Below are 144,179 nucleotides of genomic sequence, written 5' to 3' on the forward strand. Positions count from 1 at the left end.
ATGAACTTGTAGTGTGTCTGACAATTTGTTGGTGACATTTCAGACAACTTTTGAAATGAAATGTCTTACCCCACCATTGTTAACCTTGAGCTTACATTACCTGTGATTACACAATTTCATTCAAACTATGGTTGATCAATCATTTGTTACCCCTCCCTAGATTATATTATATTTCACAACAAAACCTCTTCTTCTTATTTTTTTATCGATCATGGAACTCGACCTATACTTTCTTTTGCCGCCCAGTTTATTCGTATTTAACCCAGTGGTGATGTTGAAAATATGCTGTGTGTTTAGGTCGGCCAATTTTGCCGAAAAACGTGAGTTCCAGTTCTTGTGATTGGCTGAAAGCCTTTCCGCCCATAAAAAAAAACAAGTTTATTTAATCGACCAGGCATATTTCTAAAACGACACCACTGTCTAGCTATACATATCCATTGTCTGACAATCGGAGGTATCAACCCTGTATCCCCATTAAGAGGCAAATTAGGTGCATATCTACCCACCCCCAGAAAAAAAACCCTGATGGCACGGTGGTGTACAGCATTAACAGCAGCTACATCACGGTTACCCCATACAGATGAGGGGACACGGGTGGCCCAGTCGTCTAAGGCGCCGCGATTCTTTGTGCAGAGTTGTGTCCCTTGGGCACGCCAGAAACCTATGATTGTGGGTTCGAATCCCGGTTCGCCCCCATTATGTTTCTAGGTTTGTCAGCACCATACCCGTGCTCGTGGGTTTCACCGAAGTGGTAAACGTCTGAGACCTGCATCATTTCGGGCTTTCCTCCCACATTAAGCTGACACGCCGCGATATAACTGGAATACTGTTAAAAGCGGCGTTAAACCCAACTCACTCACTCACACCATACAGATGCACCGTAGCTAAGGACAGACCGCACCATAGTGTCATATGACTTAGAAAAACCCTGTTTGCTCGAGTATCTTCTTTATCGAATTAGCAACTGCATTGTGACCTAACATACTCGTATAATTGTAGAATGTCCCCAGCAACCTATCCTTCGTAAGAGACAACTAACCGGGTCGGGTGGTCAGGCTCGGTGACTTGGTTTGTTACATGTCAAATAGCTGGAATACTGCTGAGTGTGGCGTTAAACAACAAACAAACACTACTCAGTGTGTGATGCCTTTAGTGAATACCCTGTGTGTGCATTGTCCATATGCCTATTGCAATGAAAAGTGTATACATATATAGTCAGTGTGTGATGACTTTGTTTGAGTTTGTTTGTTTCTTGTTTAAAGCCGCACTCAGGAATATTCCAGCTACATGACGGCGGTCTGTAAGTGATGGAGTCTGGACCTGACAATCCAGTGATCCAGTGTGTGATGGAATTATTGAATACCCTGTGTATATATTGTTCATATGCCTATATATATTCTGTGTGTTGGTTCTCGCGATACAGCAAATGGCCGCCGTGACATGATTTGACGTTTTTCATGTGACCACGTTCTCACAAAAGTTCAAATTTAAGTTGTTGTTTTTATGATTGTTGAAGCTATGCGGAAACTGTCAGATCTCTTAGACTAACCTAATGTTTCTAGAGTGCACGTTATGAAGTCAGTTGTTTGTTTCTTCTGAGTTTGATACTTAACGCATTTCTTCCTCTATGTGGGAGGGGTGGGGAGGGTGTGGTGACTATATATTGCTTTCACCTGTAACTTGTAACAATCAGAAGCGTTTGGTTGGTTGTTGTTGTTGTTGTTTTTAAAAAAAAAGCATAGATGTTACTTTCTTCCGGGAGCCGTAGTGAAGGGGTGATGGACGTTTAAGCTTCGTTTAGCACTATTCACACTATAGCATACCACAATATGGCTTCAAACATTTTACCAACACTTAGCACTCTATAAGAATCGACTGTAGGTCTTTGCCATGACAAGCATACACATCAACCACTGTGCTACCAAACCGACCCTGTGCGAGTTTTTCAGCAATATTATTAATCCTTAATCCTTAATTAATCCTCAAAAGACTACAATTATAAACTATAATTGATACAAGGTATCACAAGAAATCTGAGCCACAGCAACTGTGGGAACCAAGACATTCAAATAGCACTTGGTTCGTCCGCTTTTTCATTCAAATCAGTCTGATAATAAACAGTTACCCCAACTTCACTTCCTGTCTAAAAATCACACGCGAAATTAAGGTTTAAACTAAGGTTTAGCCCGACCTGAGCTCAACAAGTACCCGACCTACACTAAACAGGTACCCGACCTACACTGAACAAATACACGACCTACACTAAACAAGTACCCGACCTACACTAAACAAGTACCAGACCTACACTAAACAAGTACTTACACTAAACAAGTACCCGACCTACACTAAACAAGTACTTACACTAAACAAGTACCAAACCTACACTCGACAAGTACCTACACTCAACAAGTACCAGACCTACACTCAACAAGTACCAGACCTACACTCAACAAGTTCCCGACCTACACTCAACAAGTACCAGACCTACACTCAACAAGTACCAGACCTACACTCAACAAGTACCCGACCTACACTCAACAAGTACCAGACCTACACTCAACAAGTACCAGACATACACTCAACAAGTACAAGACATACACTCAACAAGTACCAGACCTACACTCAACAAGTACCAGACCTACACTCAACAAGTACCAGATCTACGCTTAAAAAGTACCCGACATACACTAAACAAAAGCCCTATTGTCCACCTTTAAGTTTTAAGTTTCTAATTCAGCCATATGAGCCAGTGTTTTGTTTTATATAATTCTTTATTCACCATAATCATAATCATTATAAAACTCCATACTCGTGTATGCTCCAAGCCCGAAACCATTTTCACTCAGGTCAGTGGATCAGTGGGCAATCGATTTTCATTCTCAGCTCCCTGGGGAGTATACAATTCAAGCTGTCTGTGAGGCGCTAGAAGGGAAACTGTCACATTATTGTCTTATCCTATCAGGTACCAATTCACTGCTAGGACGAACAGGGCAACACCACATGTACCATGTGCTTCAGAAGCCCTAGAAACGAACAGGAGTCAAGCTGTCGAACACAAGCATCCATCCAACTACTCTCTCTGCGGCTTCTGATTTCGCCTGATTTGTGATCTGTGCGCTGTACACAAGCGAGTGAGTGAGGTAGGTTTAGCGCCGCTTTGAAGAGTATTCCAGTTACACCACGGCGCATCCGCTTACTATGGGAGGAAAGCCCGGAATAATGCCGGATGTGTGTCACTGTGGTGAAACCTACACATAGGTATGGTGCTGACAAACCTAGAAACATAATCGGAGCGAAACGGGATTCGAACTATACACAGGATAATGTACCACCACATATATGTTCATCAGACCCCTAATCTTAGTAGGGGCGGTCGGGTAGCCTAGTGGTTAAAGCGTTCACTCGTCACGCCGAAGATCCGGTTTCGATTCCCGACATGGGTACAATGTGTGAAGCCCATTTCTGGTGTCCCCCGCATGGATATTGCTTGAATATTGCTTAAAGCGGCATAAAACCATACTCCCTCATCAGACCCCTGATCTTAGTGTGCCAGGATCCTCTTCTTTGGCACGTCGAAATAATGTTCAAAGGAGCATAAACCGCTCTCATTAAAGCATGGGTCGCGAGTGGTCAGATGCTAGAAGTAGAGCCTTTACAGAACGATGTTTTATATTCTAGTCTGTCTTACAGACCCTGATACAAATATATATCAAATACAGCCCATGCAAGTCTATAATGTTTGGCAAGTCTAGATTACTGCAGTATCAGAAATGAAGAGAGTCACTGGGCTCCCTTTTATTATATTTTTATTAAGATAACTGAACAACTTTTTTTGGTTCTGTATGATATGTTCATTTCAGAGACTAGATGTTAGTCTAATTATATTCCAATCTACCGGGGATGGGAGATGGGGGATATTGATGGTTGTCTGTTGACTGCTGTCTGTTTGTTTGTTGTTTTACGCCGCGCTCAGCAATATTCCAGCTATATGACGGCTGTCTGTAAACAATCGAGTCTGGACCAGACAATCCAGTGATGGATATCATGAGCATCGATCCTCGCAATTGGGATACGATGACGTGCATCAACCAAGTCAGCGAGCCTGACCACCCGATCCCGTTAGTCGCCTCTCACAGCAAGCGTGGGTTGCTGAAGACCTTTCTACCCCGGATCTTCTGTACCTACACATGTTCCTATACAGTTCTTACGTTCTTGCATTTTGGCCTTTGGCATATATGAGAGAGATATCGATTTCGAGTATCCATACCCTAGTTCCGTCGTTAAACAGCAGTTGTTTTAAATCCCACTGTGATGAAAAGGTAAAGTCATGCGTTCATCGTGATGTGTGAGTGAGTGAATGTGGTTTTACGCCGCTTTTTACTCTTAGCACGTGGCTATCCTACCATCCCAAATAATGTGTATACAAATGTGTTAATTGCATCAAAACTGGTGAATCAGATGGGATGGCATTCGCGATTACCCCGGGTATCTTGTTTATTACAACAAATACTCAAGAGCCAGCAAAACCTCATTTCTGAAGTGACGTTCACCATCTCAACCTCACTTATCAATAACTATATAGCACATAGTTTCTCTCGCTTCTGTGTCTCATTTGACTGGACGGCAGTTTCGAGCGTCGTGTAATTTTAATCGGGTTGAAAACGAAGTTTAGGGTCTGGGTTTTTTAACAAAATGGCTATATTATACCCTGGATTATCGAGTATGGTGTGATGGTGGGCGCGAGGCTGTACGTGTAGGATTATAAGTATATTTTAACAACAGTTTAGTACTACAGCACAACGTGGGAGCCAAGAACTCAAGATGTTGTTTTTTATGTGGAATCGAACCCGTGTCAATTCGCGATAAGATAACCGCCATTCCATCTGTAGATGGAATATTGCTGAGTGCGGCGTTAAACAATAAACAAACAAAACATTCCATCAGGCTATCTCATCTACTCTGGACAGTCCTATCAAGACCCAATTAATTTGTCGAATAGCGCGGATCAGTAAGTATCATTCCAACAATAGCTATTAGATTTTGTGTGTTGTTTGTTTGTTTGTTGTTTAACGTCCCAGTCGGTAATATTAAAGCTATTTGACGGCTGGCTGAAAAAATAATCAAGTCTCGACCAGACAATCCAGTGATTGACATCATGAGCATCGATCCACGCAACTAGTCAGTGAGTCTGACCACCCGATCCCGTTAGTCGCCTCTAACGACAAGCATAGTCGCCTTTATGGCAAGGATGGGTTGCTGAAGACCTGTTCTTACCTGGATATTCATGGGTAGCTATAGTGTCTCAGTGTATTAGGGTACGTACGCCTCATCAATTCCTTTATGGCGACAGATTACAATTTTGCTAAAAAAAATTTGCAAGAATGTAAGGTGGCTTAAAAAACCATGTGGATTACATTGTAGAAAGATCCATATATTTATTGTAACCGAGATTTTCGATATAATTATTCAAATCCTAAAACTTATTGAAAGCAATATGGTAAAAGGGATACATTCACATGCGTTATAAATATGTCCGTTGTCGTTTGGAGAGAAACTAGGTCACTCATTGTCCCCGGATTAGACAGGAAAACTAACTCTTTTGTTAATCATAATCCGCTTAGCATTACCTGTATCATCTTTTGACAAATCCGCTGTCTGTATTATCCCGTTTTGATGGCGGTGATTATGACTGGTCCCAGGGACCGTCTTTATTCTGTCAAAATGCATGGATTAAAACAAAACCATTATTAAACAATGGAATAAAATTCAACTATTATTATTACAACTTTTTGAGTAAAATATCAATGACGCGGTGCGCCGCATCAGCAGTTTAAAAGGCAATGAAAAGCTGTTCAGTTGATTGCTCGACGGGAAACTAATTACACACTTTACGGCAGAATGAATCAAATTAAGAACTATTCAATTTCTTCAAATTTTACATTCGTCAAAAAATTAAACACTGACAAAGCCTGACACATTATCTGTCATGAGAAAGTAGTTCGACCAGCTGCTGCAAACCTAGATATAGCCAACTCGTACTGACTACGTAATAAGGTAAAATGAGACAGGCAAGGGAGACAACTGCTTACAGTGATGACTGATCCGGTACACAGTTCAGCATGCTAATCTTTGCCCCAATTTCTTGGATCAACGTGAATTGTAACCGTCCGCACTTCCACATACAAAACGCCCACCAAAGGCGGCTATTGAAACAATCTTCCACACACATGGCCGTAATGGTTCGAAATGCATGAACATATATGCTGTTGAAAAATCAGAGCATGGACGAACGCTTTAGAAATGTTTGCAGTTGTTGATTCTGGAACTATGTTTCCTGACGCAGGCACATCACTATTTACATGCGCGAGGAGGCCGCTTAATCCTCTTAGGATATGTAGCTTTATCTGAGAGGGAGGGTAGCACTGCCTTGTAATGTCTTCATGTGCCTCTCGCAGGACCCAAATACGTAACTTAGACACTTACAACCATGACTATTGGGAGGCTACAAATTACGAGGACATGTCAACTTGTGAGTGTGCGTTTCCCGTGATTTGAGCGACCGAAAACGATAATCCATCCCTGCATATTGTGTCTTAGAGGAACTCTTTGTCAAGCGGCCATTATTTCGGCTGCTGGTGTATTTCAGAAAAAACGTCAGCTTCACCGAGATGGACTTCCATGCGGCGATGGAGACTTTTGCCGAGGCCTGGGTCGCTGCTAACACTCAAACGGCGGTAAATTCAGATCCCCAGGTAAGGCATCCAACTTGTTGAAGTTTTCGGTTTGTGTTTACCTCTTGTGAGAGGCAAGTGACAATGTCATCCTTCAAGCATACGACAATGTTTATTTTTGGTGAAGTTCGTAAACATCATTTTGTTTGTCCCTCAAACAAGCACAGCACCTGTTTGTATTCTTAGACTTGTTTTATTTTAAAGTTAAACACATTAACATTTCCATATAAACTTATTTTCATATGCATTTAAATCCCTTTAATTAAGGTATCAAACGCACGTATTAAAGATACATGGATTTGAGATGTCCAATGTAATACTTGAATATTTTTTTATGAAACGGTATTGAATGAAGTCATTTTTAAATATGCTATGAAAAATGTTAGATAAACAATTTTCCAGTTCAAAGGTCCATTATGCTTAATTCTGGCTGATCATTTTTGCTACAGCTATCCTTCTAATCTATTATTCAATCAATAAACAACCAAATGTGACCGATGACTTATATCTAGTAAAAATGATTCTGACAAATGAAGCAGATTTCTGCTACCCATTACATATCCTGTATTACATATATATTATGATGTATATTGGTATATATTAAATGTGAATATGCACATGTTGCATGTAATATAGCTGTATGTAAACATTGATCATATTGACATACAGTAAATTACATGGAAATTATGACCTGGGTGGTATTAAACAATATAACATCCATTTTGACAGATCAGTGCAATATTCTCACAAGTCTGCTATAGTTATTAGTGCATGATCATGCAGTCGCCCTGCAATCCCCATGTTGATGATGAGATGATCTGCTGTATGTTATCTGCTTGTAATGTGGTGTATATTGTCACATCTGCTAATTAAAGTTGATAACGATTTTGTCCCATCTTCTGAATTATGTATACACACCAGTTAATTATGAGGTACCAAATGGAATATTGATTTGAAATGCACTGAAATTAATCATCAATCGAAAGTTAAAACTGTATCAGTTTTTCTTCTTCCCTCTAAGCTTTCGAATCAAACTTGAAAACCTATCTGTTCAGAAAAGTGCACTGCACAACCCCTATGAAGCACTGTGAGCAACTACGATGTAGATGGATGTTAACATGAGACATGGAGATTATTATAATTATTATTGTTATTATTATTAACAGATTAAACTAAATAATATTATCAATGATGACAATGCTTGTCATTTGAAAGGAGTGTCTTATGTTTTGACTTTCAACTACTGTATAACTTGTGTCTGAGGAAGACCGTTGTCATAACTATTTAAGTAGATGTTTTTCGGAAGATATATACTTTCTGACAAGTTATTAGTTGTAATATTTGACTCATTTGTGAAGAGAACCACGAAAACGGATTTGTCCGTTTCATTTACTTGTTTTTCAACAACAAGAGCATCTCTGTTACAATGGTAGACAGTACTAGACCCCATGTGTTACGTGTTACATCCACATAAACATGAAGTATATAAACTATTGTCTTACGTAAAATCACTTGTCTCTACCGAGCAGCCGATTAGTCGTGTTTAACCCCGTGTTATGCATGTGGCCATTCAGTTGAGTGGTGATGGTCAGTTGTGTACTGGACCATGTCAGGAGCCCTGGTCAGGTGTGAGGTCGGGTTAACAACGTGTATTAGGACAATTTGGAGACCTTCCTGTGCTTAATTGCTTTTGTGTGCCTGGACGTTCTCTGATACTGACCTCTACTACAAGACTCAACACCCATACTGTTACTGAGTTGTTGGCTGGACTCATTATGAGAGGTTAGACTTACTTTGTATACATGCCCTGGTGCAGAAACAGGGTAGTTAATACCAGCATAGCATTTCCCATAAACCTCTATTGTAGCTGGGCAGTGGGGTAGCCTTATGGTTAAAGCATTTAGTCATAATGCCAAAGGTGGGTTTCACCGAAGTGGCAAACGTCTGAGACCTGCATCACTTCGGGCTTTCCTCCCACATTAAGCTGACACGCCGTGATATAACTGGAATAATGTTAAAAGCGGCGTTAAACCAGACTCACTCACTCACCATAATGCCAAAGGCCTGGGTTTGATTCCCCACATGGGTAAAATGTGTGAAGCCCATTTCTGGTTCCCCTGCTATGATGTTGCTGGCATATTGTCAACAGGACCTTAAGACCATACTCACTCGAAAGTTAAAAAACAATTAGCCATGTCAGTGGATGACATGATTTTGTGCTACGTCATGTCTCAGGAGGTGGTATACAATACACAAAGTTTCATATAAATAAGAAATCACACAAACATTCTGATGTTGTTATTAATGACCATGCCTCTACAGTGCTTGCAATGTTTGGGAATTACTTGTTCTTTTGTTTGATGTATGTTTTTTGCCTCATGATCTTGTTTGAAAATGATTAATTTTGGTAGAGATGGTTCAACCGAAAGTATGTTAGATGCCATGCAGGAGTTGTCATTGTCAGTGTGAGCATCTGGGCATGCAGCAATTGATCAAGCTATCAATGCATTGCAATTGTCCTTGGCTGTTGGCAATACATCGATGACAGGGCAAAATATCAAAAGTGGCATCGATACTGCACTGGTCCATCGGTAGTTTTAGTAGATTAAATTACTGATTGTGAACATGTTGCAATCTACTGATGTTTGGAAATTGTATTAGGAGCAAGGCCTTGACATCAGTGTTCAAGTTGAATAGAGCCAGCATGTACTATTGTTAGAGTAAGTGAGTGAGTTGGGTTGAACGCCACTTTTAACAGTATTCCACTTATATCGCGACGTGTCAGCTTATTGTAGGAGGAAAGCCCGAAGTAATGCAGGTCTTAGATGTTTACCACTTCGGTGAAACCCACGAGCACGGGTATGGTACTGACAAACCTAGAAACATAATCGGAGCGAACCGGGATTCAAACCCACAATAATAGGTTTCTGGCGTGATCAAGGGACGCCACTATGCAGAGCGAATCGCGGCGCCTTAGACGACTGGGCCACCTGTAATCTCCCTGAATTGTTAGAAGGTAGAGGTGCTCCTCAGTTAATTGCAATTCCCTGGCATTAGTGCACCAAGTCTTAGTCTCCAACATTAGCCACTTGTCTAAGGGCTGGATCTAGATGTCTTTAAGCCTTATAAGCTTAGCTAATTAAAGTCCATATCTAACACCATTTAAAGGATACAGAAATATAGTATGCAGTAAAAATATTATCCCCTTGTCTGATTTGACAGAGGATATAGAAACATATTACCCCCTGTCTGAATTGACAGAGGATATAGAAACAAATTATTCCCTGTCTGAATTGACAGAGCATATAGAAACATATTACCCCCCTGTCTGAATTGACAGAGGATATAGAAACATATTATCCCCTTATCTGATTTGACAGAGGATATAGAAACATATTACCCCCCTGTCTCAATTGACAGGGGATATAGAAACATATTACCCCCTGTCTGAATTGAGAGAGGATATAGAAACATAGTACCCCCCTGTCTGAATTGACAGAGGAGATAGAAACATAGTACCCCTTGTCTGAATTGACAGAGGATATAGAAACATATTATCCCCTTGTCTGAATTGACAGAGGATATAGAAACATATTATCCCCCTGTCTGAATTGACAGAGGATATAGAAACATATTATCCCCCTGTCTGAATTGACAGAGGGTATAGAAACATATTACCCCCATGTCTAATTTGACAGAGGATACAGAAATATATTATCCCCCTGTCTAATTTGACAGAGGATATAGAAACATATTATCCCCTATCTGATTTGACAGAGGACATAGAAACATATTATCCCCCTATCTGATTTGGCAGAGGATGCAGAAACATATTATCCCCTGTCTGAATCGACAGAAGCCCCAGTCCCATTCCTGTCATGGGTACAATGTGTGAAGCCTATTTCTGGTGTTCCCTGTCATGATATGGCTGGAATATTGCTGGAAAGTGGCATAAAACTCCATTCCCTTGCTTGCTGAATTAGGGTTCTTTATTCATTTATATATGATATGTTTTCTGTCTACAGGGTTTTAGTGCATGTATATCCAGGTTCAATAGTTTGATCGAAGCACATGGCATGATCCCAGAGATAAATTTATCACTACTTACACAAAACCTAATTATTGATGAAACATTTTTGCTGAAACCCTCCAGTGACTTACTTTACCTGCTTGATAAGACATAAACAGTATCAACTGTGAACAATATCAATTAAGTGTAGATACTGTGATGCACTATACTTTCCCAGAACCTGGACCACTTCATTGACATTTTGACAAGACATTTTTTTAAGGAGAACTCTTTATGTTGTATTTTCCCTGTAGGACTGAAATGGGTATTGATTGGTCACAATGACGTTGTGTGATAAGTGGGTGACCAGATTAGATGCCAATATGTGACTGACTGGTGATAGTGCATCCTACCTTGATGTGCTACAGATAATGTACGCTATAGACTTGATAATGTGCCTGTTTTTTTATAATGTTTCTTTTTGATAATGGTGTTTCTTTGGCAAAATGTTGGAGACCCACTGTCACAAAGAGCTAAAACAATTTAAATTATCTGTGACACTCTGGTTCTTCTATAAATTAGTTTTACAGACCTGCCGACTTGGCATAAACTAATGAAAATTCTCTTTCTCAGATGTTGTTACAATGTTAGAGTCACAGTGGAAGATAGTTACAATGTAAGAGTCACTTAGGATGATAGTTACAATGTAAGAATCACAGTGGAAGATAGTTACAATGTATGAGTCACAGTGGAAGATAGTTACAATGTAAGAATCTCAGAGGAAGATAGTTACAATCTAAGAGTCACAGTGGAAGATAGTTACAATGTACGAGTCACAGTGGATAATAGATACAATGTAAGAATCACAGTGGAAGATAGTTACAATGTAAGAGTCACAGTGGAAGATAGTTACAATGTAAGAGTCACAGTGGAAGATAGTTACAATGTGAGAGTCACAGTGGAAGATAGTTACAATGTAAGAGTCACAGTGGAAGATAGTTACAATGTAAGAGTCACAGTGGAAGATAGTTACAATGTATGAGTCACAGCAGAAGATATTTACAATGTAAGAGTCACAGTGGAACATAGTTGCAATGTAAGAGTCACAGTAGAAGATAGTTACAATGTATGAGTCACAGCAGAAGATATTTACAATGTAAGAGTCACAGTGGAACATAGTTGCAATGTAAGAGTCACAGTAGAAGATAGTTACAATGTATGAGTCACAGTAGAAGATAGTTACAATGTAAGAGTCACAGTAGAAGATAGTTACAATGTATGAGTCACAGTGGAAGATAGTTACAATGTATGAGTCACAGTAGAAGATATTTACAATGTAAGAGTCACAGTGGAACATAGTTGCAATGTAAGAGTCACAGTAGAAGATAGTTACAATGTATGAGTCACAGTAGAAGATAGTTACAATGTAAGAGTCACAGTGGAAGATAGTTACAATGTATGAGTCACAGTCGAACATAGTTACAATGTAAGAGTCACAGTGGAAGATTGTACAGATGAATGTACTCTAGGTTAACCTGAGAAGGAATCCTTGTTGAGGACAAGTACAAGAGATTATATAAAAAGTAAAGATTTGGGTTAAGTTAAGAATAAAAATAATGTTGTCCTCGGTTGTGTGCAATCAGTTTGAGTAATCCCTGTGTAAGCTGTAAGTGCATTTGTGTCTAACAGTCCAGCATGTCTGTCATGTTGTCCTGGGTCAAAGATCAACAGAAGGATACATTGTCAGACTGGGGATTTTAGCTACAGTGGTTAACTGTTTTGATGAAGAAACATTTGTTGCATCAATCATGGGATTTCTATATGCTGTTTGGCATTTTGAAGAGTAATTTTTAAGTCTGATTGGTGTCATACAAATACACTACCCAACGTTTGCTAAGGACCACACCTTTGACTAAAGATGACTGTTGTGTTGGTGTTTGTGCAAGTGTTGGTGTACTATACAATGACTTGATTTTATTTGCTTTCTTTTTTGTTTTCATACAAAATAATGCTATCTGAAAAAGGCCTTCCCAAAAGAGGAACGATAGAATGTAAAATCCCTCATCCGTGATAAGTAGTATGATGATAATTGTAATATCATCATAATATTTAACGTTTAACAGCAAGGGCATACATACAGGTCAACATTAATATCTTCAACCTTATTAAAATAAAAGAATCATAGAAAAACAAACAAAACAATTCAAGAGTCTGTACTTTGATTGGAGTTTCTTCACCACAAGAGTACACAGAGGGGAGATAACTCTGGATCATGTTTGCACTTTGTAAACATTTACATTATCACATCCATACCCACACAGGTGTTAAAAGATGTTATTTGATGTTACCCTGCCTGTCACTGGGCATTGAGATAAAACAGGGACTAGGTGGCACAGTATGTATACTGTGTTTGTGTAAGGTACTTCAACCAGGGTGGTGCGGTAGCCAAGGGGTTAAAGCGTTTGCTCGTCACACTGAAAGGCCTAGGTTTGATTCCCCACATGGGTACAATGTGTGAAGCCTATTTCTTGTGTCTTTTGTGACATAAAACCGTACTCACTCACTCACTCACTCACTCACTCACTCAATCGCTTGCTAGTACAAGCAGCTACATACACATGCATGCATTTCACTATATAAGTACAACTGGTGGTAGCGACATCCCTGTATTATCCATACATTTCTAGATAGTCTGAGAAATGGCAACTCTGAGAAATGGCAACACATTGTTTAAAAGCATTCCCTAAATATTCCCTTAATTCCTAAATAATTTGTGTTCTCTTTTAGATTGTGCTACCAGTTGTGTAATTTATCGAAGTTTTGATCTGCTTCAATATTATCACTCCGTCCTTGGATGGCAGCTGTTGCCATATGGATCAGCCTTGGATTAGTATGTATATGATTATTGTGGCACTCTCCACAGCACAGGCTGAAAGGAGCTGCATGCATGAGTTTAAAAAAATAGGAAATTTATTGATGTTATGCACAGATGCCCAAACGTTATGAGTGTGTCCATTGGGGATGTTAGTTTTGAGAAGAGATATGCCATTGATTGGTAGGTATTTGTAAATGCTTGACATTATGAAAGGAATCTCGTATCACTGTGTCACTTGGTATATAGACCTGTTCTGGTACCATATGGTTCAGTGGGATGAAAAGGTAGCTTGCTATAAGCAGTACTGATGGATATCCAGTGGGAGTATTGATAGTTGGGTAAGCCCACATACCTTCATGTAGAGGGAGTATCGATAGTTGGGTAAGCTGTACACACCTTCATGTAGAGGTACCGCCTCTGTGGTCTAGTGGTAGAGCGTCCGCCAGGAGAGCGGAAGGTCCGGGATTCGATCCCCGACCGCGTCATACCAAAAGACGTTAAAAGATTGTACTTGTTGTTACCCTGTCTGGCGCTCAACATTTAAGGGGCTAAAACAAAGACTTGTCGGCTCGGAGTCAGTATACTGTGTCTGAGTGGGGTATTCATGTTAAACTGCGACATGGTATCGCAGTGAGCTAGCACTATAAATCGGCATCAGTCCGGACGAATACAAGCAGCCACACACATACATGCACATCGTTATGTAAGTGCAATAATCTTGGACGCGACGTTAAACCCCATTTCACCTCACCTCATGTAGAGGTACTTTCGATAGTTGGGTCAGCTGTACACACCTTTATGAAGAGGAAGTATCAATAGTTGGGCAAGCTGTACACACCTCCATGTAGAGGTACTACCGATAGTTGGGTAAGCTGTACACAACCTCCATGTGGAGGGAGTATCGATAGTTTTGTAAGCTGTACACACCTCCATGTGGAGGGAGTATCGATAGTTGGGTAAGCTGTACACACCTCCATGTAGAGGGAGTATCGATAGTTGGGTAAGCTGTACACACCTTCATGTAGAGGGAGTATCGATAGTTGGGTAAGCTGTACACACCTTCATGTAGAGGGAGTATCGATAGTTGGGTAAGCTGTACACACCTTCATGTAGAGGGAGTATCGATAGTTGGGTAAGCTGTACACACCTTCATGTAGAGGGAGTATCGATAGTTGGGTAAGCTGTACACACCTTCATGTAGAGGGAGTATCGATAGTTGGGTAAGCTGTACACACCTTCATGTAGAGGGAGTATCGATAGCATGGGGAATGAATGGATGACGGGGTATGAAGGATTACAGACGATGCCTTAAGTATTAGTCAAGGATGATTGGCTGACAGCTGTTCCTTTTGAACATTTAATGAAACTTGGGATAAATGACTTTTCTGTAATTAAATCCAATAAAGTAAATACCAGTAAGAATCCTAAAATAACATGGCTGATGTTGTGAGCTACAGGTGAGATGCCTGCTGAGGTGGCAACTCTTCAGTAAGTTTAATAACCCCGACGTATGTCAGTGAAGTGGCCACCCCTCTGTGGGATGGGATACATACGTGGACCTGTAGTAGGTAATATAACTGTTATCATATATAGGATAATATTTGGTGTGCTAGATGGTTAACCTGAGTAGTATGTTTGTCCATACTAATGTTATTTCTAATATTCCCACGGTTGGGGTTTACGTTTTGGGTTCAGTGCCCAGTTATTTCTAGATTGGTGATTTATGATCATGTGACCACAATGGCTCTTCACTAAAGCCACTGCTTAGATGATAACCAAGGGAACATCTGCTGTAGTTTGTTGTTTAACTCAGCAATATTCCAGCTATATGACGGCAATCCAGACAATCCAGTGATTGACATCATGAGCATCAATCAACACAATTGAGATACGATGACATTCATCAACCAAGTCAGCGAGCCTGACCACCCAATCCCGTTAGTTGCCTCTTACGACAAGCATAGTCACATCTTACGGCAACCTATTCTCTAATCGGATCCTCATGGGTCACATCTGCCAAAGGCTTCTACCTCAGTGCTGCAGCAATGTCATGTACAGATTTACTTCCCTTAGATGTGTAAGGATTTGCTGATCATGGGCTTGAATCCTTGACTCTCCCTATTTATATCTGTCATTTATGTTTCTGTATCAAACCATACCCACCTGTTCATGGTTTTCAACAAACGTCTTCAATCTGCACCACTTTCGGCTTTTCTCCCACCTCTGACATTTTGTGATATTACTGAAATACTGTACAAAGCGGCGTTAAATCCATCTGATTGACAACTGCCTCATTGAGAGTGTCCACAGTTGGTGTGGACCAGTGATCACTGTAGCTGGTGCAGTGTGATCTCTCCCTGATACCAGTGTTTTTTATAACCTTATCAGATACCTGTGCTGACATACCCCACTAAACCTGAGCTCATTAATGCCAGGACATTTATCTCACAAATCATGATCGATAAGTTTCTTATTTCTAAGTGGTTTAATTTCGAAAGGTGGTACGGTTGATTCAGATTGTATACACTTTACAGGCTACTGGTGGCCCAGTCATCTAAGGCGCTGAGATTTGTGCAGAGTTGCTTCCCTTCAGCATGCCAGGAGCCCATGATCATTTCTTTCATATCACACAGATTCGTCATTTTGGTTTGTCAGCATCATACCCATGCTTGTGGATTTCACCAAAATGGTCAATGTCTAAGACTGCTTCACCTCGTGACTTCCTCTTGCATCAAGTTTCCATGCCATGATCTAACTGAAATACTATTACAGCGGTGTTAAACCTCACTCACTCATCATGCAATCTATCATACACCTTAAGCACATTGGGATGATCTAGTAGATAAGGTACTTTCCAAAGCCTCAAGTTTGATTCCCCACATGACTACAATGTGCAAATCCCAATTCTCTGCTGAAATATTGCTGAAATATTTCTGAATGTGGCATACAATCTATCCCACTCATACGTCTGGGATATTGCTGACGACCACTTCTTTAATCAAACACTACTACAAGTGATTTGTTTGAAGATTAAGAAAATGTGTAGTTATTCCATGATTCAGAATTATCGATTTTCATTAAAACAATTTTTTCTCCTTTCTAAAAGTTGGCAGTTAATTAGTTTTGATTTTATTCAATCTGTGGTGTAATAACAAGATAGTTTACTTAATGTGCTTGAAGGCTGTAATTTACCTGGGAGATGGATAGAGTGTACATGATAGTTAGTATATATGAGTGGTACTCATGGTGTTTGCCTATCAAGAGTTAGAGTCTTGTGATAGAGCACCTGTTCATGACATCAACAGCCACATGGATTATAACACAATCAACATCCATCTTTCACTTCAAGTTTTAACAAAAGAAAGTTAATCATGTATATCTGTACTTAATGTAGCCCAACTGATGAATTGCTCTTTTTGATAACATTTCAGACTCAAAGAAAATCATAAAAAGACACAAAGCTATAACAAAATGGCTAAAAATTACATAAATTGCTGGAATTTGTCATGTTTGTAAGAAAAGTAAGATCTATGTCACTTTATGATCTGACCTAATCTGTTAGTCGATATGTTGCCTTTGATTTGCCGTCGGAAGCACATGGCTCTACTTAAAGACAAAATCTCTTTAGAGCTGGTATTGAATTCCATTATTGTTTTGAGTGGCAACTGACAGCAGTAATACCTCAGTGACAGAAGACTCCAGCTGTTTCACTCTCACAGCTACCTTGTATTGTAGTTGTGAAGTTGTTGGACCCGGGTCGTGAGGTGATGTGGAATTGGTGACATGGCAGTTCCTGGCAGGTGGTTCAGTCTGAGTGACCTCCCCTCTCTTGACTTAATCACGAAATGGTTTTCTTAATCACATATGAATAAGGATATTCATGATCAAATATTTATGACTGTGAAAATGAAACATCAGTTTAAAGTCTTAAAACATTACACCTATCCGACCCCCACCTCTCCCCCTCACCAATTATTCAATACCGATGTATCCTTCTGTAGCTTAAAAGCTGACAATGTAATTAGCTCCTTGAACTCTAATAAACACTATAATGACCAAAGATATTATGATGTACAGAAACACAATGAAAATGTTTGTTCAATTTTTTGCAAAATTTGCCAAATGGCCACAAAAATCAAATCATGTTGTTCTGCCGGTATTAAAGCATGAGATAATTAAACACAGTGTCGTTGTACGGCTTCATATCTCATTTGATGTGTTTGGAGATGGACTTGTGCACAAAATTGCACCTTTTGTGATTTCAAGTTCAAGTTGATTTTGTGCTTTCATTTTGTTTTGAGTATAAGGGGCAGTCGGGAAGACTAGTGGTTAAAGCATTCGCATGTCAGTGTCACGCTAAAGACCCAGGTTCGATTCCCGACATGGGTACAAAGTGTGAAGCCCATTTCTGGTGTCCCCTGCCGTGATATTGCTAAAAGCAGCGTAAAACCAGCGTAAACCATACTCACTCACTCACTGTTTGAGTATAAAATGTTTGAAAAATACTATTTTAGATTTGTATTTCTGGTGCATTTTTGGCAACAATTCCATCTCAAAAGACATGCTGCTACCTGATCTTTTGACCTTTGTGACATCTTTGTGCTCATGTTTTATTAGCCATGTGTGTCTTCCATAAGCCATTTTTGTTTGTCTCCCATAAGTCATGTTTATTTGTCTTCCTTAAGCCATGTATGTTGGTCTCCTAAGTAATATTTTTGTTGTTGTTTTATTTACAATGATTTGTTTGTTTCTTGTCAGGCCCTGAAGCAGACGTCTGTGGAGGACCTTCCTACCCTCCTTCCGAAGGACCAGCTCGTGGAACGTGGCCAGGGCGGGAACAGTAACACTGGGCCTGGGGGCGGTAATACAGTACCTGGGGGCGGCACAGCGGTACCCGGGAGCGGCAATATGGTCCCAGGCGGTGGCAATACAGGACCAGGGGCAGTCAACACTGGATCCTCTGGGGCAAGTAATGGACCTATTGGAGGCAATGCCAACAGAGCTGAAAAATCTGCGAGTCCCAAGAAACCAGACACAACAACACAGGCCAGTGGGGGTGAGTAACCTTGGAAACACTACTTATATAAACTTAGGGATGAACAAATAATCATGGGTGTCCCGTACCAATTCATCACGTCGATCATAAGGACCTTTTATTTCTACCGAATTGGAAAACATACTTTGATCATGACGTAAACGATGATTCTGACACAAACGACTAACATTGCATAAACGATGATCCTGACACAAGCGATGATCCTGACACAAGCGGTGATCATGACACAAGCGATGATCATGACACAAGCGATGATCCAACATGTGATTGGAATTCCACTTTTTGACTTTATGGTGAGGTGAACTTGTGACACAAGATGTATACATACTACACAATACAACCGATTCTTTCATGTTACTATAGTTAATCTGTGATGCCATGAATGACAACCGACCGCCATTTCGTAATGTTGTTGTCTGAAGGTGTTGTGTGTTGTCAAGACTGGAAGTAATTAATAGACATATTAGTACTGCTTGATAAAGTATCAGAAACACGATCCATCTTACATACAGATAATTTAATATGAAACTTACCATGGATCTCTCCCTCCTCCCCCCGGTGACATTGTTGACATAACATATTTCCTGTAATAGATGCCTTTCATAGTTTGTGATTAAAAATGACCATTTCCTGCGAATGTACCCTTTTTGAATTTGGGGTTTGGTTTGGTGGTGAGTTGCCGCTGTGCCAGCTGTGACTCGCCTATATGGAAGCCATGTTGTTACATTTGTTTGTAGGGCTGAAAGTTATCATGGACGATCCCAGTAGAAATAGTGTTAGCATATCTCACAAATCCAAATTTGCTCTTTGTGACCACAGTTAGAATAATGAAACTGTCAGCTTGGTCCCTGGACGTGATTGCTCCTGATGTGAACATGAATAATTGAAATGCAGTAACCGTGTAGCATTATTAAGAATGTGTGTTACCATGGTTACATGTGTATGACTATTTATCTGCTTCACTTTAATTCTTTTGATATTCTATATCTAAACGATAGCAATGGTACGTTTTTTAATGTCTTCTCTGAGACTGTTAAATCCTGGATACATGAAACTGGGGTGAGTGAGTGAGTAAGGTTTTACATCGCCTTTTACAGTATTCCAGCGAATACACCAGAAATGAGCTTCACAGTGTGTACCCTTCTATGGAATCCAACCCAGGCGTTCAGTGTGAAGAGTGAATGCTTTAACCATTAGACTATCCACCTTACTTAGCTGAGGTTTGTGGAGATGGTCTATGTATATGGACATATGCTTATTGGGATAGCTGTGTTGAAACTCTCATGTGGTTACTTCTTTTTTATAAATGCTTGAGGTGTTGTTTCTCTGTGCAGTAGGTAGGTGTTAACTATATATGTATCACATTTGTCTCCTTTAAAACAATTGGCCCTAATGATAAAGACAGTTCTTTTGTAGTTTAATGTGAATGTCGTTCAATATTGCTCTTTGAATTTTAAAAGAATTGCCGTTTCAACCTGTAATCGGCTGGGTTTCACCCCATGTCGATATTTATGTGATTGTTTTGACGTGTTTAAGCATTCACTACATTGAATGATTGATTTGTGAATGTTTTGGATAATTTTTTTAACTGTTTTTTTTTTCAAATGTGATCAATCAATATGTTTAAGTTGATATTGTCCACAAAAATTCAAGTTGGCTACAGAGCTCAACGTTTGGAGTTTTTGAAACGTTCCAGTATTTACGTATTTTCTTGTGTTAAATGTGTTAAGTTCAAATCTACAGCTAACATAGATTTTCTTTGAAATCACTGAATGATGATCTTCCCATTCTTTGCCAGTTCTTAGTATTAGCAATACTTTCTTTTATTCATCTGAGCGACTTGTGGAGTTCCGGGTAAGAATATAGGTCCCCAGCTACATAATGATAATGCTTGTCATTAGAGGTGGCCAAATGGATCGAGTGGTCAGTCTCGATGACTTGTCATTGTATGCCAATATGGTGGCTTGATGTTCATGATGTCAATCACTGGATTGTCTGGTCCAGACTCAAATATTTACAGACCGCCATCTTATGGATGGAATATTGCTGAGTGTGTCAATCGGCAACAAACAAACTTATTTGTCAGCCATAATCCATGAACACATAGCAACACAAGAAGATTTTTAGATGATCTGATTTCATATTACCAAACTCTGTCGACTGTCGAATGTTCAATGTTGTTGTGGAACTGGTCCCCCCATTCCCCCTCTTCCCCCCCGTAGTTGGGTCCATGTTTTTCCTGCATCTGTCATACTCTGATGGATTACTGAGGATTTGTGAGACCTAATCCTTTCATCCCAAACGTATACAGGCTATGTAAGATGGTTATAGCCATGGGATTAGACTTTGGTGACCTGTTTGTGTTTAGCTAATGGATTAGGAGCAGAATATATTAATTCCCTGTGAGATTAGGATGGGACTCCATTAATTCAGGTCAGGGATTAGACAGGCATTTATCAGGAAGGTCTGACACGTTGCAAATAACCACACAGATCTCTGGTGTTGTTGAGTTTCACTGGGAAGGATTTGGGACTGAAAAAAATTATGTATAGGAAATGTTTGGACAATCTGTCATAAGTAGTATGAATTTCAAAGTGTGAAGTAGTTGTAATCTTGTGACAGAATTGCAAAAATTAAAATTCCCTTGGGGATTACAAACATTGTCATGTTGGAACAATTTGATTTCTTTCCTCTTCATCATTGCAGATCAAATTACAGAGTCAGTATGCTCCCAATTACCTTTTAGCTTGGAAAAAAATCCTCATTTGGGGATATGGCAACCTATAATATTCATGTATCGGGAGTTTCATATTAAACAGGGACAAGTCATTATTTGCCTCATCACACACAGAAACAATGGTTACATATAAATTTTTCATGTTAAGAAATCGTAATGCTGGCATTAAAGCATGGACTTGACTTACAGAATATATTAAGTATCTGTCCTGTATCCAAACAGAAAAGAAGATTATTTGAATTAATTGTGCAAAATCTGAACAATGGTTGTGATATATCTACATCTTCATGCAATGATGAAACAAATAAATATGTAAATAAATGTAAAGAAACTATTTTTTCTAATTTTTCTTAAACCTGTTTCCATAGAAACACTTCACAAAGATCTATGTCTGTCTAGAAAAGTTTGCAAGTTTGGTAAAGTTTGCAAGTTGCTTGTCTGCAAGGAGACGGCCCAAGATCACAAGATATTACGACACATGCGGGGTGATTTTCTTCTCTTGGTGAAAGAATTTGTTTTTGGAAAGAAATAATCCTACAAAGTCTGAGGCAAATCTTCCCTGTCGAGTAATTATCTGGGTTTTGTCATTCACATCAATATCTGCGAGTAAGCCTGACGGGAAGATAGCAGAGGAATTTATCTGCAGTACTGGACGTCTTGCTACCATTATTTGGGGAATAAAAGACTGGGTATTAAGCTGACATTGAGGAAACGTTGGGATGCTAAATTGGGATTTAAGTGTGTGGAGCAATCATGCCAGGGGATTAATTCTAGGAGGATTAGCCGGCATACCCTAAATGTGTTTGCTTATCGCTCGTCCCTCTGTGTACCTTTAATCTCCCGATTTTAAAGCCCCATTTGCCTAATGCTATTCTGCTGTCAGTCGGAATGACGCGGCAAGCCACTCCAAACGTCCGTCTACAGAATTGCCGGGGATTTGTTTTTTATTAAGCTTGCTCAACAAAAATTGCTGATAAGCCTCTTCCTTCAATGGTCCTATTTTGGAGAGATAGAAATCCCATTTTATCAGGGATTGATTCTCCGAGCTGTTTGTCTCTGGGCCTCTCCTTCGCTGGCAGCTCGCCGCTAAATCCCCCATTTAACATTCAAATTACTCTTCAGCAGAGAAAGTCATGCATGGGACAAGTCTTCATGGCTCAAGTAATCGGTAATCTCCTATGATTGGATTTAACCAAATCGACTTGGTCTCTCAGCCCCGCATTCTATCAGGCTTTGTCACAGGAAAGCCGAGTATTTTCTATATTTGAAACGATGGAATATGTTGGGGCTGTAATCCTCGGAATATCCCATAGTGATGTGACAGCCTGATTGCAACTGAGAGCTTACGGGACCTCCAACTTGGAAACTTACTTTTTTTTATACTCTTTGCAACATGCCATAGATGTTTTTAACAGTATTGTAATACATGTAACAGTGATTAGAGGAGTTGTCTGACCACAGTCTGGTCACTACTAGCCTAACTATGTCAGTGAGAGACTCACTCACTCACTCACTCACTCACTCACTCACTACTCACTCACTACTCACTCACTCTCACTCACTCACTCACTCACTACTCACTCACTCACTCAATCACTCACTCACCATAATCCATGGTATTGTCTCAGTCAGGGCCTCTGTAGGATCTGCATATACGTAGGTAATGAGTGCCACCCATCCTAGTGAATTCCATGGCATTTGTAATTGCAAACCAGGTGCCATGTTTCACCTTGGGAATGTGGAGAATGTTTGTTACTTTTTGTTGTTGGTGTTGTGGCTGATTTTGTCCTGGCTTTAATCATGTAAAAAATGTCTTTCTATTAAATCAAAAATTAAATATATTATGTAACAAATGTTTCATCTCACACCTTTTCTTGACCTGCTGTCCAATAGAGGAATTTGAGAGACAGGGGTGTATTGTCTGTGTCACAAAGTTGCCAGTCTGTTTTGAGATTAGCTATTATTATTAATGGGGTAAAAGTCAAAAGTCCTGCTGTGGAGTTAAAGTGTGCAATTGAAAGCAGGGTGATTCTGAACTGTGATTCTCTCTGTTATGGCCAGTGGGAACCAATACAAAAACTAGTCCTGTTCGTGGAAGCAGGACACTCAAAGCAATCAGGGGACATCCCACACAGGTACGATCATCAGGTGTGGCAACAGTTGGAAACAATCCACCCGTATTGAAGCCTCTGTATCACAGTGTTAAGAGGCAGAATGATGGCACTTAACATTTGCTTCAAGCGGTTTGCAATCCCAGGACAGGACTATTAGGACTGAGAGGGATCAGGATCCCACCTAGACCCGACCCCATACTGAGTTGTGAAATGAGCTAACTCCATCAGCTTAGCTCCCCAGTCTGTCAGAAAGGCATTAGCCTTATTATCGCAGCAGGACGGTACCCTCTCAGTATAACACAGCATTCAGGACACATCCATCTGCTTAAGGGAAGCTTTGCAAAATAATCAAAAAGAGCTGATATTTGTACAATTAAATATTTCAGATGGGTTGGCTGTGTTTTTTGTCTTCAGAAAGTTGTCCATGCAGGTTTAGTGTTATAATGAGGCAGCTTGGAAACAGGTTGATTCAGGTGTATAGCCCCACTGTTAAATGGCATGAAATGAGGATATGACTTCATGAGGGCTTTTCTTTTTCTTTATCTATCCCATTGAGGAATTTCTTTAACTCAACTGCTGGGTTTGAATAAAAGTAACGAAAAATCAAAATGGCAGAGTAGGAACATAATGAGATTCAGTCGGGGCCTGCTGTTTGGGAGATAAAGACTCCCCTGATCCCTAGTGTTTGATAAAGATGACCAAATATTGCAGGGGCCCTGGGATAATAGTCTTACTCCAGGGTACCTCGGCAAATCTGTATTATTTTTCAAAATTTTAACTTTTAATATCACCAAGATGAACGGTTTTCGTATTTTCATGCAGAGAGGAAAATTGAAAACGATTAAGACAGGATATTAAAGGCGGGAATGGCGGGCGTAGCATCGACAATGGTGACAGGTCGCAGTCGGGGATTCAGCTTAAAGTTATTTACTTATATACTTGATTTAAATTGTAGATAACATGATTTCTAATTACAGGACACATTTCTGAAGAAAAAAAGATTGATCATATTAGCTGTATGAGAATGTACTTGCTGGCATGGGAACGAAGGTGTTCTTGGTCCTGATGTAATCATGTGTTTAGTAATCTCCAAGCTGGATTTTGGCCACAAAGATTATCAGCCTGTGGTACAGCTTTTGTCGATATTGTTTCATAAGAGTGAGTTAATATTTAACGTCAAATCGGCAATATTTCAGCCATATCATGACGATTTCATAAAAATACTGATATACATTAATGGAACTTGATTAAAAATTGTGTTTTCGTTGTTTTGCAATGTGTTTGCTACTTACTTTACAGTTGGACAGAAATTGTCTATGGATTGACATCCATTTTCTTTGGCTAAACAATCACAAGGTCAAAGTTAATGATCAAAGACAGACTTCCGTTGAAAAGAACTCTCTATTCAAAGTATCTTGAATTGAGTAGTCAGACTTTTGGCTTGTGTTTGGATTGTCTCTAAACCCCCCAAAATTTAAAGAAGTATGGTGTTTACCCGTATTGAGAATAACAGTGGCCAGTGAAATACAAGCTCTGAGCCCAGGCATTGCACTTGCAGGAAGGGCAGAAAATGATGACATTTTGGTGGACTCACACAATAAAATTAATTAGTGAGTGAGTGAGTTAGTTTGGTTTTACATCACTTTAAGCAATATTCCAGCAATATCCAGAATTGGCTTCACACATTATACCCATGTGGGGAATTGAACGCTTGAACCACTAGGCTAATCTATCGCCCCGGAGGTTTTTCAAATTGTTGTGGTATGTTAACATTGTTCCTATGTTATGCTTGTATGAAAACTATTCCTGAATTCCAGAATGTTTAATTTTTGGACTGATATGTAAGGAAGTTAATATGTTTTTTGTTTCTATTTCATATAATAGAAGCTCAAAGTTGGTGCTAATGTTTTGATTTCCATGGAAACATTCCTTGTTTATGTAGGTTCACGTCTGCGCAGTGTATGGATACACGTATGCTCCAGTGGCATGACGTGATTCGTTACAGTGTGAGATACACGGGGACGTCTCGGTCTGTAATGAACATGCCAAGTTGTCATAGGAAAGTTTAAAGAACTTTTTTTTTGACATTATGCAATATTGTTGATGTATATAGGTTGAGTTTAATCAGGATATCAGCATGGGTTAGAGATACTGAGAAATGATTAGTTTGATAAGCCTCGAGTCTGAGGAAGCGGTTTATGGCTGGGATTTACCATGGCTTTGCATCTGGGGCCTGCCAGGGCTGATTATCTCTAATACAGGAGGAATCTTCCTCGGGGAACGCACTCACGTACCCTCCACAGCCTAATCCGTTACACATGAGTCTCGGCAGCAGCACGGTTATCTGTCCGTCAGTCTTGCAAGATGAGAGGGGATTGTAGATTAATCGGCCTGGGCCCGCTTCCATCTTAATGCCACTGCATCTGCCTTATCTCCTCGCAGTACAGCTTTTCCTGTCTCCATCTAATCCGCTCCAGATTTAATTTTCACCAGTTATCCTACGTAAAGTAGCTCTCTGCCCTAATCCCCCCATCTGTCTTATTTTCAACCCATTTTCTTGACAAAGAAGATTATTGCGGATCTGTTGTCACTTTTGTGACTGGAGGCTAATCGAGGGGCTACACTTTCCCCAGGAACTGGCAGATACGCCATGGCTATAAACTGTCCGACCGAGAGAGTGGAGTTAATACCCTACCACTCTAGCTGGAATATCACCCCTATCTACCGTGCCTCCATTGCTTGGCTAACAATTCACCATAAGTTGGGGATCTGTGGAGCTCATCAGATTAAGTCTACTCAGATACATATGTTGTGTCTTTCTTTCTGTGAGTCAAGTTTAACAAATAGCTATGGGTTTTTCATGTTGGTGATATTGGGAAGTAAGGTTGACTGTATTTGGTTGGTATGAAATGTCAGTTAATAAATAGTTTCAGTGATTATTGATCAAATGGTAGTGGTAGTTATGTAAGGAGTGGAGTGGGATAACAGTAGGTATACCACAAGTAATAGTGGTAGTGGTAGTTATGTAAGGATTGGGTTAACAGTAGGTGTACAAGTAATATATAGTAGTATTATGGTGGTAGTTATGGAAGGAGTGGGTTAACAGTAGATATACAACAAGTAATAGTGGTAGTGATAGTTATGTAAGGATTGGTTTGACAGTAGGTATACCACAAGTATTAGTGGTAGTTGTAGTTATGTAAGGAGTGGGTTAACAGTAGATATACCACAAGTAATAGTGGTAGTGATAGTTATGTAAGGATTGGTTTAACAGTAGGTACACCACAAGTAATAGTGGTAGTGGTAGTGATAGTTATGTAAGGATTGGTTTAACAGTAGGTATACCACAAGTAATAGTGGTAGTGATAGTTATGTAAGGATTGGTTTAACAGTAGGTATACCACTTGTAATAGTGGTAGTGATAGTTATGTAAGGATTGGTTTAACAGTAGGTATACCACAAGTAATAGTGGTAGTGGTAGTCATGTACTTAACTATGGTAGAGCCACATATGTCTTTGTTGATAGTGAATTTAGCACATGCTGTAATAGCTGATTCACATTGAACAGTACTGAATGTGTAACATTGGGCTAGATTCATCTACCACTTTGTTGCTAGTGGATTTACCACAAAGGATGATTAGAGAATTCACCATATTGGAAAATAGTGCATGTTTCACACATTGGTTAATATTGGTTAATAGTTACTAATAATCACATTGGTTAATAGAGATTTTACCACATTTGGTACTACTAGCACACATTGTTGTAACTAAGTTACTCTGTAAACACTTCTACATGGGTGCTTTTCTTCAAGATGCTTCATTAGGTTCATAGTCTGCTTTCCTGACTGATAATACTTTCTTACAACTACTTAATATAAGAATATCTTATGCCTCTTGGCTGTTGAGTGATGAGTATTATATATCATGCTCTATAAGCCTATTAATATATAGGTAGGTTATCTGGTCGATCCATTGCTGTCTAACTCTAAGATTCAGGTGAGATGGAGTGCCATTGGTGGTGCGGTAATGAGGACTCCAATATGTACCACTTCCTTACTGTCAGTTATATTCTTTTATGATGCCAGTTCAGTCATATTTTCTTTATTTTTGTGGATTTTATATGTCAGTATGTGACAAAATATAATAAAAAAATAGTTTCCTATTAATGTGCTTGAAATAAATGTGTTAGGAAAATATGAACATAAATATGTTTCATGATATTTTTTCAATAATCAGAATATATGTGCATTTTACTTTGCATTACATCATGCCATTGAGTCCTTTCGCAGCAACTCATTTGGAAGAGGCATTGGGTTCTGTGCTAGTCATAAGGGACCCACCTTACAGAAGTAAATTTAGTTTGTTTGTTTGTTTATATGTTGTTTAACGCCGCACTCAGCAATATTCAAGCTATATGAAGGCATTTGGGCAAGCAATTGGGACATACATCAACCATGTCAGCGAGCCTGAGCATCGATTCTGTTAGTCGCCTTTTATGGCAAGCATGGGTTGCTGAAGACCTATACTACCCTTGAACTTCATGGGGAAGTAAGTTTAGTACTTGGTTGGATGAGTGAGTGAGTGACCAAAATGTTGCAGGTCTTAGATGTCATCCATTTTTATGAAACCCAGCAATGGGTATAGTGCTGAAAACCAAGAATCACAATCAGGACAATCTGGGTTCATACCTGCAATCACAGGATTCTGGTATACCTAAGGGGGGCAACTCTGCATAGTGAATTGTGGTGCTTTAGACAGTGCCCTTGACATGGCTATCTGTGGGTTCCTGTCCCAATGTTGGTTAGTACTCACACAACCAACCACCAACTTCCCTACTACAGGACCAACTGTTTTGAAGACAGCCATGAGGCTATTGACCTATGTGTGGAAGAACCCTACATCTTTCATTGTTGCAAGCAAGGCTAATGTAAAACACATCTCCACATTGTCTAAATAAACCACCCACCAACCATCCCTACTACAGGACCAACTGTTTTGAAGACAGCCATGAGGCTATTGACTTATGTGTGGAAGAACCCTACATCTTTCATTGTTGCAATCAGGGCTAACATAAAACACATCTCCACATTGTCTAAATAAACCACCCACCAACCAACCCTACTACAGGACCAACTGTTTTGAAGACAGCCATGAGGCTATTGACTTATGTGTGGAAGAACCCTACATCTTTCATTGTTGCAATCAGGGCTAATGTAAAACACATCTCCACATTGTCTAAATAACCACCCACCAACCAACCCTACTACAGGACCAACTGTTTTGAAGACAGCCATGAGGTTATTGACCTGTGTGTGGAAGAACCCTACATCTTTCATTGTTGCAAGCAAGGCTAATGTAAAAGACATCACACATTATCTAAATAAATGGAGCAAACGTCACTCGACCGATGTTCATTTAGATTGTTTCCGAGACCGGCATCATGACCAGGTTGTAACTGACACCTGCACCGATTGCTGTGTTAGACCCTCGCAGACTGATATAAATGCAGAAGTTGTGGATAAGTACAGGGATTTGAAAGAATCACCCATAACCTTTGGAATATTTGCCAACATGGGAGCTTAACGACCATTGTCGTTGGTAATCCCATCACTGGGAGGATTGCCTCTGTGATAGGCTTGGTGTGTCTTATCTCCTCGGACCGACTTACTCTGGGAATAGTATAATAACACCAGCCCATGCGTACATCCTCCACCTTCAACCGCCAATCACACCCAAAAATATTTGGTTCAGTGATAAATTATCATTCTCAAATCAACCATTAAGAAATATATTTTGAACATTTAAAAATAAAGAATGTTAGAGATTTAGTCTCACTAAAACAGGTCAACATATGAGTATATCTACTGTTAGTTTACAACAAAAAATATTGGATCAAGGTTTCCCCATCAGAGATGTTTGGTGTTGTAGATTGAAACAGCTGATTTAACAGCTGCATCACCACAGAAGCTGATCCTTATAGTGCCAAAGTCTACAGGTAACACAGGTTTAAAATTAATTTTAGTGCCAAAGGCTACAGGTAACATAGGTTCTAAATTAATTTTAGTCCCAGAGTCTGCAGGTAACATAGGTTCTAAATTAATTTTAGTCCCAGAGTCTGCAGGTAACATAGGTTCTAAATTAATTTTAGTGCTAAAGTCTACAGGTAACATAGGTTCTAAATTAATTTTAGTGCCAAAGTCTACAGGTAACATAGGTTCTAAATTAATTTTAGTGCCAATGTCTACAGGTAACATAGGTTCTAAATTAATTTTAGTGCCAAAGTCTACAGGTAACATAGGTTCTAAGTTAATTTTAGTCCCAGAGTCTGCAGGTAACATAGGTTCTAAATTAATTTTAGTCCCAGAGTCTGCAGGTAACATAGGTTCTAAATTAATTTTAGTGCTAAAGTCTACAGGTAACATAGGTTCTAAATTAATTTTAGTGCCAAAGTCTACAGGTAACATAGGTTCTAAATTAATTTTAGTGCCAATGTCTACAGGTAACATAGGTTCTAAATTAATTTTAGTGCCAAAGTCTACAGGTAACATAGGTTCTAAATTAATTTTAGTGCCAAAGTCTACAGGTAACATAGGTTCTAAATTAATTTTAGTGCCAATGTCTACAGGTAACATAGGTTCTAAATTAATTTTAGTGCCAAAGTCTACAGGTAACATAGGTTCTAAATTAATTTTAGTGCCAAAGTCTACAGGTAACATAGGTTCTAAATTAATTTTGGTGCCAAAGTCTACAGGTAACATAGCACAATATTGACAAAAAATGGATATGTTTATGTCCAAATTGATTGTCCTTTTGTTGATACCGATGTGTGACACATGTCCTGCTTCAAAGTCGCATGTCGGTTGCATGTCGGTGTCATTAACAAGACATGAGGGTAAGCCTTGTGATGTCCCCTGCAGCAGGCTTCAGCTGATACATGCTGCAGCAGCAAGTTTTAGCCACAAACTGCAAACCAAATTGTAATTCCTCTTCTTACTGATATTTAGTAAACCATTTATCTATGAGTTGTTTTCCTCTTGAAAAAAATGAAATGGATGCTATTAAGTGTAGTAGAGTTTGTGAAGTTGACTGAATGGAACAAACATGGAATACGGTATTGGTAATAGATCATGCATACAGCTTTATTCTCCAGGTGGAAAGTGTCTCTTGTAATTCATTGATCCACTTAAATGCGACTCCTCCCACCTACTTATCAACCAATACTGGCCCATTTTGGAAATATTGTTTGTATAGACAGCGGCGACAAAACGTCAAGATATGCCAATACGGATAACTGGTTCATTTTAGGTCTTACAATAAGATTTGAATTAACCTTTATGTGCTTACATCATTATTGAGCATATTCAATTTCTCAATGAAAAACACCAGTTTTGGACTGTCGGTAGTTAGCCATTTCAGGACAATGGGTAAGAATGGTCTTTTAAAAAATACCTTCTGTATTTCATACGTAAAACAATTATATCATGTGTATATGGTCCAGAAGTCTGTAAAATAACATGAAACTGTGTACATATCCCTGTGTAAGGGTTTTCAGGCGCTTAAGAAATATTCATAGTTTTTCTCTAATCACAAGAACAACTGTAAAACATATCACTCCGTTGTAAAAGATTACTTTATCTTAAAAACAGGCTATCATCTGAATATTTACAATGTCTGTGTGACGCCACACCCCCTGCTATAGCGCAAGTAATCGTGATAAACACGACCATCTGAAAACGTATGATGTCAGCAAACCTATGATCCCACAATGCTAATTATCTAGCAACCTAGTGTATATCAATTTTCTAATGGGAAACATGTATCTAGTATATTCTTGTGTATATTCACTGTATTTCTTGTGCAACCTTAACCGAGAGAGCACAAGAAACTTCCTTCAGCAAGGACTGACTGCAGGTGCTAAGACAAATGCAAGTATTTGGGTCTCTAGACATTTACTTCTTTACAGGAATGGTTCAAGCTGAGCGTTTGATGTACAAAGCAAGTATCCTTTACATTATTCATTGATGACATTGTGTTGGTCGATGTTTTCCTTCCTTGATGTGTCAGATGCAACTGTGTAAACAATAACGTAAGTTTGTGTGATACTGAAATGTTGAAACCACACCTCACTAAATAATGACACATTATATCCCTGACGTTTAACTGTCTTTTAATATTTAATTGATTATTTTGAAGGATGAAATGAACTTATAAGTATCCTGAGTATTACCATTTTTATTAAATCATTTGTTTTAATCAATTACTTATGGGTTTAATCTGCCTGTGTAGAATATCTAGTACCCAGCGAGACCATAAAATATTTATGTCAATGCCTGCTCTTCTGCTTTATAGATAGATATTACATCAGGTTATTCACTCATATGTGATCCATTTATACATCTTTAATATCATTAAATATACTACTCATACTATTTTTTTCTTATGACTGTAGTTATGTCATGGCAGACAAGTTTACTATAGTAATATGAAAGAATCGCGTGTTCTTTAACTTATTTTGAGAGGTATATTTAACATATCAAAACAACAAATTCCAGATGAATGTATTTATTATGTATAATTACAATATGTATGCTCTTTCTTAATAAGGTAAGACTTATGCTTTTGGAGTTTTTTATTTGACATATCAATATTTCTTCAAAGAATATATAGTTTCTCCCCAAAGTTTCAGATGGGTTAATGTTCTTTGACGTTGAGTGATATTTGTTCTGATCTGGTTATGATATGGAAGAATGTCCTGTCAATAGTTTATAAAACAATGAAAATATCCTAATGCCATCCATCTGCCTCTTGAAGGGGCGGTCGGGTAGCCTAGTGGTTAAAGCATTCGCTCGTCACGCCGAAGACCCGGGTTCGATTCCCGACATGGGTATAATGTGTGAAGCCCATTTCTGGTGTCCCCCGCATGGATATTGCTGGAATATTGCTAAAAGCGGCATAATACCATAATCACTCACTCACTGTCTCTTGAAAAATCACTTTCCATTGTGGACCAGGTGGTCCAGGGTGTTTTCATGAATACTAGTACATACTGATGTTTTTTCTCTGATTTCAAGTAATTAGAGTTTTGATTATCATATTTTCCCTGTAGATGAGATATTACTATAAATAAGAACTACAGCGTAAAGCCAAATATATCAATCTGTAATATGTTGCTTATAGATCATTTCATCCGTAGAATATACTGAGGTTTTTTTCAATGTACGAGCGAAGTGAATTTGAATTTGAATTAATACAATATTAGAGTGCATTTTTATGTTTGTAGTAACTAATAAAAGCTTTATTCTTTTCAAATAAATATGTCATGTCTAATTCAAAACATCAGATAATCATGAAATATACAAGAGCGAATGACTGTTATTCACCGGATCTGCAGTATTTATTTGATTTATTTTTCAATAAACCTTTATACTGTAAAAATCAGAAGATTCACACAAAAGGTACATATGTTCCTTGTCAAACGATGTTGATATGTCTTCGTGACAAAGTGAACACATTGGATACACAAGATTCCAGATCTATTGGTGGTGAAGTCCTAAATAATTATTAATACAAGATGCTCTTAGAATTAAATGCAGAGTTTTTCCGAAGTTGTTTGAAGTAGTCCGAGTGGGCATGGCTAAGGCCGGAGGTGGAGCATAGTGGATTTGTTATGTTCATTCAGGAAATGTGAGAATAAAAGTGTCCATTTCCTTCAACAATAAGACTCATATTGATAATGATAAATTCATATTGATGTATATTTTGGGATAGTAAATAGCATGCAAACATCCGAAATATGTTCATGTTGGAGAATATGAATCGTTTTCATCTTATCATCCTTCCAACTTCCGTTCAAGGAATAAATGTATTATATCACATACATTGTCAAAGGGAAACCACTCTCACTCTCAAGAGATTAATAGGTTTAAGACCTTGTAGAATGTTAATAGAAGGGATAATTCCATGAAAATATAATGTTTACTATACTATGTCTAATGTATCCATTCTTGCAAATGCATGAAATTTAGTACTTTGAAAGACAGGTCAACAAACTGTCTGAAAACATCCCAATCAACATCAATTTTATCACTAGAAGTGTTGTAAGGTCATAGAATAAGGCCTTATACTTTTGTTGGTTGGCAAAATGTGAAGCCTAAAATTCAATGTAGGTGGTCGATAAAAATAAAAATAATTTTTGATTTATAGATTAGTACTGCTTAGGCTGATGAATGAAAAACAAAGTTGACACTTGTAACCACGGAAGTATGATTGAAAAATGATATGGAAAGCTCATTATTTTTCACCATTTCTTAGGGACAGCGGTGATAAAGTCAGTTGTTTTTTCTTTGCAGCTAACTGTAACACAGTTGAACAAACATACTCTGTGAGAAGTTATTTTATTTATTTTTTCATTTCACAGGGTTTTTTGTTGGTTGGTCTGGTAAACCAACTAAAATAAACAAGGCCTAATGTCAGGAAGTTCCAATGGGCTCAAGGATGTTACATGGAAGTTACTTCAGCGTTTTGATTAGACCATGTGATCATTTGATTGACTGGTGACAGTCTGACTGCATGTATGAATTATTCATTGAAGATCCCAGTTATGAAATTGAATTACAATGGAAATTAGAGAATCACTTTCTTTTGATTCACGAATAAGTGTACTTCCATTAAAATGTTTAATATCATTGTCTAATCCAGTGGCATGGTAGTGATAATGTCAATGGATATGAAGTTGTAATTCTTTCAAATTATGAGACTTTTTGATAGCCTATGATGGAAACATTTTATTTAAAGGGAGACTGAGCCTAGGCTACTTGGCAGTCCCAGCCAATTAGGTTCAGTCCCTAAACACCACTTTCTGCTTGTAAGCATTTTATGATGCATATCAATTCAGCAGCTAATGATTCTCTAATAACATGGAGACAGTGTGTGAGTTTCATGCATGGCATTAATCACAATGTCTAGGACTGGCCAAACATTGATGCCACACTGTGGAGTGCAGTCCCCCTTAAGAAACCTCTGAGCAGGTGTCTACAACAGGGGTAGTATGTTGGTTACATGAATATACATGCTTCTGGCAGGATATGCTCACCCTTTCTCAAACCCCTGATGACAATTTCATCGTGATTAATAAATACATGCTCATGATATTGTTGGAATCATACAATACACTAATAGAATAATATTTTCAACAGAGATTTCATATTATTATGGAAATGTTCATTTGCTTTTATTTCTATCTTCCGCTCTGCATCATTAAGAGTTAGAAACCATGTTTTCCATCGTTTACTTTTTTGTTAAATCAATTGTGAATCAATTTGTATGTTGATGGAATAAGTCAATATATATCCAACTCATTAGGACATGCAGTATCATGTGGTGTGATAGAAGTATACATCCCGCTCACTAGGACATACTATATCATGTGTTGATGGTGTGATATAAGTATATATCCTACCCACTAAAACATGCAGTATCATGTGTTGATGGTATGTTATAAGTACCATATATCCTGCTCACTAGGACATGCAGTATTAAATGTATGAATTGATATGTGGATATCTCCTCAGACATTCTGCAGTACCATGATATGTTAATGATATATAGATATACGTATACCTCTGATCTACATGATCTACTTGGACACATATTTAACGAAGGCCAGTATTTTTAACCTGATAGAGCAGGACATGCTTAATCTTTCAGCGAACAACTGGAGTCAGCACTGATTTTCAGTGATTCATTCAGATAATTTTCATCACTATTTGCCTTTTACGCCTAGTTGAATCTGTTTCAACAGATAACATGGATAATGGAGACTGATTATTCTCTGGCGTTGGCGTTTTGAATTAAGGTACCAGTATATGGCCATTTGAGTAGAAAACAATTTTGACAATTTCATTAACCAGTTGCCTCAAGTTGATTCTCAAAAAGTTGGAGGCAGAACTGGAAAATCATTTGATGAGATCTTAGCGTGCCATATAGTCTATGAGTATAACCTTGGAAAGGTATTTTGTAAAGATTATCGTTGCTAGAATGATTTGTTAGGTAACACCATTGATGAGCCGCTTGGTAGGATTCTCTGAGTAAGCTTCTGTCTGCACGCAGTAGAGTCTTCTGTACACACCATCACACATTCCCGACACACCATCACACATTCCTCCACACATTATCACACATTCCCGACACACCATCACACATTCCTCCACACACTATCACACATTACCTACACACCAACACACATTCCTCCACACACCATCACACACCCCTACACACCATCACACATTCTCTACACACCATCACACATTCCTCCACACACCATCACACACTCCTCCACACCATCACACATTCCTCCACACACCATCACACATTCCTCCACACACCATCACACACCCCTCCACACCATCACACATTCCTCCACACACCATCACACACCCCTCCACACCATCACACATTCCTCCACACACCATCACACATTCCTCCACACCATCACACATTCCTCCACACACCATCACACATTCTTCCACAAACCATCACACACACCTACACACCATCACACATTCCTCCACACCATCACATATTCCTCCACACACCATCACACATTCCTCCACACCATCACACACACCTACACACCATCACATATTCCTCCACACACTATCACACATTCCTCCACACACTATCACACATTCCTCCACACACCATCACACATTCCTCCACACACTATCACACATTCCTGACACATCATCACACATTCCTCCACACACCATCACCTATTCCCTACACACCATCACACATTCCTCCACACCATCACACATTCCTCCACACACCATCACACATTCCTCCACACACCATCACACACCCCTACACACCATCACACATTCCTCCACACACCATCACACATTCTTCCACACCATCACACATTCCTCCACACACACCATCTCACCATCTTCCACACACCATCACACACCCCTACACACCATCACACATTCCTCCACACACTATCACACATTCCCGACACACCATCACACATTCCTCCACACACCATCACACATTCCTCCACACCATCACACACCCCTACACACCATCACATATTCCTCCACACCATCACACATTCCTCCACACACCATCACACATTCCTCCACACACCATCACACACCCCTACACACCATCACACACCCCTACACACCATCACACATTCCTCCACACACCATCACACACCCCTACACACCATCACACATTCCTCCACACGCCATCACACCCCTACACACCATCACACATTCTCTACACACCATCACACACCCCTACACACCATCACACACCCCTACACACCATCACACATTCTCTACACACCATCACACATTCCTCCACACACCATCACACACACCCATGTACATGTATATGACTGAGACTTGAGTACGCTGTTTGAAGGATTGATTCAGGTTTTCTAGTGATACTATTGAAACAATTCATGATGCACTATCAGTGTGTTACCTGGTAGAGACTACACTGGTGGTGCTAACAATGGGTTAATTTGGACCATTATGACACGTCATGGACAGGGCAGATGACAAACTGTCACCATTACCAGTGTAAAAAATCTGTAATAAAGGAGAATTCCTCTGTTGTTGTCTGCAATATGTGCCCAGGAGTTAAAATGTAATTATGGTGAATTATTGGAACCATATGTTGCAGGTACTTTGTAGAGGTATTGACTGGTTATTGGATCAAAGAATGCCCTGGGCTTTATGGTGTATGATCAATGTGGGAAATAATCACCAACCTCATTGTTGATTCCTAACTTACTTTTGACAGTTGTATCCTGTGGAAAAAACACACACTAACCACTGTGCCCTGCAAATCCATCTCAAGAACACAGCTTATACATCCTATGTGAAACAGTTGGTACAAAGTTAACGTTGTACAGGGATTACAATGGATATTTTCCTTTTAGCTGAAACATGGAGCATGGATCATAATTTTGGTGTGTTTATGGGAGAAACCATCAGATTTTAACAAACTTTTGGTCACTAAAATTTGCAGATTCGTGGACTCTCATCCCTGTTTATAATTGGGTTTTTTCTTATTTGTTTTGATAATTTAAACAAATAATTGGAAAGGAAATACAGAAAGAAATCAGTTGTGAGACTAACACTTGACATAAAAAGTGGAGTAAATCTTGGCATTGATTGTCTTCTTGTGTTGTATGTGGCAGCTTGCGAAGCTGTGGCAATGCTCCATACATCATAAGGAATATCATATCTATATATCAGATTATAATGTAATAAAGATTGTCCAATTTGTGAGGACGTCACAGACGGCCAGCACTGGTACCTGAGCTTGCCAGCAAAGCTGTATGGCGTGCAGCAGGTGGATTATTCTCATTGACAAGCCTAGCTGATCAATCGCAGTCGAATTTTAACTTAATGCCACCGAAGAGGTTTACTGTTGCTTCTTTGAAAGAAGATTTCTCAAGCCAATGGAATCATGAGCATTTGTGACGGAATTCCTGCTGAGTGCTATCCCATCTCCCAGCTGGAAGGAGAGATTTAAGATCAAATCTGCACCTAGGTTGTACTTTTATCTAGGTGAATGTTATAGATGTACACCGATGTCTACCTGGACAGCTCGGCAGCTCTATCACATGCATGCTGCTTTAGGTGTGAAGGTGCTGTGATTGAACACTGAGGGGACAGCTTGGTGATGCTTCCACTTTCACACTACCTTATGCCATTGTACTTGTTTGGAGATTCTGTTATTGGACATTGAGAAGAACGGCTCTATCACCAATACACAACACTACACTAAATGATTGTAGAGTGAAGATACTGTGATTGAACAGTGAAAAGAACAACTCTACCGCAAGAACCACACTACGTGATCATTGTGTGAAGATACTGTGAAAAGAGCAGCTCCACCAAACTCAACACTACATGGGCGTAGTGTGAAGATACTGTGATTGAACATTGAGAAGAATAGGTCTACCGCAAACATCACACTACACGGTCGTAGTGTGAAGATACTGTGATTGAACATTGAGAAGAATAGGTCTACCACAAACATCACACTACATGGTCGTAGTGTGAAGATACTGTGATTGAACATTGAATAGGACAACTCTAAAACAAACAGCACACAGCTCTCTGTCATGATCATTGTGTGAAGATTATACTGTGACTGAACATTCTTTGAGACAGCTCTGCCACAAACACCCCACGGCTGTGTGTCATGATCATAGTGAGAAGATGGACTGTCTGATGTACAGCTATGATAAACTCTACTCCACTATCCGGTTCCCACACCCCTGCTACTTGCCATCCGACACAGACTCAGGTATATTGCCCATGTGTCTGTCCACTTCTAGAAACTGTTGTTTTCTGTTTTGTATAGAAAAGTTCACCATAATTGTAAGTCTGCTGTAGGAAAATAGATGATCCTTGTCACTTGTACGCTTGATTGTGTGTCATTTTCAAAGTTCATTCATTTATTTTTCTCATTATGATTGCGATATATTCTTGGGTCAACCAAAAGACTAAATGTATGATCTGCCCTGTCTATGTTTGGCCCTGACTGAACATCCCATGGGATGTTTCATACCCAGAGATATCTCACACAGAGGCAAGAAGCTTTTCGTATCAGCATGACTTCTGAAGATGATATACCGTATTCAACGTAATAAGCGCCCAGGGCGCTCTCAAAATTAGAAATAGGGGGCGCTTATTAGAATATTATTTTGAGTTGAAAGATCGTAAATTTCGTGGTTTATGCTAATAGCCTGAAGTGTTTACATACGACAGTTATATTTTTCAAGAATTTAATTGCCCATAATTAAGGGTAATATAACACACGAGTGCGTATTATACACGAATAAATAAGTCCTGTGTACATTGATCAATTGGAAGGGGTGCTGAATGGGATTGTTCGCTAGCCAATAAATTAGCAAATATCGCCGTGGGCACTTATTAGAGCCGTGCTGCTGTTGCAGTAGTGTTGCGATTATACTGAAATAGCAATTTTATACTATCATTGTATGGCTACAGCTATTGCACTAGTATTGCGATAGTTAAAACCCCTATTGTGATACTACATGGAAATATAACGACAGGTATTGCACTAGTATTGCAGTAGTCTAAAACAGTATTCCGATGCTATCATAATATAGGTACAGTTTTTGCAATAGCAACGTGATAGCTTCATGTAACTGTACCCTTGCGCAACATGGATTTCCATGTACAGTAAACTACGGTTATATCGAACTCGAGGGACCACCAATTTTAGTTCGTAATAACCGTAGTTCGTTATAAACATACATACAGCATGTATACAACAAATGGTCGGGACTAAAAAATAAGTTTGTTATATCGGTCAGTTTGTTATAAGTGTGTACATTATAAACGTAGTTTACTGTATAGGACATCAGCCTAACACTTCTGAACAGTCCTACATTAAGCAAATTACTCAGGGTAGTGTCAGGGAGTAAGGGGCGTTCTCTTATTTGTCAACTTTTTCTGATACAAACAAGGTGTTTCTGGGATCAAAAGGAAGAGAAAAGTAAGTGATAAAATGAACGTTAACTTGTTATTTTGACTGCATTGATACCTTGATCAATCGTTACAGTGTGTAACAGTACAGGTCCCAATGCTGGTCATAAGAGGTGACTACCCATGAAGATCCAGAGTAGAATAGGTCTTCAGCAACCCATGCTTGACGAAAAAAGGTGACTGTGCTTGACGTAAGAGGCGACTAACGGTATCGGGTGGTCAGGCCTGCTGACTTGGTTGATGCATGTCATCGTATCCCAGTTGTGTGGATTGATGCTCATGATATCAATCACTGGATTGTCTGGTCCAGACTCGATTATTTACAGACAGCCGTCATATAGCTGGAATATTGCTGAGTGAGATGTTAAACAACAAACAAACATAAGAGGCGACTAAATGGATCAGGTAATCAGACTTAGTACCTGAAATACTGCTGAGTGGTGCATTAAACAACAAAATCAATACTTTTACATTTCAATCATCGATATGCGTCTACATTAAGACAACGAGATATATGGGAGAAGTTCAAACAGTTCGATTTTCTTATTTTTTTCAAACCATAACACGTATTAAGAAATGTAGAATGAGTTTGAATAAGCCTGTAAATCTTAGCTTTAGATATCAAATAGAGATAGCACATGCTTTTATCCTTGCCTCTAGCATGCTATGCAATAGGTCACAAAAGTCAGAAAAAACATTCATCTTCGACAGTCAGAGTATTACAATGTAGAAACGTGTAGGTTTGGTAGGTACAACTGTTTGAATTTGAATGTTAAAGAAACCTAAGTCAGTTGGGTTGTCGTATTTGTTGTCTCCCTCCATACATGCCTGGATGGGAATTCTAGCCACATTTCACCATTCAGACCTTAACCTGGAGAATGTGAATCTAAATGTTAAAGCTAGGCCAATAATGCTGCAACATGACTACGAGTCCTACATGGAAGGGGTGGATCCCCACGACTAAGTCCTTGCCGATCTTCATCGTCACCTATGTTTTCAGCAAATATACTTTGTCAGCGAACGTGCAGTCTCTTCATTTATCTTTGATTTAGGCTAATGCACATGCAAGAATTCCCAAGGGGAAAGTGTCACTACGTTTTCTTACTATATTCTGACAAGAATGCAGGGCTTTCGTTTAAAGGACATGAAAGATTGCAAGACCAAGTTAGGAACGTAGAGCTTCGTCCCTCTTTGATAGATAGACTAATCTCCCCTAACCGTGGTGTATCTAAAATAAATATTTGTTTTGCAATGGTTTTGGAAAGTTTTTGAAGCTGGTGAAATGAGAAATAGATCCCCGGAATTAAGGTGGATAAGACCCTGCAAATTTGGAGGCTTCTGAGGATAAAATGTAATAATTGTGGAATTAGTGGAGGGCTTTGTCGTACGCCTCATTACTGACGGTCTTAGCCGGGATTACCTCGCTATTTCAAATATCAACGATAACCGCCACTGATTCAAATCCTATTACCTTACAAAGAGCCTACTCTGGCATTTTCTATAAAAAACTGTTCTAAACTTCAGTTCAGGATTTTTTTCTCCACTCATTTATCAGAATGAGAAATTGCTGTGCGACAACTTTTCTTATGATGTGTTATTTTCTCCTAATCCTAATGTTATCTATTTCTCATTATTATTATGCAGCCACAACTAGGATTAACACAATGAGTAGAACTGCTGACGTAAGTCTGGCGTAGGCACCGCTGATTATAGTACTGGCGGGATAGGACAGGAAGAGGGCCATGTAGGAAGACGGCTGTAGAAGGACCACAAGTGTCTTGCTCTTCTTAGATTGAAATACATTCTACATATCGTCATAGTCATAATCATAATCATATATTTGCATGATATTATTGTAAGGGGAGAACAAGTATTAAACCTCTTAAAAATGAGCCTGCTCATGGTGTTTTAGAGTAAAAAATACCTGGGATAAAACACTAATTAATGAAAGTATGAATATTTCATTTGTTCGGTGTGAATTTTTGTGTTTTTGAATTTTGGGAAAGAATCAAGTTTTATTCTGAATTATTAAGTTATTTATTTTTCAGTGTCTATTCAGCCCTGAAAGTATACAATTTGGCTCAATGTGTTTTGGGGTAATGACATTGGTCTGTCCTGGAGTTGATGTGTAGATTCAGAATTGTTGGACTCAAGGAGGTTATGATTAGTTCTTAATGACACAGGATGTTAATTGTTTCTTCAATAGGATTTCTATTGTATATGTGAACTGTTGCAGACCAGGAAGCAAACATTGTTTGATGTGATCAAAATACGAAACACATACTGTGTTTGAAGTTACTGCACTTACAGGTCAGACATTTGTTGGATGAAATGGCATATGTGATAAGTTAATTTACAATTAGGTCAGACTAATTTATGTTTGTATTGATGATCTTACCCTAAGTAGTTATTAAATAATAAATTAAAACATTTAAGACACTGTTTGTAATTGAAAAAGTGTTTTTTTAAACATATTTTCATTTGATTTTCAGCATTTTATTTGAAGAAATTGACATCAAATGTACTCAAATAATTTTATATTGGTATTATGACGAGATAAATCGGTAAAATAAGAATGTAAATTGTTCAGGTCATTAAAGCTCTCACGGCTTCTGTGGTACCTATTCGAAAGAGTGTGTCACAAGCCATGCTGCTACTGTCAAACCCATTCAACAGGCATATAGCATGATGGTTGTTTTGTTCATAGACAAATTGCAACAAAGATGGAACATGTTTCATTTTAAACAAAAAAGATTCTGGCGTGTTTCTACAGACGCAAAGCAAGCGTTTAATGCTTAAGAGACACAGGTAACAACTGTGGACAGACAAATTAACACAGGGAATGCAAGCAGCAGATTACGGTGTTTGTCATTCATTAGCATTAACTGAGGACGTGCCCTGTTTGATGCAGGGTCAGTTGAATGATTGTATACAGCCAGGTCGGTGCTGAACGTGCTCCGCGGGCAGACTCCTGACGAGACACTCTTTGTTGTGGCTTGATCCACAGGTAATGAAGGGTAAACTCTCCTTTAACAGTTAGATTGATCAGCATAGCTTGTACTCCGGCCTTTGTTGTTGCCGATGACGCTTCCTCTTGCAGTAAAATGGAGAAATTTCATTTTGTTTCATTTTGCAGTTCCTTAGACTAGATGTATACTTTGATGACTGATATAGTTGAGTGCAGGTGTGTGTCAAGCAGTATTGTGGTGTTGGTCAATGTGTAGGATATGTCATTATGGAGAGGTAGATTACCGGGGAACGACAGGCTAGAAATGTATCCTCCTGTCTGCTTGTCGCCATTTTACAGACACTTTGGATACAAAACTGGAAATACTTTTGGTCAGTACATGTTTTGTTTCTTAAATATTGCTTTTGATATTTTTTATATATATATTTTTTTAAATATTTTGTTTTTTTGGAACTATGTCAGTCGGCAACTTTAGTCACTGGTCTGAAGCCCGAGTCTTGTAAAATTATGTTCGGTCTAGTAAGATCAACAAATAAAATACCATCTGATAACACTAAAATGTACTGAAGAGGAGTCAGTTTCGTACTAGGAGACTAAATTGTTGGCAGGGACTACTACATGTGATAAGACATGTTTATGGCCCCGATTTGAATAAGTATATTGGAAGATTTGAAAGTTGTGATCATCAATATTACAGACATATCACGTCTACATCATGTCTACATCACAGCCATATCACATCTACATACTACTACTACTACTACTACTACTACTACTACTACTACTACTACTGACCCATGAAGATCTGGGGTAGAATAGGTCTTCAGCAACCCATGCTTGCGGTAATAGGCGACTTTGCTTGTTGTAAGAGGTGACTAACAGGAATAGGTGGTCATGCTCGCTTTCTTGGTTGATGCTTGTCATCGTATCCCAATTACGTGGATCGATGCTCATGTCAGTCACTGGATTGTCTAGTCCAGGCTCGATTATTTACAGACCGTCACATAGCTGGAATATTGCTGAGTGTGGCATTAAACAACGAACAAATAAACTACTACTACTACTACTACTACTACTACTACTACTACTACTTCTACTACTAGCGCCTTAAAGCCAGCATTAGTTCAGACTAATACAAGCTACCACACAAACAAGCACACACACATGTCACTACATAAGTACAATAATCTTGAAGGCGACATTAAGCATAATTTCACCTCCCATATGGTCAAGGTGACAGAAATGCTGTTCAGAATTTTATTTGACTCATTCACTTCCCTCACAGCCTGCCATGCTATAGCATGATTCACATGGTATCAGCTAGACCAGATAGAAAAATGTTTATCACAGTTAATCTTTCATTTTCTCAGCTTGTAGAATTTATAACATACGTATTTCACACATAAAGGTGATGTCTCAATGACGTCTTTTTGCTCTTCCTTGAACTTTACTGAGATACAATGTGTAAACATGAAGTAGGAGATGTAGGATTATTTGTGACTTGGTACTGGACTGATGCCATGGACATCGACGGAGAAACAGGGGAGTAATTAGATGACTGATTGGCACAAAACTGTCCATGTAGAGTGTGTTGTGAGTGTATGTAGAGTGTGTAGTCAGAGTCTGTATGTAGAGTGTGTAGTGAGTCTGTATGTAGAGTGTGTAGTGAGTCTGTTTTGATTTCGTATAAATATTCTAAAATGATTTGTATAATTTTTGTGTTTGGATATCCATGTCAGTGGTTCTGTATGCTGTTTGGTGGATCTACTTGTAAGGTGTCAGGGTATGACTACCACACACAATCACCATAATTGTGGCACAGTATGATACATGAAGTCACACATAAAGGTGATGTCTCAATGACGTCTTTTTGCTCTTCCTTGAACTTTACTGAGATATGAAGTCATCATTTCAAACTTTCATGATCCTTGCTCAAACTGCTGGTATTGTTTTGGCAGATTTAGCATTTTCTTCCATGACAGGCAGGAAGGTGATTCTAGTCTGAGCAGATAGCAGGCCGAGCTAATTGCTAATCTTCATTATTATTACTTTTTAAAAATTGATATAGCATTGCGACACGTGTAGGTGTATCATGATTCATAGTGTCAGGTGTAAATGTATCTATACATCGGTGAATTGGGACTACTTTGTCCAAAAAACAAGACACAAGAAAAAATATTGGTTTTTGGTACAGTAAACTACGATTATAACAAACTCAAAGGGACCACTAAATTTAGTTTGTTATAACCGTAGTTCGTTATAAGCATATTTACAGCATCTATACAGCAAATGGAACGGACAAAAAAACAACAGTTTGTTATATCCATCAGTTCGTTATAAGCGTGTTCATTATAAACGTAGTTTATTGTATGTCCAAGGTACAGTTCCTGACTTACAATGTTGAAGTGTATTAGTCACTGCCCAAGCCTCGCAATATAACTTCCATTTATACTGTTTCATTTTTAGCTTTTGACCATTTCTGTCGGACAATGCATTGAAGTTGGCATCTGCATCAGAGCAGCATCCTACCATGTATACTTAGAGAATAACCTGTTAGCAACAGAGAATTGATCATTATCTGTCCCGGGTGAAATAATTACGTAAGTTCCAAGCAATTGAGAGGATCTTCGACGTTAATTTACGAGACACAAATAATCCATAATTGTGAGTTGCATACAGTGGGTTATGCTTCCTATCACCCGTAGCCCTTCATGGAGGGGAGTGTACAAGTGGAGATGATAGAAAGATCAAGCAAGATCTCTGGCAATGTGAACATTGACTATTTGACAGAACTGTTGCTTCTCATCAACACAGAAATGATCTTCCATGTGTCTTGTTATGTCTGCTAAGTCAGAACCTGTAGAGTCCGCTTTGCTCTATGTTAGAGTAATTTTTTTGCAGGGTCCGGAAAGTCACTACCAATTCACTGTCTAGTGGAACAGATATCAGGTGTGCCGTCTTTTACCGGGGTGACAAGTTCCACATGCACCGGGAGTCAGGTTGAGTTGGATAGCTATGCCATCCTGCCCTGCTCAACACTGCTGGGCGATCTGGTCCGCACCGCACTACTCAAGCTTGGCTACTCTGCTACAGATGCCATGAATGCAAAAGGTATGTACACCATATCACACACTGAACCATCCACACCTGTCTCTTGTTCAAGATCACCTACATGTCACCTTACTCCTACCCCACCCAACACACTACCACCCAGAATCACACCCAATACCACACACTCAACCCCTAATCACACCCCACCCCACCACACCCCACACACTACCACCCCTATTCCCATTCCCTCTCCATACCCTGCCACCCAACACCATACACTCGACTCCTAATCCCCCCCCACACTGCCACCCCTAATCCCACTCCACACCAAAAACTGCCACCCCTAATCCCACCCCAAACCATACATTGCCACCCCTAATCCCACCCCACAGCAAACACTATCACCCCTAATGCTACCCCACACCACACACTCCACCCCGAATCCCACCACACACCACACATTGCCACCCCTAATCCCACCCCACACCACACATTGCCACCCCTTTATACCACCCCATCCCACCACACACACTGCCACCCCACACCACAGATACTGCCACCCCTAATCCCACCCCACAAACACACCATACTCTGCCTGCCCTAAATCAACCTCACACTATTCTCTATCCCACCCCATACCAGTCTCCACCTAACCCACAATTGTTTCTTTCCCCAACCCATACCACACGCTCTACTCCCATCCCAAACCTGCCTCACCCCCAAAACCCTCCGTCCCTACCCCACCATTCTCCACAATACACGTGAACCTATGATCTGTAACAATCCTGCCATTTTTTAAAATATAATGTAAGCTTGAAGTGATTAAACATTGATATTTAGTGCTAATCAGCATCATGAACATGTCAGATTTTTGCAATAACAATCAAATGTTCTTGAGGATGTTCAGAACCCTGAGTAACCACAGACCACTATCGCAGGGTAGACTTGGCACAACACTGTATACCTGGTCTGTCTCACAGTCCCTGAACCATATTATTTTCCCTTCCACCCAGCCCTTACTGTATTGATATAGCCCTAAATGAAGAAGCAACCCTAGACTTTGCACAGGTTTGGAATCTCCCATCTCACTGGGGCTCCTTTTCAATTTATATGTAGTTGCTTGTTTCTATCAAAATAAAATATTTTTGGAGCCTAAGTTTAGTCTACCATATACTCTACTTTCCTGTCGTGCCTTTCTTGTACATCATCTGGTGATGGCCAGCTTAATCCCCTGCAGAATGGTCGTCACTCAGTTACCAGAGAATTTTCTTGTCATGTAATGGCAGAATCCCATTATAGTCTCTCAATGTCCCATACCTGTTTACTTTTCAGGTGCCATTCAGATCAAGAACTGGAAACCACTAACATTTGATGCCATTACCGACGGTCCCCAGTCCACTGTGGATGATATTCTCAGTGAACTCACAAATGTTGCCACTCTCAGAATTCGCTTAGCAAGGTAGGACTTGAGAGTTATCTCCCTTGGGTGTGGTTGCGTGGGTCTGTTTGTGTTCCTGTACACTGATAGGAATGTAGGAATTCAAGATTATTGTTAAATATCTGAGCAAAGATAGTGTGAATATTACATATACCAGTGATTCAGAAATGCTTAGATGAGCATGAAAGGTGTATGAATCATGCAGTTTTACAGACGATTTTAAGGTTTGCAATACTGATTGTTCATCATCATGCCATGACAGCGGAGTAGGTGCTCATGATGTCACCCAATGGTTTACCTACTCCAGACTTGATAATTTACAGTGATTCACTCACCCCAGATGACTGTTAACTCTGCCAGCTATTGATCAGTATCTAAAACATCATATAACAAGCCACCCGTGAAGGATCGATCCGGGTAGAGAATAGGTCTTTAGCAATCCATGCTTGCCGTAAAAGGTGACTATGCTTGTCGTAAGAGGCGACTAACGGGATCGAGTAGTCAGGCTTGCTGACTTGTTAATGCATGTCATTGATCCCAGTTGCGTAGATCCATGCTCATGACATCAATCACTGGATTGTCTGGTCCAGACTCAATAATTTACAGACCACAGTCATATAGCTGGAATATTGCTGAGTGCAGCATTAAACAACAAACAAATAAACAAAATCATATAACAAGCCCTGGCTACTCTGTGTTCCTTGTGGAAACTGGAGTTAATGATGTCGTCACGAATCTACATTTACTGACTCGGAAGTTGAGCACATTGAAGGATTAGATCACTTCGTGCATAAATCCCTGGTTTTTAACTGTAAATCTGTATTGACAACTTGGTGATGCCTAGATGCCAGCAGTCAGCCTGCACTCTACTGCTGTAGTGTCCCCAGTATTAGTTGTGTCTGTCATGAGACAGGGACAAGTATCGGGGAAGTACTGGTTGGTGGAACTATATTTCAGACACATCAGCTACAATAATCACTGACAAAAATGCAATGACAGCAAGGATTTTTTTTTTGAGTAAATGATCTCCATTGTTATATTATTTCAAACACTTAACCCGGAATTTGGTTAGTAGGACAAATAATAAATACAATGCATTTTACAGGGTTTATGAAATTGTTTTAGGCATTTCATTGTCATTTTAAGCGATCTTTAGCATCAGTGGTATAGAAAAAACCTTCTCATTCTGATATATTTTTTTCTGAATTTTCAAATTTAAATGTCAGTGCATCCATGAACCAAACAAAAAAATGTATGGCCTCTCATGAAGAGTTACAAGGAAACTAATGCATTCCTGGCATGTTTCATTGTGTACATGAAATTAACTTTTTGAAAGATAACCAACCCTTCGTAGTCCCTTTATAACGTTAACCTAGACTTGAAATGGGACCAGGACCGTCAAGCGGAGTATGATCTTTGTGTGTGCTTTCCTTAAAAACTAAATAAGTATCTGGTAGCGACGTGCTGCTTAGTATTTCATTTGTACCGATCTCACAAGGACTGTCTTAATTCGTGAATTCCTCCCAATATATCCTTGCCAAAATTTGGAACCTTGGGAGGGAGGTTCAGAAGGGGTCAGTATTTTTGTACATGGGTTATGAGGAGACTCATCTGAAATGATCAGGATGGCTCAGTTATTTTTCACAAGATTTTCATGAAAATCACAACACTCCCAATCACCTTGCCCCGACCATCCTCCACCGATCATGAATGTTTCTACCTGTCGTGTCATGGTACCAGCTGCAAATGTTGAAAATCTGTACAGATTAAAACTCTCCCCTTACTCCCCCCTCCAGGATCCCAGTCACCCTCGACATCTTCCTCTCCAGTTATACATGGCGTATGTCCGATGTTTGTCCGCTGCGGTAGTTTTGCGTGTTGACCGATTTGTTTCGTCTTGCAGTCCACCCAAAGCAAGCACGGCCGAGGAAATAAAAGATAAGCTCCTGCAGCTCCTGCTGTCTCACTCACAGGGGCTGCTAAATGAGGCAGGATGCCCCATCGAGAAGGTAGGGACCAACACACTCAACTTTCATACATGTTTTCATATGAATTGTACTTTATTTTGCTATGGTACTGGTGTTTTTTCAGCATCATATCAAGTTTGAAGTACGGGAATAATAGGAAATATGCTCAGTTTCCTTACCATATGTTGTGTAGTATATTTAGGTGAAACTACGTTGAATCGGAATGCATACCGTCTCTGAAATGTATGTTGCAACTTTCACAGTTTTACCTTTTACATCTGTGCATCTAACATTACATCAGGCGAGAAAATAAATTTCCTAATTTATAAACGCCACATCCTTGATTCTATCATGTCAGAAAAAAACATGTCTGGCACAGCTGAATGTAACTGTCCTGAGAGCCTGCAGGTGTTCACAAGTGACCCTCTTCTGTATTAGTATAATGTTATCAACCAAAATAATTAATCTTCAAAGCAGTAATAAGGATATGGTATTTGCCTGACCTTGTTTTAACCACAATGGACATTGTTTTATTCTGAAGAGGAAGTATTTAAATCAGATTTAGGATACGACTTCATTCTCAATATTTACAATGAAGGATGATGAACTTAACATCAGAGCTGAAAATAAAGTATAAATGTCTTGTTTATGGGCAGCTTTTCTATTTTTTACACATGCTTTTTTAAGTATTTAAAAATGCCCCCATAGTTTGCTGACAAGGAATGATGCAGGTGACATACTGTTTTGAATCTGCTAAACCCAACTCTCTCACTGATACCTCTGCTTCCAAGTTCCAATTCGTTCAAATGTAAACAATTTGTAAATATATTTCAAATAATTCAAAGTTTTATCAGGATATACTTAAATATGGATAAAATAGTGAATCTGTAACAATGTATTCAGCATTAATCTTCTTTTCCAGACACTACTGTCGTCACTGTCCCGTGGCGAGAAACCTGACAGCCTATCAGATGAAGTACTGAGTGCATTTGACAAGTGGTACCGGGACCAGTTGACAAGAAGGCAGCGCCCGCCTCCATTGATGCAGCAACAGCAACAGCAACAACAGCAGCAGCAGCAGCAGCAGAAGTCTGTTGACAGTGACAAGTTGATGGAGCCAGTCAAACCGACCAGTCCCGTCATCCCATCATCTGAGTCCAAGGAGAACCATACGACGTCACCACTTTTCAATCACTGCCGAACACGCATCCGCACATCGTTTGACCCGGAACACGAGATCCCGAGGCTTCAGAAGTGGTTCCAGGACAACCAGCATCCATCAAGGGAGCAGATGATTCAGTACATGAATGAACTCAACTCCCTAGATTCAAGGAAGGGCAGGAGACCCCTTGACCTTACCAACATCATTTATTGGTTCAAGAATGCCCGAGCTGCTCAGAGAAGGGCGTCAAAGGCTATGGATGATTCTTTTGAGAATGAGGAAAACGGTGATGTGGCTCCCTCAAGTATCCCCTATCTTCCAAATAAAAATGCTGTGTATATGATTCCGTTTCCTTTCAATTCCCACATCATGCCCTCAGATGGACAAGCCGATGAACCCTGTGACCTCTCGGTTGCTAAGAAACGAGAGGAAGAGGTCCCAGAACCCCAGGAGAAATCACAGCCAGTACAAGACAGTATTGTACCAATGAAGTCGTTCAATGGAAATAACATGAATATGGCACACAGTCCTTACGAGGCAACCATTAAACGTGAAACGCCTGATTCTTGTCAGAATGAGCCTGAGACTGAAGTTAAGAGTGACATGAGCTATCCTTGTATGAATGGCTCTGTGCAGAGTAGTGTGGAGAGTAGTCAGAAACAGGAACTGGAAGTGGACACCTACAACAACAACCATGACGATGACAAGATAGAGGACATGGACCAGGATGATGTTGATGACGACGAGTACGAGTCTAGTGATGACATGTCAGAAGTGAGCGTCTCCGGTGACGAGCCTATCTCTATGTTGAAGAAGGAGCATGAAAGTGAACACGACTACCGCAACGCGATGATGATGCCAGTGTCGGTTGCCAACTCGAGCGCAGCCAATATGGCTGCTCTCTCTCTTGCCCAGATGGCCCAGCCACTACATGTGCCCCAGTTACCTCCCCCTCTCATGACCTACTACCCGGTGAATGCACGCTTTTACTCCCCCCAGTCAAACTCTTTACCTCATGGCCCCCCGCCCCACAACTCCCCCCACAAGCATCATGAGACGAGGAAGCGTCGCACGCGGGTCTTCATCGACCCCCTCACAGAGATCCCCAAACTGGAGAAGTGGTTCCTTGAGGACACGCATCCCTCGGCGTACATGATTGATAAATACTGTGAGGAACTGAACAGATCCGAGTATCGGGCCAAGTTCCCTCGTCTCGAACCCAAGAATGTCCAGCTGTGGTTTAAGAACCACCGGGCCAAAGTTAAACGTATGCGTCTTAGTGCATGATTTGGACAGTATTGTGTTCTTCCATCCTATTGGTCAAAAGACCAGTCTCACTTGAGATTATTCTATTCGTCAAGAGGCCAGTCTCTCTTGAGATTATGACGTTGAACGTGCAGTCAATCTGACATCTAACCATTCTTCCAGCCACCTCCATGCTGTGATGAACACTAAGCCCTGTGACTTGAACTGCAGCCCTGTAATATCTTTTGTGTAAAAGAACTGAAATCAATTTAGTTATGAAATTCTTGATAAATGATGAATGTAAAGTCATTATTTAACTGGATCTAATTATGTAGTAAACCTGTTTTTTGTTTTAAATTTGAGGATGTCTAACTTACCTCTTATATTTATTTGAAACGAATGGAATTAGAATCCTGATTTTTATCTTGTTTTGACCAATCAGAAACAAGTGCTCTTTGCTGTCACTGAATTTCCAGTTTATACTTGAGATGAAGCTTCAGCTCTAAGATGTTTGGCTCATGGCATGCTTACTTGGCAGATTGATTGTAGTTTTAACATGATGTGAGTTGTCTCCCCTTGTTGTTGACTGGGAGATGGAGTGGAATATAAGTGTTAGCAATAAATACTACATGCTGGAGGCAGCAGATGTTATAGCAGATATATGATCCATGCTATGGTTTGCTTCCATTGTTATTGTCTGTTGGTATGATCGCACAAGTAACATGAATAATGATATTATAGTCGAACTGATGATGTTGCTGTCATTGATATTATTCTACTTAATCTCTCATTTGATTTGTGTGTTGGTATCTGAACAGGGTCAGTGTATTTACTATAGATTGTGCCAAACAGCTCATGAGATAATGTTACTGTGACCAGTGCCTCGTGTAATACAACCATTGATTCTGTGCTAAATATCAGGCGACATAAAAAAAATATATAAATCTCTATTTCCACGTAAATAATATAATGTCAATAGTGACCCATCTGCACTGACAATATGGTCCATTTAAAAATCATCTGCCTTAACTGGCATGGATATGTGGAAACGAGATTCATTTACTGAGTAATTTAGGGTACTGCCCTCAATCATGTTTCACAGAAGTGCTTGGATGTCCTAACTTCCATTGTTTCACGGGACTTCCGACAGTGTATCAGTCTGACAGTCATAAGCCTAGTACTTAGATATACAGCAGTCATACTGAAACAACTATCATCAATCTCCTAGTTTAACATCGACTTGTGAACCCGTACAGACATGCTGCTCTGAGGAACAGGGGCCCTGTCGGCTTAAGTATTTCATGTCTGAATTATTTTTGAATATTTGCGCCCACCCAACTCCCATTCTGTTTCCGGGTAAAAGTTCTCTAGACTAATATAAGGAGTTGACAATTTGGTCGAAACTAATTAAGTGTGTTTGTTTCCATTAAGTCCATAAAATGTTCATTTTGTACCCACTCCAAGCACTGTCCACGTACATCCGCACTGTGTCATGTCTGCAACATATCTCATCGTACACTTAAACTGATCAGTACTCATCAAGAGGAGAATTACTTAACATCTCACCAGATGTTACATGTGTTAATTTTGTTCTTACATTTATAACATTTGATACCTATTTGGTAACTAAATATTTGTGTGTGAATGGTGTATGTGTCTGAGTGTGTGCGTGCGTGCGTGCGTGCGTGCGTGCGTGTGTGCGTGTCACCATCTCACTGCAAGTATCATCGTTTTGCTCCAGGAACCATTGTGTTGGAGTCATCCTGCTACTTCCTCGTCGTCCCACCCATCTTTCTATTATGTTTTGTGTCTTCAATGTACCTATTGTCTAGCTTGTAATGTTAAACAATTTGAGCTGTAAAGATACGAGTTTGAAATATTTCTGTTTCGACTTGCATCCGCTGGTTTGAAGTTGAATGTCAGTGTATGAAATATCTCCAATATGACTGACTATCACACCTCAATAGCACTATCCCCATAACTATATTACCACTTCAAAAGGAAAGTGCTCAAAATGAAAATACGAAACTAAAATTAGTTACTATAGGGAGATGTGGGCCAGGGGTGAAGATCTGGCATCAGTTTGGAACTGTTGAGGGTAGCTGGGTGGACTTCTATGGTGTGGTTCTGTATTGGATGTCGGAGTGCAATAACAATATCATCAGCATATTATCGGTACTCACCACCTGTTATTTTGGTTGGATCACTAGATCTGTTGTTTGTTGCTGTTATTTTGTATTATGTTAAATTAGATTTTGTACTCTACGCAAGCTTTTTGACTATCAGAAACAATATGACTCAGAAAACTACCATTAGAAATTATTACAGTATTGGACCAAATACTAACCTTGACTATCAGGAAACAGTAGGACTGGCCACCATGGCAGTTAGAAATAAAAACATCTGTCCAAATACTGACCTATCTGAGATGGGACATTACAGATTTTCTTCACATAAGCATTAGGGAATAACAACTCTTCATCATGTTTGTGTCTTACGTACGCAATCAGAGATCAAAGACCCTTGCTTTTTAAAGTTTCCAGTCATTACAGTGTTTTTGTGGTAACTTCTGCAAATCCATATTTTTTTCTTAAACAAACAAAGCCAAATTTGAAATGTGTGTCACCACTGACAGCCGATATTGATTGCAGAGGTAAGCCTCTCTTTGATACGTGAAAGATCAATGGTAGCTTTTATGTCTGTAGTTCTGGGATTGACGAACAATGCCGCACTGCAGATCTTCTCAGAGGATTAGGTTAAGCCGAGGATAATCACCAGGGAAAATTGTGTATTGATTTCCCTGGCCGTGCTAAGCTTTAATCTGCTAGATTACATGCCCAGTAAGGAGTGACATGTTCACCACACAGCAATCAATATCGAGAGAGGAGGCACGCACTCATGGAAGGTTTGGGCTCTCATTTCCTGGAGACACAGCCAGTTATTACTTTGTATTGTAGGGGATTTGGGCAAACAAAGACTTTGTTATTTTAAACATGTTGAATTATATCATTTATTTGAAAGGAAATTTATTTTACTGTGGTTAAATTCGTAACTTTGTAAATATATATGTCAATTTGGGAAAGACCTCTTTTATTCCCTCATAACTGGAATGGATTCTATATTGTATGCATAGTTACATGCATTTCTGGACCCTTTTATTGTACATAAGCCGTATGGACTATTAACGCACAGTTGCCTGTGAGATACGGTTCTTGAAGCTGTGGAAATGTGCAGTCTTTATACAATGTCTCTCTAAAATCTGTCTGAGGGTGCCCGTCACCCTGTATCATGTCTCGGCAATGCTCAGTAGATTCATCCTACCAGGCAGTATTACCTTGGGGTGGGGCAGAAAGAGGAGGGGGGGGGGAGACTAGAGAATGTGTAGGGTGGGGCTGGGGTGAGAATGGGTAGAGGTGCGGTAGGAATGTGTAGGGGTGGGGATGGGAATGTGTAAGGGTAGGGATGGGAACATGAGAATGTGTAGGGGTGGGGCTGGGAATGTGTAGGGTGGGGCTGGGAATGTTTAGAGGTAGGGGTGGGAACATGAGATTGTGTGGGGGTGGGGCTCGGAACATGAAAATGTGTAGGGTGGGGCTGGGAATGTTTAGAGGTAGGGGTGGGAACATGAGAATGTGTAGGGGTGGGGCCGGGAATGTGTAGGGGTGGGGATATAGTGTGGTATCTTTTGGGATAGGGTGAAATATGAGGAAGCATGGGGGGGAGGGATAAGGAATAGATAGGGGTGGGGATATGAGGATGCAAAGGGAACTCAAGGATGTATAGTGCTATGACATTGTGTCCCATTCAGTAGACATGAGATGTTGCAGCCATTCAGAACACTGTACACTCACTGCATCATGTCACTGTTGGCAACATTTGAAGTAGCCCCAATCTACAATGTTTCATCTCATTCAGTGAACATGTGCAATCCTACTGTCCGCTGATTGTCTGAGGTAAAGTACTTGTGGGGTACAGACAGTGCCTCCTGGACACTGACCGGTCTAGAGGTCCAGGCTGAACTCCCCTATACTTAATGTCTCTTTATGTTGGTCAAAGGTAGATAACTCCTTTATGAAGTCCTCATCATTTTAGCACTTTTGTTATGATTTTCACACTTTGTTAAAGTTTTATACAAATATAAGAATGAAAAATAAATGCTATGTCTGTGAGTTGTACCACAAATATTCTATACATCATGTTGACAAGATGTTTTACTCATAAACAATGCGGCAAGCAGAGCTGTAGTTTCTGTGATGTCCTCGTTGCTTCATGTTTGCTTGTATGTACATTCTATTACTTGATGGAAGTCGGAGCCTCTCGTCTGAAGGTGTATATTTCTCTGGCATGACATACATCTGTATCACTGTCCTTGTAAGCTTACTGCAATATTCCGCACCCATATCCTCACGTCATAATTTATTATTGTGCATGCATATTATCATTATTATTATTATTGTCTGCATTATGTAATCTAAGCATATTATTATTATTATCATATTTTGTGTTTTGATTCTAGTCAAATGTAAACTACACAACACTTCCCTCTATTGAGAATTGTCATTTTAAGATTTCCCTTGTGCAAGAAAATTATCCACTCATCAAAATTTTGCAAGTCAACTCCAAAGTGCTATTAGAAAGTGTTTGATCTTGTACTGGTAGAGTTTGGTGAGTTAATTGATGGCTGAATTTGAGAGGTGGGACCCTGTGACCTCTGTTCAACTACTCTAGTCTATCATACCGCAAACCACGTCAGCTATATACACTGAATATTAAACATTTTATTGCATTTTCACAAACAAAATATCAAATTGAAGGGAAGCTGAATGAGATTGTCCCTGTTTTGGTATAAATGGAATTTTCCCAGAAGCATAAATATCAGAAAATATCTTCAGATTCTCATGACATTTATGTAATTGTCTTAGGAATGTCTCCCCTGTGTGTCCAGCATAGTACTCTTCTTGCAAAACATAATATTTTCATTGTTGCGTTTTTTATATGCTCCTAGGTTTGTGATGAATATACTCATTTTCACATGAATATACTGCATAAAGAAAGAAAACTCCAGTTTTAGCTGTTGGTTGGTGAAAACCTGAGTAACTTAATGCTTTCTGAAATATGGTATGTTCTCTCTACTTGTTACTGGTCGTTGATATTCAAACAGTGGATAATCACTGAGATGGCTTTAGCCTATTTAATACAACTGTTGTTAATTATCCTGTGTGGCTACGAACTAAGACAGTGCAGAACGTCTCAATGATAAACAATGTTGCAAGTTACATCTCACTGATTGTCTGGTGAAGAAATTGTTGCAAGTGACATCTCTTTGATTGTCTGGTAAACAATGTTGCAAGGAAAATCTCTCTTATTGTAAAGGATGTTGCAAGTTAGATCTCACTGATTGTCTATTTGACATGGTCAACATGATCAGTTGGGTTCCCTTAATATTTCATGATTTTTTATTTAAAATGTTCACATTCAGTATTGAAACCCTAATTCTCCTTCCATTGAAAGTTTCTTGCAACTGGCCTGCAATCGACAGTCTCATCTGTCTGTATCTACTCATTTGTGTCTCTTATTTAAGTTGTCTACAACTGTAGCTAGCGTGCACAGTGTCTTTCCCTCACTTTCATTGGACAATCAGGCCAGGTGGACATGGAAGATACGCAATGTACATAAAGTTCTATACAACCATGTCACTGTACTGAGAAGTGTACTCATGAATATGCAATAAAATGGTATTGATATATGTTACATCAGATCCTGTTGTTTGTCAGTCTCATAGAGAAAGGAGGGAGGTATTGAAAGAGTATGAGTTGAATGACATCTAATGTTGTTTGTTTGTGTAGTGCTGTCCCCATGCCACGCAGTGACCACCACCACACCCTCAATTTGATAGGATGCTTCAGTGTGTGAGTTGGGGTTAACAGTGTTTTTAACCATATTCCAGTCATATCACTTCGTGTCAGCTTAGTGTTGGAGGAAATTCTGAAGTGATGCAGGTCTCAGACATTTATCACTTTCGAGAAACCCACGAGCATGAGTATGTAGCTGACAAACCTAGAAACATAATTGGGGCGAAACGGGATTCGAACTCACCAACCAGGATGTCATCTAGATGATTCTGTTGCTACATTCTAGTGGCAGTAAAAGTGAAGATTTGAAACTGGTTTTAAACCAACCCGATTATGTTTCTTGGCTTGTTAGCACCATATCCATTGGTTTCATCAAGTGCTAAACGTCTGAGACCTGCATTACTTTGTGCTTCCTCCTACATTTAGCTGACATGTCATGATATACCTAGAATACTGTTAAAAGCAACATTAAACCCAACTCACTCACTCACTCACTCACTCACTCACTCACTCATCAACTTCAATGCAGGGTTTAAATCCCACATGGGTACATATTATGACCTATATTGTGTTTAGGGCTTGGACGAGTCCAAATTTACGACCTGGGTACTCGATGCCCTATTACCCTACCCTACCCTCTGTAGGTCAGGCGGTCGGGTAGCCTAGTGGTTAAAGCATTTGCTTGTCATGCCGAAGACCCGGGTTCGATTCCCGACATGGGTACGATGTGTGAAGCCCATTTCTGGTGACCCAGGCAACCGAGCTACCTGACCCAGCCCAAATTGTGGTGTCCCACACCTTGTCATTGCAGGAATATTGATGACAGGCATCAAGCCATACTTACAGATCCCATTATCTAACAGGGGGCATGGGTGACTCAGTCGTCTAAGGCGCCGTGATATGTTGTGCAGAGTTGCATCCCTTGGGCACGCCAGAAACCTGTGATTGTGGGTTCGAGTCCCAGTTCGCCCCGATTATGTTTCTAGGTTTGTCAGCACCATACCCGTACTCGTGGGTTTCACCAAAGTGGTAAATGTCTGAGAACTGCATCACTTGGGGCTTTCCTCACACATTAAGCTGACACGCTGTGATATAACTGGAATACTGTTAAAAGCGGCGTTAAACCCAACTCACTCACTCACCCATTATCTAACAACTCACTGTAATTACGTCAGCTGGAGAGTATGGACTGTGGCATCTGTTCCATGGTCACATTTGTGATTGTTGTATCTCAGTCAAAAACATGATTGCGTGATTATTGCAATAAGCAGTCTTGCTAGTTTGCAGCAACATGATCACTTTAGAAGTGGCATCTAGCATTGCCAATTATCTGGAACTGTGTCCTTTGGTCAGAAGTGATCTCAAGATGACAAGCAAAGACCCATCTTAGATTGTCTTGTCCTGATGAGAACTTCAACAAATATAAATGGATTTTGATGCAAAACAATAACAGCCCAACTTCACTAATCAGACCAATCAAGTTAATATGAAGTTGTAGTAATCCTGCTCCTTGGTTTTAGTTTAAAAATAGAAAACCTCAACCGTTAGCTTTTTCCAAGGTCAAGGTTTGACATTTCTAACCAAAACCAAGGAGGAATGTTCTAACTAACTTATTAACCGTCTTAATGCCAGAAATACCGGAAAACATAGAGATACGAGGGCAGGCTGAAAAGTTCTAAGCCTAACTGTGGAAGACCCGTACCAAGTCAATGGTTTTCATTTATTTCTCCACATAGTCCCCTTCCAGGTTTACACACTTTTGCCAGCGATGCTGCAAGGCCTGGATGCCGGTCAAGAAGAATTTTTCACCCTTAAAAAGTAATTCACAGTGGAAATGACGTCATCATTACTAGGAAAATGGTGACCGGCTAGTTCCTTTTTCATTTTGGGAAACAGGTGGAAGTCTGATGGGGCCAAATCGGGGGAATAAGGGGGATGGTCAATGAGTTTGAAGCCGCAATCGTGGATCATTGTCTTGGTGGAACAGGACTCCTTCTGTGAGCATTCCCCGTCGCTTAGCTTTGATAGCTTCACGCAACTGTCTCAGTAGATCAGCATAATATCTTCCATTGATAGTCTTGCCTTTTTCAAGATAGTCAATCTGCAGAATACCCTTGGAATCCCAAAAGACTGAAGCCATCACCTTTCCAGCAGAAGGAACCGAATTGGCTTTTTGGGGGGCTGGTGATTCCTGATGCTTCCATTGTTAAGACTGAATTTTGGTGTCTGGTAGAATGTGATGAATCCAGGTCTCATCCATGGTTACATATCGAGCCAAAAACCATCGTGATCTACTTCAAAACAGCATAAATTGTCATGGGACGTCAGGAATCTAACACGTTTCTAATCCGCTGTCAAGAGCTTTGGCACCCATCTTGCAGAAACTTTTGTCATTCCCAACTCGTTTGTGATAATGTGCTCAACCCTCTCATGAGAGATGCCCACAACACTGGCAGTATGTTGAGTGGTCAATCATCGATCAACCATCACCATGTCATGCACCCGGGTAATGTTTTCTGGAATGGTTGCTGTTGAAGGCCTTCCTGGACGCGGGTCATCGTCAAGGCTCTCTCTGCCACAATTGAATTCCGCAGCCCACCTCTTTACAGTGGAAAAGGAAGGGGCATCATCCCCTAAAGTGGAGGCCATGTCAGCATGTATCTGTGTTGGAGTTATCCCTTTCAGTTGCAGGTTCTTGATGACTGCCCTATAGCCAGTTTTGTCCATTTCTGGTGATTTCAATGGGTAGGTTCACAAGATGGTCTGGTAGAAGGACAATAATAACACTACAGTTGCAGTTCTTATGTCTATGATTCATTAAATGATTGTACTTGTTGGTGGCAAAAGTTTGTTTCAATCCGATTGAGATATCCCACTTAGGCTTAGAACTTTTCAGCCAGCCCTCGTACCTTAGAGTGACACAATACAGTTATCGCAGTATAAAAAGAAATCGTTGACAGAGGGTGAGAGAAAGACCACATGCATCATGTCATGGAAGATTGAACACCCTTTATCACCTGCCCCAGTGGTTCAGTGGGAAAACCAGTCAAAAAAGAACAGTAAATGCATGTTAAAAGGCTGTTTATACAATTGAACTGTAAAACCTAGGTCCTGCTTTTGAAATGTAATAGCTCCTAGCAGGTCTTACAATTCATTCTCAGCAGGTCTTACTTAAAAGTAGTACCTCTCATAAGGTGATTACAATACTACAGGCAAAATTGGCAGTAGGTGTGTAGCAAGGTCACTGGTACCATGACAATGACAAAGCCTGGTCAGAAACTGATTTACAAATGACAATTTGGAATATATTTAATGGATTTTGAACATACAAGGGGCATTCAATAAGTTTTGCAACTTCAATATAAGACCAAGTCGCAGAATATCTTTTGCACTTTTATTTTTCAATATAATCTTCATTCACGTCAAGACACTTATTCCATTTGTCCTTCAAGCTTTTAATCCCACTTTTATAGAAATCCGCAGATTGACCCTCTAACCACACCTCTGTGGCAGCCTTTATGTCCTCGTCATCCTGGAAGCGTCTTCCACATAGGGCAGATTTCATTTGCCGGAACAGGAAATAGTCACTGGGGCCTAAGTCTGGGTACGAACAGTTAAATCACCCACCCTACAGCCCAGACTTAGCCCCCAGTGACTATTTCCTGTAGTAAGATAGTAAGATGGTTCTTAATACAAGACAACAAGCACATTTGGTCAAGGTTATTAACTTCGCATAGCACTTAAAATATCCAGGTGACAACCTCAAGAAATACTGATGACTTTTACCCATTGTAACAGTAGGATAACCCTCACACATGCCCACAGTTGACAACTGTTCCATGGTTCCTGGCTACTGACTCTGTACCCACATAGAACATCTGCAGCTGACTGAAATTTCTCAGGCATTGTTCTAAAAACGATTTCCCAGATAACGTTAACGTTAACACGGACATCACATGTTTCAAGACCATCATTAAGATATTCAAAATTATTTCAATAATCTCATAAATTCTGATACCCCGATGGGTTTTTTCAAGATGTTATGCTGTGGTAATATCACATCATGCTCAATATACACCTGCTTACAACCGATTTGGAACATCATTTTTAACAAATGGCTACCAAAGCAGTATATATTGCTTAGGAAACAATGTTCATGCCAAACCTTGAACCTCATTGAAGGTTTCAAAGTGTTGTCTACTGGGAATTTGACGTGAGACCCTCCTCATCACACGTGCCTGTGACATCAGCTGAATATTTAACGAAGCTCATATAATATGCTAAGACACCCTGGGCTTACCATAGTTACATGTGTATTTTCTAAAAGCTTTTAGGGAAGCTTGAAAGCTCTCACATGTGTAAAAGTCAAACATTGATGATAATTAACCACTTCTTGGCAAGCATTGTTCCTCTATCTGTGAACTTCTCGGAAGGCATGAACCTGACATTTGCCACCATAGTATGATTCAGATTTGATATCATTGAAATAAACAATAATAAAGTTCAAATTGTGAATACCGGTAATTTTCAAGAATAGTCTTCAAAAGCCAAGAGAGGTGACACATGGGTAAGAGATGAAGAACTACAGGAGTTTTTAGATATTAGAACCATCATAACAGCCTCAGAATAACAGAAAATATAACCTTTTGATGTGTTAAGAACAATATGTGGTGCAGTACATGGAACCCATCTTGAAGGAATGTATTGTGAAACTGATTCATCAGCAAAAGGAGAAATTGCAGGATATTGACAACTTTCATAAAAATGAAAGTAATAAAAATGTAAAACAATTTCCTACCTGACTATTTATGTAAACACAACAAGTCATTACACACTTCAGAATAGTACCAATTTGCAAAATATGAACTGTCATGCAAAAAGGAATATTCCGGAAACATTGAAACTTATGCATAACCGAGAGCATATACTTTCACTTCTAACTTAAGAAAATTTCAAAATTTGATGAAAGGACTATACATTTTGACTTGACCTTTGGGTATAGATCTTGTCCATTGTAGTCTAAAAGCTGGCTGCAGTGACCCTGATGCTGACAAATTACATTGTTTTATCTGTGACAAGTCTAGCTGTTCCTGTGCCCACCAAACCAAACATGCACATCACTACTTCTTCATGTGTGCTAAATGTGAAGTTAGAAATAGCATGCTCTATTTTACTCATGGATATACATGGGTAACTATTTTGAATGGAAAGGATTCTTTAAGTTACTCACAGAAATGGGAATACCAATGATGACTTCATCATGGATGCAGAAATTTGAAATATCTTAATGACATATAATAAAGAAGTTGACTGATAACTCAAGAGCTATCTTGTATGAATATTGTGTCTGTGCCCAAATTTATCCCATTCAATGAGTGTGTGAGTGAGTATGGTTTCAGCCGCTTTTAGCAATATTCCATCAATATCACAGCGGGGGACACCAGAAATGGGCTTCACACATTGTACCCATGTCGGGAATCGAACCCGGGTCTTCAGCGTGACGAGCGAACGCTTTGACCACTAGGCTACACGACCGACCCTATCCCATTCAATGACCTTTACATGGAGTTTTAACCCCTCCTAACTCACTGACACTTACGTTAGAGGATGGGTGGTGAAACTTGGTGACTTGGTTGCCAGCATGACTTTGTTCCACAAGAACCTGGGCCATTGTTCATGATACTAGGGGGCGGTCGGGTAGCCCAGTGGTTAAAGCATTCCCTCATCACACCGAAGAACCGGTTTGATTCCCGACATGAGTACAATGTGCGAAGCCCATTTCTGGTGTCCCCCACTCTGATATCGCTGGAATATTGCTAAAAGTGGCGTAGAACCATGCTCAGTCACTCACTCACTCACTCATGATACTGATCACCGGATTGTCAGGTCCAGACTTGATTGTTAATACATTCATATATATTCATCACTATTTTGCCTTTTATGCCCAATTTTGGAAGATAATTGAGACTGATTATCCTCAGGCTTTCTCCTTAGAAGTCATCATTGTCATAAGTGTAGAACATTGTTGAAAAGCCTACTTGTTTTATATGTGTCTAATAACCCTCTATTTATAGGAAAATTTTTTTTGAGTAGGCTTAAGTTTATCGATATTTGATATAAAAAAACAACAAACCTTTCTTGTAGTTTTTGGTTTTTTTTGACATGGTTGACTACAACTCCAGGTGAGCTACAGTACCATGGCTCTAATTGATACACATATGGAATTGTTGACTCTTACAAATTCCTACGAATCCCAACTGACAATAAAAAAAGGCAATCTTCTAGTCTAGAAGTAGTGTTCCGTTTCAACTATTTAGAAATTCAGGTACTGCACCTAGCTGTGCCCACAACATTGCAGCCATGCTGAGAGGGCCTGCGAGGCGAACTGAAAGATGGCGTCGCACTTATCAGCAACCAGTTGACTCGAGTAGACTATGTCTGTTGTAGAGAAGCGTTGGGCGCCCTAATCTCTGCTCCTAGTCACTAAATCATTCCCAGCAGAAACTCCGTTCCGTAATCCGTTACCATGGCAACAAAAACTTAATCCAATCTTTCCCTAAATTGACCAAGGTTCCGTAACGTGACGGTGTAATGACATATTAGTTTTAATCAAATCCGTGATGAAAGCTTGATCTGACTGAATCAGACAGCGTTCCAATCTAATTATCACTTAATCTATTCCGTGGTGCCCGCTTGACTCAACTAACCCAACATAATCCTTGCCAAGCTTCTGACGTGTGCAGATAAGCGAGGAGAATCGCGCTTTATTTTTCTACCCATTCCCTGTATCTAGTATTCAAATGTCAAGTATTATTGTGCTGGCAAAGCCAGGATCAATGTTACCGAGAAGATTCCAATTAAATCCGGTTTAAATCTCGATGAACCTTCTCCAGGAAATATTGTTCTGAACGGTCTTGACACATTTCACAGGAATACTCATTGGTTTAGTTAACAAAGTTAAAGGTCTACATAACTACAGTCTGCATGTCTGTGTCTTTGTGCCCTTGGCCTGAGAGAATACGTGGTTACAGCATAATCAAATGAGTCCGCTCTAACTGCGCATGTCACTATTTTGGACATGCGTGATCTTCGATGATCTACGCGTGTCCGAGCATCCTTTACAATCGATTCCATGGGGAGACCGGGTAGGATGGGGCGCGGGTGGCCACGTCGTCCAAGGCGCTGCAACTTCCTGTGCAGAGTTTGGTCTCTTGGGACAGAAGGGGGCACGGGTGGCCCAGTCGTCTAAGCCGCCGCCATTCGCTGTGCAGAGTTGCGTCCCTTGGGCACGCCAGAAACCTGTGGTTGTGGGTTCGAATCCCGGTTCGCCCTAATTATGTTTCTAGGTTTGTCAGCACCATACACGTGCGCGTGGGTTTCACCGAAGTGGTAAACGTCTAAGACCGGCACCATGTCAGGCTTTCCTCCCATATTAAGCTGACACGCCGCGATATAACTGGAATATGGTTAAAAGCAGCGTTAAACCTAACTCACACACTGAAGCTTCCTATCAATTTAGGGTAGGGTGGTCACTGTGTGGTTTGCTACAGACGGTACTGATTGTTATCGCAAAAAGTAATTACAATATACTTGTTTACTCTACCCAGACTTGATTCTAAACAAACGCCTTTATATAGCTGGAATATTTCAAACTGGTTTGTAAAACAACACTCGCTCATCGTCAGTCAGCATATCCCAGCCCTATCACTGTTTTCTTGTCTGTGTGTCGCGGCATCCCCGGCTTCCTGTCCTCGGCTAATTTTACAAAAGCACATATCCCCCGCAATCAGGGCTTAATAGCTATGATATGATATCTCGTGAAGGGTATTATTAGCTGTAATATGTCGTCCTCTGTAATCAGTGTATTTCGTTTTAAGGACGGACTGTTTAATATTCTGTTGGGGGCCAAGGATTTTTGTTAATTTTGTTGGGTTTTTTTTCTCTTCTCTGCTTTCTGACATTTCTTTTCTCTCATAGAGGAAGTCAAACAAGTTTGTTTTTTAATACAACACATCCGTTACAGGATATCTAGTGAACAAGTTTTTTTCTGTCGCAAAATCCAAGGCTAATTATTCTTTCAAGCATTTTCTAGAACGAAATATCTGTTTCAAAATCAATCCCAGTCATGCTGATTGTCTGAAACTTTGGCACGAGCGGAGCGTTTAATTCTACGACATTTACTTAATACAGACGACTTCATTCCTTGTCTTCAAACAGTCGACTGTCTAGCCAATGAAATGTACGCCTGGGTAAAAAATTGCATAAATCTATTTCGAGCTGATCGATACTGGACCTGTACGTAAACAGCCAGTATCGCATCGTTGAAGAGATGCTGAAGGGTGCGTCGCTGAAGCACGACCTTTACACATGATTGGTTGGTTGGTTGGTTTGTTGGGTAACGCCGCACTCAGCAATATTCCAGCTATATGACAGCGGTCTGTTAATAACCGAGTCTGGAGCGGACAATCCAGTGATTAATATCATGAGCATCGATCCACGCACTTGGTATCGATGACATGCATCAACCAAGTCAGCAAGCCTGACCATGCACCCGATCCCGATAGTCGCCTTTTTACGACAAACATAGTCGCCTTTTACGGCAAGCATGAGTTGCTGAAGACCTATTCTGCCCCGCATCTTTACATGATAATGCGCAGCTATGATATCTCATCAGTGACGTAACCTAACACACGTTGGTAAAACACATTCGTGTATGTGGAAACGTTGTCTCAACACGCTGAAACCATTAGCTATCATGTTTCCCGTTCGGCGCGTGTGGCGATGGGGTTGCCCAGTGGTTAAAGCGTTCGCTTGCCTCGCCGAAGACCCTGGTTCGATTTTCCACATGGGTACAATGGGCGTAAACCCATTCGTACTCGGTATGACCAGGTATTTCAAATTCGGTATTTGGCCTCCTGACCCAGGGTACAAGGTCAAGTTTATATATATTTCAGACATTTAAGTGATATCACATGAGTGAGTGGCTTGGGTTTGACGCCACTGGTTCATGTGGGAAGAAAGCCCGAAGTGATGTAGGTCTCAGACGTTCACCATTTTGGTGAAACCTGCGATCAAGGTATGGTGATTACAAACCTAAAACCATAATCAAGGCTAACCGGGATTCGAACCCTGGATCATGGGTTTCCGGCACGCCCAAGGGACGCAACTGCACAACAAATTGTATCGCAACAGCAACAGGTCTTTTGATATCAATATTTGTATAGAGTTTGAGTTAAGCAGGCTGATCATATTTAGTAACTGATAACAGAAAGGTAAATATTGGGTTCTTCAAGTTGAGCACATGTCACATGAAGACGATCTTCGCGAAGTAAGGGAGTTAACTGCCATTAAAAATTTCTACCGTTGCCGAACTCGGCTGGAATTATGGAGTCTTGTTTTGTCTGGACTAACGAGTCTATGCATAGTCCAACGAAGGGTACCCGCGTAACTGCCGTGCAGATATCGGTCGATTGCAGGATTTGCAGATATTTTCCAAATCTTTTCATGTTTTAAATCAAGATGCTCAAGTGATTTGATGCACTTCCCGAAGTAAGACCCGTTTTATTACAATTTAGAATTTGATTATCGATCAGATCTGCTTTACTGGGCGCCCCCATTTTGTTTGAAGCAAATGCAAGTGATATGAGAGGTGGAATCTCATTGGTCAGTAGGAGGGACATCGAAGGACATAACTGGTGGCGCTACGATCGATCCCAGAAATTCCAGCCTAGTTCGGCAAGGGTGCAAACTTGACTTTTACAGTCAGTTATCTCCCTTGCAGAGGGAGGATACATAAGGACGTGATGTGTGTGTGCGCGCGTGTGTGGCTGTGTGCGTGTGTGTGTGTGTATCCCTTTCAACAACACATGTTACAGAGAAACTTAATGGGCTTGAATAATCAACTCTCTTTCATTTCCGAAAACACAAGGCAAAGAAAGAGGTGGTATTCATTGTTAACCCAGAGAAATAATGCATGCTTCGATATAATTCTATCCAGTCAAATAGTATGTGGTACATTCTGTCACGTTACGGAACTGCTCAACTGGGTCAAGAGCTAACTAATGACATGGCATGTGATAATATATCTATATTGGTCTAATATACAAGGTCAGTTGGAGGGCGATATAGGATGTAGACACTAACTTATATCATGTTACAAGTGTACTCGTGACCGACCAAACAAACCTTCAGCCAACTAAGGCAAAATATTGTTTCGAAGATGTCGACTCTAGAAAAACTAACAACAGTTCACCAGTGGCAGGGTTGTGGTTTTTCTTCGTCACTCAATATTCCAGCTGTATGAGGGCGAATTGTAAATAATTCACCGGTGATTGATATTGTGAGCCACGATACACGTCATCGCGATGGCAGGCAATCAGTGAAGTCATATAAAACAACCAGAGAGATTAAACTGTGGGGATAATATGAAGGACCAAACGTGTTTAGTTTGTCAGTATTCACAAGCATCGTTTAATAGAGATCATTATATTGTCAGCCATTGTTTGACATCGTTCCTTGTTTTACCCGTACTACCAACTCTTGTTTGAAATGGGTCCTTGTTTTGCCCGTACAATCAACCATTGTTTGATATAGTTTCTTGTTTGGCATAGTACCTTGTATAATTCGTTCCCCAACAACCATTGTTTGACATAGTTCCTTGTTTTACCCGTTCCCCAACAACCATTGTTTGATATGGTTCCTTGTTTTGCCCGTTCCCCAACAACCATTGTTTGACATAGTTCCTTGTTTTACCCGTTCACCAACAACCATTGTTTGACATAGTTCCTTGTTTTCTCCGACATCAAACCATTTTTTTATATAGTTCCTTGTTTTACCTGTTCCCCAACAACCATTGTTTGACATAGTTCCTTCTTTTGCCCGTCCTACCAACCATTGTTTGACATAGGTCCTTGTTTTGCTCTTCCTACCAACCATTGTTTGACACGGTTTCTTGTGTTGCCCGTACAACCAACCATTGTTTGACATAGTTTCTTGTTTTGCCCGTACTCTCAACCATTGTTTGATATAGTTCATTGTTTTGTCCGTATCACCATCAATTGTTTTACATAGATCCTTGTTTTGCCCATACTCTCAACCATTGTTTGACATAGTTCCTTGTTTTGCCCGTACTCTCAACCATTGTTTGACGTAGTTCCTTGTTTTGCCCGTACTCTCAACCATTGTTTGATATAAATGCTTGGTTTGCCCGTTCACCAACAACCATTGTTTGACATAGTTCCTTGTTTTGCCCGTACTAATACCCATTGTTTGACATAGTTCCTTGTTTCTCCCGTACTAATACCCATTGTTTGACATAGTTCCTTGTTTTGCCCGTACTCTCAACCATTGTTTGACGTAGTTCCTTGTTTTGCCCGTACTCTCAACCATTGTTTGATATAGTTCCTTGTTTTGCACATACTCTCAACCATTGTTTGACATAGTTCCTTGTTTTGCCCGTACTCTCAACCATTGTTTGACGTAGTTCCTTGTTTTGCCCGTACTCTCAACCATTGTTTGATATAAATTCTTGGTTTGCCCGTTCCCCAACCATTGTTTGACATAGTTCCTTGTTTCTCCCGTACTAATACCCATTGTTTGACATAGTTCCTTGTTTTGTCCGTACTCTCAACCATTGTTTGACGTAATTCCTTGTTTTGCCCGTACTCTCAACCAGTGTTTGATATAAATTCTTGGTTTGCCCGTTCCCTAACCATTGTTTGACATAGTTCCTTGTTTTGCCTGTACTAATACCCATTGTTTGACATAGTTCCTTGTTTCTCTCGTACTAATACCCATTGTTTGACATAGTTCCTTGTTTCCCCCGTACTAATACCCATTGTTTGATATGGTTTCTTGGTTTGCCCATACCCAACTATTGTATGACGTAGTTCCTTGTTTTGCCCGTTCTCTCAACCATTGTTTGATATAAATTCTTGGTTTGCCCGTTCCCCAACCATTTTATGATACATTACCTTGTTTTGCCCGTTCTCCCAACAAATGTTTGATATTGGTTCTTGTTTTGACAGAGGTCCCGACCCGAGAACGACAAAGGACTGGAACGATCATAATGTGCGCTGCGCTGTTCTTTCGCTCTTAAAGGACATCAACCAATCAACCCTTGCCAAATTGTCTCCCCTTTGTCAGTCAATGATTTCAAACATAGTTAACGGGAAATACATCAACAAGTTAAGCAGCGACAAGTGCACGGAGTTTGGCGAGTGGTATCAACGTTACACTAAGCAGGCTGCAGGTAAATATAAGACGTCAACGCCAGAGAATAATAAGTCTCGATTATCCGACGAGACGGATTCCGCTGGGCACAAAGGGCAAAATAGCAGTGAAAATTATTACAGTAAAGTACGGTTATAACGAACTCAAAGGGACTACTAATTATAGTTCGTTTTAACCGTAGTTCGTTATAAGCATATATACCGCATAACTATAGCAAATAGTCGGGACCAAAAAAGTAGTTCGTTATATCCGCCAGTTCGTTATAAGCGTGTTCGTTATAACCGTAGTTTACTGTATTTGAATGGATCACTGAAACGACAGTGACGACACCGGGTATTCGGGAAAAAGGTGAACATGTCCTGCTCGAAAGGGGGCACCCAACACTCACGAATTTGCATAAAAATGTGTTGATTGTCTGACACCGCACAGCAGTACTCTTGCCAGACAATCAAGTGATGGACCAGAAATCCAGTTGCACGATGTCACATTTACGGATTTTGATAAAACTAAAAACGATATGGTCAGTTTAAACTATTATACTTGTCTTCTGTGAACAAGTGCAGAGCTTCTGAAAGAAAAGAAACAAAACGTTTAAGAAATACATGTAGTTTCTTTTCACAACTCAGTGAGGGGCGTTTTTTTAGGTCTCGGACAAAATATTTCTTTTATAGTTGACTCGGTATAATTGATAAATGCTACTGAGCTTATGGTGAAACTCGGGGACTTCAGTTTTTAGAAACATTGACCCAGTTCAAGTAAATTCAAAACGTCAATGCTGAAGAATAACCAGTCTCGATTACCCGACGATATACACGCTATCACAAATCAACACATAGTGATTGTCCCTGTTGTATATCCCTTGCAAAAATAGTGTTCTTATTTACAGATTTCCCATCTCTGGACACGAAGGGTGTCCCAAAGGACACTCGGTTGACGTTTCATCCAGATCTGGAAATTCCTCTTCTAAAGACCTGGTTCAAATCCTGCAAAACTCCTTCCGCCGAGAAACTACGTTTTTATGCAAACGAACTCAACAAGGGACACACACGCCAGGAGAGACCCAAAATTACCCCAGCTAGGTTGAAAATCTGGTGGAAAAATGAGAAACAGAAAGTGAGGAGACTTCAAAGAGAGCACTCACAGTTGCCAGGGCAACCTGAGTACGAGCAGACGACACGGTTGCCAGGGAGACCTGACTACGAACAGGAGTCACAGTTGCCTGGGCGAGGGTCTCGGTCGGTGATGTTGTCCGGCATGGGGTCGTTGCCAGACAAACCCGACCTAGATGGCGGCGGGGAGGCGCGTGACCTTGTATTCACAGGCGAACTGACCTCCATGCAAACAGACGAGCTTCCTTCATGTTCCTTCCCGGATATGTTGTGATGTTGTTTTCAACATACATGTATTTTCTTATAATGAACCAAAATATGGTGACGCATTAGGGAGGTTGTTCTCGTGAATTTCAACAGTGATGTGTGTTCAAGATCAGTTCCAGATGGTAGGGAGGATACGGGTATCCCAGAAGACTCACTACCGCAATTTTCTGTGCAGAGTTGCGTCGCCTATAGCCGTACCAGGATCCGTTGATGGGTTCGATTCACCGATATTCCATGATAATGACCCTTGATCTGTCGGGAGAATACCCGTGCTCATTGAATTCACCATTGTGTTATGTCTACGAACTGTGTCCCTTCGGGTTTTCCTCCCACATTAAGCTGATCTGAACGTCGGAATAGTTCCCGTGAAGATCCGGGGTAATATAGGCCTTCAGCAACCCATGCTTGTCGTAAGACGCGACTAACGGGGTTGGGTTGATGCATGTCATCGTACCCCAGTTGCGTGGATCGATGCTCATGATGTCAATCACTGGATTGTCTGGTCCATTATTTACAGTCCGCCGTCATATAGCTGGAATATTTCTAAGTACGGCGTTAAACAACAAACAAACAATACAGTTTAAACTCACTCAGTTCCCGAAAAGACATGTTTACGTATGTTTGTTTGTTTCAACAGCAATCAGATGGTAACTGATTGAATGATTGTTTACAGCATCACAAAGGACCCGTGAAGATCCGGGTTATAGAATAGGTCTTCAGCAACCCATGCTTTCCATAAAAGGCGACTATGCTTGTCCTGATCGGGTGGTCAGGCTCGCTGACTTGGTTGATGCATGTCATTGTATCCATATTGCTTGATGTCAATCACTGGATTGTCTGGTCCAGACTCGATTATTTACAGACCGCCGTCATATTGCTGACATATTGCTGAGTGTGGCGTTAAACAATAAACAAACAAACAAACAAACAAACAAACAGCATCACAAACCCTGTTTCCTCTGTATGACAGTTTCCTGGACACTGTGACATACTGACTTCGCATTCCACCATATAAGAGGGGATGAAATGTGGCCTAAATAAAATATTCTACTCAACTTTATATTGACAATCAGTTTTGTCTCATGGTAAGGATGGAAAATATTCTTATCGAAAGTGGAGTGGTAGATATAAAATACATGTGTCTGTTGTATAGTATTTTTACCAAATAGTATTTTAGGATTCATTTCACAACATGTTCCATGTCATATTTATGTAGTGTTGTATGGACATGATACACAATGACAATATTGTAGTGCACTAGTGCCCTTTAATGAGGATCGGATGGTTACAATGGTTGAAGATCCGGGGCAGAATAGGTCTTCCATTATCCATGCTTGCCGTAAAAAGCGACTATGCTTGTCGTAAGAGGCGACTAATTGGATCGGATAGTCAGACTCGCTGACTTGGTTGATTGATGCTCATGATGTCAATCGCTGGATTGTCTGGACCAGACTCGATTATTTACAGACCGTACTCATGCAGCTGGACTTTTGCTTGTTAAACAACAAATCAGCAAACCATGATGCCTGGTCCATACACCTTTCACTGGCCGCCGAGATGTAGATGGAAAGTGGCTGACTGCGGGCTAAAACAACATTCATTCACTCCTTATCAGAAGAAGTCAGTATCACTAAGTATGCCATAACAAGGTCTTTTCAGCATTGTGTTTCTTTCTCATTTATTTAAGAGAAGTAGTTGAAGCTCACGTAAAATACACTCACTGTGGCTGCAGTAGAATCGCCAGATTGTCGTTTTCATTTTCGAGTGAGTTAGATTTCACGCTGCTTTTAACAGTATTCCAGTTATAACAAGGCGCGTCAGCTTAGTGTAGGAGGAAAATGATGCAGTGATGCAGGTCTCAGACGTTTACCACTTCGGTGAAACCCACGAGCACGGGAATGGTACTGGCAAACATAGAAACATAATCGGGCCGAACCGGGATTCGAACCCACAATCATAGGTTTCTGGCGTGCCCAAGGAACGAAACTCTGCACAGCAAATCGCGGCGCCTTAGACGACTGGGCCACCTATGCCCCCTTATTCGAACTCTACACACGGTGAACTTATAAGTTATTTAATCAAACATTTTACAAAGCAGGATAACATTTTCCTGAATTTTCATGTTCATACTTTGGCGTAATGTCGATGGACATGTCGAACGTAAACAGACAACGATCCATGCCATAAGCTCACGTGATGAGCTTTAAAATATATATTTTTTTATAACCCCTTTCAGGCCATGAAATGGTTGCTGGTTGCAGAAGGGACTGTGCGTGATCGTAGCAGCTAACCCCCGATTGTTGACTCCAAGACTGTGAAATTGCGTGGATCGATGCTCATGATATTAATCACTGGATTGTCTGGTCCAGACTCGATTATTTACAGACCGCCGTCATAAAACTGGAATATTGCTGAGTGCGGCGTAAAACAACCAACCAACCAACAAACCAAGACTGTGTGCATTCTACAGTTGTAAGAAAGTTGCACTTTTATGTCACTTCATATGGTTAACAAGGGAGATTCTTGAAGAGTGTTATCATTTTCGGGTCTGCATTCGGACATCCTCAGGAAGAGTTTAGTTTTGTAAGAGGCCTTTCTCTGTGTATCCATGCAGGGCTATGACGACTAAACAGTAGATATACGAATGTCGTGTGTCTATGTTAAACTATCGGAGGTATGACAGTGGTATCGCCACGTTGATTTGGGAACCCTCGGGTTTGGGGTATGTAAGTATAACTGAATGCATATCACATTCTGCTACACATGCATTTTGCCGAATACCTATCCAGCGTTAGTATTTGGTACAAAATTGAGATATAATGCTCAAATCAAACAGAAAAAATACCCCGATTGCATTTGTAAGGTTTAAATACGATTAAACTTCGAAATTGAATTTCAAAGCAATTCACAAACATCGAAAATGAACATTTGAAGTTCCAGTCTCATTAAAATCAGATCTTAGTTCTCGCTATGCTAAACAAAGTTGCTTAATTAGATTGTTGAAGTTCCAAAATGGGGCTTGTCCCGGAATAACACGAGTTGGGCACGAATGGCGACATTCATGACCAACTGGTAGGCTTACGGAAATATGCGAGTGGTGACGAATGCTCTTTGCAGTTGCCAGCATCAATCATTGCTCTGTCAATCGCATCCATATCAATTCACCATCGAACTCAAATTTCAGCGTTGGATCAGTTAAAAATTATGTGTCCCTCCGATATTGGCCGAATACACTGGTTCCACTATTGGTACGCGCCGCAAGCGCTTTTAGCTTAGGTAGACAGAATCCCAGTCAAAGAACGGAATCAAAGGCTTAGGTCGAATGACGTCACACGTCTTATCGTGACGTAATGTCCCTTATTACGTGATTCTTGGCCAATGTCACGCTGACCTTTGTTTGGGCCTCGTGAATATAATTTGTTATAACAACACTGTCATCCTTGTTTTATATCAAGTTCTGTCCATTTTAGCTCTACGAATACGGCTATTTCGCAGGGCATTATCGTTTGCATAATCCGTCAGTCCATTCTGGAGTCCGTTGGGCAGGTAATGGCAGACCTCGGGCTTCTGAAAATGTTTGTTTTTTTTTTTGTTTTTTTTGTTTTTCGTTTTGTTGTTGTTTTGTTTTGGTGTTTTGGTGTTGTTTTTGTTTGTTTTTCATGGGGGGGGGTGGGGGGGGTGTTTGTTTGTTGTTGTTTTGGTGTTGTTGTTGTTTGTTTGTTGTGTTTTTTGGTTGTTTTTTTTTTTGGGGGGGGGGGGGGGGGGGGGGCAGTCCAGTGATTATCATCATGAGTATCGATGTACGCAATTGGGATACGATGACATGCATCAACCAAGTGTGCGAGTCTGACCACTCGATCCCGTTAGTCACCTCATGCGACAAGCATAGGTTGCTGAAGATCAATTATACCCCGGATCTTCAGGGCTCGACCAACAATATGAGTGAGTGAGTGCATTGGGTTTAACGCCGCCTTTAACAGTATTCCAGTTATATCATGGCTTGTCAGCTTAATGTGGGTGGAAAGCCGGACGTTTACCACTTCGGTGAAACCCACGAGCACGGGTATGGTGCTGACAAACCTGGAAACATAATCGGGGTGAACCAGGATTCGAACCCACAATCATACGTTTCTAGCGTGCCCAACTTGGACGACTGGATCACCCTTGCCTACAATATGAGCTGACATTAGATGATAATGAGTTCTTACACGTCTTCCACCCATTCCCAATAAGAATTACAATATACACACAAATCTCTAATTTCATATGTGCACTTCCTAAAATATAAAGATAGCTATGAAACATAGCTCACTCTCAATACGTATCTTAGCTATAGTGTATAGCAAAAACGCAGATTGTTTCGCAGACTGATTTTATCAACCCGTTGTGTTATTATAAATGACATAAAATTGATATTAAAAGATATTGATGATTTTCAAAATGACACATACCAAATTGTGAGTGGTATTGGTGTATGGTATGGTTCATTGCATTGATTCAGCTTTAAGCCATTTCACTTAACCTCGAAGTGAAATATATATCTGCAGCAATTTAGTCTAGAAATTAAATTAAAAACAGAGAAAATTGTGACTAAACTTTGATTGAATGCTGTGTAGATCTAACTTAAGTTACTTCAGGATGATGTCATTGCATTCAACATGATGTTGAAAGAATGAAAACCAGGTAATTTCATACGTTTCTCTTTTTGATGAAAGTTGGGACTGAAAAGAATTAGGGGGCACTGGTAAGTTTTAGAGCTGCCAGTCCACAAGAACTCACAGTTTCAAAAGCCAGCGGGAATCACATCTATACTAGTCACCACTTACAAAAAGCATAGGTTGCTGGGGACTTATCTTCTCACCTCTGATAACAAAATATAAGTGAGAGTACATCTTGCAACATTTCTGTAGGTTGAAAGTTATAACTCAGTGGTTAATTGCATGAGCAGCAAAGTCACAAGCAACAATCAGCCATGTCACAAGCAACTATCAGCGAAGTTACAAGCAACAATCAGCAATGTCCAGCAACAATCAACAATGTCACAAGCAACAATCTGCAAAGTTACAAGCAACAATCAGCATCAAAGTAACAACATTTTGACCATCCAATCCTCATTTTCAGCCACAGCTGTAACTGTAAGCATGGTATACTGGTGAACTGGCCGTGCCAGGATCCGCTGGTGGTGAGTGGTAATGTCACTTACATACTCTTACCATACCTTCTATCATGAACATTAACTAAAACCATCAACATCAGTTTCAGTGACGAGACAACAGCAGACATGTTTTATTCTTGTTTTATTCATCCTCATCTTTCATCTTCCCCCCACCTGAGAACAAACTGGAAAGGAATGACTTGCTTGACCCAGCAGCTTTTGCACTAAGTCGTTCTGGCTTCTTTTCACTTCCAAGTTTTTGCTTCTTTGCCAAAATCTCATCTTCAGTGTCTCTCAGTTTGAATTTAAAGTCCTGCACCTCAAACGTCTCTCCCTGTTTCCGTTTCCTCTGCTCAATGTCTTTCAACATTCTACTCTTTTCAAAATTCTGTTTATGGAAATCCGCTTCACGTTTCACCTGAGAGATCTCTGTCCTCATTCTTTGTTCGTGGACTGCCTTCTCATAGGCCAGTCTTTCATTGAGATGTGCCCATTTGAATTTAGGCAAATATTTGATGTTCCAGATTTCTTCAAACCATGGATGTTTCCTTTTGCCTCCTATCTGCTGGTTGTTTAGGTTGGCTGCCACTTTCTTCGCCTTCCTCTTGTCCTCGAACTCCACCCAACCTTCACTGAAACACCTCACTTTCTTCCCTCGCTTGTGGGCTTTGGCTATAAAAGAAGACAATAAATACAACTAACTGTGACAGTTATACATTATACATGATACTTTATTCTCAAAATTACAAAGAAACTGCAAGATTATCTTGCAGTACCCAGTAGGATGAGATGGTAATGTGACTGTTTACCTTCTAGTGCCTCATAGGCAGATTGGAATGAAAACTGAGTGCACACTGATTCACTGACTGGGGTAATAATGTAGCACGTCGAGCATGTGATGTGTGGATTTGGTGCATTATAAATATGCAAACATTATTATTACCTGACCCACATAATCCAGATTATCACTTTTCATATTAAAGAATCCAAACCATGGCCTGGTTACAAAACAAAGGAATCCAATGAGTACTCAAATTACATTGCACAAACTGCAAATTGTCATGGGTTTGGGGTCATCTGCGAAACATATTACTTCAATATCAGACGATGGTTGAATATTGCACAAAACTCATGAATGTACTACTAATTTGATTTCCACAAGTCACAACAAAGTCATATCATCAGTTGAAGAAAACAGGCACTACTCACTACTACACCACAAAACAGTCCTATGTATTCACAATTTATGGAGTATTCTATCTTCATCACGTGTTTACAATATCAGTCCACGTACCACCGAACATTGTGATAGAAGCTGACTCAGCTAATTTCTCGATAACAGGCCACAGAAAGTCTGGTACCACATACACGATGGGTCCACTGGTCACAGTTATCACAGGATACAGCATGTTGATTGTTTCTGACATTCTTCTCGCATGCAACACATCGAAAGGCCATTGCGAATAATTGTGATCTGACATCACCATGTTGGGCCTCTTAAATATAGTTTCAGCTTGACATTGAGTTAAATTGAGTAAAGGTACTTAAACTTCAATCATATAGTGTTTTCACAATAAGTTAGTCGGCAAGTAAATTGGAGTAGGGGGCTAATTTCTAACATGTCTAAGGTAAACTTGTTTTAACATTTCACAATTATTTTTGTTTGTAAGAGATGATGTGAGTTAATTTAATTTATTTTACTTCAAAGCATGTTATGTTTTCACAGCAAGTTGAGTTGCGTATAGGGTAAGTTGAAATTTTGTTGGAGTAGAGGCTAATTTCAAATGTAACATTTCACAATCATTGGTGTTTGCAAGTAATCATGTAAGTTTAATTTCATTTATTTGACCAAGGTAAAAAAAAATAAGGTGCCATTTTCTCCAGGCAATAGTAGTCGTTTTGCGCTTGAGGCAAGGTGACGTTTTCCCCAATCGGTAACGTTTTACTGAAGTGCCGCAAGTATAGCTATAACCCTTGATGATGTCTGGTCATAAACTGGTCACAATTGTTTTGTTTATTTTCCATATATCATTTATATTCCTCCATTTTCCTGTCTTTAATAGGTCTAACAAAGTTTAAAAGTTTCAAAATCTACTTTCCTCAAGAAGTATTACATTTTTAGTGAGTTCCTCTATTCATTATGTGTAATCATGTATTGATCATGCACTGTATGTACCTTGGACTTACATATCTAATGTGGAGTGAGTGAGTGAGTGAGTTTGGTTTTACGCCGCTTTTAGCAATATTCCAGCAATATCACGGCGGGGGACACCACAAATGGGCTTCACACATTGTACCCACGTCGGGAATCGAACCCGGGTCTTGGGCGTGACGAGCGAACGCTTTAACCATTAGGCTACCCGACCGCCCCTCTAATGTGGAGTGTATTGATCCTGTCAAGGCTTTGTATTTTTGTCCATTGAGGTTCTTGTCCCCCAAACTCACTATATAACAAAATTGTGCACATAGACAGTGGCATACAATACATAGCTAGTTAGGCAATGTTTACTTCCTTTGTTGTACAATGCTACACTAATCTACGATAACAGGGATACCGATCCTATACTTCATATTTTCAGCATGAACAATAATGAATTGTCTGTCACATGATGTGTATCGTGTTGGGTTAAGAAAATGACTTGGGTATGAAATTTGAGACTGAAGTGACGTGATCACAATCAACCACAGACGTTCATGGTAGATTTGCAAATCAATGTACCATATACCTTTGATTTTGTGTACGAAATTTCTCATTTCTAGGGTACAAATTCGTTTGGGGTATGCTACATACACACACCATAACGTACATAAATGGTTTCGTGGCTAAATAGTTATTTGAATCAAAGTCTGAAGCAAATCGAGCGTTACTTTGAAAAAAATGCTACTTTCTAGTTTCTAGAAGGCCAATCAACATCGATCAAAAAACATGTCGAAGTATGATTGTGATCGAATACCGAACAAGCATAATACTTACTGTCTGGCTGTAAGAAAATCTTTCCTATTTCCCCATACTGGCAAAAAATACTTCGGATCGTGGTAACGTTCATCATCATTGGGATTCTACTAAGGAATATTATGCCAGGTTCTTTGGGTTTCTTCGTTTTTGACTTTGGTTTTGGTTCAGATTCATCTGAAACGTGAACGTGTTCCTCGTCGGACGCCATCTTGAGAGCCGAAAGGCCTTTACAGCGTTTATACCACTGTTACCTTAACAGCGAAAAGTAGCACGCGCTGCACTGGAGCATTGCATTTAAAATCCGGAAAAAACATAATATGTTTTCCAGGCACTTGTAAATTTGAAAACTTTTCATTGTGAATTGTGTATATATGATGCATATATGACTCCGTCATGTAAGTCACCCCGCTAAAACGCACATTTACTACAATATAAAAGAAGTGTTATTGTGTAGAGGGGTCATAGGAAACTACACCATCGATTCGTGTCAATTATTTTCAAAATAGGTGTAATTTATATGTCTGAAAGGTAATTTAATTGTGAACTTAATATTTGTTCCTCTTCGTGGGGTTTCACATTACACACTGCTTGGAATAAATCGGGATATAAACCTGGTATATCACCGTGTTGTTAGATTTTATATAGCCGACTTCGTACCTACAGAGGAATATGTGTTAAACAGTCACGCATGATACGTGAATGCCGACCCACCAGAACATACACCCTCACCCCTTAAACAACGCCCCCTGATGTAAGATGTCATTACCCCCGTCACCCCTTTACCGGCACGGCTAGCGTGATCCACCCCCTCCTGCCCTCCAGTGTGGTAATAAAACATTTAAAACCACTATTATCCATTTATCAAATTACCTGTCAGTTTAATCCCAGTACAAGTCATACCTATTTATACTATCCAGACAGTCGTTCCCCGTGTGTCGTGGGGTAGTACTTCAGACCCGGGTTGCTTCTGCGCGCTACCCTAACACGATGAACAGAGTGGAGGAGGACACGCACTGGCTAAAGTTTGGTTTCGTAAGTTGGTTCTGATACCCAGTTTGCTTTTGTAAAATGTCCAATCTGGACTGGATGGAGGATTAATTTAGTTAAGGCAGTTACCTCGATGGGTTAAAATAGTGCAAGAATCGTAAAGATGGTGACACTAGACTTATTCACAGCACTATTGATCGTGTTTTACTTGTTTGTATGAACAGTGAGTTGTTTCATACTTACCAAGCACATGCGTAAACCCCATACACGCAGAGTACATGTAATTACTTGTCGATACATTTGTTCACTATACATCTCTATTCCTAATAATCAAGCAGATGTACGAAGCCTTTTAGGGACATTTGTTGTTTTTTTCTTTTTCTTCTTGAAATTTCAAGGTACTAAGTTGAAATTTCAAGATGTTATGTTGAAATTTCAAAATGCTAAGTTGAAATTTCAAGATACATACTAAGTTGAAATTTCCAGATAATGATCTTGAAATTTCAATATGATAAGTTGAAACTTTAAGATTTTTACTGGAAATTTCAACTTATTATCTTGATACTTTAAGAAAGGGTCGACATTTAAAGATGCTATGTTAAAATTTCAAGATGCTAAGCTGAAATTTCAAGATATATACTAAGTTGAAATTTCAAGATAATGATTTTGAAATTTCAAGATAGTAAGTTGAAACTTTAAGATTTTAATTGGAAATTTCAACATTTCAACATTTTTAGTATCTTGAAATTTCAAGGAAAAAAATATGAAATAAAATGGCCTTGAAAGGCTTCCGTACAGATGTTACACATTATTCCTAGAGTGTCACGGACAAAGCTGTCTTTGGCTTGTCTCAACATGGTGTCTACAGCGACATATGTCCTCTATCCTCTAGAAAAATCCTTCAAGAGTTCGAAGTCGGACATCCCCCACCCCAGAATGTAAACACAGACAAGACCATGCTTTGATCTAAACATGATTAGGAATGTGTTTAATTTCTAAACAGAATACACATTTGGTGTGTTCTACCTAAACGCATTTAGGTCTTAACACTTGAAATAAGCTATCTCACAGCCTAAACACCACCTAAACACAAGATCCGGTACTCTGAACAAGTTCAGAATTTAAACACATTAAAACATGTTTAGAATCTAAACACCTTAAAACATGTTTAGAGTTTAAACATGTTTGAACATCTCCAGATTTTAAACATGTTTCGCACTCAGCAATATTCCAGCTATATGACGGCGGTCTGTAAATAATGTAGTCTGTACCAGACAATCCAGTGATTGATATCATGAGCATCGATCCACGCAATTGGGATCGATGACATGCATCAACCAAGTCAGCGAGCCTGACCACCCGATCCCGTTAGTCGCCTCTAACGACAAGCACAGTCGTCTTTTACGGCAAGTATGCATGTGTTGCTGAAGACCTATTCTAGCCCGGATCTTCACGGGTGGTAGTGTGAAGGACTACTTATCAAGACGTTGCAGTTTCGAACCCATCCAGTTTAAAATTCTTTGTGTTCGTCAATAAATTGTTGCTGTATGCGTAATAGTATTTCTCTCATACAGGAAACTGACAATAAAAGTATGTCTGATTACTGATTTCTACCATAGACCCATAACTTAGTTTAGTTAACACCACCCTCCCACCCCCGAAATGATCCATTTATACAGCTTAACCAGTGTTTTTTTACATTTTGTGAGTTAGAAAACAGCTGTTGACTGCGTGTGTTCGACCGTACTCAGCGTCTGTACATGGGTAGAAGAATCCATGCACAGCGTACATTAAATTGGCATCCTTGACTACATACCGGCGACACATCCTGAATACATGTCTCATAAATTGTACCTAGGTCTATAGGAGTATACAATTACACAAGGAACATCTACTGTAGACAAAGTGAAGGAATGTGTCCGGTGTCGCTGGGGGATTAGAAGGGAACCTGTTTGGCCAACGTCGCCGCTGTTTAACGCTCGGGTTGACAGTCATGTTGTTGGACAGAGGATAATGTGCTTCAGAGAAATGTACATGTTATTACTTCACCGTTAAAACTGCTGTTACTGTTATGGCCCACAGAAGACGTCTATGTGTCATTAGAATAATCTTTATTGTTAAATTTGGGGAACGGGGGGCCCAGTCGTCTAAGGCGCTGCAACTTTGTGCAGAGTTGAGTCCCATTGGCAAGGCAGAAACCTTTGATTGTGGGTTCGAATCCAGGTTCGACCTGACTATGGCTCTATGTTTGTCAACACCATACCTGCGCTCGTCGGTTTCACCAAAGTGGTAAACATCCTAGACCTGCATCACTTCGGGCTGCCCTCTTATAGTAAGCTGACACGCCCTGAAGTAACTGGAATACTGTTCAAAGCGGTGTTGAAACCAATTCACCCACTGCTGTTAAATTGACCAAGGCCATAGCCTTGTGTTAGCAGAAATGTAAATGTCCGATGTTACACCTGGGGATTTCAGCCCAGTGATAAAACAGCCATTGTAAGGTTGTGTTCCAACCGCTTACGGCCGACATAGTTTTGGAGCTTTCCCCCCAACACTTAGGTGACACACTACATGTGTAACATTGGAATAAACAAAATCATTATCCACATTTAAATTATTCGTTCTCAACAGTGCTTACCTATGTATTCCACTTTTTGAATTATTACAGATTCTGATGGTGTTGCTGTTGGAAGACGTCAGAGCTGACCCGGATCCTTGTAAGGTTGGCATCAGTCAGTGTTAATATCCACATGACACATGATAGGACTGTATGAGCGTGATTCACTCAATCATGTGCTGTATTTCCCTGGAAGGTGTTACCACAGACAACTGAGGTTATTTCCAGATGACCGCCTCCGTGGTCTAGTGGTTGAGCGTCCGCCCGGAGAGCGGAAGGTCCGGGGTTCGATCCCCGGCCGCGTCATACCAAAAGACGTTAAAAGATAGTACTTGTTGTTACCCTGTCTGGCGCTGGTCGGCTCGGAGTCCGTATACTGCGTCTGAGTGGGGTATTCATGTTAAACTGCGGCATGGTATCTCAGAGAGCTAGCACTATAAATCGGCATCAGTCCGGACTAGTACAAGCAGCCACACACACGTGCATGCACGTCGCTATATAAGTGCAATAATCTTGGACGCGACGTTAAACCCCATTTCACCTCACCTTATTTCCAGATATTACGATTGCTACCAGCTATATAGCTGATTTCAGAGTCCGGCATAAAAACCAATGGGTTATCTTCGCTCCTGTGTCATCATTCAAGGATAGCTTCCACCTTGATTACGCGTTGTAGTATTCCTACTACCACTGCTCTAGACCCGTGTAGATTCCGGGGTAGAATAGGTCTTCAGCAACCCATGCTTGCCGTAAAAGGCGACTATGCTTGTCGTAAAAGGCGACTAACGGGATCGGGTGGTCAGGCTCGCTGACTTGGTTGATGCATGTCATCGATCCAAATTGCGTGGATCGATGCTCATGATATTAATCACTGGATTGTCTGGTCCAGACTCGATTATTTACAGACCGCCGTCATATAGCTGGAATATTGCTGAGTGCAGCGTTAAACAACAAACCAGCCAACCAACCAACCAACTTCGTCCTACCTTTTAAAAGGTCGATATTTTGCCGTTGTATTGCTAATGTATTCGGGGAAGCGTAGAAATATATTTCTTTGAGAGGCATTTAGATGTTGGAGTACTAGGTAAGGATATGATATATGGATGAACAACTTCTTTATTACAATTAGGAGCGACGTTTCGTTGTAGGTTCTAACACCATTACACTTCACTTGTTTGATAACGGTACTGTGATAACGGTGTTAGAACCTACACCAAAACGTCGCTCCTAATTGTAAAAAAGAAGTTGTTCATCCATATATCTTATCCTTACGTAGAAATGTATGTTTAATGTCGCACAACTATGTCTCACCTGTATTTAAACACCCTCCGTAATATTTGCCATGTCATGGCGGTGTTCCAGGCGCTGTCTTGCAGGGAGGGGACTGTTTGTAAACTTGTGGAAGTATGCGCACCACTGTGCGCAGTTGTTCCAGTCTGTACGACTCCAGGTGAGCTATTGACAATAACATGATCAAAAGATAACATGGGGAACTTTCAATGGTCGACCATGTACCTTGTTACACATGATAAAAACCACAATGGCAATGCCAATACAATAGCACAAAATCTATTCTAACAAAGACCCAGGCAAGTACTAGACATATGTCTATGCTTTCTGAAAGATAGTCATCAAGTCATACTAAAAGGCTGGGAGACCTAAAGTAACACGTGGCCTTATACGTCAAATTGGGAATTCCCTTTCTGCTCACGTCACCTTTATGATTAAACGTATATTTAACTAATCAAACGATATATTTGTTTCACAAAGCCTACACCCAAGCCGCTCCGTAAAATAAGTTCTATAACCAGAAATTTTATCTTTGCTTGACAAATGGTTCAGCTCCAGCAAGGACCAGCAACCCATGTGCCGAAGGCAGTCCCCTGATTACTACATTCGGCCAGGACAAGGTTTGCACGGAGGGGGTTGGCTGCCCCGGGGGACTGGGATGTGTTGGAGAGTCTGTCGGCAGCCAGGGGCGGTGCTGTCCCACCGGTGGACTACAGTCAGTCAACAGTAAGTAATACAAAACTAGAAACAATGCCAACGTGGTACTGAATTCAGGTAAAACAACCTAAAGGCTATCATGTGTACAGTGAGAGCTTTTTTCGCAGCAGTCAGCAATATTACAGCTATATATCACATCTTCCTGAGGCAATGGGGTTACTGACTGTGTCAAGTTGACTCCCTTGCCTCGGGAAGATGGCTCTATCACCTCTGCCTGTAAATAATAACTTCTGGGAAACGTGACTTTTTACAGTCAGTTAGCCCCCTTGCCTCGGGAAGTTGGTAAATAATACAGCCAGGGCGACGCAGATCGGCATTGGGTTGCACGAACAACGACCCTAGCCGTTAAGCCATTACGATGACACACTACGATACAATCACACATTGTAACCATCAGATCCTCAAAAATGGAGTGTTACGACAACAGGGAGTACTGTGCCTCCAAATGGAATCTCCAAATGGAGGGACTGAGTATGGTTTACGCCGTTTTAAAGCAACATTTGCCTTCGACGCGACGAGCGTTTCAACCATAAGGCTACCCCACCGCCCCTGTAAATTTGCTATCGCCCCGGCCACGAAAAACGTCTTAAATTGTCATTTGCACTTGTAAAACAATGTAACTTAGTACACATTCTATATTCTAAACACCCACAACTGGAAGGCTTTGTGTTGCAATACCCACCAGCCATGACAGATTAACAAAAGTCAAATGAAAAATCGGGTGTTCTTTAACTTCTTTTAAGTAGTACATATGTAGCATGCTATTGGGCATAAACAGTACACCTTTGTCTAACGGTCACTTATCTCAATTCATTAAAGCTAGGAAGCCCGGTTCATGTCCTGCGTCAACTGGGAACGGCATCTGTTTCAACTTCTGCGGCCGAGACATCGACTGTGTGGACGGTCAGAAGTGCTGCTTCAATGGTTGTGGCCACGCATGTGTCGACCCTCAACGTGAAACGTCACAAGTACAAGCTCCTCACAGCAACACGGCACCCTTGACGTCAAACCCCTCGTCATCGCCTGCCACTCCTGGGACCTGTCCTACAGTGAAGACGTTTGGCGCTTGTGTCCGAATGTGTCGGTCTGACAGCGAGTGTTCTAATGGCACAAAGTGTTGTAGTAACGGGTGCGGTTGGACTTGTCAGTCTCCACTTCTCCCACCAAAGCCAGGCACGTGCCCGCGAGACTACAACAACGAACCCTGCTTCTCACGCGACCAATGTCAGCACGATTCCAGCTGTACCGGAAGTTGGAAGTGTTGCACGACAAACTGCGGGAGACAGTGTCGAGAGCCCAACAGCACCCCAGCCCCCCGCCCTGGAGTGTGTCCCGCCATCAACAGAGCTCCAGCTTTCGCCGTTAGCTGCAGTGTCCGCTTTGATCTGTGCCTGGTGGACGTGCAGTGTCCAGGGACGATGAAGTGTTGTGAGTCTGCTTGTGGCAGGAAGTGCCAGACTGCCCTGCCCCACGTGGCGGGCGGTAAGCGTGGCCAGTGCCCTGCCCCTGAGGACAACCCGAGTGGGTATGGGGCCACCCTGTGTGTCAGCTTCTGTTCCGTGGATTCGGACTGCCCCGTGACCCAGAAGTGTTGTCTGAGGAGCGACGCTTGCAGTCGCATCTGCACCAAGCCCATCGCCTGACATCTACAACCCCGCAATGTCCTTTTGCTATCCTCTACTCTGTTGTCATTCGTCACCACTCGCATGTTTCCGTAACCTACATTCAGGTTATCCCGGTATCTGTTCAGTGAATTATATGCATTTCTATTGAATATACACTAACAGTTTTAGCAGAAAAAGGGCCCCCGGTCGATCCTCAAATCATTCGTAGCGCTACGACAGGCGTATTTAAGTCTATGTAACTTTTGACTTAAGCTAGTCGTAGCGCTCCGAAGGCATAATTTTGTGGATCGGGACCTAGGCATATATAGCAATACAGTGACACCCCTATGACTCAAAGTCCTCGGAAACAGGCCGCGTTATCCATAGTTCGAGGCGATACTTAGAGCATAGAATAGATGAGGGTACATCTATGTCCCACGCTAATCAGTAGCAGTGTGTGTTTTTAATAATCCACAGTTATGAAATAAGTAACGTGTGGTAATCGTAGTTAGAATGGAGACGTTCGAGTATTTTACATATTGTGCTACATGTTTAGCAATGACAAGCCTCGTGAAGTAGAACCGCGTTTAATATTCAGGAAACCCAATTCGCAAACTGTTGGGAACGTACAAAGGGACATAACCCTGTCGCCACGAGCCTAATTCACGACTTAGCTCTTCTGCACTGAGTAACAGTGCCTCACCATTCCAATTACCTCAACGTCTCGGGCCAGTTGTCACTACTATACAAGTGATTCAAGTAATTTAAACCAACTTTTCTTCTCACTTATGCCTTATGCGTACTGTCCATATATAATTGTCTTACAAAAATGTATACATGTACGTTGTACTAACGTACGTCCTTTCATGAGTTCTAAGTGTAATAAAACTTTTCAACGGTCGGAACCACGATGTGAATTCATACTGCGTTGTTATTTAAACTACGGAGGTTGTGCCGATATCAGAGCAGAGCTCGAGATGATGAAATATTCTTCAACAAAACATACCAGGTTTATCAATCATGTCAGAAGTGCTGTCTACATATATCTGCTACTTTTTATATAACATCTTTTTGCAAATGTCAAATAAACTGTTCCAGCACCAATGCGACAAACCATTGTGTATTGTATAAGACCATCTCTCAGCATATGCTCACTCCACCATCTAAAGAAAGCTAAAATTTGTATTCCAGCCTTTTGTAAATTAGCTCATCCCTTGGATTTTGTGTTTGTTACTTGGCCCATTTGGGCTTATATTTGAAAAAATGGAGACCGGGGGGATATTTCATCTTCTGATGACTCTTGTTTAGATTCGCCTAAATATGAAGTGTAACAGGACAAATAAACCATGCTCTAAAATAGGTGCATTATATAAAATCAATGCATTACCCACATGCACACACTTCGATTCTGAAGTACAGGGGGCAGTGTATCAGGGTAACACAATAGACATGAGTAATTACAACCCCTTCACGCAAACTGGAAATTGCCATCAGAACGTATAGAGCCTATTGTCCTTCTCTTACACGCGTCATTATAATTATCAGCATAGAAAGACTTATAGGTATAACATCGAACAGCACAACCCTGTATACTCCTCGGACAGAAGAGAATCAATATCGAGTGCACACTGATCCCTTGACCGGGGCTAATATGTAACAGCCTCACTGAGCATCACTTATTGGAGATTATAGCCATTTTACAAGTCAATTATGATTAACATTAGAGAGATAGTATAATTATTTTACAAATGTTATCAAAATGACTACGTTTTATTCGGATATGATTCCGAATGCATACTTCAATCGTTTTCGTCTTTTTGGGATGGGGGTGCTCAGTGGTTGATGGGATGTTTTCGAGAAAAAATAGTGATTATGGTTTTACGCCGCTTAAAATTAGCAATATCACGGCGAAATATTTAAAAAAAAAAAAAAAATAGAACAGACTCATGGAGAGTCTGAGTCAGATGAAACAAATAGGCTACTTCTGACGTGGACATTATTGGACCATTTAGCTCGATGTTTGATTATGATCCCTTTGATTCGGAAATGGACATTCGTGCTCCGACTACAAAATAATAAAACAAAGGCTTTGAAGAAAATGCTGGAAATATCCACGAAGATTCGATCTTGACAATCATCAAACTGTTGAAGAACCGAAAAATGACAGCTGTTTACTAGACGCTGCGCATGCGTTCCACGAAGCGGAAACCGAAACGAGCAACAAATCTTAACTGGTTCTAACGTAGCCACACGCAGTCAACAATGCACTGTTGTAGATAACATCTAGACAGGGGCCCAGTCGACAGTCAAAGCCCGACACGCTGCTTGTTTTCATTCGCCAGCAGCGAAAATCTGTAGAAGTCCCAACAACGATCAGCATCTCACTGACAATCAAGCAGCTCGCCGAAACGACAACTAAAAATGCAGAGTCCGAGTGTGTTAGAACGGCTGCGGCAGTTTGATGCATATCCAAAGACACTGGAAGATTTCCGGGTGAAAACGTTTGGTGGAGCAGCAGGTGTGCGAAATTTGAGGGTCTCGAAGCAAACCGGGTGTATCTTATCGCATCAGTTGTTATGATAGTCATACGTGTGTCAAATAAGTTCTGACCTTTCATGTCTCATCATATCTTATGTGTTAGAACTAATTGTAAAGCAATTGTGAACGTCTATCCTATGTTATATTCTGCCCTAGCGTAAAGTAGGGAAGGGTACCCCTATCTCTCCAAACCAACCAGGAATTTGAACCCTTGTGACAATACATGTATTAGAATATGGGTAGGTAGTGGATTTTGTTCTTGATGGTCGTGCATTTTATATAAGACCGCATAGATCTAGGCAAAATTCATCTAACCCAAAGATATTAAAGGTTTGCATCTGGTACGCATTTGTAATCATTCTTGTCTTACCCTTGAAACAAAAGTTATAATAAGACAAATATCTATATCATGTAATCCTTTTCCTCCATGCGGGTGTCTACATCCAAGACAAGATAAGCAGGGTCTAGTTATTAGCGAAATAACCATAAAGGGATAGAAACAAGATGTAGAATGACCATTCACTTAATTCAGCGTAATCATAAACTCCAAGCAGTCCAATGGATCAGTCTAAGAAATTTCCAATTCGGTTAAACAGCTGCCAGTCCAGATTTTGTAACACGGAACCGAACAATAAAGACATATAACTTCAGATTCAATCATGTATGGTTGATCTATACATGGAATATTTATAGCCAGTTTTCTGTTATATATTCATATATTATCAAAATGCCACTCACGGTATAAGTTCATATCTTATTCTGACTAAATCTATGAAATTCAGCTTGATATTGGACATGCATGTTGTAAAAGTTGACCGTCCATGACGAAAACAGCCCATATCGGACTGCAGGGTAGATCGGTATGTCAAACATTGCTAACATGAGATCAGATACAGTGTGAATCAGTAGCAGTACTTGCCATGATAAAGCGTAATCTTTGCCCTATGTATCAATGTATGTTTGAAGGATACTAAAAGAAAATTGTCAATCTTATTAATGTTTTGTTTTTAGATCACTATCGGAAATAATAATGCCTCAAAACCTGCATTTCAAATCATTATGCTATCATTGGCATATTTCTGCAATGTTATGTGGCTTTTTTTTCAGTGACTCTGTCCAGTGCAGTGCTGATGTTTATACTGTTTGTGTCAGAGTTCAACTATTATCTCACAAAAGAAGTGCAGCCGGAACTATTTGTGGACACTTCAAGAGGCCAAAAAATTCGAATAAACGTCGATATTACTTTTTCCAAGCTGCCATGTGCGTGTAAGTTATCCCTTGTGATTTAATATTTTGAATGGACTGTTTATTTTTGATTTTTTTCTATGACAGTTATTAAAGTATGTAAACATGATTTAGAGAAGACATATTACATTGCGTATAAATGTTTTCTGATAAATTGGGTTTCCATGTATATTAAGATGTTTTGGTTTAGCCAAATTTGATTAATGGAATACATCTGTGTGAGAGAGAGAGTCAAAACTGATATATGATGTGATGCCATCAGTGATATGTCTCAAGTTTTCTTTTCATGCCTATCATATATTCATATTTATATATATATATACATGTATACATATGATAAATGACGTCATGTTTGCAATGATGTGTTTTGTGTGAGTGGACAGTCAGTTCAATTGTTATAAGACGTCTTGCTTGAAATGGTTTTCTTATGACGGATTCATGCCAGCAGAGTAAGAAACCAGTATCAAAACACCCTAATGCCGAATTATTTTAAATTATTTTTACAAAATCGATAAGGTTCCTTGTGTAAAGGCTCTGAATCTAAAGTGAGGAAGCTTGAAAATATTCCAGATTTTATCAACACCGGCAAACAGTAGGATGGTGCAGAAGGTCGAACGGGGAACCAAATAAGAAAAGTACAAATTTTTACTCTAATATGATCCCTGAGGCTGCATTGATGTGATGTTCCAGATTTGAGTATTGATGCCATGGATGTGTCTGGTGAACAACAGATTGATGTAGATCACAACCTGTTCAAGCAGCGTCTGGATACTGATGGGAAAGCTGTCAGTGATAAGCCAGAAAAACAGGGTGAGTGCTGGTGCAAGTGGGAAAGCCTGTCCATGATAGGCCAGAAAAAACATGTTGAGTTTTATAGCAGGTGGGAAAGCCTATTGGTGATAAGCCAGAAAAACAGGGTGAGTGCTATAGTAAGTGGGAGGGAAAGCCTGTCAATGATAGGCCAGAAAATCAGGGTGAGTTCTATAGCAGGTGGGAAAGCCTATCCATTATAGGCCAGAAAAACAGGGTGAGTTCTATAGCAGGTGGGAAAGCCTGTCATTGATAAGCCAGAAAAAACAGGATGAGTGCTAGAGCAAGAGGGAGGGAAAGCCTGTCCATGATAGGCCAGAAAAACAGGGTGAGTTCTATAGCAGATTGGAAAGCCTGTCCATGACAGGCCAGTGAAACAGGGTGAGTTCTATAGCAGGTGGGAAAGCCTGTCCATGACAGGCCAGAAAAAACAGGGTGAGTTCTATAGCAGGGGGAAAAGCCTGTCCATGACAGGCCAGAAAAACTGGATGAGTTCTATAGCAGGGGGAAAAGCCTGTCATTGATAAGCCAGAAAAACAGGGTGAGTTCTATTGAAGCAGGGTTAGAAACTAACAGCTTTTGTCCTCTAGTCCTTATCATGGTAACGTATAGCAAAACCCTTAAAATGGCCCAATTTCTACTAGTCCTTAGGGTACCTTTACTACTGGGTAGTTTGGTAAGGACTACAGGACTAGTGCCAATTTCTAACGCTGTAGCAGGTGGGAAAGACTGTCCATGATAGGCCAGAAAAACAGGGTGAGTTCTATAGCAGGGGGGAAAGCCTGTCCATGATAGGCCAGAAAAACAGGGTGAGTTCTGTAGCATGGGGGAAAGCCTGTCCATGATAGCCCAGAAAAACAGGGTGAGTTCTATAGCAGGGGGGAAAGCCTGTCCATGATAGGCCAGAAAAACAGGGTGAGTTCTATAGCAGGGGGGAAAGCCTGTCCATGATAGGCCAGAAAAACAGGGTGAGTTCTATTGCAGGGGGGAAAGTCTGTCATTGATAAGCCAGAAAAACAGGGTGAGTTCTATAGCAGGTGACAGTTGTATCCGTTTGTTCGCTCTATCCGTGTTTGTTATATCCGTGTTCTACTGTAGGTAGAGGCTAGATGCCTAGAATGTAATGTACCTGTAGAGGAAACCTGTTGGCATGTAACGGATAAGGTCATTTGGAACATAGTTTAAACACTTACAAACATTCTAATCTCAGTCCTTGTTAAGATGATGATGATGTTTGTTGTTTAACGCCGCACTCAGCAATATGACAGCGGTCTGTAAATAATCTAGTCTGGACCAGACAATCCAGTGAGTGACGTCATAAGCATCAATCCATGCAATTGGGATACGATGACATGCATCAACCAAGTCAGCGAGCCAGACAACCGTTCCCATTAGTCACCTCTTACAACAAGCATAGTCACCTTTTACGGCAGGCATGGGTTGCTGAAGACCTATTCTACCCCGGATCTTCACAGGTTGTTAAGTGCATCAGAGCGTTATGAACACCACAGTCAAAAGAATCAAAACAAGGCACAATTGAGGAAACTACTATAAATAAGCAGTCCAACAGGTGTTGGGTTAAGCTCTATAGGACATCTGTTACTTGTAGACATGGCCTGAATTGATTGATTGATTGATAGAAACATTGTTACCATGCATGTTTCTATAGGTTTGTTCTAGTAACACTTATGTGTTACATATTGCATACTTTATCCTGTGAGCTGTCCTGTGCACATATGTTTTGTAAATTCCGGCCAGAAACTTTCAACATAAAGTCATGCGAGATAGATAGTCTTTAATTGTGAGTTGGAGATAAGTTATTCTTTATATTACCCATAGTCTTTTTCTTTTGAGAAAAAGCAGAAAAATGTGTGTTTCCTTATCCTAAGCGAAGACATTGGCTCAGATGACATACATCTTCCCGAGGCAAGGGAGTTAATTGACTAAAAGTCCAGTTTCCACCCTTGCCAAACTAGGCTGGAATTCTGGAGTTACATTTTGGCTTGGCTGGACGAATGAGTCTATACATAGTCCAATCAAAATCGTGAAACGAACTAGACATCCAGTTTGTAAACAGCATGGATTTCAACGGGCAGATGTCTGTCGACTGCAGGATTTGCAAAGCATGTGTACCTCCAACTGGGCATTGACAAATATTTTGCAAATCTTTTCATGTTTTAAATCAAAATGCTCAAATGATTTGATGCACTTCGCGTGGTGAGATCCTTTTATTACAATGTAGATCTTGATCATCAATCAGATAGTCTTGACTGGGCACCGCCACTTTGTTCGAAGCAATGCAAGTGATATGAGAGGTGGAATCTGAGTGGTCCGTAGGAGGGACATAGAAGGGACATAACTCGTAATAGCCACTGCTGGTTCTACGTTTGAGACTGGATATTCCAGTGTAGTTCCGCAAAGATGGAAACTGGACTATTATAGTCAGTTTACGCCCTTGCCTCGGGAAGATGGGTGACCTATTGTTGAAACAACATCTCATGATATCACTTGTTGTGTCATGGATGACCTCATGTTCAATTATTTACAACAATGTGTTCATATGACGTTGCTATGGGCTCTGTCGCAAACAATGAAATAACTGGAATGAACCAGCCAGTCAGCATGAAGCAAAAGTTATACTGAGGTTGAATTATGGGAAATAATTGCACCGATATCCATGCCCTTGGGTGATGTGTCACTGTTCTAGATATTTACATAGTTTTGTAGCAGCGCAATGGCTTGTTTCTATGCTTGCCCCTTGCGTTGTATTTAACCTGTTTCCTTAGCTTATTCACTGATAGCTTTGTCTGTTTCTTTTGCAGAATTGGGAGATGCTTCTAAAGATTTGGTTGCTGTAAGTATGATGGTTATTTGAGAATAGACTTCAATATTCTTTGTTTATAGAGATGTAAACGTAACTACCAGTGTGCACACTGCATTAATTTGCATAGCATAGCTGTTTTACACATTGTGGGCAGATCGTGTTCAACATTTCTAACTCCATAAATGCAAAAACATATTGAAGTCAAGTCATATAATAAACATGTGAAGAATAATGACTTCACAGACTGCTTATTTTATCATTACAACAATACAAAAGCAGCAAGATCAATCAACACCATAATGCAACTCAAGCCCCGCCCACTCTATTATCAACCAATCAAGAAATAGTAGTTTGTAATTTGGTGTGGCCTACTTTGTAGAGGGTTTATGGAAACGTTAAAATACATTGCTTGGTAAGACAATCAAATACCACGAAATTACTTGCAATTTTCTTTTCCATAGAAACATATAGAGAAGTATGTACATTAAGAAGAGATATCATCTAATGTGTACCAAATAATGACAAAACTAACAGTCAAGTGCTACCACAAGGACAACAGTGTCTTTATTCTTATCACAATGTGCTGCACATGATTTCCAAATTTGAGACAAATTTTGAACATGTTGAAAGGAATTATGGACTTGAATAGATATAAAAACAAATACCTTGATATTGTATTTGTGGCCTTTTATTTGTGAAATATATTGGATATATAAATAACAAAACAAACTTAACATTATGACCTTTTTGTGGGTGCGCTGTTTCATGAACATGTTTTGTTTTGTGTCTCAAGGTATAAAGTTGGTGTTTTCACTTTTAACTTGACTTTTGACACAGACAAAAAAAAACAAGCAGTGTTGTCAAACTGAGCCAGTATACATCAGACTTGAACATGTATCTTAAATATTTGAAAAATGTTTTGCGTGGCTCACATATATTGTGTTTGGGTAGTCATGGAATCTTTTATTATAAGGACAAAACGTCTACATGTAAGATATACATGTATGTAGTGTTGTTCAGAAAGTCACTCAAATAGATGCGTGTTCAACAATGTGAAATGGATCATGAAGTACGTGTCACTCCTACATGTTGTTATGGCCAGCAGAAATTCCCATGACATTATTGGAAAAAAAATCTGCTGTTTTCTCTCCAACACAAGTGAGTTCTCTGTCAGAGTTACGATACGTATGGTAACTTTATCTGCAACATGCTGTAAATCTTAATGAGTCTCCAGATTAATACCACTGCTGACCCCCTAGCCAAAAATGCAACTCAAAATCCATGCGACTCCCCCTCCCCAACCCCAATGGAATGATACATATCTGTACCTTACTCCAATCTACCTGTGAAGATCCGGGATCGTATAGGCCTTCAGCAACCCATGCTTGCCGTAAAAGGTGACTATGCTTGTCGGGATCAAGTGGTCAGGCTCGCTGACTTGGTTGATGCATGTCATCGATTCCCAATTGCGTTGATCGATGCTCAAGATGTTAATCATTAGATTGTCTGGTCCAGATTTGATTATTTACAGACCGCCGTCATATAGCTGGAAAATTGCGGAGTGCAGCGTTAGACTACAAACAAACCTTAATCCAATCAAATAGCAGCATTTATTAGCACTGAGAAAATCTAGACCCTGATTGTAGGAGACAATGATTTGCTGTAGGAGTTCTTGTGACCTACCGTCTCTTTATGTTCTCATCAGCATCTTTTGATGCCAATAAAATAGATGGTGATATATTTCAGAATGTTACAAAGCCGAAGGAACTTGATCCCAGCCGCTGTGAAAGTTGTTACGGAGCAGAAACTGATGACAAAAAGTAAGTACTGGTAATGGAACATCCCTACAGTCAAGGTCGATATGTTCTACATCTATGATAGAAAGAAGATTTGTTTGGTGTGGCAATTTCTTTTCTTTAACCATTTGCAATCCGAACAGTATTAATATCATTTTCAAAGTCATTAAACTTTACTGTATTTTATGGAATATAAAAATTGGCAAGATGTTAGCAATACATTTGACAGAACAGCTGTTGCCAATCCATGAATATCCTGGGTATTAGACTATTACTGTCATATATGCCTTCTCTAATGATAAGTGGTGGTGGGGTAGCCCAGTGTGTTAAAGCATTCACATGTCATGTGTTAGACCTAGTTTGATTCCCCACATGGGCACAATGTGTGAAGCTTTTTTGTGGTGTACTCTGTCGTGATATAGCTGGACTATTGCTAAAAGTGGCATAAAACCATACTCACTCACTCACTTCTTAATGATGAGTACCCTGGATTTGTTTGCTACCCTAGCTTTGTTTAGCAAGTCATATCCGCATCTTCCTTTCTCTTGTCCTTAACTTGTTGGGGACACAGGTGACCCAGTGATCTAAGGCTGTTTTGTGGGCACACTGGTGACTCAGTCATCTAAGGCGGTTTTGTAGGGGACTGTTGTCAGCAATGTCCAATCAGACTTAAACAAAGCTGTGGTAGCAAAGGGGTATTTGTCATTGTAGACTGGAGATGCAGTAAACAGGATCTCAGAGACATCATTTATCCAGTCTCTTGTAATTCATGTCATACTTTATACCAGGGCTGGGACGAGTCCAAATCTACTACCCGGGTACCCACCCCCATACTACCCGACCCTACCCGGGTACCCACTTTAGGTCTCAAGAGAAAGGTACAAAATGCCTGTTGGATTTTTTTTACCATAGCCCTGGCAAAACGTATTTAGATACATGTACTAAACAATCTGATCATGCATACACTGAAGTTGACTTAAGTTATTTCTTGATTCAACCATATGAAAATTCAGAAAGAATGGGTGCATATTCAGAAATCATTAGCGACTTGTACTGTAACCACTGACCTGTACTGTATAGAGTATTAGTTATTGAACAATGTATCACGTGACTAACCACGGGTTTGGGTAGTCCTGTGGGTACCCGGGTCCCACTCAGTGGGTACCCGGCCCAGGTACCCGAGTAACCCATCCCAGACTTAACTTATACCACAGAATAAATGATATTTTTATTGATCTTTTCTAATTACAAATCTCCCCACTCAGTCTGGTTTTCAAATTAAAGAATACAAGTCTAACATAAGTTGATGTACCACAAATAGGTAACTTTCTGTCACGTTATTCTATCACATGATGAGCATTTTGTTCACACATACATTTAATGCTGCCCTGATTCATTTGGAGTATTGTCCATTGTTGGCTTTGTGGTCTGTGCTGCAGGTGCTTTTGTACAAAACATCCTTAGCGTTGCAATTGTCAAGTCTTTGTTAAGGTATAGGAGTTATGATCACCTTTAGCACTGAGATCCTTTTGTGCAACGGCACCCAGGATAGTACTGCTGAAATGCTCCTCGTCCATCAAGTCTTAGATGCTTCATGATTTCAGGAAAGGCCATTATAGGAGTGCTGTTTGTCCAGGCTTTCAGTAAATGTGATTCAGAGGAGTTCTGTTTAGGAGATAAACTTACTGTGTTTTTAATGTAGAGCTAGGTTACCTGTAGATTTAACCTCGCTAAATTAAAATTGGGACCGAAAGCGCAGCAAATATACTGAGTGAAGCGGCATGGGTTAAGTCCAGTGTTTTGATTGGGTTATGGATCTGAAATACGGAATCACCGAGCAAAATATGGCGCTGTGTATTCTCAAGCAGTTTGTTTACACTGCAATACTTCACTCGTACCCATGACAGGCATTGAAAGCATATAAGCACGGCAACTTGGTCAGTTAACATGAGGTGGGCATCCCTAAAGAAAACAAAGCAAGTTTTGCAAGGCTTTCGCTCTACATCGCACGTCAACATTATGACGTCATATCGGCCATTGTGACGCAAAAGATATGACGTCACAGTCGTATATAGAAAAGCGCCAAAATTCCAAGCTCTCTGTTGACTCAAAAACGTAAATACATTCCCTATGTAGATTTCTGTCGTGTTTACTGCACGAAAATGTATTGCCACACATCCTTTGAATATTTTAGTAACCGCATCTGTGCATTTTGTAACCTGTAATTGTAGATATAATTATTGAAATATGCCTACCGACAATGACTAAAAATAGTACTATTCTATGAATATTAGCTTCCTCGGTGATGCGGCCGTAAAACCAGCTGTTTCAATCAGAGGGGGTTTATTGTTATTTAATAGCCTCTGATTGACCAATCAGAATCGAGTAAATTTCAAATTCATGGTAGAATTTTATTTCTTACTCTTTTTCACATGAAACAAATTCAGCACTGCACTTTCCCTTCAGCCATGATTATGACTGTTCGAATGTTCCTCTCTAGGTGCTGTAACAATTGTGAAGATGTGAGAGAAGCTTACAGAAAAAAGGGTTGGGCTTTCAACAACCCTTCAGGCATTGAGCAGTGCAAGCGGGAAGGATGGTCCGAGAAAATGTCTGCACAAAAAAATGAAGGTTGCAGAGTCTTTGGTTACCTGGAAGTTAATAAGGTAAATAATCACTCAGTAATGGACAGCTGGATATGATCTTTGGAAATCTAAACAATTGTCAAAAGGCTTGTGACCATGAACATAAGAAACCTTAAGGTAATTGACCAATGGTGTGCTTGTTGTCAGGTTCCTATGTTGCTGATTACAGACATGTTTTGCCCCAGGTCAAGGTCAAGGTCAAGGTCAAATTTTGTTTCTAGTGATGTTAAGTCATCATACCCTGCATCTGTCTAACAGCCTCTGTTGTGTTTCTCAGGTAGCAGGCAACTTCCACTTTGCCCCAGGGAAGAGCTTCCAGCAGCATCATGTGCATGGTGAGGAAACAAACGGCAACACGTATTGTGTTTCCACATAAGGGCTGGGACGGGTAACTCAGGTACTCGGGTCGGGTGGGTCCTGAGTAGGACCCAGGTACCCACAGTACTACCTGGACTCGTGGCTGGTCACATGACACATTGTTTAATGACAAAAACACACTAGAGCTCAGTGGTTACACTACAAGTCGCTTATGTTGGCATTTCTTTATGATGATGCAACACATTCCTTTTGACTTGTATATGTTTGAGTAAAGATAAAGCTTCAGTCCACTACAGTGTACACATGATTTGATCGTTTCATAAGAGACCATATATCTAATATATAGTCTCTGGTTTCATACATGTATCTAAACAGTTTTGGCCAGGGCTACAGTTAAACTATTACCAATTAGACATTGTGTTCGGAACTCTTGAGACCTACAGTGGGTACCTGGGTAGGGTCGGGTAATAGGGAGTTGGGTACCTGGGTAGTAAATTTGGACTCATCCCAGCCGTAATCTACCATCTTCCCGAGGCAAGAGAGTTAACTGACTTTAAAAGTCCAGTTTCCACCCTTGCCGAATTAGGCTGGAATTACTGGGCTCGATCGTGGCGCCACCAGTGGCTATTACGAGTTATGTCCTATCTATGCCTCTCCTATTGACCAATCAGATTCAACCTGTCGTATCACTTGCATTTGCTTCAAACAAAACGGTGGTGCCCAGTCAAGACGATCTGATTGATAATCAAGATATATATTGTGATAAAACGAGTCTTGCAGTCGCGAAGTGCATTAAATCACGTGAGCACCTTGATTAAAAGCATGAAAAAAGTTAGAAATGATCTGTTGACGAGTTAGCGGTGCACATGCTTTGCAAATCTTGCAGTCGACAGAAATCTGCATGACACTTTACGAAACAGATTTCGATTTCAGTGCGCGATTTTGATTGGACTATGCATAGACTCGTTAGTCCAGCCAAAATGTAACTCCATAATACCAGCCTAGTTCGGCAAGGGTGGAAACAGGGACTTTTATAGTCAGTTAACTCCCTTGCCTCGGGAAGATGTAATCTACATCCCTGGAGATTAGTATTGGTTAGCAGGAGAAATTCAGATACAACTTAACCATGTTAACCGGCATTACCATATTTTTTTTGTAATCCATTGGATAATGTTACAGTAAATACATTGTATCTTTTTGATGCGTGGGTTTCTTATCACGTCTATGTGCACATATTTCGTGCCATTGCGAGACACACATGCAGATTTCGCACCGTTGTGAAACCCACGTGCTGAGGTCACCGGTTTCATTGACTGCAGGCGATATTTCATCTCGGATACAGGTTATATATTTGAGAGTTTTATTAGTTATTTAATTAAAAACGTTGTCTTTGCGATGAGTCGGTTTATAAGTTGGACAAACCATGTCTCCTTGAGATAACTAGAGATTGTAAACCCTCATATTCGGGAATGTCCCCTCGCGAGGGTGTACAATCTCTAGTAATCCCTCGCAGACATGGTTTCTCCTACACATATAAGATGTCTGATAATCAGAGGAGTGGTCACGACTCAAGCTTTAGAAAAATTATTTTGCTCAAGACAATAACATAAGCCACATTTTAAATCAATAAACATGTTGCTGTTTTTCAGTGTATTTCTGATGTAATAGTGTAATGTTTACTTTCAGTACACGACTTGCAGGCATTCGGTGGACAGAAGGTAAGTTAAAACAATCTTTGTCTTCTACAGACACCCTGTGATCATTTTGAGAGCTGACAACATATGAATCAGGTTGTCAATGTGGCAAGTACTTTGCAGAGAGAGACAGGGCCACTAGTCCACTAGCCTAGTGTCCCAGAAGCTGCATTAATTTCTAGACAGAATTATTGGGCTACGCTTGGTGTCCTGCACTTGTCAGCTGTGGGACTATCAGGCAGAGCTCCAGATAAGCTTTTGGTGTTGTGGGTATTTTACCCATGCATTTTAAAATCATTGGGTATCAGTAATTCTAGGTGCGTATTCAAATTTCTGTTACCCACTAGTTTTTACACATGTGGGTATTTAAGTTAAATATTTAAAAACACTATTCATCTAGTCCCTGCAAACTGGTGTCGTGTGGGTTCGAGAGCTTTATAGGACTCAAAAATACCACCATACTTCCACAAGAAAGTGCGATGGCAAATGATCATGATGAGTTTGGCAAGGTTGACGGAATGCCAACTTATAATTTCAATATAAGTTGCTCATTTGCTAATCAAATACGCAGGGTTACTTCACAATATTTTGATGATACGCACAAGTTTTATTTTTGTAGCGTATCTGTAATGTTCGTTGCGTATTTGATACGCTTGGATTATATTTTACTGCGTATTTCTGCATTTCTGATGCGTATTTCACGCAGATACGCAGCTTATCTGGAGCTCTGATCAGGGGAGATAACTTTGTGGAGCAGATAACAGGCTGACCCCAACACTTTCTACCCCTGGCATAGTTTGTCCAGGTCTTACAGGTTGCTGTTATTATTCGTTCACTCCTCTAGTCATGCTCTTGATCCCTGTGGGGATTCCAGGAATGAGTCCCCAGTATAATATGGGGAATCCCGACATGGGCACAATGTGTGAAGCCCATTCCTGGTGTCCCCCGCTGTGATATTGCTGGAATATTGCTAAAAGTGGCGTAAAACCATACTCACTCACGAGGATTGTTTGTTTGTTGTTTAACACCACACTGAGCAATATTCCAGCTATATGATGGCGGTCTGTAATAATTGAGTCCCGACCAGACAATCCAGTGATTGATATCATGAGCATCGACCCAGGCAATTGGGATGCGATGACGTGCATCAACCAAGTCGGTGAGTCTGACCACCCGATCCCGTTAGTCGCCTCTTTCGACAAGCATAGTCACCTGTTACGGCAAGCATGGGTTCCTGAAGACTCAAGAGGATTGGATGGTGGGGGATCAGGGACTTTGCTGATTGTCATTGTGCCATGATGATGTCTCTGATTTGTCTGGGCTGCCATGATCTAGCTGGAGTCACAATATTCACTCACTCCTGCTCTCAGTGAAGTAATTTTAATTTGGGATAACAATCACCTCTTTAGGTCATGTAAATGATTCAGAGAATAGGAGACCTTAGTTACTGACGTTGACTCAAGTATTAAGGTCAAAATATGATGCTACAATCTGTTAAATGTTGATGCCCTTAGAAACTATATACTACTCAAAAGACGTTACAAGAACAACTGATTCCTTTGTATTGCTGAAATTTGTCTGCCATGCCAAGACAGAATAATTTTAGTAATATAAAAGAATCGGCTGATCTTTTACTTCTTTTGAGTAGTATATATTCTGAATGTTTCAGTTCAACATTACTCATCGTATCAAGCACCTGTCATTTGGCACCGACTACCCTGGAATTATCAACCCTCTTGACGAAACATATGAAGCAGCTGAGGCGGGTAAGATGGGTTACCTCCCTTCCATTAAATCCATTATATATATTGTAAGGCTTTGTGGTTGAAGGATTTATTCATCATGACAACCTAGGTTTGATTCCTGACTCGGATACATTTTATGAAGCCCATTCTTGTCCCTCACTATGAAGAAGTTGAATATTGCTGAAAGACACATAAAACAATTTTCAATTACACACTCTTATATCCACATAGAGGACAGAGCTTGTAAACTTGTTCAGTCTTGGGAGATTCATGAAACAGTGCTTAAGACTTAATTTAAGAAACACTTTGTTGCACTTCAGACTTACCAGTTTTCCATGCTTTATGATTATCACATTATGAGTGACACATTGTGACTGAGGGTTTCTTAGCAGTGTCATGTCCTCATTTATCAGCGTGACAAGTGAAAATACTATGCTGCCCTACAAGGCTGTTGTACTACCAGCATTAACTGCAGATCCAGGATTTGGGTGTGTGCACACATAAGTAACGAACTGACTTGGCTGAGGACACAGTAAACATGTCAGAGTGTCTGGATCCGCCAGTGAACTGGTAGTGGCAACACACAGCAGTGACCTCAATTCAATCAGGAGCCAAATTTCACATGAATAAAGTTGAGTTGGCTCCTAATATTTTTTAAGGTAATGTGAATAAATTATACTAGTCTCACACAAACAGAACAAGATTATAGGAACAATTATTCCTACAAATCATCCTTCAAGATGAATTTCTTACACCACTTTGAATTCATTCAAGAATTCTTTTTTTTAAAGTTTTTCAGTGGTAATAGTCTGTTGTGTTGCTGAACCTGCTGACAGCCTTGCCAGTCTTTTCTGTTTGGGTTCTACAAGATAGCTTCCAGAAAGAATTCAACAACTATTAGCATCTGATACTGCTTCCCTGTGACCTGTGTGTTTAAAAATTCTGACCATACTGAGCAGGGTCTAATCTCTCGGTCTAATCTCTCTCCTTAGAGTGAGAATAAGTTATTTTTCAGGTCTTTACGTTCGTTGAAACATATCTTTAAGGACCTCTATTACAACACTTATTTTTCCCTTCAGCCTCTTGGGTTATGACTAAGAAAAGTCCAGAAAATAAGACAAAACAATGGACTGATTAAATAAAGAAAAACCACAATAAACATGACAAATTTCTAGGGAGTATATTGAGTCAAGATGTTCCATTAAGTTGATGGGCATCATAGCTGGATTTTTTGCACTGCGTCTCTGAATGTTCCGAGAACAACCCTTGCATATTTATGTCAGTCTGATTTTTTCACCAACACCATGAAATCAAAGCAACAACACTATTTCTGATATTCTATTACAAATATATTTATTAACACACAATGATGATGACATTATAGACACGCTGCATTCATGTGTAAAGCTGGCCTTGGAGGTCAGAGCGTCACATGTCAGCTGCGTGGCGATCATCCGCTCTATGTGGCTGTTGTCAACTCAAAAATGCTTCTGTAAATAAGTCTACCATGAAACACATTCCTGTCAACACCGGATACCAGTGCCTATTCCCATGAACGTCCCAAATGTCCCTCCTCCCTGCACCATCGTCTTCCCCACCTGCTGCACCAACTCCCGGCCACGCATTCCATACCTGCAACAACATTAACATTGGCAGTCCATGTGTCTGCAAGAGGCCTCAGTCTAGTATGAATGTTCTGTTCCTATGTTAACTCGAAATAATTCTCAAAACATACCTTTATTTTAACACCTCCTTCTATTACTGCCGTGCACAGATATGTTGCAACAACTGTAAGTTATTATGTAATAATTGCCACAAGTTAGAGCTTTATCAGTTTAACAAATATCCTGACACTTCCTCCTGCCATTGCTTTTTTCAACTACATAAAAGAATGACTGTTTCAGGGTTGGTACATTGTCCTCAACAAATTCAAGGCTTTTTCAAGACACTTTAGTCAAATTCAGTGCAAATAAATAACTAAGACACGGAAACAGATCTTGTGATTTAATACATTGTATCAGTTACCAAGCTTCAATGTACTTGTTATCCTGCTGATGTTCTAAGCAATTTTGTCTAGTAGAAACAATTATGGTAGTTATGGTGTATTCAAGGTCTTTTCATGTTTATGATGTATGGCCACACTTTCTTAATGTTATGTTTTACAGATTTATTCCAGCTTTTCCTGCAGGTGGCCTCTTTCGTCACTGATTGTAGACTTTGAATTTACATAAAATTATAACTTTATATATTGTATAAGAGGATCATTATTACTGGCGGAAGACATATTAAGAATAAGTATTTTTTATGTTTTATATATTTCTTAGACTGGCTGCTTTCAGTAGGGGTGAGGGGCCTGTGAAATGAAAAATAAAAAATGTGTGGCCTAATGTTATAATGTATCTTAGCCTCTTTGGCCAGACATTTTTAAGACTTTACCATGTTTACGGTGTTTGCAAATCCACAGACTCCAAAAGAATTTAAATATGGGCCAAAAATGTCAAGAACTATGTTTCCAATAATGAGGTTCAAATTGTTACAGCACATGCAAGGATCAGCAATACTGACTAGCCATATCCTGTTCAAGATAATATGTTACACCATATCGTAAATCTACAACACTGTACAGCCTAGTGGAGAGATTTATGCAGAGGTCTCCGGGTTCAATGCCCTAGCTGGCTCAATATATCTTGTACAGTTAATGACTGTAAAATTACCCAGTCAAAACAACTCACCTGAGAGCTGAGAATCCCCCAAACAGAGCCCCTGAAGCCATGCCAACACAGAATCCCATCATGAAGCCCATTTTGACCCGGTCCCAGCAACTGGGGCCATGCCCCATGGAATAACCACTTGGTGGAGGAGCTGGCATTGTCAGGGGTCAGATACACGCTTTACTATAAGAACACTGTAAAATAATAATGGTTCACGTGGTAGTAAATATTACTGCTGATCAAAAGTATTGATGCAAACTTCATCATTCTCTCACAAAGATGTAAATTGGAATAAATAATCAAGATAAATAATCTTATTAAACTGTCACCTCTTCAATTTATAAATCAGGCTAAATCAGGACAAATACCCTCTGTTTTATTATGGTCCGTTGACATGTTTGATGATTATTTCAATTTACCACACCACTACCATATGTGACACGTTTGATGTTGACATGTTTGATGATTATTTCAATTTACCACACGACTACCATATGTGACCCCCCCTCCCCCATATGTATTTATGGTTATGTCTGGATTTTAAATAAATAAAACGTAGAACATAGAACAGAATGACACTTGACCAAAGCTGAAATATACATGACTTGGCTGGGTAATATTTTCTTAGTTTTCTAACATGTATCATATTTTGCCGACGCCCCCGCCCTTATTTTGTATGTGACATTCCCACCCCCTTTCGCAGTGTTTCTACCCCCCAAACCCACCCCTAAAAGATTAAAGGACCAATCACTTATGTGTAGGCGTATGCAATGCCCGACACTCCGGCGTAGTAGACTAGCCTAGTCCAAATTCGTTCTCTTTTGCACGTGCGATAAGCTAATACTGCACTTCCAGGATGCACCCTTTTGAATTGATACGGAAGGTGACATTCCTGGGATTTGGTGTAGTACTTACATCAAATCTCATTTCAGTTAAGTTAAATGGGCATTACAGAGGATGTTGCATTCTCGTTAGATCATTAAAAACGAACTTTTGAAGCCTGACCTTGCCGATTAGCTTGTTACCTATGACCCATTTGACAATAACGATTACCAGCCGATTACGTGACAGAGAGGATGACAGTCTATCAAAGAACGTCTCCGAAACCCTAGGGATTCTTATACAAGCTAACAATACGATGTCTGCATGTGCGTACCTCTTCGCTATGTGAAAATTTACAGCGGCCTGGGCATCGCGCACCAGTATTTATGCAGCGGAAACCATGTTGTATCCCATAAGCACTTTCGTCATTTCCGGTTTACGTGTTGTGCCCTTTGAAATGCGTTTACTGAAGATTACCTATGCTTCTGACCATTAAAATCGTGTGAAAGTAATATATATATGCTTGTTTCATCAACGTATTTTCGCGTGACTGCGAAGTCGGGCCCGGAAAAGGCGTAATTTGAATCTAGTCAAAAACAATGTCAGCAATTTAGCGTACTGGCCAAGTGGTCTAGGGGTATGATTCTCGCTTCGGGTGCGAGAGGTCCCGGGTTCGACTCCCGGCTTGGCCCCAATTAGTTTTGGTATTAGATTTGAAATATGTGCTATGTCACTGAAATAACCAGCGAGGATGTGAACAAACAGTACTCATTAGTTCCGATCAATGAAATTCAAACAGTCAGATATACAAAGAAAACAATGTTAACGTCAAGTTTAATATTTCTTGGTGTGCAACATGCATATTTTATAGTGGCATCCACTTTTGCTTTGCCTTTGTCATGCTACTGTTGCCTCATTTGTTTGTCAGAATAGCTGACAGCCCTCAAAGATGTGATTCAATTGTTCATCGGTGCAAAGTTATGCTTCCACTCTGCATCTTTTTCGCATCTGATATTATAGATGAATGTATTATATAAGAATTTATATGATATCAGGTAACATGAAACATGAATGCCTCGTATGTAGTAATTATGCATGTGCACTTATTATCCCCTGCCACGAAGTGGGAGGGGGATATAGGAATGGGTGCTGTCCATCTGTCCTTCCGGCCGTCCAGCCGTCCGTCACATTTCATTTCCGGAGCAGATCTTGAAAACCGTACCATATTTCTTCACCAAACTTGGCACATAGATAGATCTAGTGGTGAACTGGTGCCTTTTGATAGTTTGGGATTTTTAAAAAAGTTATATTTTCGAGTTTCCATGGCAACGACTTTGATTTAGACTGAAAATGGAGGTAGTCCTCTTTTCCGGAGCAGTTCTTGTAAAACATCTATATTTCTTTACAAAAAGGCCCAGTGAACATAGTTCTCAGGAGCTAATGCATTGCACACACCCGACTTGTCATATTGGCGGGGGATGTGAGTATTTCATGCTTGTTTTCACATTGTTGTGAGGGGGCGATGGGGAAGCTTAGTCGTTAAAGCGTTCACTTGTCACGCTGAAAACCCGGGTTCTATTCCCCGAATTGGTAAAATGTTTAAATCCCATTTCTGGAGTCCTACGGTGATATTGCTGTAATATTGCTAAAAGCGGTGTAAAATAATATACTCACTCACTCACATAATTATGATATAGGGCTGGTGATGATCAATGAGCCTGTAATTCAGGGTGCACCTTCTCTGAATTCTGGATTAGGAATCGTAAGTGGGTACCTAATTGATCGAGTCGACTATGCTTGTCGTAAGGGGCGACTAACGGGATCGGGTGGTCAGACTTGCTGGTCCATATCCTGTCATCATGCCCACACCACATTGAACATCAGTCACTGGATTGTCTGGTCCAGTTATTTACAGGCTGCTGTCATATAGCAGGGACATTGCTGAGTGTGACATTAAACAACAAACAGGGGTTGCAATGGCATAAGTGTAGACATTATTCCACACCTGAAGACTTTTCTGTAGGAAAAAGTAAAGGTAGGCAAACAGGAATGGAACTTTTTTCAGGAAAACTTTTGGAAAGTTTGGTATAAGATTCTTTCTATGTATCTCTATAGCCTTACCCTCAATAATATCCTCAATGAAGTATGTATAATTGGCACATGAAGCATTGATTGGTCAACGCAAAGCATGATAGGCTTTGTATGGAGAAACACCGGAAATATACACATTATTTTCAGCAAATGGTATACCGGTAATGGAAAAATATTGACATACAATGGGGTAGGCTCTTTCAACAATCTCATTAAAATCAGATCTTAGTTCCCGCTATCTCTAAACAAAGGTTTGTTTAGCGGCAGCGAGAACTTAGATCTGAATTTAATGAGATTGGCTCTTTCAATAAAATTGCAGTTAACAATTTTTGTGGGGGTAATAGATCAGAATAATTCACATTATTACCATCTGTGTAGATAAATAATCAGTTCCTGATCAACATATTCTTTTGTTTACAGAACAGATGATGTTCCAATATTTTGTTAAAGTCGTGCCAACCACCTACACCCAAATCAGTGGCCAGGTACGTGTATCAGGTTTTCTCTGAATGAATTCATGTGCATGTGATAACAGGAAACCATTTGTGATGGTTGATTCGGGAGCATTCTGATGATAATTTCTGTACTTTCACATTTTGTTTTGTGTTGACAAGCTGTTTCTTGAAATTAGCTGGTAGAATTATTACTGCAAGAATAAATTATTTTGGCAAAGGTCACCTTTAGGATCATGTCTTGCATGATAGATATTAGGTAAAATGATCAAAGAGACATACCGTATATCACCGTGCATTTTTCTGCAGAAGACAAACACGTTTTTGTTGCAATGTACGGATTGTGTATGCCCTGGTGACGTGCTTCATTTAGATTCACTTTATAGACGGGGTATATAAATTAGCATCCATTTTAAAGGCTTGTACGGAGGGGTCGTCTTATACGTGGGATTGCTTTATACACAGAGATATACGGTACTCTACAGTAGAAAAAATATTAGATGTGGAATGTTAGATATTATCCTTAAATATGTATTTATAAATGGAACAATTATTCAAGTAAATTGAGTTGGATCAATATTGATGGTTCAGACTATGTGGTGGTCAACAGAAACGAGGGATAGCTTTGCCATATATTATTTAAGAAACTGCAACTGGGTTTGTTATATGACTTGGTAAAGAGATCTACTAATAAATCTAAAACAGAATGTGGCAAATGTCAGAGATTAGGGATTTGAACAAAACTATTTAGGCTTGGTTGTGATTTTAATAATTCATACTCCTCATAATATTTGGTATTCGAGACATAGGTATAAAATTATTAAACACTCATGGAACTTTCTAGCCTTTGTAGAGTATAAAGCCTGTTTGTACTTGCTATTGTTTCAGACCCTACACACCAATCAGTTCTCAGTGACCAAACATTCCAAGACAGTGGCTGCGGGATCAGGGGAGAGTGGTCTGCCGGGAGTCTTCTTCATGTATGAGCTCTCCCCCATGATGGTTAAATATACAGAAAAACAGAGGTGAGTGCACTTAACTGTTGGCTACTCTCAGCTGTGTTGCTGGATTGTTAGCTGACCAGGCTGAAGACATCTTTTCCTCAAGGAACTCTGAACCAATGAGGCGTTTGAATCCAGTTTTCAATATGGCCATCATGGCAGCCATATTGAAAAAGCTACTTATGGCTATATTTTATCAAATTTGTTACATGTTTAGTAAGTAGTGGGGCTCCACATATGTCTTCTGTTTTTGCTACATTTAGAAATTTTGACCTTGATTTGGACTTTGCACTTTGATCATACCGTAAGCTGAAACTTCATATGGCAATTAGTCAGCCTCTTTCTTTCAAAATAAAATAAAGTTTGATATATGTGTAGTTGGTAGTGGGGCTCTACACATATGTTCCATTGTTCGCAATATTATTAATTTTAACATTGGTTTGGTTTGGTTTGAACTGTTGACTACATATCAAGGTGATTTTTGTCATGTTTATGTCACTCCTTTACAAGTCATACAATTGTTAAGGGTCTAGTGGGAACATTTTTCAGAATTCATGGTTTTTATATGTGTAAAGCAAGAGGCAGTAGTTTCAAGAACAAATTATTGTTTCATGTAGACCTACTACACGTGTATATGTTTTTTTTATGATATGTCGTCTGATGCATTGAAGGATTGTTCAACAACAGTACCGGTAATGCTGTGGCTTGTTACCTCAGTGACACAAGTTTGGGTCCCCACATTGCCTGAAGTGTCGTCTAGATTTTGCTTAAAGCAGGGTAAAACCATACTCATTGAGACATGTGGAAAACTTTCAACCACAGAATATGCAGGAGTCCTTAGCATGTGAAATACTGGCTGTTGTTGATAGGATAGGACACAACCTATCTGTCAGCATACAAGAGTTGTCTTCCCTGGACAGCTAGCATTTGTATATCACTTGCTTGATAACAACGGTGTTAGAACCTACACCGAAACGTCGCTTTTAATTGTAATAAAGAAGTTGTTCATCCATAAATTCTTATCCTTACTTAGCTAGCATTTTACTTATTCTCAATTGATTTGAATGCAAGACAATGTGTGTGAGTTGTGGTTGTACCAGTGATTGTGAATGCCATGCAATGGGCACCCCATCCCCCTAGCAGTAACTGGAACTATTTAAATATGAAGGTGCCTCTGTATTATGCCGATTCCAGTGCCATATAGCTCTTGGATTGCTGATTATTGTACTGATCACTACTCTTCTAACTTTCAGGTCCTTCATGCATTTTCTGACGGGTGTCTGTGCAATTATAGGAGGAGTATTTACAGGTATATACACTAGACCACCAAGTAAAACTACTCAGGCTGTAGGGGTCATTGTTAGACATTGATATATCTACACCTGTTTAGAGGCTGATATTTAAACCCATGTCTGCAGCAAAAGTCAGTAAAAAGTCCCATATTGATGTTATGGCTTTGTAGAGATGACTTTCATTTCACTATACAGAGGAAGAGGATTTAATGCTTAGTTTTACATTAATGCCTTACATTAAATGTTAAAACTCAATATTAGAATACCTGGGAAAAAAAGAACTTTGAAAACTCCCCAATTTTGAGCAATAGAACCATTCTTCCCTATTTGCCTGCCAAGGGCAACTTTGTTGATGCATGTCATCTTATCCCAATTGCATGGATCCACGCTCATAATGTCAATCACTGAATTGTCTGGCCCATTCTCGATTATTTACAAACCGCCATCATATAGCTGGAATATTGCTGAGTGTGGTGTTAAACAACAAACAAACAAACCCATTTCTTGTTTCATGGATGCATATTCGCTTATACGTTGACAGAATTCGGATGTGATTTTGTGTGTCATTGGACCTAAAGTCGTTGCTCACTATATGAATCTCTTGTTTGCCTAGTCGAGAATCAATCATTTACTGGTAATTAACAGCACGCTGTCATATTATCAAGCAAGTATTTCCTCACAATCTCCCCTTGGTATTTTGAGGTGGTCCCCTGTACTGGTACACCATGCTTGTAATGAGAGCGGACTAATCTGCCGGTCATAATGTGTGAGGGCTGATTGTGTGTCATTGCTCCCTGGCAGCATGTGCCATGCCTGCCGTAAAAGGCGACTATGCTTGTTGTAAAAGGCGACTATGCTTGTCGTAAAAGGCGACTATGCTTGTCGTAAAAGGTGACTATGCTTGCCGTAAAAGGCGACTATGCGACTATGCTTGTCGTAAGAGGCGACTAATGGGATCGGGTGGTCAGGCTCGCTGACTTGGTTGATGCATGTCATCGATCCCAATTGCGTGGATAGATGCTCATGATGTTAATCACTGCATTGTCTGGTCCAGACTCGATTATTTACAGACCGCCATCATATAGCTGGAATATTGCTGAATGCGGTATTAAACAACAAACAAACAAACAAACAAACCTGGCAGCATGGACGGTTGCTAAGTGCTGTCAACCATTGGTTTACCCTGCAAAGTATATCATTTACAGCTGCCTGGTATAGCTGGAATATTGCAACATTGATTGTCTCTCTGCTTTACAGTTGCCGGCCTTATAGACGGGATGATCTACCATTCTGCCAGAGCCATCCAGAAAAAGATTGACCTTGGAAAGGCTTCCTGATTTAAGCGAAATATTTTAACTGCTGACTAATTGCTCTCAGACTACTTGGCATCCTCCCACAGAGTCCCATCCATGGGTACATATTGCAGGGGGAAGTACACTTTATAAGGATTTAGGTCTCCGATTAAGGAAACATTTAGCTTCAAATTACTGCACAACCCAATGCATTGAGGTCAGTATAAACATTGATCTTATCTGAAGTGTTCATACTTTCTTAATTATGAGATGAAAACATAGCTTCAAATTACCAGAAAACCCATTGCATTGGTAGTATTAAGAATTGATCTTTATGTTAAATGTTCATAGGCGCTGCAATTTATCCCATCAGTTAGTAAATAGTTTTTTGTACTGGAGTCAGAAGTCTTGTCTGTCACCATGTGTCTATCTTAAAGGGTGGGTCGTTCAGCTGGTTTGCCGTCCAGGCAAGTTTGCATCAGCAGATTCTTTACTCTGATCTAATACATCAGACTAGCAATACATGTCCCTCCTCACGGACATGCAGGGACCAGTTATTGCTAAGACCCGGAATTGGTGTGGCATTAGACGTGGACCGAGGGGCTTCTTTGTGAGGAATTAAGGGGCACAAATCGGGAAAATTGCTAGTCCCAGCAAGTTTGAGTGGTATAGTTTGTACCCCAGTCAACTCTTTTTTTAATGTAGATCAAGCATTCATTATTGTTCTAATTTCACACACAGGGGCGAAACGGTGGCCTGGCTTGTCACGAAAAGTCCAGGTTCGATTCCCCCATACTGGTACAGTGATTGAAGTCCTTTTCAAGGACCCCTGTCCTCATATGGCTGGAATATTGCTCAAAGCGTGGTAAAACTATTGATTCACACATAAAGTCTAGACGTATTATTGGAATTGGGAAAGTGGCATTAAGCAAAGTCCTTCTTTAACTATAGCGATCAGCTTGGTCATAGTGTCTGCTAAATTGGAATAGCACTGATAGGTGAGCATGCTGGAAGACAATAGTGACATGGTGATGCCCACACTGTTGATGCACCTGGTCTGACTGGCTGCAGGCTGCTGATGTCGACAAGATGATGTGCAAAACGGGATCATGATACTGGTATTAATTAACTGGTTGTGAAGAATCTATCATCTGTTCAACCCTCCCACCCTTACTGTCCCTGTCTATCACTGATGATATTATAACTGGACAATGTCTCTCCGGGGAGTGACCCTAGGTAGTCTCAGAGCAGACCATTATGTATTTACTATCTATTTTTGTTGGTATTTTGTTTCTAATAAAACGTTGAAAACTATCTGGATTGAGATTTGTCTGATTTATCATTCAGTAAATGTATATCATTGACGAATTGATGAGAGGTGTATGATGCGGAATATTGTCCTCTGGGAAATTCAGTTGTATCCAGTGGCTTGTTATATCGGGATATGGCGATCAGCATGTCCGCTTGTAGATGAGAATATCTGTATTTCATGCTTGTTGGATGACTGCCTTCTTGGAAACTGTTCAACATTTTTTTTTATAAAACTGCACATGTGCCTGCCTGATGGATACACTATCTCCTTATTGCTATGTAAATAAAAAAAATATTACTGCTTACCCAGCTATTTGTAAATAGTCGAGTCCGAACCAGACAGTCCAGTGATTTACATCATGAGCATTGATCTACGCAGTTGGGATATAATGACGTACATCAACCGAATCAGCGCCACCTCTTACCCGTTAGTCGCCACTTACAAGAATGGGTTGCTGTAGAGCAATTCTATTGTCACGCCGTTTGTTAAATAGTTTAATAGTACGGGAGACCTTCGTAGAGGGCGGGGGCATGGCTGGCATATTCGTCTAAGCTGCCATAATCTACTGTGCAGAGTTGTTGTGTACCTCATCCATGCCCGAAACCCTGGTCGTGCGTTTGAATCCCATATTCGCCATGACTATGTCTCTTGGTTTGTCAGCACCATATCCGTGCTCGTGGGTTTTACCAAACAAACGCGCAAGGCCTGCACCACTTCGTGCATTGTACCCACGCTGAAACGCCTTGATGTAAATAAGATAATGTTAAGAGCGGCGATAACCCAAGTAACTCACTTGAGCGGCTATGTCAGCAAGAACAACGTTAAAAGTTCTGGTCATAAATAGGTACACCGTTAACATTTGAATGTATTGAGTACATTACTTTCCACGCGTACAGGCTGCATTTGAGCAAAATACATAACCAGGCAGCATTTATTCTGCCGGCATCAAAGTGACTAGGTATTATCTGTTGGTGCTAATGTGAGGTGAGCTTAAATTAGGTTTAACGTCGCGTCCAAGATTATTGCGGGGGTGCGCACCCCCCCCCCCCCCCCCCCCCCCCCCCCTTTAATTCGAAAAAAATCTTTATTTCTGTATAAAGTACCACCAAAGACAATAAATAGATCTTAATTGTGCATCCCCCTTTTCAAAAAAGCTGTATCCGCCCATGCTGGGTATGACAAAAGTTTATTTATAGCACTTGGGTTCCAAGGTTTCTGACTCCTGACCAGAAACGCCCCAAGTTCATCATCTCTCGGTGGCATTTGCGTCGTTTTGAAGCAGACCCAGCTGTTTGTGTTGAGCGATAGACAACAATTAGATCTGACTCTCAGTTCTTAGGTTTGGTTCCATCCTGACGCCTTGAAAGATGTGGCTGCAATGCGCTGCTGTATTATCGAACTCCTACCAGAACATCTGAAAAAGGCCCAGGGCACACATTATACCACCACAATGTATGCCTTTCATTCTAGGCGCTTACCTGCAGGCGTAGAATTTAGCGCAACAGAAATACACTCATTATTATTATATACGACATGAATACCTCAATACAACGAACCATTAGGCCTCGATTTACACATAGTAAATATTTTACCCCGATACGAAACCTCTCGGCGTGAAGATCTTTGACACCCAAAAAAGAGGTCGCTTCAGGTGAACTTTCTAATCAACCAATCGGCGTCGAGGCTTCTATATTCTCAGTACGAGTGAGCGCCTAACAATGACTGCATACGCGTTTTAGGGTACCCATGACGCATTTCTTTTCAGATTTCATGTTGTTTTTTGTAAAATATGAGGATCAGTAAAGCATTCAGACAAGCATATACTGGTATATGATTTTCTATCTCGAAAACGAATGTAACGGGGAGTTCCGAAATTCAAATAAGGTAAAGCCGCTCTAAGATATATTTTATACACCCTTTATTTCCTGAGCGCCATGGTAACTGACTAATGCCGATTTTGTAGTGCTAGTTCACTGACATACCATGCCGCAGTTTAATATGAATACCCCTCTCAGGCACAGTATACTAACTCCAAGCTGACCAGTCCTTCTGGAAAGCCCTTTAATGCCGAGCGCCAGGCAGGGTAACAAGTACTATCTTTTAACGTCCATTGGTACAACGCGGGCGTTGATCGAACCCCCGACCTTCCGCTCTCTGGGCAAACGCTCTAAGACTAGAATATGGAGGCGGCCTGACAGTAAGGGCAATATACGATGTACACGGCACATCAAATGTCGACACAAGTTGCATCAAAGACAATGACGTGAATGTCAGCAATGTTCCAGCTATATCATGGCGGGATATACAAATTCGAGTCTGGACCAGGCAATCCAATGGTTGATATGATCAACATCCCACTGCCTGTATCGACATTCGATCCCCATTTATCTTCCACCAAGGTATAATCGATAAAGGTCCTCGCCTTTTGTTCTATCAGAAAATAGTAGTTTACTATTTATCTTCCCACCACATCGCTTCCTCTATGTAGACATACGGAAGCATAGTGGGGCCACGGAGAATTTGTTTTTGTCTAAGTATAACCTACGTAGGACTTAGTATCTTCTACGTAGAACTTAGTATCTTCTACGTAGGACTTAGTATGGACTAGGATAACTATCTCCTACGGACTTAGTATCTCCTACGTAGGAGTTACTATCTCTTATGTAGGACTTAGTATGGACTAGAATCACTATCTCCTACGTAGGACTTAATATCTCCTACGTAGGTGATACTAAGTCCTACGTAGAAGATACTAAGTCCTACGTAGGAGATAATAGGTCCTACGTAGGAGATACTAAGTCCTACGTAGGAGATACTTAGACAAAAAAAAATCACCGTGGCCCTACTACGCTTCCGTATAGACATGTGAGGTGTGAGGTGATTGTTGCACTTTTATAGCGACGTGCATGCACGTGTTGTTGGGGCTGCTCATACTCGTCCGGACTAGTGTCGCTTTAATAATGCTAGTCCACTAGGCCGCGCTATGAACCAGTTTTTGTTTAACTCGAGTGATTGGTTATTCTTAACTCAAGCATATTTAATGCCTTATCCGTATCCAACGTTAAATGTTATCTGATACAGCGATAATTTGCAGAGTGAGTGAGTGAGTATGGTTTTACGCCGCTTCGAGTAATATTCCAGTAATATCACGGCGGGGGACACTAGAAATGGGCTTCACACATTGTACCCATGTCGGGAATCGAACCAAGGAGCGAACGCTTCAACCACTAGGCTACCCGACCGTCCCTAGAGTTGATAATATGCAGACTCAGCCTCTGAGGTAATATTGTATTGTTTAATGAAAACGAACGCGACAGTATATATTTTTCTGTTTATTCCGAGACAACAAATAGGGTATTTATTATTCAGCCCGGTTCTCTGGGTATGCCAGCGCAGCATACCCAGGGAACCAGGCTGGGTTTTATTAAACATTTGTACCAGTTCCATGAATAGTGAGTGAATGAGTTGGATTTTACGGCGCTTTTAGAAATATTCCAGCAATATCCCTGCACTGGATACCATACACTGTACTCATCCATTGATAAAGTAAATTGAAGTATGGTGCTGCTCTCACAATTAGCATGCATTGTGCCTACTCGGAGGACATCGTATTATCTCAGTGAGTGAGTGAGTATGGTTTAACGCCGCTTTTAACAGTATTCCAGTTATATCACGGCGTATCAGCTTAATGTGGGAGGCAAGCCCGAAGTAATGCAGGTCTCAGACGTTTACCACTTCTGTGAAACCCACGAGCACGGGTATGGTGCTGACAAACCTAGAAACATAATCGGGCCAAATCGGGATTCGAACCCACAATTATAGGTTTCTGGTGTGCCCAAGGGACGCAACTCTGCACAGCGAATCGCGGCGCCTTAGACCCGTGACCTCTGATATCACAGTGCATAGTCGTAGGTCATCGTGGTATCATTGCTCCAAACGTTGTAAAACGTTGGAAAACATGGTATAGGAGAATGACTTTATCATCTACATCCAAGATGGCCGTCAGCAGCCACCTCAGAATAATGCCTCGTTATAATAACTACAACATCTACTTCCAACAAATCGGATCAAATAGCTTTTTGCTTAGATGGAAGCAGTTTGAACAAAGCAACACGCTTCACGAGAACGTGTTAAGCACAGCCTATTCCTGATATTTAATGATCATTTTCCGCTGTTTCATTAATTGGCTGCACTAAAACAGCTCCAATCTCGATTGTTTTCCTCTACAATCTAAATAAACCGAGACAAGACCGGAATATGTAATGCGACCGCACCATGCATAAGTTTGTGTAACCATTTCAGAATCCAGACAACTATGTGATTAGTCAAACTGTACATGACTCAAAAAGCACTGAGCATTTGTCTATGTTTGTCTGGTCACTCTGATGACGTATGAGTGAGTGAGTTTGGTTTAACGCCGCTTTTAACAGTATTCCAGTTATTTGTCAGCTTAATGTGGGAGGAAAGCCCGAAGTGATGCAGGTCTCAGACGCACACCACTTCGGTGAAACCCACGAGCACGGTATGGTGCTGACAAACCTAGAAACATAATCGGGGCAAACCGGGATTCGAACCCACAATCGTAGGTTTCTGGCGTGCTCAAGGGACGCCACTCTGCACAACGAATCGCCACCCGTGCCCCCTGATGACGTATGCATTGTGACGTACCGTATATTATACACCGGTACTAAAGAGCAAGTTTATAAAATTGTTAAGTAAAAGATATTTAAAACATGTGAAATTGAATAATAAAGGCTGTTAAATAATAAATATTGAATAAATATGAAATTAAATAATAAGAGCTGCACTTTTATATTTTTTGTCTTATTCAGCTAGTGCAGAAAGGTGGGATAAATTGCAACATACCTATGACACTATTGGCATTTCAAGTTTCCCGTTGAAGAAACCCTAACAAAAAGAACAACGATTAAACATCTCTCAATAATTCCTGGATAAAAAGCGTCTAGTTTCTTGTGCAAAGTCAATCATTGCATATTATGTCCGATACAGTGACTCTAGAGCACATAGCGTTGTTTCTTGCCGTGACATCTAGTTACGGCCAAAGAGACATTATTCGAGTCTATTCTCCATACATCCCTGTGATATCCACTCTGATGTCGGGGCTTAGGGTCAGGTGCTTGGACTCGCACTGTCTGAAGAATGTGAAGCTCCTTCCCTGGGCGGCCCGCCAATGGCCAATGATGTTGTAAACGGCGGCGTCATCAACCATCACGCGGTCACAGTCGGAGTTGCCGTCCTCGATGTACATGGACCGAAACGAAGCAAATGGGTAGTAGGCGGTATTCTTGTACCGGATGTTTGAAACTGTGAGGGTCGTCTTGTCCATGTCCACGTGAAGGTCAAGTCGGGCAAACCCACCGTCATAGTAGTGCAAGGTCAGGGACACATCGTCAGTCACAGTCGGGAGGAAGTCCACACGGGATATAGGAGACGCCGGTCGGAAAGAAGTGGGGTCCGTTGGACCCAGAATCACGGACGAACCGAACGGAATCCAGTCTAAACCGGAAGGAGGGAGCTGAAGCAGACGTGCGTTTCCGTCTTGATATAACACTAATACCTGTGCAAATCCTTTCGCCCATGGCACTGGGCGCGAGATCCTGAAATAGTCGACATCTGCCCACGATTTTCCGCTGTCAATGTGTCGCACTTTCATTTTTTCAGGCTCACGCCACCAAAAGTCAACATCTATACCTTCTATTATGAGGTCGTCACTTTTGTAGATAAAGAATGGCCTATCGGGCTTCATATAGCGTCTCTCCATGCGGAACTCTTCCACGTGCAGCTCAACCGGGAATAGAGCAAGGAAGGTCAACGACACATAGTTCTTCCGGTACTCGGACCATGTGAAATCTGGAAAGTTCCAAACCATCTCCCTCTGTCCAGGAAGTAGATATTTGATGTCCAATAGAGTCACGTCCCTGTTTTTCCCAGTGTATGTAGCGTTTAGTAACATTGCAAATTTGACTGGACGGATTTTCAACACCAAAAATGACCCTATCTCGGAGTCAATGTGACCCCGGGAAGGACCATCAAGGTCAAACTTAGCCTCCAAACCGGATGTTCTCATTATTGACTTGCTGTTACCAAATAGCTTCAACTCTGCTCCTTTGGTATACAACTTTCCAGTTTTCGTAGACAATTGGAAATCCTTAAAATTCCAGTGAACAGGTGGTAGAAAAGGGCAGTTGTTCTCATCTGGCTCCCGCCTGTTGGAAAATGAAGGGTACATCGGTAGAGTGGCTGTCAGAGTGTAGTTCGCGATGTTCGCCATGTACAGGGGGACGTGGACGTTGTCCTCTTCGGCACACTTGGTTCCGTAGCTGCGTTGGGAGACGGTGGCGTTCCTGGCGTAGAGATTGGGTTTGCCCAAATTCTTCATAACAGATTCCGCTTGACAGCGTAGCTTACACTCAAATACATCTTGAGTGAGGAGATTGTCTGAAATCTCTAATTTCACGACGTCGATCTCTATACCATCTTTTGAGCTACATTGTATTTTCATTGTGTGAACTCCGTGATAAAGACTGATTGCTTTCCCAACCTGGCCACTATTCCTGAACACGTTCCAGAAATGACCGAAATGGCTCTCCTTTTTGGACATGAATGATCCAACGACAGTACGATCAATTTTGATGGAGCAACTGTCTTGAAGTCCGTCATTCGAGAAGAGCACACCCGTGACAGTTACCCGATTAAAGTCCTTTCGTAAGCAGAATGCCAATGAAATGCTCTCGTCATCACCCAGGTACAATGTCTTCCCTGACGTAGAGTTTGAGCGGGCGTGGATTGTATGTTCTCCTTTTGAATTAGCAGCATGAAGCAGAAGAATCTTGCCCTGACATAGCAACCCAGTGCTGAGCAACAAACACAACGCGGACACAAAACTGGACATCGTGCTTCAACAGTGTTGGATACGAGCCGTGACACAAGTTGTCTCAGCTATGCCGGACTGCCGTTGGATGAAGATGCGACTCCTCGCTTAGGCATATAAGACGGTCTGTATCTTTTCATCTTTAATCACACATATAATTACACAGTTGCCTCTCCGAGGCCGCACTAAACAAAACTATTCTCAGTCTCTCAAGCCGGATCACCTGGAAACCGCCACTTGGCTTACTTGTTATTTGTAGATGGATACGTGTTTTTCCCCCGTACAGGGCGGCTGATTAGGCTTCAGCGACTGGTGGGAGTTTTCCAATTACTTGTGTTGTGTCGCGTGTTTTTTTCTTCAGCGTCGTTCACCTTAAAAGAGCAATAAGCTAACAGAAACAGTTCCTTCAGTCTAATTAATCTCACCAACCTGTGAGACGTAAAGACAAGTTGTTTATCAGTGGGCTTTGTAGGGGAGATTAAAATGATTTACTCATGACGTCATGGGAGCGCCGTCCCCCTTTCGCCAACCAATTGTCAGTGAATGCCGGCCGATAGGTGAATAACGTAATAGTGAAGCGACAAATATTTCAATTTGGACCACCCCTTCGAAGCACTGTAGAATTTCAAAGATCCTCTTTCAAAGTAAACTTTCAAATTGAAACTGGATTAACTGACGTTTTCTATATAGTACTCGATCACAATCCCACATCCTCTTCCACCGAGCCAGTCCCGCAACTACCGCCTGTATTGCCCAACACACACATGTACGGCGATATACAGAACGCTGTTTGTTGTGCACCCAGAGCGAGTTCATTATCTAGTCTGATAATGTTACCGTATTTGACACAATAAACTCCCAGGGAGCTCTCAAAATAGGGGACTCTTATTAGTATAAAATTTTGGTGAAAATAAGAGTCAAAAGATCGTAAATTTCGTGGTTTATGCTGACAGCCTGAAATGATACAAAAGAAAAGTCTGTGCGTATTATACACGACAGATATATTTTTTCCAGGATTTAATTGCCCATGATATGGGGTGCATATAACACACAGTTGCGTATTATACACGAATAAATAAGTCTTTGGATTGTTCACTGGCCAATATATAAATATCGCTGCGGGCGCTTATTAGAACGGGGCGCTTATTACGTCGAATACGGTATTCTGAAATACGGTTTCGTATCTCTGGAAACTCCCTTGAGACAACTTCTTGTCCGTATAATAGAGACGGAGATGCATATTTATGTTTTAGCATTTAATTTGTATTTAGGCTACTATAATGGAAGATTTCGTAATTTAGTGTGCATTACGTGACATTTAGCGGAAATAATGGTCGCCAAAGGGATTGATGACATTTAAACGTGTCAATCGACACATATGAAACGTGTACCTCGTCAACTGCTGGTGTAGTTCGGACAAGCTGATGTTCGATATTAGACCATAGTGACAGAGATAATCTTACTTTTATCTCCATATTTCAAATAAAGCGACATGAGTCGATAAAAATGTAAAACTCCGAGGTTTGCCGAAGCACTCCGCTTGTCTGGGACTAACTCGATAACTCGATATGATTGTGGTGTATTTTTTATCTTATTGTACGCATAAGTAAATAATTTCAGGTTCATATTATGAATTTATTTTATTCATATATAAATCAATATATTTCAGGGTTAAAATCCGAACTGAATCGTCAGTACGATCACGTGGTAATTCTCCCCTTGTATGTGTTAGATGTACCTTATATGGCTAATCGCAGTTGACTTAAAAAGTGTTGTTCATGTTGTAGTTTTTGCACCAAAGTTGTAACTGAACAAGTGTTCCTTCATTACTATTCATTGATGAGGTGGACGGATATGCTGACTTCAAAGTAGAGACTAAACCCCAACAGTCACGTCTCTTCCACACTGTTCATCACACAAATACCTGCGTTATTATGTACGGTAAAAAATCACAATTTGGTAAAAAAAAATTAAAACTTTTAAACGAGTTAATTGGGTTATTTCATGATGAACCTGAACGGTAATTCTAAGTCAAACATTTGCCGCCTAACGGCAGTGGCGTTAAGTTTCTTTGTTGTGTTTTGGCTGTCAATGATTACCCGGGAATCGAGCGTCGCATGTTCGTGTTGCACGAGTGAATCTTTGTGTCAACATTCTAACCCAAGGGAGGTAACCCTGGATTAGACGGACGATGTTCTAGAGTGAGAGGGTTCGTGTGATGTTGACTCATGAATACTCTGCTTGTTTGTGATGCGACTCTGTATGTCCAAGGGTGAATGTGTATCAACTAAACTGAATTAACAAGTGTCCCTATCATCTGACGCAGTGGTCGTGTGGCAGGTGCTCGGTACTGACCACAATCACACAGCACGATCATGTCATCAGGTACTGTGTTACCCATGCCAGCGTATAGCCAGATGGGCGGCCGGTGTCAGGGACATGGATGTGGTTGGGAATACAACTGATAGCTTGTCAATGGTTTACATTTGTGCCACAATTATAATAGTTTACAAGTTAGCCTACTAGCTTTGTTTGAAATGTTACTCTATTGGTGTTGATAGTTTTGATAATGAAAAAAACGAAGGGTTAAAGAGACGGCTAACATAAAACCATAGGTAAATTAATGAACAATTTTAATTCCATACCATAACATACTGCGCGGATGTTTGCATTTAGCGGGACGGTAATTTAGGACCGGTGGGAGGGTTTTATAAACACTAGTTTAGGAATCAATATGTTAGATGAACGTATTCAGTTTATTTGTTTGATTTTAGTTACTGATGTGTTGTTTATAAATCGAATCAGTTAATATAAACGTGTGACGCGTCAGTTATCTTACAGTCTATAGGGGCTTTCAATTTATAGAGGCATGTATACACTGACGATCAAAAGAAACTACACCAAAATCTAATTTATTATATTTTTTATTCGAGGGTGCAATAAAGTTTCCAAATCATGTAAAACCAATCAACAGACACGTTGGGAACAATGCACGGCTCGTCGTGCTCAAGGGTCGGTATCATTTGGAGGTGGCAGCGTAATGATTTGGACCGCCATTTGTGGTCAGGAAAAGACGGAACATGTTATGATGAACGCGAATCACAGCACAGCGTTACATCGTCAAGGAACTGCGTTCAGCTGTGCTTCCCTTCCCACGGATCTTCATCACTCATGGATGTCAACAACTTCCAAGTATCAACAGTGAGGACGTGGTGTTTTAGCGCATGCATATATCAGAACTGGTCCATGTTGCAACATGGGAATGTTAAGGCGTTTGGTTAGAATCACAGTTTAGAGGGAGCCAGAAAGAATTCAGCAACGGAATTTTTCGTAACGTCTTAAAACAGCAATGTATTCGAAATCATATTTACGATAGGGCGTCTTTAATCCAATTATATTTTGAGTCTGATTTCCATTATAAGTTTTGATCAGTTCATCTTAAACGTAGAATAACTGTAACTTTAATTGTGTCTAAAATTGCGTACAATCGCTAGCGACTGACGGGGTGATGTAAATCCTGCTGGGCCCCATACATATGTACTGTAAGTCCCTATGGACCCCTGTGTGGTCATCTACCCTCAGTTGCTGGCGATGTATCGCCTGCTTTATGTTGTACTATTATACATAGTAATATCTTTTTATTGTTATTTATTAGCTTTTACTATTAATCTGTAATATGCTAGTTATTTTACTGTCCTTCGTTGACAGTCTTTTTATTTATTAAATGTATATATAATATATAACAATTGATAGTCACGATATGGCTGACGATGTTACTTTATATATTAACCCCCACTCATACCCAGTGTTCTGTAGTATACGTGCCATGTACATGGAAGGAAGATCGATCATTTATTCATATATATTCTTAATTTGATTAATTTCAATAAGCATTTGTTTATCAGACGTAGTTTAGTTGATTTTCAATATCCACCAGACACTATATAAAACAATGTGTTTGTTCAGTCATGCAAATTGTGAGTGAATGTTTTAATGAGCGACAGGTTAACGTCGTGTCGGCAATATCTCACCAGCCATGTCGCGACTACACGCATTCAAAGTGGGCGGGGCTACTTCCGGTATTACTGAGTCAACAACGGAAGATTGAACTCTGTGTGTCTTGTGTACTTGAATACCAAGTGCACAAGTTACATACACTTTGCATGAATCGGAATTCTGTTCGTGATGGTAGTCACATGTTCTGCTTTAATTATGTTCGTGATGGTAGTCACATGTTATGCCATAATTATGTTCGTGATGGTAGTCACATGTTCTGCTTTGATTATGTTCGTGATGTAATTCACATGTTCTGCTTTGAATATGTTCGTGATGGTAGTCACATGTTCTGCTTTATTTATGTTCGTGATGGTAGTCACATGTTCTGCCATAATTATGTTCATGATGGTAGTCACATGTTCTGCTTTGATTATGTTCATGATGGTAGTCACATGTTCTGCTTTGATTATGTTCATGATGGTAGTCACATGTTCTGCTTTAATTATGTTCATGGTGGTAGTCACATGTTCTGCTGTAATTATGTTCATGGTGGTAGTCAAATGTGCTGCTTTAATTATGTTCGTGATGATAGTGTTCTTCCGAATGTGTTTATGACAAAAGTGTTTTACTGGTATCATGTATGTTCACAGTATTCTTGTGTCAGTCTGGTCATGAGAATGTTCTGCCGGAAGTTTTCATAACAATAGCGCTTTTCTGGTATGATTCATGTTGCCAGTGTTCTTGTGTCAGTCTGGTCATGAAAGTGTTCTGTCGGAAGTGTTCATATCAATAGCGCTTTCTGGTATGATTCATGTTGCCAGTGTTCTTGTGTCAGTCTGGTCATGAAAGTGTTCTGTCGGAAGTGTTCATATCAATAGCACTTTCTGGTATGATTCATGTTCACAGTGTTCTTGTGTCAGTCTGGTCATGAAAATGTTCTGGCGGAAGTGTTCATATCAATAGCGCTTTTCTGGTATGATTCATGTTGCCAGTGGTCTTGTGTCAGTCTGGTCATGAGAGTGTTCTGCCAGAAGTGTTCATATCAATAGCGCTTTTCTGGTATGATTCATGTTCACAGTGTTCTTGTGTCAGTCTGGTCACGAGAGTGTTCTGGCGGAAGTGTTCATATCAATAGCGCTTTTCTGGTATGATTCATGTTGCCAGTGGTCTTGTGTCAGTCTGGTCATGAGAGTGTTCTGCCAGAAGTGTTCATATCAATAGCGCTTTTCTGGTATGATTCATGTTCCCAGTGTTCTTGTGTCAGTCTGGTCATGTTCCCAGTGTTCTTGTGTCAGTCTGGTCATGTGCCCAGTGTTCTTGTGTCAGTCTGGTCATGTTCCCAGTGTTCTTGTGTCAGTTTGGTCATGTTCCCAGTGTTCTTGTGTCAGTCTGGTCATGAGAATGTTCCGGTGGAAGTGTTCATAACAATAGCGCTTTTCAGGTATGGTTCATGTTGCCAGTGTTCTTGTGTCAGTCTGGTCATGAGAGTGTTCTGCCCGAAGTGTTCATATCAATAGCGCTTTTCTGGTATGATTCAGGTTGCCAGTGGTCTTGTGTCAGTCTTGTCATGAGAGTGTTCTGGCGTAAGTGTTCATAACTATAGCGCTTTTCTGGTATGATTCATGTTGCCGGTGTTCTTGTGTCAGTCTGGTCATGAGAGTGTTCTTCCGGAAGTGTTCATAACAATGATTGCATGGATCGATGCTCATGATATCAATAACCTTTTTGTAATTGTCTGGTTTAGACTCGAGTAATTTCAGATCGCCGTCATTTAGCTGGAATATTGCTGAGTGCGGTGTCAGTGAGGAATTTGGTTCAAATAAAGATTCGGTGATCAAGCAACGTACCTGGTGTTGAATTGGTACACCCTATGTACTCCCGTGCATTTCGCAGAGAAAGGGGCCAAATCATGTAATAGGATACCCCACCATTATTTCTCCAACAACATAACTCTGCCCTGCTTACAGCCAACGCATGCGACGGCCCATTAGAATAGGAATGTATTCTGTTCCACACCAGCTAGCCACAGCATGTACGCTGCATGTGACCAGCGTGAGTCGCTCTCCAAGGTTCACATTTAATGTAAAAGGAAATATATAACATCATACACAGGTAAAGGATAACTTGATAATTTTGTGGAAACATTTGTAAAAGATTATCACTACCACAAATAATTTTAGCATTTAATTTCAACTGAAAGTCAGGTTTCACCTTACATGTATATATTCCGTATCTAACGTGGTATGGAGCAAAGCTATCACGAGGTCAATAAAATAAACAGTATTTCAATACAAAACAGGGCTCTTAATGCCCCCATTCTGGTGTAGTTTAGAAATGGAGTTTGGCTACTTTCACCTTACTTTTGGTTCATCGATACCTTCAGGTTCGTGGTGAAAAAAAAAATGATGTTGTTCAGTATTTTTCAATATCCCAAATCATATATAAAAAGGCACCAGTTCAACACAAGACTGATCCGTAAAGCAAGTTTCCAACTTGTCATGAAAACAAAACAAAAATAACTGAAATAAATACATATCCGAACATCAAAAGGCACCAGCTCACTACTAGACTGGTCTGTATAGCAAGTTTCAACAAGAAATATTCAACGGTTTAGGTGTTTTGCTCCGGAAACGGACAAGAGTCATCCGAAGATGACAAATTCCCCAAGCCCCGAACCCCTTCAGGCCCTGGTTAATACATGTACCATGCTTGTATGAAAATGAACAATCTTTCTGAGTTTTCATGTCTGCTCCGGAAAACGACAAACGGAGGGACAGACATGCTGGTCACTTTATCACCCTGTTTTATATAGTATCAGACTTGCTGTTGTAAACAGACGAGTGAGTGAGTGAGTTGGAGTTAACGCCGCTTTGAACCGTATTCCAGTTATATCACGGCGTGTCAGCTTAACGTGAAGAAAACCCGAAGTGATGCAGGTGTCAGACGTTAAACACCTGAGTGAAACCCACGAGCACGGTTATGGTGCTGACAAACCTAGAAACATAATCGGGGCGAATCGGGATTCGAAACCATAATCCTAGGTTTCTGGCGTACCCAACTCTGTACAGCGATTTGCGGCGCCTTGCGACGATTGGATGTAAACAGCTGAAGGCAGAGGGTTAACACAATAGAGGCAAGAGGAAATGGTTTACTGACGAATGTATTTAAGCATCATGGTAAATACAATACAGTTATGAATATCCGAGGTAGATAACCGAGTTATGGAAGATGGGATGACGTGCTATTCCGTACTGCAACAGTCCAGTGATTGATCTACTTACATAAATTAAGTGCTTTGAAGTAAAACACAACAAAAACCAAGACAGTGATTTCAAGAACAAACGACACATGATGTTCTTTTCAAACAACACGATGACAATATGTTCGGTAATTCTCGGTAGTCTCCGTATGCAATCATCTGAAGCCGACGAATTCCGAATGCGCCTCACTATAAATACTTGGCTCGTTTACCGCTGCACATGCACTTCATCCTGAACCTGGCCGTGTCGAAGAGGCAGTAGCCCCCACACTCCTCACTGCAGCGTGTATAGCACACTTCCATCTTAAAGGGGTTGTGCTCAGCTGGTGTCCATCGGCGGCTTGGTTTCTGGAATAGGATGCCGCCATCACCTGTAATGTAACACATATACTCAACACTGAGATCAAACTGCCACATTCAGCAGTTAAATGTATGAGGGAACATTTCACAATTGTCCGTGAAGATCCGGGGTAGAATTGACCTTCACTACCCATGCTTGCCGTAAAAGGCGATTATGCGTGTGGTAATAGGCGACTAACGAGATCGGGTGGTCAGGCTTAGCGACTTGGTTGATACATGTCATGGTATCCCAATTGCGTGGATCGATGCCCATGATTTCAATCACTGGATTGTCCGGTCCAGACGTGGTTATTTACAGACAACCGTCATATAGCTGGAATATTACTGAGTGCGGCGTTGAACAATAAGCAAACAAACAAACACATTTGCAACAATGCGCAAAGAGAATGGACAATTTCTGGTAACAATCCGGACAATCTTGTTGTCAGATCAACAGCGTTCTCCTAAGTGTATTCGATCGGAAGCTCGAATCGTTTTGTTGTGTGGACAAACACATAAGAAAGACAAGGCATGTGAAATTCAGCTGTCATCACAGGTGCTTGAAACGCAAGCATCTGCAGCTAAAGACATATACTTACATCCAGTGTCCTAGTACTATTCAAAAGAACATGGATGTCGCCCGGTCAACACACGTCACATTGGAAAAAGAAATTACAATCGGCGTAGAGAAAAATTCTCGTGTATATTTGATTCACCACCAGTTCAATCTCATTAAAATCAGATCAAAGATCTCGCTATCGCTCAACAAAGATCCGAGGACATCCCATTACGGGTCACGTAAGAACGACCTTTCATCCGACCAATCAAAGCGTCGCTTACCAGATCGTGAAAGTGGCAGTCGGAATGTGTTTTCTAATCATGCAACCTCGAAAACGTTAACACGGGGTATTCCGAACGAAAGTGACGGCCCCTACACCTGTTTACCTCAAATTTATCGTTTATCTCTCGCTACCGTGGGAAAAAAGATTTGAACGGGGGAGGCGTTGCCATACAATCTCAACCATATATTAGACATTCCGGAATGTTCGTTTGTTCAGTTTTCAAAATTTTAATCGAGAACTGTGCTTACATATTTTTCAAGCGTAGTCAAAATAGAGGCCGCCAGGTAGAAACGAGTGCCGCTACGCTCGAGAAAGCTGCTTTCTAATTGGCTGATGTCGACTTCTTGTTAGTCGTTTCAGTGGTCGTTCTGACGTGACCCGTAATGGGATGTCCTCAAATCTTTGTTTAGCGGTAGCGAGAACTTAGGTCTGATTTTAATGAGATTGCCACCAGTCAGTTCGCTGTCTTAATATGACACCTCATGGTGCCGATTCAGATGAAACGGATGAAGGTAAACTTATTATGGCATCAGGCATGTACAAGTGTTGCGAAGAAACAATGGCTGGCTGACAGGTGCCATCGACGTAGCGTGTTTAGAGTTTCCGTAGGTTTCATCTCTCAAAATACAGCTTCGATTGTTTTCACCTAAGTTTCATTTAGCTACTGAATATGTTTATAGGGATATTTACAATGAACATTGTTAAACTCGTCTTCGTACGAACTTCCCTTTCACTTATAGGGCAGGACATGGTTACCCTTTTGGTGAATACCTGATATCATCATTGATTTTCAGTGATCCATTCACATTTTCCACTGAAGATCTGGGTTAGAATAGGTCTTCGGAGGCGACTATTCTTATTGTACGAGGCGACTAACGGGATTGGGTGGCCAGGCTCGCTGACTTGATGTATGTCATCGTATTCCAATTGCGTGATATCAAGATGCTCAATGTCAATCCCTTGATTGTCTGTCCAGACTCGATTATTTTAAGACCGCCGTCACATAGCTTGAGTATTGCTGAGTGCGGTGATAAACAACAAACAAACAGACACATCTCGGAGACTGATGATGTATTCATTGACCGGCCAGTCGATACGGGGGGTGTCATGGTATTCATATTAAACAAACATAATTTGAAAAAATACTGGAATACAAAAATTGAAGCAGAGTATAAGTGTGGTGGCACGGGATCAAACAGCTGTATGTGTTGAAGCAGAGTATTAGTGTGGTGGCACGTGGTCAAACAGCTGATTATCTTGAAGCAGAGTATTTGTTTGGTGGCACGTGGTCAAACAGCTGTATATCTTGAAGCAGTGTGATGGCACGTGGTCAAACAGCTGTATGTCTTGAAGCAGATCATTAGTGTGGTGGCTCGTGGTCAAACAGCTGCATGTGTTGAAGCAGAGTATTAGTGTGTTGGCACGGGGTCAAACAGCTGCATGTGTTGAAGCAGAGTATTAGTGTGGTGGCACGTGGTCAAACAGCTGCATGTGTTGAAGCAGAGTATTAGTGTGGTGGCACGTGGACAAACAGCTGCATGTGTTGAAGCAGAGTATTAGTGTGGTGGCACGTGGTCAAACAGCTGTGTGTCTTGAAGCAGGGTTTAAGTGTGGTGGAACGTGGTCAAACAGCTGTGTGTCTTGAAGCAGAGTATTAGTGTGGTGGCACGTGGTCAAACAGCTGCATGTGTTGAAGCAGAGTATTAGTGTGGTGGCACGTGGACAAACAGCTGCATGTGTTGAAGCAGAGTATTAGTGTGGTGGCACGTGGTCAAACAGCTGTGTGTCTTGAAGCAGGGTTTAAGTGTGGTGGCACGTGGTCAAACAGCTGTGTGTCTTGAAGCAGAGTATTAGTGTGGTGGCACGTGGTCAAACAGCTGTGTGTGTTGAAGCAGAGTATTAGTGTGGTGGCACGTGGTCAAACAGCTGTGTGTGTTGAAGCAGAGTATTAGTGTGGTGGCACGTGGTCAAACAGCTGTGTGTGTTGAAGCAGAGTATTAGTGTGGTGGCACGTGGTCAAACAGCTGTGTGTCTTGAAGCAGATTATTAGTGTGGTGGCACGTGGTCAAACAGCTGTGTGTCTTGAAGCAGATTATTAGTGTGGTGGCACGTGGTCAAACAGCTGTGTGTGTTGAAGCAGAGTATTAGTGTGGTGGCACGGGGTCAAGCATCTGTATGTCTTGAAGCATTGTGAAGGCACACGGTCAAACAGCTGTGTGTCTTGAAGCAGAGCATTCGTGTGGTGGCACGTGGTCAAACAGCAGTATATCTTGAAGCAGTGTGGTGGCACGTGGTCAAACATCTGCATGTGTTGAAGCAGAATATTAGTGTGGTGCCACGTGGTCACACAGCTGTGTTTTGGAGAAGAGTATAAGTGTGGTGGCCAAACGTGCTCAAACAGTTGTATTTCTTGAAGCAGAGTATTCGTGTGGTGGCACGTGGTCAAACAGCTGCATGTGTTGAAGCAGAGTATCAGTGTGGTGGCACACGGTCAAACAGCAGTATATCTTGAAGCAGAGTGGTGGCACGTGGTCAAACAGCTGTGTGTCTTGAAGCAGAGTATTAATGTGGCGGCACGTGGTCGAATAGTTGTATATCTTGAAGCAGTGTGGTGGCACGTGGTCAAACAGCTGTGTGTCTTGAAGCAGTGTGGTGGCATGTGGTCAAACAGCTACGTGTCGTGAGGTAGAGCATTAGTGTGGTGGCACGTGGTCAAGCAGTTGTATTTGATGAAGCAGAATGGTGGCACGGGGTCACGTGTCACAAATATGACGTGGGTCGCGGAGAATAGTGCTCGGCAGCTTGACTCCTGGTCGTGTCAGTATTGCTGTCATGTATTGTGTCTGTCGCCTTTGCTAGAAATATGCCTATGATCACCCAGCAGTGATTGACACTCGCTAGGATGAGATATGCGACTGCTAACCTTCAAGCGCCTCACAAGTCCTGGTGTTTCATACTCCCCAGGGAGCAGAGAATACGCACACTGATCCAGTTATCGGGGTAAAGATAAGATCTATCATGGTATAAGCGCATCTGATAGGTCATAAATTGATAAGTGCGCTATACAAATTCATAACATAATATAATATAATAAGATATAATTAGATATACCGACGATCTCTGAGCGCAACCGACATTTCGGGGAGACATGTAACATGACTGCTATGAACTCTTTTACACAACATGATGAAAGTGTGGCTCATTTTGCGTGTGATTCGTACAAGTAGTATTAACATAGGACTCCGTGAGATTGTCTCTGTGGGATCTCTAATGTGGACAAAGAGTTTCTCCCTCAGACCGGCAGTATTTCATTTCTGTTTTGTTTGTTTTTCTGTTTGTTGTTTAGCGCTTCACTCAATATTCCAGCTATATCACGGCGGTCTGTAAAGAATCGAGTCTGGGTCAGACAATCTAGTGATTAACAACATGAACACGGATCCCCGCAATTGGCATACGATGACATGCATAAACCAAGTCAGCGAGCCTGACCACCCGATCCCGTTAGTCGACTTTCACGACAAGGACAGGTTGTTGAAGACCTGTCCTTCCCGTATCTTCACGGGTCAGTATTTAAAATATACATTCATGATTGACATACGGGGATTGTCTCGGGAAGATCTCCAGTGACTACAGGGAGCTTCTACCCCCAAATAGTAATATTTAAAATAGGATTCCATGATGGACAAACAAAGGTTGTTTCGGGAGATCTCCGGTGACGACAGAGATCTTCTCCCACAAACTAGTAATATTTAAAATGGGATTACATGATGGACAAACAAAGGTTGTCTCGGGAGATCTCCGGTGACGACAGAGAGCTTCTCCCACAAACAAGTAATATTTAAAATAGAATTCCATGATGGACAAACAAAGGTTGTTTTGGGAGATCTCCGGTGACGACAGAGGGCTTCTCCCACAAACTAGTAATATTTATAATAGGATTCCATGGTTTGACGAACAAAGGTTGTTTTGGGAGATCTCCGGTGACGACAGAGAGCTTCTCCCACAAACAAGTAATATTTAAAATAGGATTCCATGATGGACAAACAAAGGTTGTTTTTGGAGATCTCCGGTGACGACAGAGAGCTTCTCCCACAAACAAGTCATATTTAAAATAGGATTCCATGATGGACAAACAAAGGTTGTTTCGGGAGATCTCCGGTGACGACAGAGAGCTTCTCCCACAAACTAGTAGTATTTAAAATAGGATTCCATGATGGACAAACAAAGGTTGTTTTTGGAGATCTCCGGTGACGACAGAGAGCTTCTCCCACAAACAAGTCATATTTAAAATAGGATTCCATTATGGACAAACAAAGGTTGTCTCGGGACATCTCAGGTGACGACAGAGGGCTTCTCCCACAAACTAGTAATATTTATAATAGGATCCCATGGTTTGACGAACAAAGGTTGTTTTGGGAGATCTCCGGTGACGACAGAGGGCGTCTCCCACAAACTAGTAATATTTATAATAGGATTCCATGGTTTGACGAACAAAGGTTGTTTTGGGAGATCTCCGGTGACGACAGAGGGCTTCTCCCACAAACTAGTAATATTTATGATAGGATTCCATGGTTTGACGAGCAAAGGTTGTTTTGGGAGATCTCCAGTGACGACAGAGAGCTTCTCCCTGAAACTAGTAATATCAAAAATAGGATTGACATACGGAGATTGTCTTTGGAGGATCTCCATTGACGACTGAGAATCTCTCCATCAGCTGATGGCGACTGTAAATACGTTTGTGAAGCTGGCGTGGTCTTTTTGATATCCCTAAGGATAAGACAACATAATTGCGGCTGCAAATACAATCATTCACCGACGACGCTACCAAACCCAAGAGACACTGCTCAAACATGAGAAGACTTGACGTGAGCTAATCTTGAGTAAATGCACATACGGTTTGAATTGTCTTTATACTTACAGAATACAGACACGCCTTGCATTGAATAGCTCGACACTTCTACTCTGTGTTCAGTGTTTAGACAGCTTGGTCGTCAAACATCCAGTGCCTTCAATTTGAATCACAGCGACTAAAACACCAAGTGCCTGTATGCACTACAAAGGGATGATGGTGTATACCGTATTTCCTCTAGAAGATGCCCCAAAAGCGTATGTTTTTGAAAATCATTGGTGACTTGGGGCCGTATTCATAAAGTCTTAAAGTACTTAAGAAGTCTGAGAAACTTCAAGATTTCCTCGTCTGTCCGATTATGTTGCGTATCTTTTCGCGGCGGGTTTCATCGTGATGACAGACACGTGATGCCAAATCATAACTGATGAGACAAAAGAGTTACTCTTATTTTTCAGATTACATTTCAAAGTAGTAGGTTTATGAATTCACTGTTAAGAAATTATTTTAGCCAAGGGTGTTTCACGAAAAATCTTAATAACTTTCTTAGAATCTTTATGATTATTGACCTTGGTGTCTGACACCCGACCTGTGTTTCTTAACGGCTACATAAACAGATTCATTTTCTTTTTTCCAGTGCCAAGCGGATGAGTATTAGAGGAAGTACGACAGGCAATATTTGTTGATTCAGATGGATGTCATCACAACTGTACCAATACGTCAGTATCAGAGACCATCAAAGCGCACGAACGCACGCACGCACGCACGCACGCACGCATACACTAGCTCCAGTTCCTCGACTTTCACCCTACAAATTAAACACTAATGTGACGTGATGAAGCGGACTGAGAACGGAAATATGGCCGGTAGGTTTAATCAAACTGACGACACCTTCAACTCCCTCCGGCCCATCTCTTTAAAATATGGCTACTTCTTTTCTTGTTGCCGAGCCGTTCTTGAAACTGCGACAACATGTTTGATGCATTTTGTAACGAAATATTGTTTATCCATGTTAAAGGATCGTGTACCACGCGGATCATGATAACAACAAAAACAGCAATAACAGCGGGCATCCAACCAAGTGACCCGGGGTCAGCTCTCGTGACGCGACAGACCTGGGAGGCACAAAGGTATGCATAATAAAGACAGACACGACATAAATATCAGGCAAACTGACGAATTTTGAATATTACACAGATACAGTTAGTCAAACCTCGTTGTGTCGAACATAGATGCGTCGAATTCCCGGTGGTTTCGAACTCACCTTCCGCTCCCTGCGAATTCCTTCTATATTTATCATCATTAATACGCGGATCTGTCTAATTGGATGTGTCGAATAACCGATATTCCCAAATATCCAAATTAAGCAGACACTTTCAACTCTAGAATACGGCAACCGACACAAAGATGTATGAAACCAAACTATACTCCATGTGATAATCTTTTTATAACATGTTTGTTTTTCAGAAACTCACTTTGCTTGTTGTCTCGAACCCCGCATATACAACGTTCGACTGTATATAGCTCCGGTGAAAAACAACACTACAAGAGTTCCGACGTTCTGACATAGTGACTGGCTCCACGTGAGTACAATGTTAACGATGTTGGGATTTTGTATCGAGATTAGATATGTTGTTAGCTACAGCTACACAAGCTGTTCTTGTGTTATCTCCTTAGTGCCGTGCGCCAGGTAGAGTAACAACAAGTACCTTCACTTAACGCAATTTGGTATAACGCGGCCGGGAATCGAACCACCGACCTTCCGGTCTCCAGTCTGACGCTTTATCCAGAGACCACGGAGGCGGTCGAACGTGTAAGATGTTGCACAGTTCCTATTTACTTACCTGTGTTGAGCAGGGAGAGGAGGAGACAGACGGCGGAGACGTGGGTCACCTTCATGTCAGTAACAGTCACAGTCTGTAACAGAGTACGTGAGTTTGGTTAAATGCAGCTCAAAGAACAGGGGGAGACCTTTTCCTATGCGACATCTCTCTGCGCGAATCTGGAGGACCCCTCCATAGGAGGTCGCGTTAAGAGAACTTTCTGATCGGCCAATCACCGTATAGGCTTCTAAATTCTCAGTACCAGTGAGCGAAGGGTTCAAACAAGCATATCTACTCTCTGTATCTCGGAAACGAATATAATCGACAAGTTCCGAATGCAGTTCGCGCTATTGCATTATGGATATTTTATAATCCTATCGTTTTCGAGCGTCATGGCATCACCCCAAACGTCGAGGGTATATTTGTGTTCAGTGGCAGTTTTCTTTTGCAAATAGTGAAATTTCCGAAAAGAGGTGAAACCGAATCATTTTAAAAAGCTACCGTCTGACTGGTTCAAAAACTCACGCATCCATTTAAATCCATGCTCGCTACCGCTACACAAAGATGAGGACATCCAATACAGATCACGTCAGTACGACCTTTCGCGAACTTTAACCGACCAATGTAACTGTAATAATTATCTAGATAGCATGCTGATTGGTTGATTTGAAAGTCCACTTAACAGGACATACAATGGATGATTTGTCAGATCTTGAAGAAAAGAGAGGTATCAAATCGTCGTAAAAGATCTGATTTGAATGAAATTCATTTTTGGTGGTGTACCAAAAACGACAAGAAACAATATTCTTTTTTTGTTCACTTTTACTGAATATTTGTTTCGAATGTCTCAAACTAAGTCTGTTGCAAAAAAACGAGTAAACTGGGAACTAGGTAGCTACACTGTGTAACATGGACGACAGCTTCATCGACACATGACAATTACCCATACGGTCAACCATTTGTGAAGTCTCGATAACTTAAAGCCACTGTGATATCACTGTACAACTGCTGCTTGTGGACAAACATCACCCACTTTACTCAATGGGTTCCACATGACAAAGAAGCAAAACAACTGACATAATGTCTCACGTCTGAAAAGCTACATCGGGCTTCCAGTTTGGTAGGGCGGTGGGGTAGCCTATTGGTAAAAGCTTTCGCTCGTCACGCCAAAAACCCGGGTTCGATTCCCTACATGGGTACAATGTGTGAAGCCCATTTTTGGTGTCCCCTGCCGTAATATTACTGGAATATTGCTAAACGTTGCTGGAAAGAGGCTGGAATTTCTTGGCTCGATCGTAGCGCCACCAGTGGCTATTACGAGTTTTGTCCTTTCTATGTCCCTCCCATTGACCAATCAGATTCCACCTTTCAGATCACTTGCATTTGCTTCAAACAAAATAAATCCGGTCTTCATCAAATCAGGTGAGCACCTTGATTAAAAACATGAAACGTTTTCGGAAATATCTGTTGACGCCGAGTTGGCGGTACACATGATTTGCTGTTTACTTCTCGATGAAGATTTCGTTACGCGATTTTAATGGAACAATGCATAGACTCGTTAGTCCAGCCAACATATAACTCCATAATTCCAGCCTAGTTCGGCAAGGGTAGCAACTGGACTTTAATAGTCAGTTAACGCATTTGCCTAGGGATCTTGCAGCTTTACATACTAGTTTAGTAAACTGCAATGTGCACAGAGGTGACCGACATGAACCGACATGAATTCTCAACTAAGTGGCAAATCCTATGTGGCAGATAATCCTCGGAGGAACGATAATCAACTTGACCATGCATGTGTCTGTCAATAATCATATTTCGCCTTATTAGTTGTTCGTAAGAGGAAGAGGTCGGCGACGTAAATTTCACCAGGGAGTAAATCACTTGTGTGTAACTAAATTACCGCTGTTGATTAGCAGGTGGTGCTAATGATGGCGCACGTTGTCCGGGGACCTCCGTGTTGTCAAACACTGCCAGACATGCAGAACATCTCAATGTCAGGCCAAGTCACGTCGTTGCACATGTCTTGCAGCGTCTGTGAGGTTGTGACAACATCTGGAGCACCATGCCAAGGAGTATGCACCACATTCAGACAATCAAGTGATTGATATGATGAGCATCGATCCATGCAATTGGGATACAACATGCATCAACCAAGTCATCGACCTTGACCACCCGATTACGTTAGCTGCCTCTTACGACAAACATAGTCGCCTTTTACAGCAAGCATGGGTTGCTGAAGATCTATTCTAACCCGGATCTTAGAGGGTACACTACGATGTAAATACTCCCGAAACAATATTACATTGTTTATTGAATCACCAGGACAGAATCATATTTCAGACTAAATGTACAAAGTGCTGTAAAGACAGTACATCTTCTCTAATTATACAAAAATCGGATGGTGCCCCTTTAGTAGCTTTTTTCAAATCGTAATTTTTCGTTATTTCAATTTTTTCTCTCGTTGCTTTAAGTTTTTTCTGGTTATTACGAAAACGCGACATTTCGAGTTTTTTCTCGTTACCTCAATTATCTTCTCGTTTATTTCAATTATTATCTCCGATTTTTTTCCGCATCGGAAAGGTGTGATATAAAATAGAAGACAAATATATGCATACATTGTGTATTGACTTTTGAACAATTTTACCGCTATTGTTTCGTTTCTATATCGAAAGGGGAACTTAAATAAGTACGTGTTTTTAAATATTTAATAAGATCATGAATCAGACTGGTCAATCGTCACTTTCATTATTCACTTTGCTCTTTTGTTAAAAGCCAGGCGCAAATATACCTTTAATGGTCCAAGTCGAACAAAAACCCAAATACCATACCATGGTCACCACATAAAGCTAACTAACAAATAAAAGGTACACGAGATGCATAAAAAAAAAAGAAAAAAAAGTGTAATGGAACTTATAGAGAATACATGTCTCCTTACTGTGTCTTAATTGTGAGGGGGTTACGGGTGGCCCAGTTGTCTAAGGCGCCGCGATTCGCTGTGCAGAGTTGCGTCCCTTGGGCACGCCAGAAACCTATGATTGTGGGTTCGAATCCCGGTTCGACCCGATTATGTTTCTAGGTTTGTCAGCACCATACCTGTGCTCGTTGGTTTCGCCGAAGTGGTAAACGTCTTAGGCCTGCATCACTTCGGGCTTTCCTCCGACATTAAGCTGACACGCCGCGATATAACTGGAATACTGTTAAAAAAGCGGTCTTAACCCCAACCCACTCACTCACTTAATTGTGAGGGCTACCACAGATTCGTGACTTCGGAAAATCGAACTTTGCCTGAGGACTGATTTAAACGGACATGTTTTCTGCACGTGAAACAGCAGTATCGTGCAGCACGTGATCTGCGAGCAGACGTGAGAGTGAGTTGACACCCGACAGACAAGGACGAGCTTCGACGGTGGTGAGTTGTTTCTCACGGTTGAAGTTACAAGTTCTTTTATACCAACAATTGATAAAGACGTTCATAGCGTTAATTCCGCCGAACGTGACATCAGGGTGGATGATATTTATCCTTTTTTTGAAGTGGTGTCTAAGTGGTGATTGTCTATGTCCTTAGAGACCCATGTGCATGCTAACGTTTGCCGTTCATCCATTGACCTCATTACTGATATTTATGTCAGTGCAGTAAAAATGAAGGAAATATTTCCATCCGTCAAAAACCTTCACATTTTGCCTGGGTTAGGTTAACTAACATATTTTTTTGCAATACTTCTAGCCTGGGGTTATGAATTTTTAAAAATAAAGGGGTTATGGGCGGAAGTTTTTCCAAAATAAATTCCACTGTTTGTGAGAATACAAATTGCGACGTGTATGTGTAGATTCATCTAAGAACCATTCACAGAATTTCCATTTTCAAGAGAATAAACGGCGCATGTTGTGCCATTGTGAAAACGTTTGCTTGCTTGACAACGGTATAAGGATCTGTACCGAAGCGTGGCCTTTACAGTAAATGAATAACTTATCCCTAATTTGTGTCTACAGTGTTCGCAAGTATAGTTATTATCACGCTAGAGATATTTGATAAATTAAAGGAGATAAGTGATATTGAAGAGCTCGATTTGCCTAAATGATTTTTTAAGTCGACGAAAATGACCGTGTTTACTATGGATATGACCCATCGGCCATGACAGGTGGTTCGTCTTTCTTAGGCTCACACTATACCTTTTAACATGCGATATGTAGATACATGAACGTGCTCTTTATAAGGCAGACAGAATATTGCATCGGCTACTGCTTCACGACATACCGCATTCTCTGAAAGAAGCCGACGAACAGTTCGAGGTTTTCCGTCAATGAAAACCAGTCAATAGGGCATTCGCCACCACTCGTCCCTTTCCGTAACCTGCAAGAAGACTTGTCCCGGAATAACACGAGTCGGTCACGAATGTCAATAGGGAAGACACCGGCCCAGTCGTCTAATTTGCAAAATGTGACCCATTTTGCTTTTCCCTCGGCTTCAGGAGTATACCCGTGAAGATCCGGGTTAGAATAGGTCTTCAACCCATGCCGTAAGAGACGACCAACGAGATCGGATGGTCAGGTTTGCTGACTTGGTTGATGCATGTAATCGTATCCCAATTGCGTGGCTCGAAGCTCGTGACATCAATCACTGGATTGTCTGATCCAGACTCGATTATACACAGACCGCCGTTTTATAGATGGAATAAAAAATGCGGCGTTAAAAAACAAACATCCAAACAAAGTTTAGGAGTACTCTCAGTACTAAAAGTTCTTCATGAATAACTGAAGAAATTCTTCGATATAAAAGTACCTTTTATTTCTTAGAATCATTAAGCACTATGAGATGTTTTATGAATACGCCTTAGGATTATATTATTTCGGGTTTGAATTGAAGATTTGCTGCGGGTTATGATCTTGGTTTCTAAACACCATGCCCAATCTCGTGGGCTTAAACAAAATGGTAAACGTTCCAGACCTTCACCACATTGGCCGACAGTAAATCGACACGCTGTGACAACTGTTCAGAGCTGCGTTAAAGTCAACTGACTAGACTAAAATCGAGTCTCTGAAATGAACATATCGTACATAAAAAAACAGTTGTTCAGTTATCTTAATAAAAATATAAAAAGGAGCCCAGTGTCTCTTCATTTTCTTGCCAAACATTATAGACTTACATGGGCTGTATTTGATATATATTTGTATCAGGGTCTGTAAGACAGACTATCAACTGACTTGTCTAAAGTGTTATCAATATGCTTTGCTACTGTTTCAGGGCGTTACACGATGGCCCGTTATTTGGTGCTGCTCCTTGTGATTGCTGTAAGTACAGAACTCGCCAATGTATACTACTCAACTCTTGAAAGGCATATTCCTATTTCTTGATGCCCCAAATCGATGTTAAAAGCCGTGTTAAATGTATTCTTCCATCACCTAATTATGGCTGCCTACTGTAAAGCGTCTTCTCATGCGCGGATCTCTGCTGAAATGGCAGTATTTAGACTTGTCTTTTGTACTTCGGTAAAAGAAATATGCATGAAGAAAATGCCCGCATCGGCATATATATCTGTGACAAGGTCAAATTGAAAATCTGCACGAAACAAGAGCTGTCAAATGTATCGTTTACCCAATCACTGGCTCCACACTCGTATAGACGGTAAATGATACATATCACAAGCTTTTACAGGAATAAATACATCCCTTAATGGAATCGGTTCTCACACGTCGCGTGGATTACCACTTGGGATTCACGCGACACGCGACAATGCACTCAAGCAATCAGCTTCAGAAGTGGTGGAAGCATTATCCATATTGTTTCTCATCTCATTGTCACCGTCTGTGAGCCGGCGGATGTAAATTAAAACATTTAAACAAATGATTGCATTTGGTTGAGAATATTACTGACAAGTTGTCTAAGATTTGTGCAAAAAGCTGTCCACGATTTGATGTTACGAAGTGCAACGTATGCTGTATCCGTGTATCCATGTTGAGATTAAGAGATGGAAAACGGACAGTTTGAAAAAGGAAGAAAACCGCAATAAACAGTAACGGTTACTGCTTAGATATTACGGTAACATGCAGCCCGGGGCTTCTTTTTTTTACGAAATTTGAATTTCAGGGATTTGTTTTGAGCTTGATGATGTTTATCCAAGCGGTAAATGGGTGTTTGAATTTTTGGGGTATTTTTACTTGAAAAGCACATAAATACAGATGGTCTTATAAGCTGTGGCCATGGCCTTGGTTGAAACAAGCACTTTGATCCACGTCCCAAGGCAAGGGCCAAGGCCCCAGAACCATCCATGAGTCGTCCATACACTACACAACATGGTTTGCACATGTAAAACATCTACTTGAATGGGCTTCCCGTTTGGCTTCCGGGACAGAATAGGTCAAGTACTCCGTGCTGAAAGAGCCCACAAATTGAGGATTGGGTACTTACACAAAGCGTTCTTAGCGCTAGATAAGCGTAGACATTGTAGGTATAGACGTTACACGGACGCCTTATACCAAAGATATCCCTGTGCAGGGGAGACCTGAATGAGTTTCGTCATACCCCGACAGTGGCTCGTAGCTTATTCTGGTCTACCTGGCCCACACGCATTGATGTACAGGTCACGTGATGAAGCTGGGATAGTGCTGATTTAGGGTATACATTCACTTATTCTAACTTTATTCTAACCTTCGTCCAGAAACAAATAAGTCGCAATTGTCAGTGCCAGAATTTACTAAGGTTAGATGTAAGATGTTAGATGTAAGGTTATTCAAGCCATAGGTTTTGGAGCCTGTTTAAAGGATGATAAGGAACAAACATATGTTAATCCAAGGTATAATTTGGCGGCGTCTTGGTTTCGTCGCCCATTATGGAAATCGACGGGAAGGTCTGCTTCCAATGAGTTTATTTTACCAGCAGTCATATTTCAGGTAAACAGGCAATGCGATTCCTACAGAAGTTAACTTTCGTGTGATCGAAGGTAGGTAAGGGGGGATACGTCTAGACCGCAACACTTGTGATGAATGTTTGAAAGCTCAGAATAGGTCTCAAGCAACACATGCTTGCCGTAAAAGGCGACTGTTCTTGTCATTAGAGGCGACTAACGGGATCGATCAGTCAAGATCGCTGACTCCGTTGATGCATATATTAATGATAATCACTAGATTGTCTGGTCCAGACTCGATGATTTTACAGACCGCCGTCATACAGCTGGAATACTGCCGAGTGCGGCGTTAAACAACAAACAAATAGAAAAACACCAATAATTATATAACGGTGAGTATTGTTTGCTGAGGAAGTTCGCAATTGTTATTGTTTTCATTCCAGACTGGAACCTATGGGGAAAATGCCGCTTTTCCAAAAGGATACATAATGGAAGGTGCGTAGAAATAAGTAGGTCTTGACTCAACTGCCAGATAGGCAGTGGGGAATCCGCCTTAGAAGTGGACCCAGTATCCCATGATTGTAGTAAGAGGCGACTTAATGGATCTGGAGGTCAGGTTCGGTGAAATGGTTGATGGGTGTCATCGTACCACTGCAGCGTTGATCATTGTTCACTATCAATGACTTGATTGTCTGGTACAGACTTGTATTATTTACAGCACGCTGTCACATAGCTGTGTTGTAAATCCAAACACCGCCAAATGCACCTCCCAAGTGGCATCACTCCCAAAACACGTCTAGGTGGCAACACTGGCTATACACACCTTCATGGGACCTGTAACTATCCGGGTAGAGAATTTACATGTATGAGGTCTTCAGCAAACCAAGCTTGCCGTAAGAAGCGACTATGCTTGTCTTAAGAGGTGACTAACGGGATCGGGTGGTCAGGTTTGCTGACTTGCTTGATGCATATAATCGTAACGGTATCCCAAATGCGTGGATCGATGCTCATGATATCAATCACTGGATTATCTGGTCCAGACTCGATTATTTACAGACCGCCGTTTTATAGAACATTGCTTTGTGCGGCGTTGAACACCTACATTGCAACACTGTTTATGCACCGCCACGTGGCGACTCGCCCTGATCACATTTACGTCACAACCCGCTCTACACACCGGCTATATGTATATGTAATGTGTTTTTCTGTGTAGCCTCAGTGTCAAGCCCTCATCTCTGCTCAGGGGGCACGGGTGGCCCCGTCGTCTAAGGCGCCGCGATTCGCTGTGCAGAGTTGCGGCCCTTGGGCACGCCAGAAACCTATGATTGTGGGTTCGAATCCCGGTTCGACCAGATTATGTTTCTAGGTTTGTCAGCACCATACCCGTGCTCGTGGGTTTCACCGAAGTGGTAAACGTCTGAGACCTGCATCACTTCGGACTTTCTTCCCACATTAAGCTGACACGCCGCGATATAACTGGAATACTGTTAAAAGCGGCGTTAAACCCAACTCACTCATCTGTGCTCATACTGTCACCCAGGGGTTTGCTTTGAGATTTGGCCGCTACAGTTCATACAATTGTCAGGTGACTCCCGATGTGGCTTATGTTAGTGCCATGATGAATGCATGTTATATACATGTGGTTACTTAGTGATTTGTGTCGTGAAGGTCATTCCTTGTATTTCTTTAGTCCAGCCCAGCTGTGGAAACAGCACCTCCGACAGCCCCTCCATCTCCGTCGTCACCGACCTGAAGGCCCAGGCTCGAGCCGAATGTGCCAACGGGGTGTTCTACTTCAACAACATCGACAAAGCCAAACTCACCCTCCAGGTGTCGTTCCAGGGGAAGAACTCTGGCTTGTGCGAGTTTGTGGTGAGAGCATCTCTCGAGGCGCTTTGGCTTGCAAACGCAATTATAGTTATTACGGCAGAGATATGAGAGATACAAGAACTCGATTTGTCCTGAATTATTATTTATGATTACGAAACTGGCCGTGGATGTGGATGACACTAAAGGTAGGCCAGTATTAGGCACATAATATTTGTGTGTGACAGACAGCGTCATGATTTCAAT

General features: G+C 40.7%; 7 protein-coding genes and 1 non-coding gene across 9 annotated transcripts in view; 5 read left to right on the forward strand and 3 right to left on the reverse strand.

Annotated features, from left to right (window-relative positions):
• The first annotated feature begins 6,410 nt into the window (after positions 1–6,410).
• Positions 6,411–55,229, forward strand: LOC139465114 (homeobox protein dve-1-like). 2 transcript variants are annotated; one of them, XM_071246892.1, is made up of 7 exons: positions 6,411–6,529; positions 6,647–6,752; positions 18,374–18,671; positions 45,933–46,142; positions 47,415–47,541; positions 49,424–49,529; positions 50,410–55,229. In XM_071246892.1, exons 2-7 carry the CDS (start codon positions 6,669–6,671, stop codon positions 51,934–51,936), a joined length of 2,352 nt encoding a protein of 783 aa, XP_071102993.1. In that variant the 5' UTR covers positions 6,411–6,529; positions 6,647–6,668; the 3' UTR covers positions 51,937–55,229. The 2 variants fall into 2 exon arrangements, with proteins under 2 accessions (XP_071102993.1, XP_071102937.1); XM_071246836.1 differs by having other exon boundaries at positions 6,411–6,752.
• Positions 55,230–76,573: 21,344 nt separating this feature from the next.
• On the reverse strand, positions 76,574–79,672 carry LOC139467903 (activator of basal transcription 1-like). The gene is made up of 2 exons (XM_071249450.1): positions 79,483–79,672; positions 76,574–77,180 (listed from the first exon to the last, which is right to left on the reverse strand). Exons 1-2 carry the CDS (start codon positions 79,670–79,672, stop codon positions 76,651–76,653), a joined length of 720 nt encoding a protein of 239 aa, XP_071105551.1. The 3' UTR covers positions 76,574–76,650.
• Positions 79,673–85,833: 6,161 nt separating this feature from the next.
• LOC139457220 (WAP four-disulfide core domain protein 3-like) lies at positions 85,834–86,718 on the forward strand. The gene has a single exon (XM_071238637.1). The coding sequence runs from the start codon at positions 85,834–85,836 to the stop codon at positions 86,716–86,718; it is 885 nt and encodes a 294-aa protein (XP_071094738.1).
• Positions 86,719–88,983: 2,265 nt separating this feature from the next.
• Positions 88,984–113,269, forward strand: LOC139467910 (endoplasmic reticulum-Golgi intermediate compartment protein 3-like). Its single transcript, XM_071249481.1, has 13 exons — positions 88,984–89,197; positions 90,325–90,483; positions 91,153–91,272; positions 94,095–94,126; positions 95,843–95,916; positions 98,393–98,558; positions 98,815–98,872; positions 100,542–100,573; positions 102,219–102,315; positions 108,339–108,403; positions 109,259–109,395; positions 110,625–110,680; positions 111,921–113,269. The coding sequence occupies exons 1-13, from the start codon at positions 89,101–89,103 to the stop codon at positions 111,998–112,000; spliced, it is 1,173 nt and encodes a 390-aa protein (XP_071105582.1). The 5' UTR covers positions 88,984–89,100; the 3' UTR covers positions 112,001–113,269.
• LOC139467907 (reactive oxygen species modulator 1-like) lies at positions 103,618–106,240 on the reverse strand. The gene is made up of 3 exons (XM_071249465.1): positions 106,162–106,240; positions 105,027–105,199; positions 103,618–103,926 (listed from the first exon to the last, which is right to left on the reverse strand). The coding sequence occupies exons 2-3, from the start codon at positions 105,161–105,163 to the stop codon at positions 103,818–103,820; spliced, it is 246 nt and encodes an 81-aa protein (XP_071105566.1). The 5' UTR covers positions 105,164–105,199; positions 106,162–106,240; the 3' UTR covers positions 103,618–103,817.
• Trnap-cgg (transfer RNA proline (anticodon CGG)) lies at positions 106,448–106,519 on the forward strand. The gene has a single exon. It is a non-coding gene; the product is annotated as a tRNA-Pro (tRNA).
• Positions 113,270–116,583: 3,314 nt separating the features above from the next.
• On the reverse strand, positions 116,584–120,885 carry LOC139465287 (uncharacterized). The gene has a single exon (XM_071247007.1). It carries the CDS (start codon positions 120,178–120,180, stop codon positions 118,348–118,350), a length of 1,833 nt encoding a protein of 610 aa, XP_071103108.1. The 5' UTR covers positions 120,181–120,885; the 3' UTR covers positions 116,584–118,347.
• A 14,114-nt stretch (positions 120,886–134,999) lies between these two features.
• The window catches only part of LOC139467912 (vitelline envelope sperm lysin receptor-like), a 15,806-nt gene continuing 6,626 nt past the window's right edge, over positions 135,000–144,179 (forward strand). Inside the window, exons 1-4 of the mRNA XM_071249497.1 lie at positions 135,000–135,024; positions 140,507–140,553; positions 142,550–142,601; positions 143,797–143,978. Coding sequence (XP_071105598.1) covers positions 140,518–140,553; positions 142,550–142,601; positions 143,797–143,978 — 270 coding nt within the window. The 5' untranslated portion in view covers positions 135,000–135,024; positions 140,507–140,517. The remainder of the gene's footprint in view (positions 135,025–140,506; positions 140,554–142,549; positions 142,602–143,796; positions 143,979–144,179) is intronic.

The sequence above is a fragment of the Haliotis cracherodii genome, unplaced genomic scaffold (assembly GCF_022045235.1).
Source record: "Haliotis cracherodii isolate W230 unplaced genomic scaffold, xgHalCrac1.p SCAF_1, whole genome shotgun sequence".
NCBI lineage: Eukaryota > Metazoa > Mollusca > Gastropoda > Lepetellida > Haliotidae > Haliotis > Haliotis cracherodii.

Coding starts and splice junctions, on each gene's coding strand:
- LOC139465114 (XM_071246836.1), top strand. CDS start 6,669: ATGGACTTCCATGCGGCGATGGAGACTTTTGCCGAGGCCTGGGTCGCT. Junction 18,672..45,932: donor AACAACACAGGCCAGTGGGG/GTGAGTAACCTT, acceptor ATTTTTTTGCAG/GGTCCGGAAAGTCACTACCA. Junction 47,542..49,423: donor CTCAGAATTCGCTTAGCAAG/GTAGGACTTGAG, acceptor TTCGTCTTGCAG/TCCACCCAAAGCAAGCACGG.
- LOC139467903 (XM_071249450.1), bottom strand. CDS start 79,672: ATGGCGTCCGACGAGGAACACGTTCACGTTTCAGATGAATCTGAACCA. Junction 77,181..79,482: donor GATTTTCTTACAGCCAGACA/GTAAGTATTATG, acceptor CTTCTTTTATAG/CCAAAGCCCACAAGCGAGGG.
- LOC139457220 (XM_071238637.1), top strand. CDS start 85,834: ATGCTATTGGGCATAAACAGTACACCTTTGTCTAACGGTCACTTATCT.
- LOC139467910 (XM_071249481.1), top strand. CDS start 89,101: ATGCAGAGTCCGAGTGTGTTAGAACGGCTGCGGCAGTTTGATGCATAT. Junction 89,198..90,324: donor AACGTTTGGTGGAGCAGCAG/GTGTGCGAAATT, acceptor CTTTTTTTTCAG/TGACTCTGTCCAGTGCAGTG. Junction 98,873..100,541: donor CCAGCAGCATCATGTGCATG/GTGAGGAAACAA, acceptor GTTTACTTTCAG/TACACGACTTGCAGGCATTC.
- LOC139467907 (XM_071249465.1), bottom strand. CDS start 105,163: ATGCCAGCTCCTCCACCAAGTGGTTATTCCATGGGGCATGGCCCCAGT. Junction 103,927..105,026: donor GGGGGATTCTCAGCTCTCAG/GTGAGTTGTTTT, acceptor ATGTTGTTGCAG/GTATGGAATGCGTGGCCGGG.
- LOC139465287 (XM_071247007.1), bottom strand. CDS start 120,180: ATGTCCAGTTTTGTGTCCGCGTTGTGTTTGTTGCTCAGCACTGGGTTG.